The sequence below is a fragment of the Pelophylax lessonae genome (genome assembly GCF_965119305.1).
Source record: "Pelophylax lessonae genome assembly, chromosome: 4".
Taxonomy (NCBI): domain Eukaryota; kingdom Metazoa; phylum Chordata; class Amphibia; order Anura; family Ranidae; genus Pelophylax; species Pelophylax lessonae.
The window spans coordinates 316,967,280-317,111,458 of NC_138771.1; the positions used below are offsets into that span (position 1 = coordinate 316,967,280).

Here is a 144,179-nt window from a genome sequence, read left to right on the forward strand (position 1 = left end):
TGGACACCGAGGGGACAGGGCTATGGGGGTGGCACACAGGCGCTTAAAAAGCAGCATTAAAAATAACATTTCATAAACATGTTCATTTTAGGGGGGGGAGGACAATATTAAAAGCCTGTTCAGCTTCAAAATGCTATGCTTGGAGATTTGGGAATGTAAAAAGTGTCTATAGCTAAATATGTAATGATAAGTGCTCTCTCATGACTAGGTTCCCCTCTCTTTAAACATTTATTACTTACATTTGACACTTATCTTCAGAGATCTTTCCTGTGGGTCCTGCCTGGCACTGCACATTATTTCTTTCAAATTGTTCCCAGTTGACCAGTGTGCTTATGATGGCTTTACATTCTGAACTCCATTTCAATGAAAGGCTGGTCATCAGGCTTTTAATGATGTAAATGTAATTCAGAATGCACACGGCCAACTGTAAAGAGTCTGAAAGAATTTCTGTGCGGTACAAATTTATAGATACAACTTATGTAGGAGGATTAGTTTAATCTCTGTATCACCTTGAGCAAGTTACTTCACTGGCTATATGTAAGGATTTGATTTTTTTTTTCTTTAAAATAATAAACACATCACACACAGAGCAAAGCAACCTCGATCCACCTCGGGTCTCCCGCTGGCGCCTCTGGTCCCTCCCCCTTGCCAAGTTCCCCCATAGCAAGCTGCTTACTCTGGGGGAACTTGTGCATGCTCACTCCCTAGTCGCCTCTGTGTGTCTATGGAAAACACAAAGTGTGGCTCAGTCCTGCCCCCCCGCTCCCTCCTCACTGGCTGTTATTGACAGCAGCAGGAGCTAATGGCTCCCGGTGTCTCAGCCAATGAGGAGGGGGAGACCTGGGAGAGCTGCTGCTCTCATGCACATCACTGGATCAAGATCGGGCTCCAGAAAGTATTAAAAAGGGCCTGCGGGGGAAGCTGCATACCGGATGTTATTTACCTTCATGCATAGAATGTATGAAGGTAATAAACCTTCCCCCTTCAAGTACATACACTAGGCTTCTAAATATCTGTTGCGTTTAAAAAGCCAGTTCAAAGAGATATGAATAAATTCTTAGAACCATAGCAACCAATCATATTCCATCTTTTAATAATTTAAAGCAGAAATAAATATAACAATGAATCGGTTGCTATTGGCACATGTAGTACATAACATTTCTAGGCTGAACAAGCACTGACAAAAAGCTGTGACCCTTTTAAATTGTGAAGATTGTCTGTAGCAGTTAACTCTTTATTACTATGTCTAGCATAGTAATATGCTAGCTTAAAAAGCGCCAGTGTGCCATTACCCTATGAAACCGGTCCCTTCCAACATTTGCAGGCTCACCATGACAGAGTCTAAGGTTTTACCCATAATGCCCAGTGTGGCCCGAACAAGCATTATATCACCTGCCTTGAAATGACACACCTAAATGCTTAAAAGTAGTTTTTCACATACTGGATTACTAGACGTCCATTTTTAGCTTTACATAACATGAAAAAGACAAACATAATATACGCAAGTGGAGGTTTAACTCACAAAAGAGTTTGAAGTGAGGACTGTGGTAAATACCCTATGTATTCCTATACAGAAGTAAAAAAAAATAAAATTTTTAAACAAAAATAAAAAAAATCTTTTAGCACAAAGATAGAAAGGACAGTGTGAAATATTGTGTGGTTTCCTTTCTCTAGTCCTTCCTGAGAGGCCTGTGCAGTCCTTTGGCCTATGGCAGCAAGGGATGGAGTTAATCGAGCCGCTGAGGGCAAAACAACGCTGAAAATATACATTCCTATATTCATAGATTTCCATTTATACATAAAATATTTTACACAATTCCCTTAGCAGACAACTGGTGTCCAATTCATATAGCACTGTGTTGTAACTGCCTTCCTGGGGGGAAGTGTGTGGTAATAAGTGTGCAAAAAAAAAAAAAAAAGAAAAAAAAGAAAAAAACAACTGTAAACCGGTTCAACTCAATTGTTTTGAAGTCCCACAAAGCTATAGGCGAGTCGGCTCATCTTCACTATCACTGCAGTTACCACAACAGTCCTGGAGAAGGAGAAAAAGTACAATCAGAACTAATACAGTGAAAGTGGCCATGTGACTAAATGGAAAGACTACAATTAAACCGGCACAGGTTTGCATCTATTCTCTATATACTGCCCACATATACTTAACCTCTACTTCTTTGCAGCTGTGTTCAGAAACAGAAATAGAAGGAAATACCAAGTCCTTTCAGATATGGAGGATTACGTGACAGCACTGGGCCAATCAGCGTGGCCTCACTGGTAATTCGTTGCCCTGTCTTAGGTACACAATGCATTGCAAAAGTATTCGGCCCCCTTGAACTTTTTGACCTTTTGCCACATTTCAGGCTTCAAACATAAAGATATAAAACTGTAATTTTTTGTGAAGAATCAACAACAAATGGGACACAATCATGAAGTGGAACGAAATTTATTGGATATTTCAAACTTTGTTAACAAATAAAAAAACTGAAAAATTGGGCGTGCAAAATTATTCAGCCCCTTTACTTTCAGTGCAGCAAACTCTCTCCAGAAGTTCAGTGAGGATCTCTGAATGATCCAATGTTGACCTAAATGACTAATGATGATAAAAAGAATCCACCTGTGTGTAATCAAGTCTCCGTATAAATGCACCTGCACTGTGATAGTCTCAGAGGTTCGTTTAAAGCGCAGAGAGCATCATGAAGAACAAGGAACACACCAGGCAGGTCCGAGATACTGTTGTGGAGAAGTTTAAAGCCGGATTTGGATACAAAAAGATTTCCCAAGCTTTAAACATCCCAAGGAGCACTGTGCAAGCGATAATATTGAAATGGAAGGAGTATCAGACCACTGCAAATCTATGAAGACCTGGCCATCCCTCAAAACTTTCAGCTCATACAAGGAGAAGACTGATCCGAGATGCAGCCAAGAGGTCCATGATCACTCTGGATGAACTGCAGAGATCTACAGCTGAGGTGTATACTGCACAAATCTTGCAAGGAGAAAGCAATTTCTTAAAGCTATCCATAAAAACTGTTGTTTAAAGTTTGCGACAAGCCACCTGGGAGACACACCAAACATGTGGAAGAAGGTGCTCTGGTCAGATGAAACCAAAATCGAACTTTTTGTTAAACGTTATGTTTGGCGTAAAAGCAACACAGCTCATCACCCTGAACACACCATCCCCACTGTCAAACATGGTGGTGGCAGCATCATGGTTTGGGCCTGCTTTTCTTCAGCAGGGACAGGGAAGATGGTTAAAATTGATGGGAAGATGGATGGAGCCAAATACAGGACCATTCTGGAAGAAAACCTGATGGAGTCCGCAAAAGACCTGAGACAGGGACGGAGATTTGTCTTCCAACAAGACAATGATTCAAAACAATACAATACAATACAATACAATAAAATGGTTCACAAATAAACATATCCAGGTGTTAGAATGGCCAAGTCAAAGTCCAGACCTGAATCAAATCGAGAATCTGTGGAAAGAACTGAAAACTGCTGTTCACAAACGCTCTCCATCTAACCTCACTGAGCTCGAGCTGTTTTGCAAGGAGGAATGGGCAAAAATTTCAGTCTCTCGATGTGCAAAACTGATAGAGACATACCCCAAGCGACTTACAGCTGTAATCGCAACAAAAGGTGGCGCTACAAAGTATTAACTTAAGGGGGCTTAATCATTTTGCACGCCCAATTTTTCAGTTTTTTATTTGTTAAAAAAGTTTGAAATGTCCAATAAATTTCGTTCCACTTCATGATTGTGTCCCACTTGTTGATTCTTCACAAAAAATTATAGTTTTATATCTTTAGGTTTGAAGCCTGAAATGTGGCAAAAGGTCGCAAAGTTCAAGGGGGCCAAATACTTTCGCAATGCACTGTATGACTCTCATAAATATCTTACAGAGGGCTTTCCTTTTCTCCCAGTGGCTCAACTCAGCAGTACAAGAGGAAACGAAAAGTATGTATGTGTTGCTAAAAAGTGCTGGCATTAACATTAACCTGTTGGTTTACCTTGCATTAGTTCTATTTTAGGCATTTCTAGTGGCCAGCAAAATGTCAGTTTGTATTACCCACATCCATTTTTGTAAAAATAGATTAAAAAGTGACTTTAAACTCCAAAAAATGGATTTTTGTAAAATCTTACCGTAAAATCCTTTTCTCTTAGCTCATTGACAGACGTAGTCCTCGGTGATACAGCACCTTCGGGTTATGTTGCCTCCACAGGAGCAGGACTAGACAGGAAATTAAAAAGCTCTGGCCACACCCTAGGGGCAGTCCCAGAGGGTATATCCTCTCTCTCTCTGCCTCAGCAAATCAGTTATGTGAAAAAGCAGTCTTTAGAGATTTTAACCCAACCCAACTCAAAAAAACAGAGGGGCGGGGACTACGTCTGTCAATGAGCTAAGAGAAAAGGATTTTACGGTAAGATTTTACAAAAATCCATTTTTCTCTAGCGCTCATTGACAGACGTAGTCCTCGGTGATACAGCACCTTCGGGACGTCCCAGAGCAGTATCACAAATGAAGGGTGGGAAAATGAAAATCAAATCCCAATCTAGAAGGCCCAACCGGTGCCAACTAGAAGTTTACAATGCTCATCCTTAATGATGAGACTCAACAAAAAAGAGAAAAAACCTTTTTTTTTTTTTTCAAACAGAAAAAACCCTCGAGGTAGACCACCGGTCTCCTCAAATTGCGGCCTGCAAAACCTTGCGGCCAAATGAGGCATCCGCCGATGCCGTCACATCAATTTTATAGAATTTTGTAAAGGTATGTACCGACGACCAGGTGGCCGCCTTACATACCTGGACCACTGACGCCTGATGGCGAAAGGCCCAGGAAGTACTGAGCGCTCGAGTGGAGTGCGCCCTAACAGGGAACGGAGGACTCTGACCCTTAATAGAATAAGCCTGTACCACCGTTTGTCTAATCCATTTGGCAATGGTCACGGCAGATGCAGGCAAACCCTTTCTGGGGCCATCCGTGATCACAAAAAGTGAATCCGTCTTACGGAATGATTCCGTAGCTTTCAGGTATACCCTGATTGCCCGAACCACATCTAAGGAATGCAACGCATGTTCCCGATGATGCTTGGGCTGAGGACACAAGGAAGGTAGTACAATATCTTCATTTAGATGAAAATCTGAAACCACCTTAGGAAGAAAAGATGGCTTAGGATGAAGTACTACCTTATCCCTATGAATCACTAGGTATGGGGACTGGCATGATAATGCAGCCAGTTCTGACACCCTGCGAGCAGAAGTAATAGCCACCAAGAAGGCCACCTTCTGGGATAAAGTAAGCAAGGGAATCTCCCTGATGTTTTCAAAGGGAGGTTTCTGTAGAACCGACAAAACCAAATTAAGATCCCAGGGCGGTAAGGGCGCGCGGACTGGTGGAGCCAGGTGCCGCACCCCCTGGATGAAATTCCGCACCAAGGACTTGGTAGCTAAAGGCTTCTGAAAGAAGATTGCTAATGCTGAAACTTGACCCTTGATGGTGCTCAAGGCTAGCTTCTGCTCAACCCCTTGTTGCAAAAAGGCCAATATTCGAGTCACCGAATAGGTACGTGGAGGAAATCCTAAAGATTCGCACCACGCAATATAAGTCTTCCATGTGTGATAATAGACCTTGCTGGAAGTCGCTTTCCTTGCTTTAATAAGGGTAGGAATGACTGAAGTAGACAAACCTCTGTCCTTCAGTACTTGGGTCTCGATGGCCAGGCCATTAAAACCAGCGACTGTAAAGCATGATGGTAAATTGGTCCTTGAGACCACAGACACTCCCTGAGACGAAGTTCCCACGGAACGTCTGCGACTAGCATGTCCAAGTCGGCCAGGTCGGCTTGAGGAGGCCAGCCTAGAATTTCTAGGACCACTGGCGCTGATAGAATCTGAACCAGGCGTCCCTAGAGGTATCTGACCCGACCATCCGAGAAAGTCTGGTCGTTTTCTGTTCCCACACATTTATCAGATACCTGATTGTTATCAGGAAGGGTGATCTTTTCTGGTTGAACCTCAGGGACCGAAGTCACCCGACTAGAGGCTACTTGGCCTATCTGGTCAACCAGATCCGATTCCTGTGAGGTATAGGGACTATTCTTAGGAAAAGGTAAAGGAAAAGATCTATTCAGGGAACGGTAACTACCGCTTCCTGTAGTACTTAAATGTTGGAAGGGAAGAATCGCACCGGTAGTAGTGGTTGATGCTCGATCTAATGTCCTGAATACCGGTGAAAACGTCCCCCCACCCTGAAACCGGGTGGGGGCGCACCTTCAGGCTGTGTACTCCTTTGCTTCGGGTTTGGCTGGGTTGGTCCTCTGCTTGTCCGACCAGCCCTTCTTGAACCCTCCTGGAGGAGTCTTGCCTTTCCCGCTAGTACCAGCCGGGCGCCCTTTATGGGCGGTAAAGAAAGGTCCTCGCTTGTTGCGAGGTCCCTTAGCTTTAGCAGCCTGTGGCAAAAAAGTGCTCTTGCCCCCAGTGGCATCCTTAATGATTTCATCTAGGTTGGCCCCAAATAGACGATTCCCCTGAAAAGGGAGATTTGTCAAGGTCTTTTTGGAACCTAGGTCAGCTGACCAGCATTTTAACCACAGCACACGTCTGAGGATCACCGCTGACATAGATGCATGCCCTAATAAGGGAGTAGTGTCCAAGGCTGCGTCACAGATAAACTGTAGCCCTTGTATAATCTGTTCCATCAAATCAGATGTCTCCTGGGGAATATCTTTTCCCCTAAGGTCTTGGCGTACCATTCTCGCCCATTCCGTAAGTGTCTGGGAAACTAGACCAATAACAATTACTGGTCTAAATGCTGACCCTATCAGAGAGAAGATGGTGCGGGACTCTGCTTCCATCTTTCGATCCACCGGATCCTTAAAGGACGAAGTGTCCTCCACTGGGATAACCGTGGCTTTATTCAGCCTGGAAATAGGTGGATCCACCACTGATGGTACCGTCCATTTCTTAATGATGGAATCCTCAAACGGATAGCGTCTAGCAATACGCTTGGAAATAGTAAAGGTACGTTTAGAATGCTCCCATTCTCCTTTAATCTGATTACCGAAACACTTGGGTACAGGAAAAACCTTCACCGTTTTGATGGGCTTATTAGTACCAAAAGGAATCTCTGTTTCAGTTGCCTCTGCCGGTAAAGCCTCAAGTTTTAAGGTTTCCTGCACTGCCACAACTAGTGCGTCCACCAATGCTTCTTCCTGAATTATAGCGGGAGAAGAAGCGTCCTCCTCACTGTCTGAGGGGGCTTTACCTGAGACAACAGCCCTTGCAGAGGAACCTGCAACTGCAGTGACCATCTCTGAATCTGAGTCAGAGGTGTCAGATAGTATAGGGGTATGCGGGGGTCGCTTCCTTGACCCCCGTCCCTGACAGGCCGCCTCCACCCGAGCCACCATAGACTCCAAAATTGCTGTAAATGACTCTACACTCTGTGCACCGGCGGGTCCCGTGGCCCCCTCGAGGGAAACAGGTGGGGGAATATGTGTGGCAGGGTCCATGATAATTCCAGTCACTTTCCTGGATAATATAATTCAAAAATAAAAAACTTTTTTTTTTTTTTTTTTTCAGACCCCCAGCGCCACAAAAAGCCCCTTAGTGTTACCTGCTAGGGATCCCTATCGATCGAGAGAGAGAGAGAGATAGACCCCCAGGCTCACCACTTGATGCTCAGAGTTTAACTGCAACAGGTTACAGCGCTGTCTTGACAAACAGGAAGTCTTTTGGCTGGCTGCCCAGGAAGAAAGGAGGGGGCTCCGCCCCTCTGCACGCCTTCCGGCGCCTCCCCTAGCTCCACGAGGTGTTTGGATCACCTCAAACATGGCCGCCCCCATACTGGAGACACGAGGCTACGCCAAAATGGCGGCTCGTGCAATCCAGCAAAAAAAAAAAAATGGCGGCGGCCTGTACTGAATAGCGGTGTGCTGCAGGGCACACAACACTCTCTCTGCATGGGGATTTGGCGTGGTTGGCGGTACCGGCCCTGGCGGACCGCATGGCCATTCGGGAGGCCTGCTAATAGCTGGAGATCTGATTAGGAAGGCAGTCTACATGTCCGTGGCTTCTGACTGGTAGGTAGCTTATTCTTATCACCGTAAGATTCCCAGAATGCCACTGATTACAATCTTTTTAACATGTATACAATTTAGATTGTTAGCTCCCAAACCAAGCCTCCTGGCTTTTTGCACATAAAATCACACTCAAAGTAGGAGGATCTGTGTCATTTATAGGATAGAGAGGGACTCTATCTTACCATACAGAGAGGGGCCCGCGTTCACCACAAGACCCGTCAGGGGAAAAGGGGGAACATACTACTCACCATACCGGAACCAGGCGGGCACCAACTCCTGACAGTACCCCTCTCCACCGGGGCGGGAGGGCTGTCGACCGATATGGACGCCGTGACTCATGGTCTTTGGCATTTCAGCGAGACGTTTAACTCGCGGGGTCAGTCCTTTAATGGGACTTTGTCGCGGCCGACCCAGCGCGGAGCTATGGCCTGCACGCGCTCGTAGGCTGAACTGGGGTGACCACCGGATCTCAACATCCAGCCCGTCGCCCAGTTCAGCTTTCTTGCTTGAAGATCTCACAGGAACACTGGAGAAAAAATCTTTTAAGAAAAAAATCTTGCCAGGACCTAAGATCCCAGCAAGGTATCTAGGTCCTTACTCCTAACTAGACAGAAAATAACTGATTTGCTGAGGCAGAGAGAGAGAGGATATACCCTCTGGGACTGCCCCTAGGGTGTGGCCAGAGCTTTTTAATTTCCTGTCTAGTCCTGCTCCTGTGGAGGCAACATAACCCGAAGGTGCTGTATCACCGAGGACTACGTCTGTCAATGAGCGCTAGAGAAACAAATATTTTTTACGGCACTACCTGTATGGAGTTTGCATGTTCTCCGTGTGCCTGTGATGTAAAAAAATGAGACAAAGATAAATAATTTCAGAACCTTTTACACCATTAATGTGACCTATAAACTGAACAAACTGAAATCTTTTAGATGGAGGGAAGTAAAACGAAAAAACTAAAATAATATGGTTGCATAGGTGTGCACACCCTTAAATGAACACTTTGTTGAAGCACCTTTTGATTTTATTACAGCACTCAGTCTTTTTGGGTATGAGTCCATCAGCATGGTTCTTGACATGGCAACATTTGCCCACTTCTTTGCAAAACACTCCAAATCTGTCAGATTGGGAGGGCATCGCCTGTGCACAGCCCTCTTCCAATCACCACACAGATGTTCAAATGGATTCAGGTCTGGGCTCTGGCTGGGCCATTCCAAAATTTGAATCTTCTTCTGGTGAAGCCATCTATTGATTAGGATGTATGCTTTGGGTTTTTTGTCATGCTGAAAGATGAAGTTCCTCTTCATGTTCAGCTTTCTAGCAGAAGCCTGAAGGTCTTGTGCCAATATTGTCTGTTATTTGGAACTGTTCATAGTTCCCTCTACCGTCACTAAGGCCCCTGTTCCAGCTGAAGAAAAACAGCCCCAAAGCATGACGCTGCCACCACCATGCTTCACTGTGGGTATGGTGTTCTTTTGGTGATGTGCAGTGTTGTTTTTGCGCCAAACATATCTTTTGGAATTATGGCCAAAAAAGTTCAACCTTGGTTTCATCAGACCATAACACATTTTTCCACATGCTTTTGGGAGACTTCAGATGTGTTTTTTTCTAAATTTAGCCAGGCTTGGATGTTTTTCTTAATCAGAAAAGGCTCCTGTCTTGCCACTCTACCCCATAGCCCAGACATATGAAGAATACGGGAGATTGTTGTCACATGTGCCACACAGCCAGTACTTGCCAGCAGTGTTCCCTTTAGCCTGCGCGCATGCGCGGGCGCGCAGTGTGAATGAAGGTCCCGCGCAAGCACCTATTCAAACCGCGCAGCCGCAGACGTGGCGGCCGTGTAGCAGAGCGTGCGCCGCGAGAGCACGCCCATTGTGTGACAATAGCGAATGAAAATTCGCTATTGTCACACGGATCCTCCTCCTGGCCAATCAGGGAGCGGGTCCTCCCGCTTCCTGATTGGCCGAAAGGCCAACTTCATGCCATTGGCCGAGGAAGAGGCGCCGGGACTCGGGGAGTCAGGAGGACTGAGGAGAGGCAGGAAGCCGGGGAATGAACTGAAGAGAAGCTGCCGCCCGTGACCATGAGGTAAGTGCACGGGGGGGGGGGAACACTGGCATCTCTACATTGATTTGGGGACAATGCTGTGGGCACTCTGCATTAATTAAAAACTGAAAAAATGGCAGAACCATTACTAGACTCGGGACTGAAGAGTCTCTACATTGAAAGGGGGCACACTGGCATCTCTACATTGAAAGGGGGCACACTGGCATCTCTACATTGAAAGGTGGCACACTGGCATCTCTACATTGAAAGGGGGCACACTGGCATCTCTACATTGAAAGGGGGCACACTGGCATCTCTACATTGAAAGGGGGCACGCTGGCATCTCTACATTGAAAGGTGGCACGCTGGCATCTCTACATTGAAAGGGGGCACACTGGCATCTCTACATTGAAAGGTGGCACGCTGGCATCTCTACATTGAAAGGGGGCACACTGGCATCTCTACATTGAAAGGGGGCACACTGGCATCTCTACATTGAAAGGTGGCACACTGGCATCTCTACATTGAAAGGTGGCACACTGGCATCTCTACATTGAAAGGGGGCACACTGGCACCTCTACATTGAAAAGGGGCACGCTGGCATCTCTACATTGATTGGGGGCAATGCTGTAGTACTCTGCATTGATTGGGGGCAATGCTGTGGCACTCTGCATTGATTGGGGGCAATGCTGTGGGCACTCTGCATTGATTGGGGGCCACAGAAAAATGATCAAACGTTGACCGGTCCGCGGCGATAAAAAGGTTGGGGAGCACTGCGCTCAGAAATTTTTTTATTTGCTCAGCCCAGTAAAAAATTAGAGGGAACATTGCTTGCCAGATATTCCTGCAGCTCCTTTAATGTTGCTGTAGGCCTCTTGGCAGCCTCTCTGACCAGTTTTCTTCTCGTCTTTTCATCAATTTTAGAGGTACGTCCATTGGTAATGTCACTGTTGTGTCATATTTTCTCCACTTGATGATGACTGTCCTCACTGTGTTCCATGGTATACCGAATGCCTTGGAAATTAGTTTGTACCATTCTCCTGACTGATACCTATTAACAGTGAGATCCCTCTGATGCTTTGGAAGCTCTCTGAGGACCATGACTTTTGCTGTAGGATGCGACTAAGAAAATATCAGGAAAGACCTACTAGAACAGCTGAATTTTATTTGGGTTTAATCAGAGCCACTTTAAATGACGGCAGGTGTGTACTGACTCCAATTTAACATGCGTTTGAATGTAATTGCTTAATTCTGTACACAGCTACATCCCCAATTATAAGGGGATGTGCAGACTTATGCAACCCCATTATTTTATTTTTTATTTTTTCTCCCCCCCTAAAAGATTTCAGTTTGTTTTCTGTTTTCTTGAGTTGTACAGTTTATAAGGCACATTAAAGGTGTAAAATGTTCTAAAATTACTTATCTTTGTCTCATTTTTTTTTACATCAAAGAAACCTGACTTTTTATATCCATTGTACATTTATCATATTGCAGTTAACCAGATGTGGTAGTTGCATTCTTTTTATTATTTTTTTTTGCCTTTATTTTAACCTGGTGATCTGGCCAGTAAGTCTGTTATTTTTCTATTCTGTTACTAGACCAAGCTGTCCAGCAAAAGTGACACGAGGGTTAAGACAAACCATTTAAAACTGACAGGGTTGTTTATTTATTTTATCCCAAAGGAAACAATTATTACTGTAACCACTAAAAAAATGTTAGCTGGAGTTCAGCTTTAATTTGTAAGTCAAGTCCATCTAAATCAGCTAGTGCATCTAACACTACCCAATCTCCAGACTGACAAAACAGCTATTCAAAGGGACCTCCAATGCTTCTTAATCCAAAGGAGAGACCTCAGGTACCTCAGTACCATTGTGAACCCAAAAGACCCAATATGTGAGCTCAGGCTCTCGAAGGGGCACAAGTCCTTGACATCTATCTACTCACCGTCTGGGAGGGAACTCATCCCGGCTCCTGTGAGCGCTGAATGTATAAGAAGGTCTCCCTTGAGCTGCACATCTATATCACCATGATTAAGCTCAGAGGGGTGGAGCGAAATGTTTTAGGGGCGTGGTCTGGTGAGAGTCCAGGCTGAGGTTGCCATTAACCATTGATCCATGGGATTGCATATAGGTGTGCGGCTTAAAGGAGACCTTCTTATGCCTCAGTACCATGCCATTCAATGCAGTGTGTTTATGACAAGTAGTGCATGCTACTTTTGGTGCAATCCGGTGCAATTTTCAGCCCATTCAACTGGATCGCACCAAAAGTAGTGCATGCACGGAGTCGCACAGGAGTGGAACGGGAACGCGTTCCTGTGCGATTCGGGTGGGAAACGGCCCTAAGATAGAAAGTGTGTTACTGGCTAGGACACTAAGTGAAAATAAAAGAAAAAAAGGCACCCCCCCCGGAAAAAAAAATGATGCAGCCACCACAGTTAGGGATTGATAAGTTACAGTATATATTACAATTTTATTGTTGCGTTTAATAGCACTTTAGGCACACCACAAAAGCAAAAATAATGCAGCAATAATTCTTTGTATAAATTATATCACTAGTTTAACAGTTTCCATAGTAGATTTAGGTGTGTGTGTATACAGCATACAAATATTAGAAATACATCTCATAGTTACAAAAGGATATCAGTACATAAAGGCGAGGTGCATGTTATCTGGTGTTGCTCTATGTATCTATAAACTATGCTTGGCCTTTGGATCCACTTTTTTACATTTGACGCATACTATTTTTGTAACAATGAGAAGTATTGCTATATGCTGGTATGCTATTCATTGCGAAGGTCTACATACTATATATATCTATATATATATCTATATCTATATCTATATCTATATCTATCTATCTATCTATCTATCTATCTATCTATCTATCTATCTATCTATCTATCTATCTATCTATCTATCTATCTACACTGTATACATAGTACCTAGTGCCTGTGATCACTTAAAGTGGTATTAAATCTAAATAAAAATGTTTTAATATATTGCAGCTTACCAATTATAAAATGTGGTGGCTGCATTGCATGCTGGAAATGAATACAAAATGCAGCTGGAATCTCTAATTAAAAAAAACAACAAAAAAACGGAATGAAGGGCGCACACTTCTGCTTTATGGGTTTTAACGCACGTTTCAAATGCAAACAAATTAGGTTCATTCTTGTAAATCAGATCATTTTTGTCTTCACTTTTAAGAGCGATGCAGTTTGTTAAAAGATTGCTAGCAGAACTGAAACCTTCCTATTGACCCCTTTCTATTTCCTTTAGGCCCCTTTCACACTAGTGCGACTTGTCCCGCGATTTTGGACCGCAAAATCGCATGACAAGTCGTTTTCCATTATTTTCAATGAGCCCCATTCATATCAGTGCGTTTTGAAGTCGAATCGACTTCAAAGTAGTTCCTGCACTACTTTGCCACGATTTGATTGCGTTTTGAGCCATAGCCATTGCTTTCAAAATCGCGGCAAAGTCGCGTCGCAAAATCGCGGTAAAATCACGTCGCATAAGTGTGAAAGGGGCCTAAAACACACAATAGACTGTACATAAAATGCATTTAACCACTTGCTGACCGCCGCAAGTAGATATACTGCGGCGGTCAGCCCCTCACAGGCAAAGTGACGTATATATACACGTTGAGAAAAAACAACAATAATTGTTATAATATAGCAATTGTATAATAATGCTACAAGAAAATACTTTAGAAATCTTTGACAACAGCTGTACAAATTTAGAAATATTAGGGCTTTTTTACTAAAATTGGAGTGTGCAAAATCTGATGCAGCTCTGCATAGAAACCAATGAGCTTCCAGATTATTTTGTTAAAGCTTAAAGTGTTTGTTACCCAAAAATAAATAAATAAAATAGATCCTGTTCCCTTAAAGCATGTTTTACAGCTCAGTGCTTGTACTGTGTCATTTTGCCCCCTGTATCACCTGAAATACCTGGCTGATCCTGCCTGGTTTTGTCCTCCCCCCTGTAAACTGACCACGGTGTATCATAGCTGCCGAGCCCTGACAGTTTCTGTGGTCAGTTTCTGTGCCTTTGTCATCCGCAGCTCTCCTCTCTGCTCTCCCCTGTCCTCTCCCACCTCCCCTGCCTGCCTGTCAGCTCCAGCCACACCCCCCCCTCCTGCTGCTATACAAAACTATATCATCTGTATACCATCCCATCTGTTATATAATGGTGTGTCCCAGTGCCTGTGCTGTATAAAAAAATGCAGACTTCTACCTCACCTCACATGATTCCTTAGCTCTCTGCTCCTCTCCCCCCCTCCTTTAATAGCTGTCAGCTGGGGAAAGGAGAGAGCCAAGGAGTCACGTGAGCGCCAGGAGACGCTCTAGGATAAGGTAGAAATCTGCACTTTTTTTTAAACAGCACAGGCACACACAGCATTATATAGATGAGATAAGATAAGAAGAGATGGTATACAGATGATATAGTGGCTTAACAACCACTTTAACGTGTTACTAAACCCTCAACAGTAATATCAGTCTGTAAATGAAGTAAAGCATTCTTGTTAAACTCACTGTGGAACCTAAGGGGTTAATCCTCTGCATTGAGTAAAAAGGCTGTTTGATCTGGTCCTCTCTGATCCTCCCCTTCTTCCACAGTCCCCAATCCATCTGATAAGACAGAGCCTTTGGAGTCACTCTTCACATGCTCAGTTTGGTATGCAATGCTAGAGAGTTTTTTTATTTTTGTTCTTGGGAGGGTGCATGTAATCAGCACAGGGCCAATCAGCACTGTCCAGACAGAGGGTTAGGGTTCCAGCAGCCTCATAGGTCAGTTAGAGTAGAATTAAAACTCCTCCTACAAGCTTTAACCAGACACTAATATAAGTCACAAGACTGCTATATACTGCTGATGAGAAAAGGTATTTAGTAATTTAGACTTACTAAAATAATTGCATTTCCATGTTCTGTGTACTGTGAGAGACCAGATATAGTGGATGCAGGGTCCTGGGTTTAGTAACACTTTATTTGAACAAACTGACTTAAGAAGCTGATTGGCTACCATGCACAGCTGCACCAAATTTTGCACTCTCCAGATTTAGTAAATCAGCCCCTAAGCCTTTCTAGATCCTGGAATTTATCCAGTTCTGAATAACCAGTATAAATCCTAACATTCTTTCTAGCATCACCTGTCTGCTGAACAGTCGCTGCAGCAGCCCTTTCTTGGGTTGTGGGGAAGGTAGACCTCTCCAGTCCAGATCAGGTGGGACAGGTCCATCTATGGACATTTCAGTTAGTTCTTTGAAGCAGTCGGTCTCTATCATCTAAAAAGAGAACACATAATAAACAACATTTTTATTTTCGAATCTTTCATTTCTTCAGTGACTGTGAAAGTCAGGAGGCGTGCCCCAGTTGTATAGCAACATTTTAACATTTCAAGGGGCAAGGCCAAGGCAATTTAAATATAATATAAAAGGGTGTGTTTGAAGACCCATGCCCAAAAAGGCTGATATACAAATGAGAAAATGTGGGTGGTGGGGATTTTTGGGGCACACAAATAAAGAAAAATGGTATTAAAAATCCATGCAAGCTTTATAATTTACAGCTAAAAATCCACAGTATCGGTCATAGCTTTGGAAGTGTATCCCACAAAACATACACAAGGTTAAGAAATGCCATAAATGCTAAACACGGTACATTTTCAGATCCTACAATCTCCCAAATCAGGATTGATCTAGTAACACAGAAAGACTTCTGCCTAAAAATCCCGATGCGTTTTGAGACTTGCTCTTCTTCAGGGGCAATAAGATGGACCTTAACTGTGTTTTATTAAACCAATAAGTTACATTACTTTTTTCAATAAGGATGATATGGCTTGTAGATGCAGGTTAAAACCTAGGAAGTTAATGCAATCCATAAAAGCACCCCCAGGGAGGCAATGGGGAGAGGCCCAGTGCCAAAACATACCCAGAGATCCCATAGGGCGCTGCAAGATATAAACAGTAAAATAAAAAAATAAAATTTCTTGAATGAATGGTTCCTCCAGCGGCACAGCAGGCCACCGCCACCACCACCACCAGGACATGCAGTGCCAATTTAAAGCTGAACTCCAGGCAATGTCCATCTAGTTCGGAAATATACACATTCCTACTAGACTACAGAGCCAGAGACTTTTCTCTAATGCAGTTCAACAATATAGCTTGATCAACCTCATCTAGTAAATGGAAAATGAAGGCACAGCAGCAGCACAGTGAGGTGTCATCCCTCTGTTCTTGCCCCCTGTCAAAATGTTAAGGTACTCCAATGGATGTGAGCTGTTAACTTGCTCGTTAAACCACCCCTCCTTCTCCCAGCCTGATTGTTGCTGTATACGAGGATAACAAAGGGTGGATACCAAGTCAAAACCAGGTACATACACTAGTTGCATTGAAAAGCACATTTAGGGCTCGTCTACACCATAATCTCTGCATTGTGTGTGCAGTTCTGCATGCATGTTTACATGTGCTTGTAATGCACTTGCATTGGTTTTCTTGTAATATTTTTTATGGAGTTGAATTTACATGCATTTTTGGTGCATTCACATACCTTTTGGTACAGATAAATGCAGCATGCTGTATTTTTTATTTTTTTTAATGCACATGAAAACACCACAAGAGAAGGCTCAAACCAGGCTCACTGATATTCCTTAATATGCGTTCATACTGCATTTAAAAACATGTTTGACTGCCCAAAGTGGCTGTAAAGGCTGAAGGTTTTTTTACTTTCATGCATTTTATGCATGAAGGTAAAAAAAAAACCTTCTGAGTGGTGCTCCCACCACAGCGCCCCCTAATACGCACTGGAGCCCCCTCTAAATCCAACGATGTGCATGGGAACCTCAACTGTCCTGGGTCACCCTCTCTTCATTGGCTGAGACAGCAGTTTGAGCCACTGGCCAGTGAGCCAATGAGACAAGAGCCCCCGTAGCAAGCACTGGTAAAGGGGGAGGAGCCAGGAGCGCTGATGGGGGACCCATAAACTAGAGGATCGGGGCTGCTCTGTGAAAAACCACTGCAGAGTAGGTAAGTATGACATGTTTGCTATATATATATATATATATATATATATATATATCTTTTTTTTAATGAATCTTTAATATTACTTTAAGGTGGAAGCAACTCCTTAAAGTAGAACTCCAGCCAAAAATAAACGAAAAAAGTATAGCCATTTAAAAGGTAAACTCGCTTCTGTCCAGAGATTTTTTCCCACAGTTGTTTTTCAAATAATTCAATCCTCTTCCTCTAAGCCCAGGTAGTCTTGGACCCTGTTGGTGGTCCGTGAAAGGAGAAGAAGCAGAATGATGAGCTCATTTTTTGATCACTTTGCTTTCTCTTCCCATCAGAATGCTTCCTGTTATCACATTAAGAGCCGGTTCAGATTAGAGCGATCCGACTTGCCGGGGCTACCTCACAAGTCGCGGTGCGCTGCTCGCACCGCGACCTCGGAGCGGCCGGCACGGACTTCACAACATTGAAGTCTATGCAGGTCGCTCCGGGTCGCCCCAAAGAAGCTCCGGACCATTTTTCTAAGTCGGAGCGACTTGTGTCGCTCCTATTAGAACGGGTCCACAGCTTCTCTATGGCAGACGACCTGTCAGGCGACCAGGTCGCCCCAGTGTGAACCGGCTCTTACTGATTGTATAGCAGAGCTGAAGTATAGGAGGAGAAGATGTACAGAGACAGCAAGAGGCGAATACCAGGTCAAATTCTGATATTTACACTCATCCAAGACAAAGCCTCAGAAGCCACTAGAGAATACAAAAATGAAATGAGGCCACCACATCCCAATAACAAATCAGAATCCCAAAAACATTAAATTTTTTTTTTTTCAAGTAGAGGCCCTAGAGAATAAATGTGTGGGTTTTGCAACGTTGTATGTCACATGGGTATTTGCATAACTGTTTTTAAAACACAATATTTGGGAAAAAATTGATTTTCCTGAATTTTAATGCAAAGAAACACAACCCACAACCCAATTTTTTTGTAAAATATAAAAGATAATGTTACACTGGGTTTACAGATACCAAACATGTCATGCTTTAAAATTGCGCATGTCCGAGCAACAACAAACAGTGTAAATTTTACTATCCATAGGCGACGCTTTAAAAGCCTTTACAGGTTACTACTTTAGAGTTATACAGGGAGTCTGGTGCTAGAATTACTGCCATGATCTGATGTTCACAGTGATACCTCACAACGATCGCTGTTTGCGTGCATCGAGGACCGACACGCCCGTTTGCCTTTGCACACTAGCACAGTGGCACTTTATTTTTTGGAAATGATTTATTTATTATTTTTATGCTGTTGCTTTATTTTTTTTAATTTTTTTTATCACTTTTAATGCGGTCTTAAAGAAAGTAAATATCACTTTTATAAATAACGAATTGGTAACCCAAAAGAAACTGCGCAAATGGTGATATTCGATAGTAAATTATTAGTCAAATGTTGATTATATGTGAGGAATTGCTTCCATAGTGCAAGCTGCAATAAAAACGTGTATACGCATAAATAGTGAAAAAGGGTGAATATATTGCGCTTAAACACTTAAAACACAACCAAAAAAGTGCTTGTGTGCATAAACATAAATAAATATATATATACTAGTGAATAAATATATAAATAAATAAAATAAATAAATATATATGTTGTGAAAAAGTCCTTCGTGAAATAAATCAACAGTCCTTAAAGTGCCCAGTGCAATACGGATCTCTCAGCAATGACTGAAAATCACTTTAGCTTCAAGTGAGGGACCTCCACCATAGGGACTTTCTCCACCCAGTGCTCAGGGTAAATACTTCTTACCGAAGCTGGTGGACCCCTTAATTACAGGGGGTCTAAAACAGCATATATGGTCCACAAATGCCTCAAAGCTATCCTTCAGGTCCCTTAATATGGCTCAGCTCGCACAAGGAACTCCAAGTATTTCCAGGGTGGTATGGGGAAAAAGATAAGGAAACTCCGATAGCGTAGTATGTTCTAATAATGGGGTTTATTAATAGAAATGCACTTACTCAAACATCATATACAGAATGCCTTCATGGGGTAAATGCAGCATGGGTTCGGTGTACGGGACGCTCCTCTGTTCCTGCGTATCACCAACCCGGAACTCCACGGTCTCACGTTCCCGATGCACGTTTCGTCAGACGCGCTGACGTCATCAGGGGATCATCTTTTGATAGCAATAGGCACATGACAGGTAGTCTTTATGGAGGGATCTAGGGTCTGTAAGACCCCAAATCCCTACTCTGCCCTTAAAAGCATTAAAAACGCCAAGATCAGCTTTTTTGAATATTTCTGATTTTCAAAAAATGGTGCTGTTGACATCCGGATAAACCAGAAGTGATGTCATGTCATTGTTTCTGGCTTCCCATATCAGAGACCTGATCAAAGCCAATGCCAGCTCTGTATGGGTTTCTGACTAGCCGGTAGACATGCCGCCTAGTAGCTCAGGTCTCCCAGTGGGACGGGAGAGCCTGAGAGAGCAGAGGAAAGCAGCAGGGGGGGAATTTGGGAATGTCACTCCCCGCTGCTTGCAATAGCAATCGAGCAGCTTGTTAGCTGCTCCAATTTGCTATGACAAGACAGGCTCTAAAAAACAGTACAGGGGTGATGCCTGCAGCTGCCACATAGGGAGGTTTGTGGCAAAAGTCCCCTTGCCGCTATTACTGGTGAAATTACATCCGGTAAATGCTTTATATTACACACCAGATGCAGCTGTCAAAATACAGCCGCTACCCCCCCCCCCCCCCTATTATTCTCTACATTTCTACTTTTCCTTATCACCATTTCGACTACTATATTTGCCTCCATTTTTTTCCTGCTTTGGTCATATATAGACCATCCACAACAGTTGTTCCAATAATATGTTCTTACACCTTTAGGGGAAATAAAACCCACTCCTGCTTTTATCTAGTTACACGAATTGTTAGCTCCTGTAAGTTCCTAAAACATTTTTGTAATGTTGCAAGTCTATCAAAAGTATAGCTGGTACACGTTAACTGGATGGATTATAAAAAAAAAAACATTCAGTTTACTTGGCCTTTGTCTCTAACTTTGTTACAAATAGAAGGCTTGGATTGTATTTTCTAATCATAAGACGGGTAACTATGTGGTGAATGGTGATAACTATGATAAGTTGCCTTATCTGTGTACAAAAACCATTGTAGTCTATATAAAATATATGAAAAAAATATAAAAAAAAAAAAAAAAAACACGGCCACTCCTGCGTAAAAAGGACACTTAGCCCTCGTTCACATTGAACACAGCTTTCAAATCGTGCGACTTCATCTGAACTTGCACAATTTCAAAGCCGCATTTCAGTCTGACTTTGGGGATGACGTGCACAGATGTCTATTGAAGTCGCCCCTGAAGTCACCAAAAGTATTGCAGGAACTACTTTTGGAAATCAGTGTGGCACCACAAAATCAGCATCGTACCGATTGGGATGCTCCCATTGCCAGCAGTAGGCTGCGATTTGACCTGTCAAATCACGCTGATGTGAATCATCAAACAGTCTTAAACAGTCTTCAATCCAGAGATTTCCCCTGCAGTATTTTTTTCTGCAACCAGGTGCCCTCAGTCTTATGGCCAACATCATTCAACCCACATCCTGGACCCACCCCAGCCTATTAAAAGGGCAGCCAGTAATTGCTTTATATTACATAGGAGCGGTGGTCAATATGCAGCTGCTCCCAGTGCTGTATCTTGACCTAGGCCGACAAGGGCCAGGCCTAGGGTGGCACTTTACAGGGGGGCAGCACAAAAGCTGCACCCTGCACGAAAAAAAAACAGCCTCCTCCCGACTCCCGCACGAAAAGGGTCCCCGCTGGCTTGCGGTACACTTTTAGTATAGTGCTAGTCTTATGGGGCGAATTGGGCCAGAGGGCAGGTTCCAGGAGGCAAATCAGTCTGGCACCCCCATAAAGCGGTCACACTGCTACCTGCCAGTATGATAATACAGGCGGGTAAGGACTAGGGCTGCAACTAACGATTAATTTGTCTGTCGACTAATCTATCGATTATTTTTACGATTAGTCAACTAATCTAACGATTATTTTTATTTTATTTTTTTTGCTTAATTGAGTGTTTTTTTGATTAGCTAATTAATCCTGTAATTAATACAGACCCCTCAGTAAGCCCCCCTCCCAGTACAGACCCCTCAGTAAGTCCCTTCCCAGTACAGACCCCTCAGTAAGCCCATCCTCCCAGTACAGACCCCTCAGTAAGCCCCCCTCCCAGTACAGACCCCTCAGTAAGTCCCTTCCCAGTACAGACCCCTCAGTAAGCCCCCCCTCCCAGTACAGACCCCTCAGTAAACCCCCCTCCCAGTACAGACCCCTCAGTAAGCCCCCCTCCCAGTACAGACCCCTCAGTAAGTCCCTTCCCAGTACAGACCCCTCAGTAAGCCCCCCCTCCCAGTAAAGACCCCTCAGTAATCCCCCCCCCCTCCCAGTACAGACCCCTCAGTAAGCCCCTCCTCCCAGTACAGACCCCTCAGTAAGCCCTTAAATGGAACCTGCTGGCTAACCAAGGCTGTCTGTAATAGAAAAAAATACTGGATCTTCCTGACCCAGATTTTTACTGCACAGGGTTGCTGTAGATGAAGTGGAGAGGCACTGTTGAGCACCTCAAATGTCTTCAACACAGGGATGCTGTAGTTGTAGTGAAGATGCACTGTCCAGCCTCTGTAAAATGTCACCTACGCAAGGCTGCTGTAGATGTGACGTGTAAGCAAAGCACTTTTTAAATGTCACCTACACAGGGCTTCTATAATTGTAGTAGAGAGGCACTATCAAGCACAAATAAAGTGCCATCTACACAGAGCTGCAGTACATTTAGTGGAGCGGCACCATCAAGCACCTAGAAAATGTCACTTCTGCATGACTGCTATAGCTGTATTAGAGGGGCTTCGCCAAGCATGTGTAAAATGCTACATGACATTGTATGAATATGCTGTTGTATACAGCATGTCTAGTTTGTGGCTGTACCACCATTTGACACACTCAGAAGAAATATAGAAGAATGACAGTTCATATTGAAGACATTTTTAGGTTTTGTGGCAATCTTTCTGCATTTTGTAAAAATATGGCTAAGCTTTAATTATGTCACAAGTTATGACAATGTTTTATTTCAGTAAGTAAAAAAAAAAAAAAAAGGGCATAAGGGCATTTTACTAACTTTTGCACCAGCAGAGCATTGCACCACATCACTGCCTCAGTGTGCAGAGCGTCGCTCGCCTCCGGGATGTCATGCCGCTCGCCTCCGGGATGTCATGCCGCTCGCCTCCGGGATGTCATGCCGCTCGCCTCCGGGATGTCATGCCGCTCGCCTCCGGGATGTCATGCCGCTCGCCTCCGGGATGTCATGCCGCTAACAGCGGCTGGAGCACAGCGGGGGCCGGGGGCGGGGCAGTGCAACGGCCCCAATCAATGCAGTGGCCGGCCGGCAATGCGAGCAGGGGGCGTGTGACGTCACGCGGTGACGCGTCGATGCCTTTTACGCACGTCGACTAATTTTTGTAGTCGACGAGTCGTGACAGCCCTAGTAAGGACATTCGGACAGACTGCAGGCCGCCAACCAAACTTAATACAATTAGTCCGATGGCCCCTAATGCTAATAAGTGTGGCACTGCAGCCTAATGCTCCGCCTACCCTCCTCTGCCCCCAGGTATGGCAGGCATCATGTCAATAATATAATTTCCATTTCTTTAAACATCCTTGTCCTTGAGCGAGCATACTGAATTGCATCATATACAATTAAGACTTTTAATTGTATATGATGGCAATAATATTTTGGGCCTGCTCACCTCATATGTGCTATCACAATATGTCACTGGGTTAGTAAGATTACTCCTAGCTTATAAGATATTTGGACTTGTGTTTGCTAAGTATTTCACTCATTTGTATAATGATTATGGAGGTTCTAGTCATTATACAAATAAGTGAAATATTCCTATAATTACAATCAGTGGCAGCAAACACAAGTCTAAATATCTTAGGCTGCACTAGTGGCCACTGATGGGGATGTACTGATGGCCACTGATGGGGCTACACTGATATGCCCCACTGTTGAGGCTGCACTGATGGGCAGTAATGAGGCGGCACCAATGGGCACTGATGAGGCTGAACTTATGGAAACTGATGAGGCTACGCTGATGGGCACTGATACACTGTGGTTGTGGTCTGTGGTTTGCAGATGACAGAACGGGTCATAAACAGGAAGGGGTGTGGCCTTTACAGGAAGGAATGGGTCATATTTAAATTGGGGGGTGCACAAGTTTAGTCAGGCCTAGGTCAGCACAAAACTTAAATACATAATTGGCTTCTCCTGCGTGCAAGTATCACTAAGTAAACACAATGAATCAATGTATTGTTACATTGTATTTACTATTTAATTCATATGTAGATCTAAAATGGGACCTCTAATCTGCATACAACGTGACAAGTGTAAATAAAGTGTTGCAGTGCAAACACAAAAAGTACATAAACAAAAGAGGAAACAAAACAAATATGAATAAGGCTACATTCACACCTGAGCGTAGCGTTTTTCGCGCGTTTTTTACCGCGATTTTACCGCGATTTTTGCAGCGTTTTTTACCGCGATTTTACCGCGATTTTTACCGCGATTTTTGTGCAGGCGTTTTTAGATTGAATAGAGATCAATGGAAAACGCCTGTAATCTGCCCAAAAAGAAGCTCATGTACTTTTTTGAGCGTTGGGCGTTTTGTATACAGCGTCAAAATGCTCAGATGTGAACAGGGGGGCCATTGAAATGAATAGGATTTGTCTTGTTGGGCGTTTTGAGAGCTGATCCTAGAGCAGAAAAACGCCCCAAAAACGCCCCAAAACGCCTAGATGTGAACGGAGCCTAAGAGATCATATAAAAATGTCCATTAGTGAAAAGTACACATGAAAAACAATCCACAAAGTAAAGATATCCAAAACAATCCTCTATACAAGTAAGTGATCAGGGATCCACCACTTCTTGGAAAGAGCCACCACCTTAACCACTTAAGCCCCGGAGGATTTTCCTGCTAAAAGACCAGGGGGTATTTTGCGATTCGGCACTGCGTGACTTTAACGGACAATTGCGCGGTCCTGCGACGCTGTACCTAAACGAATTTGACGTCCTTTTTTTCCCACAAACAGAGCTTTCTTTTGGTGGTATTTGATCACCTGTGCGATTTTTTGATCACGCGCTATAAACAAAAAAAGAGCGACAATTTTGCAAAAATAGCAATATTTTTCACATTTTTTTTATATGAAATTCCCCCAAAAAAAAATGTAAAAATCAAAATTTTTTAACATTTTTGGCCAATTTGTTTTATCCTACCTATGTTTGGTAAAAAAAAAAAAAAAATCGCAAAAAGCGTATTTTGATTGGTTTGCGCAAAAGTTATCGCGTTTACTAACAAAGGGAAAGATTTTTGTCATTTTTGTTGTTTTTTTTTTTAACGTGTAATGGCAGCGATCTGCGATTTTTTTTGCGGTACTGCGACATTGCGGCGGACAGATCGGACCCTTGACTGACATTTTTGACACTTTTGGGGTTACCAGTGACATTTCTACAGTAATCAGTGCTACATATATGCACTGTTACTGTAAAAATACACTGGCAGTGAAGGGGTTAACTTTATTTGGGAGGGAGGGGCTTTGTGTGTCCCTAGGGGCGTGATTCTTACTGTGATTGGCTGTGGCTCTAGCTGTAAGGACACTGATCAACGGATCTACATACTAGATCCGTGTGATCAGTGTCTTTACAGCGAGGAGAATGACAGGCGGCTTGTTTACACAAGCTGCCTGACATTCTCCCTCTCCCCCGACGATCGCCGAGTGGCCGGCGGACATCGGGTCCGCTGGTCACACGCGCGGGGGGGGGGTCCGTGACCGCGCGGGAGCGCGCCTCCGCGGGCGCGCGCGCGCTCGCTCCCCAGACCCTCCCAGGCTAGTGACGTTAATTAACGTCACTCTGCCTGGCAGGGGCTGACCGCCGCAGTAAATCTACTTGCGGCGGTCGGCAAGCGGTTAAAGATATAGATGTAAGCTTACCAGAAGATAATGACCCTCTAACTAAAGAGAGGTCAATGAAGGCTTCTGAAAAAAAACATTATCTGGGACATATCACTTCTACTGGCGGTGTTTGGAAACATCCACAATCAATATCCTGTATGTCCTCCTCTCACATTCCAACCAACACTTAGAGGGACATAGGAGAAACAAACATACCGCATAGCATGAAAACCCTTTAAAACGGTTTAATGCTGCTTAAAAATGCACTACAATATATAAAACCTATTTGCGCAGTAAAAAAAACTTCCAGCCGGCATGTCAGACATTTTTACTATTACTTCCAGTTTACACAATGACGTCAGCATGCCGCTCTACCCTACGTGGTTTGTCGCAAATAACTTCTTCTGGGGCACCTAAGACTCCTCGCTGACAGAGTACACTGATCAGCACTGCAGCCAATTGGCTGTAGCACTGATTGGAGGAAAACTTTACAAAAAGCTGCCTCAAGCAAAGTCATTAGAGCAACTTCTCTGCCATAGATGGATCCACATTTGGTTGGACCCAACTAAATTTTAATTTATGTATTAAATGAAAATCAATTTGATACAAATATTTTTAGGAACTTGTTGGGGCAGCATTAAAGAAGTTGTAAAGGCAGAACGTTTTTTTTTTTTATCTTAATGCATTCTACGCTTTAGGATAAAAAGCCTTCTGTGTGCAGCTGCCGCCCTCAGCCCCTCAATACTTACCTGAGCCCCATCTCTGTCCACGAGTCCCTTGGCCGTTTGGAACTCTCCCTCCTTATTGGCTGAGACACAGCTGCACCATTGGCTCCCGCGTGTAAGATTCTGGTACCTTCGGTACCCTTCCAGCCCATTTCTTCCGCATATAGCTACCTGTCCCTTTAATTCTCTTGACGTCATCACTAGGCGCCGCTCTGAGCGGCTATTTCAATCGCCGGCTTTCACTCACAAGGTGTTCGTGCAAACCGCTTGTTACACAGCCTTGTCTGACGCTGCCGAAGCCTCCAGCTATTTCCCCAGTATCTGGATAGACCGGAGTCTCGCTACTTGATCCTGTATCTCGCTACCTGACCCTTATCTCATTACCGGACCCCTCATCTCTCTAAACCAACTAGTGATAAGTACCCCACAGGGGATTCCTTCCTATCAACTTACACTATCTACTCTTGCATACTAAAGACTGTTGCTATCTATGCATTACTATTTCTATCATCTGCACTGTTACATAGATTGTTAGCTCTTGAGTCTACTACCATCTATATCCTTGCACTGAGTTAGCAATTCCTGTACACTTCATCTGCTGTCCCCTACCACCTGTTATTTGTACATGATTGCTAACCTATCTGCATACTATCTATCACCATCTGCTAACACTCCTGAACATTACTATTGAGTGCCTATCATTGCTATCACTACTCACGCCTGTCCTTTCAGCACATCACCTCTATACTATCGTATACAACCTATCACTCCAGGAACATCTTATCTGAGTGTCTGTATATTTGCATGCTGAGGCAGGCTGGGCCACAATGATGAGTCTGGAGAGTTGGATATGGTAATTCAACACATCTCTACACGACTACTGAGTGGAAATTCTGCAGCTGCAAATCCACTTCACTAAACAAACGCCGGAGCGTTACACCGCGGCTGTCAAAGTCCATTAGCCAATCAGGAGAGAGAGGGGGGGTGGGGCCGAATTACAGGTCTATGTCTGAATGGACACATGAAGCTGTAGCTTGGCTACCCCCAAAGCAAGCTGCTTGCTGTGGGGGCAGGAGAAGCAAAGAGGGAACCTGAGAAAAGTAGGATCCAGGCTGCCCTGTGCAAAACCACTGCACAGAGGAGGTAAGTATAACATGTTTGTTATTAAAAAAAAAAAAAAGAGAGAGACTACAATCTTTTTTAAAGGAGAAGTTCACCTTTGGTAACATTTTACACCGATACTCAGGGTATAACATGTTACCAGCAGACCGGCCCCACCCGCTCCACCGCATCACTGATTGACAGGGCATTGTGCATGGAAAACGACAAGGTCTGGCAGCCTTTGCGGCTGTTGACTTGTAGTTTTCAATAAACTACCATGGCGGTGTGGAGTTCATTCATGCTTCCTGTCAGATTGTATCTGCTTACCTGTACAGGATGTACAGACAGGCAGATACACTGGAAGATCTGCTGGAGACCTGCATGGCACCAGAGCAATGCGTTTAAAAAAAATAAATAAATAAATAATAATAATAAAAATAAATGCACATATTTTTACCTGCAAAAAAATTGCATTTATTACTTTTTTCATAAAAGTGAACCTATCCTTTAATTGCTTATTACAAATCTTTAAAGGTCAATCTACAAATCTTGATATTTATAACACATAAAAAAACAAAAGCACAAATATATAAAATGTGAAATTTGTATTCAGATTACATTACCACTAAAGTAATAATAAACTCCAAATATACCCTTTTCTTTTCCCTTTAAAGCTGCAAGAGGGCATTCAGTCTCTGGACTGGTGACCTCATGGCAATCCCTACATCACATTTGATGTGGACCTACCTCATTCTGCCACGGTATAGACACACAACCAGTAGCAATTTTTCTGTAAAAGTCGCTGTCGGTTTGCTCTAGCTCCACTCCTTTCACTGTTGAAAACTGTTCTATGTCCAGGACATCCTTGCAGTAAATTGCTTGTGGCTGAAACATAGCGGGATAATGAGGTTACATAACAGTGTATCACATAGCATCATAAAAAAGTCTATTATTGATCATCCCATGACCAGCAGAAATCTTAAGCTTGGAGATCTCTCCCTCCCCTGTTCACATCATTGAATTCGCTTTCTTTAAGTGTTGAAAATAAAATGTTATTCTTACATCTGGTTTGAATGGGGGTTCTAGCATTCCAGCTTCAAGTCTCTTAAAATTGATATGCCTGAACAATGGGTGTTCTTTTACTTCCTGTGCTCCTCCACCACAACACCCTAATCGCTGATCAGGGTCTTTACATAGAAGCTGTGCAAAAAAAAAATAAAAACAAATTTGAGAACTGAACACCAACATGACACCTATTCATACAGAAACAAAAATTATGGGTGCGTGGGAGGCTTCATTTCTACAGTGCACGTATTTATCACTGCTATGCTTGTGTGCCAATCAAAGCATATACTTCGATAAGGAAAAAAAAATACTTTATGCATCTGCAGTCACGTACCACAGAATCACTACATATTTCTGACAGCAATCCAAAGCAAACTCTAAAAAACGGGTCATGGGAACAATTTTACAGAATGCAAACATCTTTAGAAGGCCTTAAAGGTTCACTAAACTCACGTCGTAAACTATGAATAAATGTTGTATTACATGCTGTTCATCCTCACGCAGTCACTAGATTAGTTTTCTGTATTTTGCTTAAAACTTTAATTTAAATTTTACAGCTGCGGTGGCAACTCAGCATATGCTCAGTTTTCAGTGTGATTCTATGCTGAGCATTTCCTCCCTATCACATATGAGCAGCCCATGTGACTATAGAGTCACACATGTGGGCGCATACACAGTTGTAAATGACAGCTCGCTCACTCCCTCCTTCCTCTAGGCCCACTAACCAGCTAAACACAATGGGGATGCAATATTACATGTAAATTAATGATGGCTTCACCTCCCTCTTATTCTTAGACACAGGCTGGAGGGGTGTGACACACCCACACCATGTTATTTCTACAAAATGATAAAGATTTGATTTCAAATATTTATTTGTATGACAATTTAAAACCGTGAATTTAAAACATCATATGATGTCCACCTAGATCGACTAAAGTCCGCCCAACAGTCATTTTGCTATAGGCCTGGGAGGGAACTGGTTAAAGAGTAACTCCACTTTCAAAGTAAAAACAATATAGTGTATACAATTGCGACACAAATCATATTGTTATTGAATGTTATTAAAAATGACCTTTCCTTCTCAATCTTCAGCTGTTGTAATTTTCTGAAAATGCAATGCAATATGGCTACCTGGAGGTGTTCTCTACAAAGAATGTATATTGACCACACCCCAGAAACATCATGTCCTGCCTTTGTGATTGGCTCACCAATTTTCTCAGAAGACTGCACTAAGATACAAGTGAGATTTCTGGCATCCCCTGCAACAAAAATTAAATTTTTGGTGAGAGACTCCCAATAGTAACTAATCTAAAGGGCTGCAGGCCCAGCAGATTTCCTCATTAAAGCCCTGCAGCTGCCACAGCTGATAGATATTTGACCCACTCAACACAGAGGAACAAACAGGGATTTCTTCAGAAAAACAAAAAGGTAGGAATCTGCAACAAAGTTTGTTATAATCCCTGCAGAGATCACCCAGAGGGGAATGTTTTTTTTCTCAACAAAAGTGGAGTTACGCTTTAATTATTTATTTTTACTCAGTATTCCAAAGGCTGTTTTTTTTTTTAACATGTGACCAGCAGTAGAGGACTAGAAGCTCCTCCTGCTCATGTTTCCCTGCAGACAGGCTGAGAAAGTGCTGGGTCATGTGACAACTGTATATCGATTAAGAAAAAGATACTTCGATTTTTTTTTTTTTTTTTACTAAAATAATTACAGCACCATCATTCACACAGAAATAGAAGGGACAATGTAAGTTAAACAGTGTGTGCTTAGTATCACTTTAATGCTCTTTTGAAGCTGAACTCTGGGAAGATACAACATATCCTATTTAATACAGCTGTGTAACCCTATCACGCAGGAATTTTAAATTTTAAAGAAAAATATATTCTCGTCAGTGTTGCTTTGGATACAAGGCTGGCCATACATGGATCAGTTTTTTTTAGAATCAACCAACAGGCTGATTGAATTTAGCCTTTAATGTCATATTTCACCCTTTCTACCTAAGTGAATTAAAGTTTTACTAAACCCAGGATCCTGCATTCATTATATCTGGTCCCCCACAGTACACAGAACATGTTAATGCAATAGTTTTAGTAAATATAAACTTCTATCAGTGTCTGGGTAAAGCTTGTAGGAGGAGCTTTCATTCTCCCCGATTGTCCTATGAGGCTGCAGGACCCCCGACCCTCTGTCTGGACAGTGCTGATTGGCCCTGTGCTGATCATATGCAATCTCCCAAGGAAAAAAAACTCTCCAACAATACACACCAAACTGAGCATGTGCAGGGTGTCCCCAAGGCTTTGTTCTATCAGGAGATGGTTGGGACGGTGGAAAAAGGGGAGGATCAGAAAGGGCAGAATCAAACAGCCTTTTTACACAATGCAGAAGATTAACCTCTTAGGTTCCACAGTGAGTATAACAAGCATGCCTAACTGCATATACAGACTGATTTTACTGTTGTGGGTTTAGTAACACTTTAATGTACTTGACACACATTACTCACCTCTTCTTTTTATACTATCAAGCGGAAATGCCCTACCCTGTTCTGCAAAACAATCTCACTTTCACAATTACAGAAATAGCTAGCTGTTCTAGTAGGCTTATGCTTTACCTTATAGCTAATTACCATATTTTAATGTTCCAGAATGTATTTTTACACAGGGCAAATTTAAAAAACAAGACTTAATAAAAGCTCCCCCAACAGACCATTTCCTCTAAAAACATTATAACAAACTGCCAGTTCACAACGAATGACCTACATCTTAATTGTTTCACAGCAGGCTATAAATATAGAATTGTAAAAAGAAAAAAAAAAAAAAAAAGGAAGTGGTGCACCTTCTACTACAACTGATGACAGAAATCTAGAATAGGTCATGGGTTACAAAACCTAATTGTCTTCCGATTTCTGTGGTATGCAGAAAGAAAATCAAATACATACCTATTTAAGCCAGAACTTACTGCTGGTGAATGTTGCAGACATTCACCACACCTACATCCTTTGCACATCACAAGTTAAAGTCTTGAGAACCTTTTTCAAGATATATACCAACTACTACATACTGTATATGTCATGGTTGGGTAAACCAAAGTGGAAATGTCGCCCATAGCCAAGAGTCAGATTCCAGCAGATGTTTTATAATACTGCTTAGAAAATTAAAGTCAGCAATTCTCAATTGGATTTAGGTCTGGATTCAAGACATGAGCTCAAGACTGTACAAGGTGGATATTTAAAAACTTGAACAAGACCATTTCTAACAGGTACACATACGGTGCCTTTAAAAAGTATTCATACACCTTAAAATTTTCCATATTTTGTCATGTTAGAACCAAAATTGTAAATGTATTTTATTAGGATTTTATGTAGTGGCACATACTTGTAAAGTAGAAGGAAAATTATAAATGGTTTTCAAATTTTTTTTACAAATAAATATCTGAAAACTGTGGAATGCATTTGTATTCAGCCCTCTTTACTCCGATACCACTAACCAAAATCTAGTGGAACCAATTGCCTTAAGAAGTCCCCTAATTAGTAAATAGAGTCCACCTGTATGTAATTTATTTCAGCATAAATACAGCTGCTCTGTGAAGCCTTTAGAGGTTTGTTAGAGAACATTTGTGAACAACCAGCATCATAAAGGCCAAGAAACACACCAGACAGTTCAGGGATATAGTAATGAAGTTTTAAACAGGGTTAGTTTATAAAAAATGGAACATCTCACGGAGCACTGTTCAATCCTTCATCTCCTGAAAATGGAAAGAGTATGGCACAACTGCAAACCTACCAAGATGTGGCCACCTACCTAAGTTGACAGGCCGGGCAAGGAGAGCATTAATCAGAGAAGCAGCATAGAGGCTCATGGTATCTCTGGAGGAGCTGCAGAGATCCACAGCTCAAGTGGGAGAATCCGTCCACAGGAAAACTATTAGTCGTGCACTCCACAAATCTGGCTTTTATGGAAGAGTGGCAAGAAAAGAAAGCCATTGTTAAAAGAAAGCCATAAGAAGTCCCATTTGCAGTTTGTTAGAAGCCATGTGGGGGGACACAGCAAACATGTGGAAGAAGGTGCTCTGGTCAGATGAGACCAAAATGTAACATTTTAGCCCTTAAAGCAAAACGCTACGTGTGGCAGAAAACTAACACTGCACATCACCCTGAACACACCATTCCCACCATGAAACATGGTGGTGGCAGCATCATGTTGTGGAGATGTTTTTCTTTAGCAGGGACAGGGAAGCTGGTCAGAGGTGATGGGGAGATGGAAGAAGCCAAATACAGGGCAATCTTAGAAGAAAACCTGTTAAGAGTCTGCAAAAGACTTGAGAAAGGGGCAGAGGTTCCCCTTCCAGCAGAACAACAACCCTAAACATACAGCCAGAGCTACAATGGAATGGTTTTGATCCAAGCCTGGTACAGACCTAAATCCAATTAAGAATCTATGGCAAGACTTGAAAATTGCTTTTCACAGATGCTCTCCATCCAATCCAACAGAGCTTGAGCTATTTTGCAAAGAAGAATGGGCAACAATTTCACTCTCTAGATGTGCAAAGCTTGAAGAGACATCCCCAAAAACACTTGCAGCTGTAATTGCTTGAAGGGGTATGAATACTTTTTCAAGGCACTGTATGTGTACCTGTTAGAAATGGTCTTGTTCAAGTTTTTACATATCAACCTTGCACAGTCTTGAGCTCATGCCTTGAATCCAGACTTAAATCCAATCGAGAATCTGTGGCAAGACTTGAAAATTGCTGTTCACAGACAATCTGACAGAGCTTGAGCTATTTTGCAAAGAAAAATGGGCAAAAACTTCCCTCTAGATGTGTAAAGCTGGTAGAGACATATCCAAAAAGACTTGCAGCTGTAATTGCAGCAAAAGGTGGTTCTACAAAGAAGATGAATACAATTGCACGCCACACTTTTCACATGAATTTGATAACCATTTATCATTCTCCTTCCACTTCACAATTATGTGCCACTTTGCGTTGGTCGATCACATAAAATCCCAATAAAATATTTACGTTTTTAGTTGTAACATGACAAAATGTGGAAAATTTCAAGGGGTATGAATACTTTTTAAATGCACTGTAGGGGTGTGTTGAATTACACTTTGCATAGTTTTTGTCAGAAACTAAAACATGTTTCTATTACGAAATTCAAACGTATGAGAATCAATTCACACAGCTTACACACCTGGTTGGGGATCTTTATTTTAACCACTTGCAGTCCGCCCACAATGTACTTTGGACCGGCGGCCTGTACAGGCACAGCAATGTACTGGTACGTGGCTGCCTGTTTCAGGGTTTTGGGCACGCACATGTGCGCCTCCCCCACCGACTCCCACTGGACTGTACAGAGCAGGAGTCTGTCAGCAGGTCCCAGTCAATGATTCATGGCCAGGACCAGCTGATCGGCTGTGTCCAATCACAGCCCAGAGCCCTGTGTTGGCAATCAACACAGAGCTATGTACAGAGGGAATGATCTCTCTGCTTCAGAGATAAGAAACAAAGATATCTTTAATAAAAATCAGCACACATTACACATGGTTAGGCACACATTTAACAACTTGATTACCCAAGATGTTAACCACTTCACAGCCAGTGTCAGTACAGTGACAGTATATAGTATTAGCGTCACTGGCAATGTCAGGGGCAGTTAGTGAGTTCCCACTCAGCATCAGTTAGTGTCAGATTGCCCCCGGCACTATCACAGTCCCAATAAGTTGCTCATCACTGCCATTAGTAGTATATAAAACAAAAAAATAAATAAAATTCTAGTATATATATCCCATAGTTTGTAGATGCTATTAACTTACATGCAAACCAATCAATTCACACTTATTATTATTATTAGGATTTTCTTTTAACCACTTGCCGACCGCTAACTGAGCTGGTACTGCGGCAAAGTGGCTCGTTTCAGTCCAGCGACGTAGACCTACGTCGCTGGACTCCTCCCCTTGTGGGCGCCGCACGCGCGCCGCCGGAGACTTGCTCCCGCTGTATTCAGTCACAGCGTGAGTCGGGCCAGGGGAGGAGCGGCGGTGATCACCGCAGCTCTTCCCCGATCGTCGGGGAATCGAGTTTGGAGATTCGCCCGCTTGTGTAAACAAAGCGGGCGGATCTCCTAAGTGACAGGCAGTGACAGATTGCAGGGTTCAGCATAGCTCACTCAGTCACCTCCCCCCACACACGTTAGTAAGCACCAGGCATACATTAACCTCTCCCTCTCTAATAAAATTAACCCCTTCCCTGCCAGTGTCATTTTTACAGTAACAGTGCATAAGTATAGCACTGATTACCAGTCAAGGGTCTGATCTGTCCGCCGCAATGTCGCAGTCCCGCAAAAAAAAAAAAAAAAAAAAAAAAAAATCGCAGATCGCCGCCATTACTCGTAAAAAAAAAAAACACCAAAAATGACAGAAATCTTTCCCTTAGTTAGTAAACGTAATAACTTTTGCGCAAACCAATCAAAATAAGCTTATGGTGATTTTTTTACCAAACATAGGTAGCAGAAAACAAATTGGCCAAAAATTTAAAAAAATTTAGATTTTTAAATTTTTTTGGGGGGGAATTTCGTAGAAAAAAAATGTGAAAAATATTGTTATTTTTTCAAAATTTACGCTATTTTTTTGTTTATAGCGCAAAAAGTAAAAATCGCACAGGTGATCAAATACCACCAAAAGAAAGCTCTGTTTGTGGGAAAAAAAGGACGTATATTTCGTTTGGGTATGGCGTCGCACGACCGCGCAATTGTCAGTTAAAGTCGCACAGTGCCAAATTGCAAAAAGTGGCCTGGACGTAAGACAGCAAAATCCTCCGGTGGTAAAGTGGTTAACAGAGACGTTTAGCAGAATACATTTTTGCCTAAACTTATGAAGAAATTAGATTTTTTGGATATGTGTTATAGCAGAAAGTAAAAAAATAATGTTTTTTTTTTTTTTAAATTGTCGGTCTTTTTTAGTTTATAGGATATACCAGTTGTGATCAACTACCACCAAAAGAAAGCTATTATCAGTTAAAGCTGCGCAGAGCTAAATAGCAAAAAAATGGCCTGGTCATGAAGGGGGTAAAACCTTTAGGAGTGGAGGTGGTTAAAAAGGACATTGATTTTACTGTCCAATGGGATTTTAAAATTAGTCATGCAACTAAAAAAAAAAATACTTATCCTTGTGTTAAAGCTTTGTGTATTGAGCCTACTGAGCGCTACTTTAAAAATACACAGCATGCATCTGTTTTTGTAGTTTTCAGTACCAACTAGGATTGGGAATCAGCAACTAGAAGTTCTGCCATTTCTCTATCATGTAAAGGCCACACAGTATAGGATTTTACTCACCATAGTACAGAAAGCTTTAGCCTCTGGCGAAAACTTGCCTGAATATTCTTCTTGGCCTTCCTTTACTAACCGCTCTACCTCCTCGCGTTTGATCTTCCTCTTCCTCTGCTGGAAAGGGGACTGTCCCTCTATCATCTCATACAGCAGACAACCAAGTGCCCACCAGTCTGGACTGAATGTGTACCGTTCATTCTTCACCACCTCAGGAGCTAAGAGACAAAAGCATTGTTATAACCCCATCTAAGCCAGCACTTTTTCCTGGTCACCTTCAGACTGCTACTCACCCATGTATCCCACAGTGCCTACTCTGCCTTTAATAGTTTGACCTTCTGGGATGTGCACGGCCAACCCGAGATCTGAGATCCGGATGTGTCCTATCAGAATAATAACAATATGAAAAAAGTCAGGCAGGAAGACATGCATTTAGCAGACACCCACTCAAGTATAATAATATGCCTGCACTACATCATTGGCCTCATATATAAAAATAGTCTTCGGAGGAAGTTAAGAAAATTTTATGAATTGTTTTTTTGACAGGAGACAAATCTATGCACAGCATGTAAAAAAAAGGCACAACCTACAATAAGGGGTGAGGCAATTTACAATATTATACAGGGTAAACATCTGTACAGTCCAGCCCCGGATCTAGGGGGTGCTGGGGTGGGCTGCACCCACCACCCTGGGTCTCTGAGAGTGCATGCACTGATCTGACGGGTTCAACTGATGTCAAGGAGGACTTGGATGGGGACAATTGATGTAAGGGGGATTCTGATGAGGCAACTGATGTAAGGGGGACTCTGATGGGGCAATTGATGTAAGGGGGAATCTGATGGGGGCAATTGATGTAAGGGGGACTCTGATGGGGGCAATTGATGTAAGGGGGACTCTGATGGGGGCAATTGATGTAAGGGGGACCGTGATGGGGCAATTGATGTAAGGGGGACTCTGATGGGGACATTTGATGTAAGGGTGCACCCTGATGGGGTCATTTGATGTAAGGAAGAATCTGATGGGTCAATGTTTATGTAAGGGAGTACTCTGATGAGGATGACTGATGTAACGGGCACTCATATGGGGACAAATGATCTAAAGAGGCACTCTGTTGGGACATTTAATCTAAGGGGGCACTCTAATGGGGACCCTGATGTAAAGAGGCACTCTCATGTGAGATGGTACTCTGATATGGATACCGGATATAAGGGGGGCCAGGTTCTGTTAAATCATCCTAATCTAATGACAGCCTAGGATATAATAGTGTTCCCTGTTCATGCCTACACCACTTCTGCACTACCGGTCAGAGGTTCTTCTGGGTTGTGACTCATGGTATAGAAGTGTGCCCAGCAAACAGGGAATACTGGTTTTCTCCATCTCGGTCACACTACCAACATTATACCCCCTGACTTTTCTAGTATTTTGTCACATTGTAGATATTTGCCAGCACACCACAAAATCTTTAAAGTCGTTCAGATAACTTTATTGACAAATGATCACATCACAAAACAGGAGGGTGCAACGTTTCAGAACCATGCAGGACCCCTTTGTCAGGCATGTGATGATTCAATAAAGCTGTTTGGACAACTTAAAGATCCATGATGTGCTGGCAAATATCTACAATGTGACAAAATACTAGTACACACTAATGGCACTGACATTACTTTCACAAACACAGAGCAGAAGGAAGAAGATAGAAGACCACCAAGCAGGATTTTAAAATGCTAATATGCATATCAACACATTATTTTTACTTCAACACACCGATTTCAATCAAGATCAAATTTGCAGGTCTACCCATCAAGCAGGTAATTGACAAATTGTATGCAAAACAAGTGCGCACTTCCTGATCTTGTTTGTGGTTATCTGACACAGTTATATTTGCATTTTTCAAACAATGTTTTCATTACAAAACTTATTAACTGCATATCGAACAATCTTTTATATAAAACACCATTTATTTAAAATATTGAGATGTCTGGTGAATACTAAGTAATGTTCATGCCTAGGTTAGGCATACACAATTTTTTTTTTCTTTTTTTGTTGAAGAACCAAATAAATCACAGTGAACATAAACAACCATTACATGCCATGGTAAAAAAAAAAAAAAAAAAAAACACAACTGGCGATGATGGATAATTATTTCATAATAATTCAGTAGGGAAAATGCTTTTCTGAGAAATGTTTTCTATACAAACAATTATTAATATTACGGGACAATGATATATGATCTAAGTGAAAACCTTTAAAAACACTGAATGTTCACACTAAAATGATAAAATGTATAGTTTGGTTACTTACTGTCAGTCTTATTATGCAAAGATATTAGCGTGATATAATGTGCATAAATCACAACCTGATTAATCATTAGGATCAATAAGAGATAATGATTTAGAAGCTTAATACATACCATGGTCATCCAGCAAAATATTTTCTGGTTTTAAATCCCTGTAGAAAGAGAAAAAGGTATTCACATAAGCATCCCACATAGAATATAATGGCAATTAGTCTACTTCATCAAGACAAATCTCCAAAGCAAGTGTTCTTAACTGGAAGCATCCATAACCCCTGGGGGCGTGGGAAAGAAATGATCAAAAAAAAAAAAACATACCTTGTGTATTTGTGATTTGCTATTTTTATATAAATACATATGATAAAATATTTTTTTTTCAGCTCTTCGGTTTCTAGCAATCTATATGTAAAGTAAAATGGGATTTTGACTTACCGTAAAATCCATTTCTCTGATGTTCATTGGCGGACACAGCTCCTGATATTCATAACCACTGGGTTATACTGCCCCCTACAGGAGTAGGACACTAGGCAGAAAAAAATTCTGGCTACACCTATGGGCAGTCCCAGGAGGTATACTCCCTCTCTCTGCTATAGCCACTCAGTTTTGTTACAAGCAGTGTCAGGAGAATTATGGGTGGGTGCTGTGTCCGTCAATGAAGATCAGAAAAATGGATTTTATGGTAAGTCAAAAATCCCATTTTCTTTCGTTCATTGACGGACACAGCTCCTGATATTCATAACCATTGGAACACACCAAAGCAGTGTTAAACATGAGGGGTGGGAACAACAAAAAAAAATTCCCAAGGCTAAACATTAGCCAGTCAAGCAACAGGAGCTCAACCAAACAACTGGAGCCCACCTGAAAAACACAGCACACCCTCAAAGAGGATCGGGTCCTCCTAAAAAGCAGCCTGCAAAACCTTGAGGCCAAAATAAGCATCCGCAGATGCCAACACATCCACTTTATACAACTTTGTAAAAGTGTGCACGGGTGACCAGGTGGTCGCCTTGCAAACCTGTCTCACTGATGCCTGATGACGGAAAGCCCAGGAGGCACTAGGCGCCCTAGTAGAGTGCCTTGACAGGGAAAAGAGGAACCTGACCCTTGATGGAATAAGCCTGAACCACCGTCTGTCTGATCTATCTGGAAATGGTCGCAGAGGAAGCAGACAACCCTTTTCGAGGTTCATCCGTGAGTACAAAGAGAAAGTCTGACTTCCGGAAAGACTCCTTAGCTGCCAGGTACACCCTAATTACCCAGACAACATCCAAGGCATGCAAGGCAATTTCCTTCCAATGTTTAGGCCTGGGACACAGGGAAGGCAACACTAGGTCTTCATTCAAATGAAAATCAGAGACAACCTTTGGAAGGAACGATGGACAGGGGCGAAGAACCACTTTATCCCTGTGAATCACCAGGTAAGGTGAACGACAGGATAACGCCGCCAGTTCCGGCATCCGACGCACAGAGGCGATAGCCACTAAAAAGGCCACCTTCTGGGATGGTGTAAGCAGGGGAATCTCCCGAATATTTTCAAAAGGGAGGCTTCTGTAGAGCTGAAAGCACCAAATTAAGATCCCAAGGTGGCAACGGAGCCTGCCCTGGAATAACCAAATGTCGGACACCCTGAAGAAAGGCACACACCAGGGAGTGTGCGGCCAAAGGTCGTTGGAAGACCGCCAAAGCCGACACCTGACCCTTGATGGTACTCAAGGCCAATTTCTGTTCAACCCCCTGTTGAAGGAAGGTCAAGATCCGAGCCACCGAGAAGGAGCAAGGAAGAACCCCAAGAGACTCACACCACGCAATGTACGTCTTGGTAGATCGCCCTAGAGGTAGATTTCCTAGCTTTCAACAGTGTAGGAATCACCGGCTCCGATAAACCCCTATCCTTCAGCACCTGGCGTTCAACAGCCTAGTCGTCAAAACCAGCGACTAAAGCAATATGAACGATCGGTCCTTGGGCAAGCAGATCATCCCTGAGAGGAAGCTTCCAAGGAATGTCGGCGACCAGCCTTAACTGATCGGCGTACCAAGCCCGGCGAGGCCAGTCCGGAGCCACCAAGGTGACCGGAATCCCTTCTACCTTGATACTGCAGAGAAGTCTTGGCAGAAGCTTGAGAGGAGGGAAGGCGTAAATCAGACGATACTGACCCCACGGGGCCACCAGCGAGTCTGTGGCATCCTCCAGAGGATCCTTTGACCAAGCCACAAACCTGTGCACCTTTCTGTTAAGCCGAGACACCAACAGACCCATCTTGGGGGTGCCCCACCGGAGACGCAGTTGACGAAACACCTCGCAATGAAGGGACCACTCCTCTTGGACCAACGCCTTCTGATTGAGGTAATCCGCCTGCCAATTTTTCACCCCCGGAAAGTGTATGGCGGAGAGGGCTGGAACGTACAGTTATTTAATACATTCTTCCCAATTGTTTCCTTCTAGTTCGTGTAAGCTTATTTTGGCTATACATACCTAGGCAGATGTACTTTACAGCTAGTATGATCGTGCAATGATTATACACAGAATCAAAGCTTTCGGTAATGGTGTCCAAGTACATCACACAACAATTTCAGCAGGACTTGGTGACAATCTAAATGTCTACAGGTCAGTTTTTGTTTTCCTGGGACATGGTGATTGGGCAACTTGGAAAGTACATATTCTGCAAATCTTGGCTGCCATATTAAGCAGGCCATAGATGATGCAATTTTCTTTACTGCAACCGCGAGTTGCAGAAAAGAAATATCGCTCAATTCCCCCATCAACACAGTTAGTGTTGATGGAGACATTCCCCCTCGGAGGGCTATTGTGTACTCCCGGCGGGGGAGCAGGGAACTGTCCTTGCAGGGAGAGCACAGTGATTAATGTTAGCGGCTATAGCTGCTGGCAATCATCACATGTAAAAATTTGACGTTTGTATCCAAGTCGATCATTGGTTTGACTTTGGTACAAATCAGCCTGCTCATAGATGGTTTGAATCTCGGCCGGTCCCTGCTAAACCAGCCAAAACACGAACCATCTATGGCCAGTCGGCTTTAAGTGTAATTGGGGACTGATCACAGTCAAGATTGCCACCTTGTGCTGGACCTTTATAACTAAAGTTTTTTGAAAGCAGTGAGCTTCTCCTCTTTATAATTTTCCAATATGCACTAAAAATATGAATAGGTGGCTATAACTAACATTTTTGCTTTCAATAATGAAGTTCTCATCTTCTAAACACCTCAGCCCCCAAAACTCTTACATGTATTTTTTTGAGTTCTAGGTAGGAGAATGTGTTAAAAAGATCCATAAAGATAATCAGTTTACCTATGGATTCATTAAAATACTATGCTTAAAATTCCCTATATGTATATTGTAGTGGTGTAATGCTATACAGCACAGTCAATTCAAAGCTTTGCAGTACCACAGCTCTGCACATTCATGGAAGGTAAGTCTAGAGCTACACCAACTCATGCACACCACAAAATGTGCATTACTGTGTGCACAACACATGCATTGCACAGCGTTAACACACATTAAAGCAATTTCTCTACCCACCCAACTTCAAAGCAATTCTAATGTGCATTACATTGTGTCGGTCCGTGCGGTTATCTCAATAAAATCCCAATTATTTTTTTGTGCTGCAAATAAGAAACCTGACAACGGTAATTAAAACGCTCAGTGTAGTCCTTGCCCATTCCAACTACTAACAGGCCTAGGACAGCATATATGAAGTCTTGCCCCTGGCAGTCAATAAATACTGGTTACAATAACAGCTGAAGGCTTGTACTTTTAAGAGGGGTTAAATGGTGTGTTTTAAAGTATTAACAAGACGGCATATTTCTTGGCTAAAAACTGGGCACATGAAGTATAAAAAAAAAGAAATAGAAAGTGCCGCGCTACGTTTAGGGATATCAAGTGACTTATATCAGAACCATAATATTGAAACAATGTGTGTATAAAGAAATATTATCACACGATCATATAAATGTCCACACTATTCAGTGAATGAAATTAAATAAAATTAAAAAAAAAACAAGAGTCCATGAGTGACAACAAGGAAATCTTTAAATTGAAGGTCATGAGAGAAAGAGAGAGAGAAAGAGAGAGAGAAAGAGAGAGAGAAAGAGAGAGAGAGAAAGAGAGAGAGAGAAAGAGAGAGAGAGAGAGAGAGAGAGAAAGAGAGAGAGAGAGAGAGAGAGAGAGAGAGAGAGAGAGAGAGAGAGAGAGAAAAAAGAGAGAAAAAGAGAGAAAGAGAGAAAAAGAGAGAGAAAAAGAGAGAGAAAAAGAGAGAGAAAAAGAGAGAGAAAAAGAGAGAGAGAAAGAGAGAGAAAGAGAGAGAAAGAGAGAGAAAGAGAGAGAAAGAGAGGGCTGCTTCAGGTGCTTCAGGTGTTTTTTTTTAAAATCAATGGTTCCCTATGACAGCCCTTTGAATGGAAGTCGCTTCCAAGTCGGATCGTGGTGATCCAACTTGTGGTGCTCTGAGGATCTTGAAGGGAAACTCCACTCCAAAATGGAAAAAAAAAAACCGGCATGGTCTCCCCCAAGTTATATACCAGGCCCTTTGAGTCTGGTATGGATTTTGAGGGGAACCCCCACAAGCACACGTCATACCACAAGTCGGGTCATCATGATTTGGCTTGAATGCGACTTCTATTTAAATCAATGGGCTAAAAGTCGGATCAAAGATGGCACATAGTCAACCACGGATTTTGAATAGAGGCAGAGAAACGCTGCTAAAAGCTAATGCGGCTAAAGCGCATTGACGCCAATGGAAAAAGCTACTAAATGCACGTTTTTACAGCTGCTTTTTTCTTGCGTTGGTAGTGGGCTTTGCAGCTCATTTTTTCTAACACCCTGTGTGCATGAGGCCTTTGTCACAAAAAAATTTACTTTGACCAATTGAAAACAAAACAGACCACCGCATACTTGCAAACAAACCCAGCTACCACAAAAGAAAGTATAATCAGCAGTACAAAATTTGGATATGCCATTATCACAAACTAAGAAAGATCGTATATACAGTGCAAAGGGCTTATCAGAACCCTTTTGAAAACAGATTAACAAAAAAAAACAAAACAATGTACATTTGCATAGCGTATCCATACACTGTTTTGTTCCTGTCCTATATACAGATGAGCTCCCCTGCCAAACCCAACAACCAGAAGAATTTGTTGTTGGCATATCAGTCATGAATTCCTTCCAGAGAGAAGAAGCGAGAGAATTACTGCATATGAATTTCAGCATCATAGTATCTGTAGGGATTTATTCTATTGATGCTGCAGACACGTGCTATATGCAAAGTATCGTCTAATGGCTTAAGTGGAGAGTCACATCTCTAGGAAAAGAAGAAAGGATGCCAGGTTGCATCTATTTTTTGTATAACACTGAGCTGCCTTTGGTAACATGCAGAATCCCACATACAGTGCCTTGAAAAGCATTCATACCCATAGAAATTTTCCACATTTTGTCATGTCACAGCCAAAAACGTAACTGTATTTTATTGGGATTTTATGTGATAGATCAACACAAAGTGACACATAATTGTGAAGTGGAAGGAAAATAATGAATGGTTTTCAAGTTTTTTTTTTATAAATAAATATGTGAAAAGTGTGGTGTTCACTTGTATTCAGCCCCCCTGTGTTAATACTTTGTAGATCCACCTTTCACTGAAATTACAACTATAATTCTTTTTGGGGAGGTCTCTACCAGCTTTGCACATCTAGAGAGTGAAATTTTTACCCATTCTTCTTTGCAAAATAGCTCAAGCTCTGTCAGATTGGAAGGAGAGCGTCTGAAAAGCAATTTTCAAGTCTTGCCACAGATTCTCAATCGGATTTAGGTCTGGACTTTCACTGGGCCTTTCTAACACATGAATATGCTTTGTTCTATACCATTCCATTGTAGCTCTGGCTGTATTTTTAGGGTCCTGCTGGAAGGTGAATCTCTGCCACAGTCTCAAGTCTTTTGCAGACTTTAACAGGTTTTTTTTCTAAGATTTCCCTGTATTTGGCTCCATCCATCTTACCAGCTTCCCTGTCCTTCTAAAAAAAAAAAAAAACATTTCCACAACATGATGCTTCCACCACCATGTTTCATGGCAGAGATGGTGTGTTTAGGGTGATATGCAATGTTAGATTTCCCCCACACCTAGCATTTTACTTTAAGGTCAAAAAGTTAAATTTTGGTCTCATCTGACCAGAGCACTTTCTACCACAAGTTTGCTGTGTCCCCCTCATGTTTTTTTTGCAAACTGCAAACAGGTCTTCTTACGGCTTTCTGTCAACAATAGCTTTTTTGCCACTCTTCCATAAAGGATGGATTTGTGGAGTGACTAAAAGTTGTCCTGTGGACAGATTCTCCCACCTGAGCTGTGGATCTCTGCAGCTCCTCCAGAGTTACCATGGACCTCTTGGCTGTTTCTCTGATTAATGCCCTACTTGCCCAGCCTGTCAGTTTAGGTGGAAAGCCATGTCTTGGTTGGTTTGCAGTTGTACCATACTCTTTCCATTTTCGGATGATGGATTGGACAGTGATTCGTGATATGTTCAAAGCCTGGGATATTTTTTTATAACCTAACCCTGTTTTAAACTTCTCCACAACTTTATCCCTGACCTGTCAGGGGTGTTCATTGGCCTTCACAATGTTTTTTGTTCACCAAGGTTCTCTAACAAACCTCTGAGGGCTTCACAGAACAGTTGTGTTTATACTGAGATTAAATTACACACAGGTGGACTATTTACTAATTAGGTGACTTCTGAAGGCAATTGGATCCACTAGATTTTGGTTAGGGGTATCCGAGTAAGGGGTGCTGAATACAAATGCATGCCACACTTTTCAGATATTTATTTATAAAAAAAAAAAAAAAAAAATTTAAAAACCATTTATCATTTTCCTTCCACTTCACAATTATGTGCCACTTTGTGTTAGTCTATCACATAAAATCCCAATAAAATACATTTACCTATTTGGTTGTACCATGACAAAATGTGGAAAATGTCAAGGGGTATGAATACTTTTTCAAGGCACTGTACATACTGCATGCTTCATTTTTTTTTCTGCATCTGAGGGACTGTTAGTGCCATGTAGACAGAAAGGGTTTCCACCCAGAAGGATTGGTAATTCTGTAAAACTGCAGTAAGTAAATAAGGTAAATGTAGGCAACTGAGAGTGCTAACATTAACTGAAGCCACCAGTTAGCCCTCTGCAGGCAAAGGACATGTTCATTTTGAATATGCAACAAAGAGATTTTTATTACAGCATTCAATGCTCTAGCAATGAGTGATCGCAATGTAAAGCTCTACTTACATGTATCCTTCAAGATCCTGTGCAGTTAAAAGGAAAAGTAAAAGATATCAAACACTGCTGGTTGGTGCTATCACTGACCCTGCTTTACCATACAAAAGTGTGAAAAGGTGAAGATAAGCCATCAATGGAGAGTGTAAAAGAAGAGTTCTATCCCCATCAGATTTTTTTTTTTTGCCATATGTGACCGATTGGGGAGATTTCCCTTTACTTCTTGTCCCATAGCCAAAACAGGTAATGAGAGGAAATCTCTTCAAAGTGATGGAATTCCTGGTCCTGGTTGTCACCACTGGAAGATTTCCCCTCTATTTCAGTTCTGGCAACAACCCAAAATTTGGGATTTTACTGTACATTCACTCTTGGTGATGATGGTAAACAGGACAAATAGAGAAGGTGATTTACGATTTAACAATTACTATGTTTTATAAGAAAGTCCTACCACATGAGATGTATAGAATTGTGTGACTTTCAATTGGTAGCAAGGCCTGTTGTGATCGCCATAATTAAGTGAACATTGGGTTTACTGACAGAAGCATACTCTGAGCCACAGGCCATCCTCCCAATTTTTACTAATCTTTACAGCATGGTTATAACACTAGCCATTTATTTTACCTGAACAAATACCCAAATAGTAAACTGAATATTTGTGGTTCATTAACATTCAGCAGGCAGTTAATTAACATCATATAAACAGAGTGAATAAATAGGGTGCAGAAGATAAGTAAGGATCGATTTTATAGCATAGATTTGGCAAAATCAATGAATAAAAAGTTGCCTGCAGGAGATTATATATACACACACACACACACATATATATATATAAAAAAAATACATACATAGTACATATACGACGCACACATGATACACACACATTTATGCATACCTGTAAACTATTCTTTCTTGATGTAGATCTTGAAGGCCACAGCAAATTTCTGCAGCATAAAATATTGCTCGATCTTCATCAAATCCAGCCTCGCCCATGTGATAAATGTGAAATTTCAAATCACCTCCATTCATTAGTGTTAGCACCAGACAGAGAGCGTCTTTTGTCTCATATGCATAAGCCAGACTAACCTGCAAGTAAAATATTCTTCTTATTTATATGGAACAACGAACCTTTATATTGATGTCAAAGGTTTATGGCATGCAATAAGTTTAAAAAGTAAAGTTGTATTTTTATGAGTACATCTTTCTATAGGACTCTTGTCTTATCTGAGGTTACTCCTAGGTGGGCACATGTCAATAATGCTGACTAATGGCAAGAACATTAGTTCAAATCATGCTGCCTAAGAAACTGGCCATACATTAAGCAGTATCCTTCCCACTGCAATATTGTATTCTGGTGGTTGGTGCCCCCGTCCTTCCCCTGTAGTCTTCTAGGACACGTAACAGGTCCCAGGGAGATGCAGGATAGTTCACAAAGTACAGCGTGGCTCGCGCATGTGCAGTTGGCCGTGAAGCCACAAGCTGTAACAGTTGGCTTCCGAAAGTAAACGTGGCGGTGCCTGGACCAAAAGATGGTCGAAGAGCCTCGGGTAGGGACCGCGCTTGATCCCTGAACACCCTGAACAGGTAAGTGTCCTATTATTGGAAGTCAGAAGCTACAGGAAATAAGTGAAGAACTACTTTAAGTCTTGAAGGAGTAAGCTTTAGTTTTCTAGAGCAGTGTTTCTCAACTCTGGTCCTCAGGGCACACTAACAGGCCAGATTTTAAGTATTACCTTGGGGAAATGCAGACTAGAATACTGCAATCACTGAGCACCAAATGAGATCACCTGTGATGTATTTTAGTTTTCTTGCAAACCTGGCCTGTTAGTGTGCCCTGAGGACCGGAGTTGAGAAACACTGTTCTAGAGGACAGTCATATGTATGAAACATCATCTTGCCCTGAAAACAACTTTTATCCTGAATTGTTAAGCCTATCATCTATACCAGCCCTAGCGCTTCAGAGCAGAGACCTGCAAAAACTTTAATGCCTGTGGTTAAACCCCAAAAGATCTTCAGAGACATGCAAAAATCCGGAATATTGCTGCACCCCTTGGTAAAAGGTAACGTGTATGATGAGGTTTGAGTAAGCGCTAACTTTAGCACGAAACGCGTTACCTTTTATGTCCCGGTCATACCTGTGATGTGATTTTTAATACTTCAATAAAGTTACCAAGGAGTGCAGCAATATTCTGGATTTTTTTCAGGTCTCCGAATCTCACAGATAAGCTGTGCAGCACCCTGGATTCCTGTTCACAATGTGTGAGAGTCTGTCACTCATCTAGAGCAGTGGTTCTCAACTCCGGTCCTCGGGACCCACCAACAGGCCAGGTTTGCAAGATAACTAAATTACATCACAGGTGATCTCATTTGCTGCTCAGTGATTGTGGTATTCTAGTCTGCATCCCCCAAGGTAATACTTAAAATCTGGCCTGTTAGTGGGTCCCGAGGACCGGAATTGAGAACCACTGATCTAGAGCGGCATTTCTTTGGCTTTACTGACCCAAAAAAATCTTCACTGAAGTACCTTGGAAGCCCTGGTCTTCCTCCAGCGCTATTGTCAGCAAAATCACAGGACCAGTTGCCTGCAGGTTCTGTGTACATGCAGCTAGCAAACAGTGTTTGAAAGCTTCACTGATAAGTATGTTTTAACTGTTGTTACAACATATTTAGGGTACTTCTTTTAACAGTCTATGTGGTAGACAGTATACATCAGTTAAAGCAGCCCCGCAAGTGAAAGTGAATTTTTTTTAATATTCCAATTTATCCCTTTGTTAACCCTAAATCAGCCAATATGACCAAATCCTTTCCCTTTTCTCTTTAATTAATATTTAATTGCTTTTTTATTATTTTTTTTTACCATTAATACTTAAAACATATTCATTATTGCTTGTTTGTTGCATGAAAGTAAATAAAAAATACACACAATGTTAACATATTTAATGATTTGATAAATAACTATGCTTTGTACCAGATATGTTTTTTTAAATGCGGTAAATGTGTGCTTTGTATCTACAGTAAGACCCCGTTCACATTAGGTTGCTCCGACTTCGGAGGCGACCTGCGAAGTCGCGTGCAGCGCGACTTCGGCGCGACTTGCACGGACTTCACATAATGGAAGTCAATGCAAGTCGCCCCCAAGTAGTACAGGACCCTTTTTCTAAGTCGGAGCGACTTGTGTCGCTCCTATTAGAACGGCTCCTGTACTACACAGTAAGAGCGACGGTGCACGACTTGTCAGGCTGACCAAGTCGCCTGACAAGTCATACCAGTGTGAATGGACACTAAGTCCCGGTTCACACTATTGCGATGCGGGAACACTGCGAATATACTGCGTGTTCCTGCATCGCATCCGCAGAACAGGCAGTTCGCACTGCCATATGCGATACGCTGGGGGTGTCAATCCAAAGTGAACGACACCCCCAGATCAGATCGCATATCGCAGTGCGATCTGACAGTTCGCACATGAATCGGATCACACTGGTGTGAACCACCATGCGATCCGATTCTGCTGCGGACCAAAAAAAGGGTCCTGTGCGAGTTCACTGCGATTGCGGTGTGAATTCAGCCATACAAACTGTATGGCTGCATCGCATGTGATTTTAGGAGCAGTGCACTCCGAATCATATGCAATGTCTGTGATCGCATAAGTGTGAACTGGCACTAACACTGATTGGTTTAAAATGAAAACTGACCAATGTAGGAAAAAAACGTTGTTGCATCTTCAGTTTGGATTGAAAGTAAAAAGAAGAAAAGAGGATCAGAAGACCAAGTTTTGTCCCTCAATCGTCTTCTGTAAACTGTATATACAGGACTGGGGGTATGTTTGCCAGATAAAATAAGTAACTCACTGGAGTGCATTTTTTTAAAACAAGGTTGTTGCAGTTCTCTACTTCAGAAGAGCAGCATTGCTGTGCTCAACTGAGCATCAACCTTAATAGGCCATCATGGGAAACTTCATCTATACGGTCCCATTACAGCTATAAATGTCCACGTCTTAGGACGCCATACATGGTTTGAATCTCAGCCAGTTCAGCAGGAACCAGCCAAGACTCAAACCGTTCATGGGCAGGCTGAATGTACCAAGTTGATCAATTGATCAACTTGGGTACAACCAGCCTGCCGGATTCTCTTGCAATTATCGCTAGCAGCTGTTCTAGCCACAAGCAATAATCACGGTCTTCTCCCAACGGGGATAGTTTCCACCGCCCACCCCCACCGGAAGAAGACAATTGCTTATTCCCCAGTAAACATGGTCTGTGTTGATGGGGGAATCGTGGGAATTTCTTTCCTGCAACCCGTGGTTGCAGGAACGAAATTTACCCCGTTTATGGCCAGCCTTACCGTTAAGCTTACAGTGTATCTATAAAGACCAAGGTGATCATCTTATTTTAGGCACTACATTTTTAGGGTAGCAAGAGACAAGTCTCTACTTTATCTCATAGCCACCATTAACCAACTTTACACACAGTAGGAAAAAATGAATTCCTTCCTTTTCTCACATAAACTCCACTCATCGTACAATAAAGAGCCTGAACATGACCAAACTCTTGGAAGATATACTTACATCCAGCATTTACTGCATGTCAGGCTAACTCACAGGTTGTATACACATGGAACCAGCATAAAAAGCTAAAACTGCACCAGCCATCTGGTACAAATAAATTTACTCCATAAAATATTATATATGGTAGTGCTGAAAAAAGATTTTGTTGTGAAACCATTGGCGGCTAAATCAAGCATTCACAATCCAAAGTACATTTAGTCTTCGGATTGGAATTTGCAGACTTGTCTAGACTAGTCTTTAGACTCTTTCGAGTTAAATATAGATTCAATTAAAAAAATGTAAAGACTACCCAGTCTGCAAGGACCAATTACTTTTCCCTTAATACGTACAGATGCAGATGTTTTCTATGTATTGAATGCACCCTCCCTGCTTGATCATCAACCCCTAGACCTACAGATGGATTTGTACTTACTACAAACCTGCTGTTGACTCTCTCTAAGATCTGTTTCTCATTTAAGGCCATGGATTCCCCTTTCCGTTTCTTAATACGTTTCTTCTCGAGTTTCTTGCATGCATACATCTTGCCTGTTGCTCGTACTTGGCAGGCACAAACCTAGATACAGTAATTCAATAAAGATTAGGATTGTAAATGTATTTCCAGCCAATGCCAACAAACTACTCAAACGTTCTGTTTACTAAAGGTTTTACCTTGCCTATGTGCAGATGACACTCCAGAAATTGCTCTTCTCAAAAGAGCAACTGGAGATAGGCTGACAAAAATAATAATAAGAAGAAGAAAACAATATATCCAATAGTCTTTTCACAGTCTTTCAAGAAAAGGTAGACAGGTGTATGTCTACATCATATTTGGCAACTAGTTTACTGTCCAGGACAGGAAGGGGAGGAGAGGCCAACAACTTGCCAGTAGAGTACTGATGACAGCCACTTCCCTGTGTTGCTCAGCATATGAAATAAACTGGTAATGTAATGTGCCCTGCTATCCCCCATATAATGTGCCCTTCTATGTGACCCGTAATGTGCCTAATTTTGCACTACGCAACAGACCATTTTAAAGGAGCTTTGGCCCAGAGAAGACGGAGGCATTTCTAGATCATATTCAGATATGGTTTCTTTGCATGATAGAGCTTTCATTTGTTTTTTGGATGGTACGACAGACTGTGTTCACAAACAGTGATTTTTGGAAGTATTCCTGAGCCCATACAGTGATGTCTATCACAGAATCATGCCTGTTTTTAATGCAGTTCGGTTTGAGGGCCCAAAGGTTATGAGCATCCAAGGTTTTGTCTTGGCCTTGCACACAGAGATTTCTCCATAAGGTCCTTTCACACGAGCAATCCGATCAGATCCGCCTGTCAGTTTTTTAGGCGGATCTGATCATATCCTCCATGCATCTCTATGGAGCAGCGGATGTCAGCAGAGACATGTCCGCTGACATCCGCATCCGATCCTGTCTGTGAAATCCGGACGGATGGAAACCCTATTTTCCATCCTTCCAGGGGATCGGATCGGATGAGAGCGGACAGGCGGTCCGCTCTCATCTGTGCCCCCCATAGAGATGCATGGGGTTCTGACATCTCCCTCTCCGCACACAGAGCGGAGAGGGAGCTGTCACCTGCCTGCTTAGCGGGGATCTGTGTATCGATCCCCCCCGCTGAGCAGCACGGATCCGCCTACGAAGCCATATTTATTTTTATTTATTTATTTCAGGTTCTTATATAGCTCTGTCAATTTACGCAGCGCTTTACATATACATTACACATTCACATCAGTCCCTGCCCTCAAGGAGCGTACAATATAAGGTCCCTAACTCACATTCATACATACAATTTTATACAGGATCCAATTAACCTACCATATTCTCAGTATCTTTTCATTATATTATGTACTGTAGATGACATATGTAAAGTCTTTGCAATTTTACATTGAGGAATACCATTCTGAAATTGTTCAACGATCTTTAGATGCAGCTTATCACGGATTTACGTCTGAGACACCGATTCTCTAAGATGCTCTTTTTATACCCAATCATGTTACTGACCTGTTGACAATTAACCTACTTAGTTTCAAAATGTTCTTCCAGCTCTTCTTTGTTATTACCCCTTACTTTCCCAACTTTTTTTTTTTTAATGTGTTGCTGCCGTCAATTTAAAAATGACCTTATTTTTTTCCTAAAATTGTATATTTTCTCAGTTTAACCATTTGATAGGTTTTCTATTTACTGTTGTGAATAAAATATGGGTAAACAAACTTCCAGATCATTGCATTCTATTTAAATTTTACACAGCGTCCAAAGATTATTGGAATTTGGGACATATATGTTTGCTTAAAAAAAATGTAAACAGGAGGTATGATGCCAAATATAGTAAAAATAGAGTTAAAGTTTACTTCTTAAAGCTGAACTTCAGGCAAAAAAAAAAAAAAAAACCTTTTATTTACACAGGAGTCTAAATAGCAAAACAGATATATATCCAGTTTGTGTGAACCAAGTGACTTTGCAAATCCAGTTTACAGAGAGCAAGGCTGTGGGAGGGACCCAGCAGGTCCACCAACTACTGGCTGCTGTAGAAAACTACAGGAAGGGGACTGATAAAAGTGCAAGAAGAGAGAATAGTAGTGAACGATCTTTATTACAGGAAGCTCCTGTACAGACAATAGGTTTCACACTGGATTACTGCACAGATCTGGAAGAAATACACAAAGTACACCAAGATGCAAGTAAAATTACACAGGCCTCTTGGATTTGGAAGATTTGCTTATCCCAGGGTTTAGCTTTAAGTCCTGGGGAACAGGCACACACTAGAAATACACTATGTTACTAAAAGTATTGGGGCGCCTGCCTTTACATGTAGGTCTTAGTCCGTAGGGTTCAACATTGAGTAAGTCCTCCCTTTGCAGCTATAACAGCTTCAACTCCTCTGGGAAGGTTGTCCACAAGGTTTAGGAGTGTGTCTATGGGAATGTTTGACCATTCTTCCAGAAGCGCATTTGTGATGTCAGACACTGATGTTGGACGAGAAGGCCTGGCTCACAGTCTCCGCTCTAATTCTACCCAAAGGTTTTCTATCGGGTTGAGGTCAGGATTCTGTTCAGGCCAGTCAAGTTCATCCACCCCAAACTCGCTCATCTATGTCTTTAGGGACCTTGCTTTGTACACTGGGGGGGGGGGGGGGGATTATGGTGTGGAGTTGTTTGTCAGGAGTTGGGCTTGGCCCCTTCGTTCCAATGAAAGGGATTCTTAAGGGGTCAGTATACCAAGACTTTTTGGACAATTTCTCTGCAGGTGTTATGCGATAGGTTGAAATACTATATAGCGTGTCATGTGATGGTGGAATGCTCTGCACACATATACACACATAGAAACAGATATAAAACACATAACATAGAAACAGATATAAAAACACACACACAATCACACTCAAATACATACACACATATACATTATATATATATATATATATATATATATATATATATATATATATATATATATATATTTATGCTAAAATAAGTATTGAACATGTCACCATTTTTCTAGATAAATAAATTTCTAAAGGTGCTGACATGAAATTTTAACCACGTCAGTAACAACCCATGCAAACCATACATACAAAGAAACAAAAACAAATAATTTTTGAACTTAGGTTATGTGGTGTAATAAAATGGAATGACATGGGGAAGAAAGAGCGGTGCAAAAAGGCATTTATGAAAGGCTTTATGCACTTGTCCAAAACATTTGGTGGAGTGGGAATTATGGCTCGGGATTGTTTTTTAGGGGTTGGGCTTGGCCCCTTAGTTCCAGTGAAGGGAACTCTTAAGGAGTCAGCATACCAAGACATTTTGGACTATTTCATGATCCCAACTTTGTGGGAACCGTTTGGGGATGGCCGCTTCCTGTTCTATCCATGATTGGGAATCAGTGCACAAAGCAAGGTCCATAAAGACACGGATGATTTTGGGGTGGAGGAACTTGACTGGCCTGCACAGAGTCCTGACCTTAACCCAACTGAACATCTTTAGGATAATTTAGAGCGGAGACAGGCCTTCGTGTTCAAATCACTAGCTAGCAGAATGTGTACCCTTGACATAGCTTTGCACTTTTATTCAAACCATTGACTGAGTGATGCTAACTTCAATGCGCATCGAACAGAAGAGTTGCTGGAAACCTCCTTTAAGAACAATACAACAATAGAGAAACACAGAAGAATTTCTAACCATAAAATTAACTAGCGTTCTTTTCTTACAGTTCCTCATTAAGCTTGCAAAAATTATCAGAGCTTTCTAAATCATGTCCAAGTCTATTTACTGGGATTAGACATGCTCTTCTCTCATCTCTAAATAGTCCATTTAAAGCATGCAATTTGGATTAAGACTGCTTTAACTAGAAGAGCCAGTAATTGCTCGCATGAGGTAAGACACCAGGCACAAAATTAAAAGAAAGCCGCAGACAAAGAATGGGGGGTGTAGAACACGGCCCTCATCTCTAAAGCTTTTGAAGGAAGAAATATTTTTGATGTCCGTAGAAACCAATCATGCATGTCATACATTGATGGACTGCATTTCAAAATGAAAAAGTGAATACGAGTTGTAGCTATGGAAGTACGAGCAGTTTTACCTTCAAAACAAAGATGGCCATTCAGTGGCATGTCATGGGATGTTCTTATTACTGGCTATGAGGCAGCACACTGCATCACCCTCCCATCTCTATTCATCTCTGCATTACCAGCTGACACACAAACATCTGATAAAAACATTTTACTGCTGAACTCTAGGAATACTAGATCCCTAAATTTGGGGAAAGGGGAGTGTAATGGAAGGAAAAAGGGCATTTTATATGCCCCCTTTTTCCTCATGGGATAAGTGGCGGGAGAATAGGGGTAAAATTCTAGTCAGGATTTTAGGCGGTTTTTTCCTCAGGAAAAGAAGCGGGATTTTGCCTAGGGATAGCCTGAAGGAGGTGGGACCAGTGTGTACTGACAGGTGATAGGTTCACCTGTAGTAGACACATCCCCTCTGCTAGAAAATTCTAGAAGTTTCTGTGGAGCCTATATAAGGTGTGTACGGTCCTCAGGGGGCTCATTCGCCTCAGAGGACAGCAAGCTGTGTGTTCCCCATCCCCCCTCCCCTTATGTCGCGGCTGTTATTATGTGATAAGTCACCTTTGTAACTATGCAAAGGGGGGCCAGTTGTGTTTGAAGTAGTGTGGGAGTTGTTTTAATGCAATTAATCTGCCAATTTATTGATATAGCCTGAGCTGTAATGGCTAGGCTGTTTTAAATGTTTTTTACCCACTTGCCGACCGCCGCAAGTACGTATACTGCGGCGGTCAGCCCCTCACAGGCAAAGTGACGTATAGGGAACGTCACTAGTCTGTGAGGCTCTGGGGAGCGAGCGCGCGCCTCCGGAGGCGCGCTCCCGCTCAGTCACGGACCCCCCGCGCATGTGCCCGGCGGACCCGATGTCCGCCGGGAATTCGCGATCGTCCGTTAGAGCGGGAGAAAGGCAGGCGGCTGATGTAAACAAGCCGCCTGTCATTCTCCCCTGTGTAAGAATAGTGATCATACGGTTCTACTATGTAGGACCATTGATCACTGTTCCTACACCTCAAGCTACAGCCAATCACAGTTAGAAACACGCCCCTAGGGACACACACAACCCCTCCCTCTCAAAAAAAAGTTAACCCCTTCCCTGCCAGTGTCATTTTTACAGGAACAGTGCATATGTATAGCACTGATTACTGTAGTAATGTCACTGGTAACCCCAAAAGTGTCAAAAATGTCAGTCAAGGGTCCGTTCTGTCCGCCGCAATGTCACAGTCCCGCAAAAAAAAAAAATTGCAGATCGCCGCCATTACGCGTTAAAAAAAAAACAACAAAAATGACAAAAATCTTTCCCTTAGTTAGTAAGCGCAATAACTTTTGCGCAAACCAATCAAAATACGCTTTTTGCGATTTTTTTTACCAAAAATATGTAGCAGAAAACAAATTGGCCAAAAATTTTGATTTTTACATTTTTTGGGAGGAATTTCATATAAAAAAAATGTGAAAAATATTGTTATTTTTGCAAAATTGTCGCTCTTTTTTTGTTTATAGCGCATGATCAAAAAAAAAAAATCGCACAGGTGATCAAATACCACCAAAAGAAAGCTCTGTTTGTGGGGCAAAAAAGGACGTCAAATTAATTTGGGTACAGTGGCGCACGACCGCGCAATTGTCTGTTAAAGTCACGCAGTGCCGAATCGCAAAATACCCCCTGGTCAGGAAGGGGGTAAAATCTTCCGGGGCTTAAGTGGTTAAGAAGTTATTAAATTTATTATTTATTTATTTAAACCAATAATAAACGGCCAAGGCCAATTTAATCCATATTATTGAGTCTTGGGTTTTTATTATAGTTAGAAGTGTTATTTAAGAAAACTTACTGCCTACTATCCCATGTGTATCTTGCCCATATGCTATTTTTTCTGCTAGGTAACCGCATAACCAGTAGAAAAAAAATGTTACCAATGCAAATCTGACAATAAAGTTTTTTTTTTGTTTTTTTTTTTTTTTCCACAGAGTTTTTTGACAGCTGCTATCAAAGGATTGCTATAGAGCTTTGACATGAGAAAGAAACTAATTTTAGATTGTAATCTCTAACGAGCAGGGCCCTCTGATTCCTCCTGTATTAAATTGTATCGTAACTGTACTGTTTGATTCAGCGTAAAGAGATGCGCAAACTGTTGGCGCTATATAAATCCTGTAAATTAATAATAATATTAAAAAGCTTGCAATATCCTCCATGCACAGGTGTCGTTAGACTAGATAGCAAACTGAATGGCAAGGGTCATATTAAAGGACAAGTCTAGGCCCCCTACCCCAGTCCTCTTAACTAAAATGGACTAACGTTCCTCTACTCCAGCTCCTTACTTATCTTTGTTACACAGATGTGGCCTGAGCCGGTTTTTACATCCTTAACATTGAAATTCTCTTTTGCTCAGGCCCCCTTTAAGTCCAGGGACTAATAAGAATTTAAAGCGGAGTTCCAGCCTCCCCCTCCAAAAATAAAGTCAGTAGCTACACATACTGTAGCTGCTGACATTTAATATTAAGACACTTACCTGTCCTGGAGTCCAGCGATATCGGCACTGCAGCCAATATTTCCATTAGCTTTTGGGTGCTGCCGCCACCATTGCCGGTAAGGGAACCCGGCAGTGAAGCCTTGCGGCGCATTAGGATTGGATCGGCGGCAGGGGGGGGGGGCTTTTAGGAGGAGGGGGCCAAACTTCCGAGTAACAGCGCCGCCTCCCGGAAGTGGGGAAGGGTACCTGTGAAAAACAGGTACCCATTCCCCCCTCCCCCCTGAAAGATGCCAAATATGTCATCGGTGGGGTGGGGGGGGGGAGTAAGCAAATGAGCAGAAGTTCCACTTTTGGGTGGAACTCTGCTTTAATTGCCAATGATGTAAACACTGGGCCACAGGAAGTAAGTGGCTGGGATTGGGTGCGGGGAGGTTAGTCAATTTTAAGAGGTCTGGGTGGTGCTTGTTAGGATTAGTTTAGGTAATTTTCGACTTGCCCTTTAACCACTTTAGCCCCAGCCCTATTTCAGACACTTTTTGTTCACAAGTTAAAATCAGTATTTTTTCCTAGAAAACTACTTAGAACCCCCAAACATATATATTTTTTTAGCAAAGACTCTGGAGAATAAAATGTCAGTCATTGCAATATTTTTTGTCACGCGGTATTTGCGCAGTGGTCTTTAAAACGCCATTTTTTTGGAAAAATTTTGAAAAATCACATTTCACTGCATTTAAAAAATACTAAACAGTAAAGTTAGCCCATTTTTTTGTATATTGTGAAAGATGATGTCACGCCGAGTAAATAGATACCCAACATATTACGGTTTAAAATTGCGCCCCCCCCCCCGCGTGGGATGGCGACAAACTACGGTCAATAGAGATCTCAATAGGCGACGCTTTAAATGTATTTGACGGTTACCGGTTTAGAGTTAGAGTGTAGCTCTTTTTTTTTTTAATTATTGCCCACTCTCTGGCGATCGCGGCGATACCTCACATGTGTGGTTTGAACAGCGATTTCATTTGCGGCTTGACTTCCGTATACGTTTTTTTTTGTGCGCGAGCTAACGGTGACGGGGGCGGCTAAAATTTTTTATTTTTTTTTTCCTATTTATTTTATTTTTTTTTTAACTTTATTACAGGTTTTTAAAAAAAAAAAAAATCTGATCACTTATATTGCTGTCACAAGCAATGTAAACATCCCTTGTGACACCAATATGTAGTGACAGGTACTCTTTATGGAGGGATCGAGGGTCTAAAAGACCCTAGACCCCTCCACTACACTTCCATGTATGCAAAACGCCGAAAACGGCGTTTTTGCATACAGCCGTTTTTTAAATTTGCCGCTTTTTGCAGCACAGTAACCCAGAAGTGAGGTCATGGACGCCGCCTCCGTGTTACGTCATCGGAGACCAGATCAAAGCCATTTCCGGCATTGATCGGGACTCCATCCAGCCGGCGGACGTGCCGGCTGGATGCATGGGGCTCCCGGTGGGACGGGAGCCCCGAGCAAAGTCACGGAAGGCGGCGGGAGGGGGGGGGGGGGACGTCCCCTCCCGCTCACCCGGGTAACAATCGAGCAGCTCCCGAGCCGCATCGGTCATTACCGACGGAAAGCCGACCGTTGGCTGTTAACCACGGTACCGGGATGATGCCTCTAGCTAGAGGCATCATCCCGGTATACCCCCGCAAAGTCTGCCGACGTAAATATACGTCGATATGCGGTAAGTGGTTAAAGTGATTAGAATTAAAAATAACAAACATGTTATACTTACCTGCCTTGTCTAGTGGTTTTGAACAGAGCAGCCCTGATCCTTCTCTTCTCGGGTCCCTCTACGGCTCTCCTTGCCCCTCCCTTCTGTTGAGTGCCCCCACAGAAAGCAGCTTGCTATGGGGGCACCCAAACCAAGCCACAGCTCCCATCTATTCAGACACAGAGCCACGGCCCAGCGCAGCCCCACCCACTTTCTCTCCTCAATGGCTGACTGACTTTGATTGACAGCAGCGGAAGCCAATGGTGCCGTGCTGCTGTCTCAGCCAATGAGGAGGGGAGTCCCGAGACACTCCTGGAACATCACTGGATCTAGATGGACCACGGGTTGCTGCACACAGAAGGCTTTTTATCTTAATGCATAGAATGCATTAGGACAAAATAACCTTCTGCCTTTACAACCATTTTAAGATACACTGAAAATCATATTAGTTCTTACCTCACCAAATCCCCCTTTGCCCAGAACTCTGTATTGGCGAAATGTATTCTTTGTGACCGGCTGCCTGAAAAGAATGACAAGCAGCGGATGAGAGACTGTCAACGTGATACTGGTATGCTATTTAATGTATCATTATTCACACCATTTAATACATCTGTCATATTAAGGCCCAAAGGAGCAGGGCCTGCACAGAAAAGAACTTTGCAGGAATGCATTATTTCTCACCTCTCCAGCCATTTCCACTGTAAAAAGCGGTTGTAATATTGGCTATCCAGGTAATCTGAAAATGGAGCCATGCTGAGGAAGTCATGGACAAGTCTGAAAAAACAAAAATAATAAAAATGGTAATGAGATAAAAGAAGATTCTGCTACTACTTGTAACAAGACCAGGTTGGGTGTACATGTCTCTTAGAAAATGACTGTACACTGCCATAAGACTGAGACACATCAGATTTTATAATTATAAGGAGTAATATACCAATGTCACATAACATGTCTGAATCTTGGCTTACTTAGAACAGTCTTTAAACAGTTCTTTGCACGGTTTATTTTCCAAACTGTCTCTACAACCATTGACCAGCTGTTCAGGGACCTCCGTGATATAATCTTCACTCTGTTAACATAAAAAAAAAAAAGTAGTTGAGCAGACTCTGTATAACTAATGAGAAATAAGCTCTAAACAGTACACTCATGACATGCATGAAACACTGTATAATGACACTAGGATCACAGATTATCACATTAGACACACATAAGGACAGACATTTAGAAAGAAAAACATACATTGAAAAAGGGACCCATGACCTTTACTAAGTAGCACAGCACATTAAACCAAGGCTTGGGAATTCCAAAGTGATTATACAAGCATGGTCAGCACTGTTATGGAGATATGTCCTCCCACAGAGAACCAAATGAAGAGGCAAGGATACAGAGCGGATCTAACACAAATGTTCTGTTATGGAATTCAGCCAAGACCACTTGTCTTAAAAGGGATTGTAAAATAACAAACGTGGCATACTTACCTGCCCTGTGCAATAATTTTGCACAGAACAGCCCTGAACCACTTCTTCGGGGTCCCCTACTGATTTTCCTGGCTCCTCCCCCCTTCCAAGTGCTGTAGAAAGCTGCTTGACACACACGTTGTGTGTGTCCATTGCCACACACAGAGCAGCTCTGTCCCAACCCCTGCATTCTCCAATGGCTCCCGCTGATTCCTACATGTTCAGTGAGCAGAGAGAGAGAGAGAGGAGAGAGCCGCTGCTCTTGGGCACAGGGTTGGATTGAGATTGGGATGGGGGGGGGGGGGGGGGGGTTCCCATACATAGGTGTTTTTTTTTTTTTTTTTTTACTTTAATACAGAGAATTAACCCCTTCCCACAGACAACAGATATGAAGCTTAACGGAATTGGTCTTTTTTGCTGTGAGGCCGCATATGTGCAAATCTCCCTTTATGTTGGGAGAACTCCGCACAGCACGCTCCCAGCACAGAGACCGGGGGCTCACTGAGAGCCCCGGGTTTCGTACTAACGTTCAGGACCTGTGACTTTTGGTTCCAGGTCACCTGACTGCTGTGATAGCTTCTGATTGGCTATCATAGTAATCAATCACTGTGAGTTCGCCCATGTATTTACTTCCTCTTCGGAATGAAGATAAAGATATGTTGTATCTTCCTCTTCTTGCAGGAGCGAAAAATGTAAACAAACTGAAGTGTGTAAAAAAAAAAAACACAAAACAAATAAAAAAAAAATAATAAAAAAAAAAATAAGATGAAGGTTTGCTAGGGTGAGTGTTAGGGTCAATGCCAGCATATTTTATGTAGAATTAAAAAAATAAAAAAAAAATAAATTAGTAGCACTGTCAGTTAGGGTCAATGTCAGTTTTAGGTAGGATAAAAAATAAATAAAAAAAATGCGCACCATGGTTTCTGGGCTGTGCTATGGGTACAAACAACAACATACAAACACATATGTGGTATATCCCTGCAATCGCCAGGAGCAGGAGAATTTATTTTTTTTTTATAATTTGGGCCTTTTTACCTTTGATAAAAAAATTAAAAAACAGGGGATACTGTATCTGTTACAATTTACCACCAAAAGAAAGCCCAATTTGTCTTGAAAAAACATGTTATAATCCACCTGGATGCACAAAGTATTTGTGACAATATGTACAATTTTACTAACACATTGTATCAAAGTTGCAAAATTGTGCTTAGGCGTTTACATTTATTTTAGTCTTAGGCATGAAGGGGTTAAGGTACAAAAAAAAAAAAAACAACACTTCTGGACCGAGCCAATTTCTGACACACGTTTACAAGTTAAAATCTGTATTTTTAGCTAGAAAATTACTTAGAACCCCCAAACATTATAAATATTTTTTTAGCAAAGACTCTGGAAAATAAAATGGCGGCCGTTGCAATATTTTTTTGTCACGCGGTCTTGCAAACGCCATTTTTTTGGAAAAAATTAATTTCACTGCATTTAAAAAAAACTAAAAACAGTAAAGTTAGCCTATTTTTTTGTATATTGTAAAAGATGATGTCGCGCGGAGTAAATAGAAGTAAATAGATACCTACCAAGTTACGGTTTAAAATTGCGCACACCCGATCCGCGGAATGGCAACAAACTACGGTACATAAAAATCTCCATAGGCGACGCTTTAAAATATTTTAACAGTTACCAGTTTAAAATAACAGAGTAACTCTTTTTTTTATAATTATTGCTCTCACTCTGGCGATCGCGGCGATACCTCACGTGTGGTTTGAACACCACTTTAATTTGCGGGCACAACTTACGTATGCGTTTTCTTTCGTGCGCAAGCTCTTGGCGATGGGAGCGCTTTAAAAAAATTTCCTATGTAAATTTAATTTTAGCACAGTTTAAAAAAAAAAAAAGAAATTATCTGATCTCTTTTATTGCTGTCACAAGCAATGTAAACATCCCTTGTAATAGGCAGTGACAGGTACTCTTTATGGAGGGGTCTGCGGTCTACCTCCACTGCACTTCAAAGTATTCAAAAATGTCAAAATTGTTGAATACTGACAGTTTTTTAAATTCGGCGCCTTTAGCCGCCGAGTAACCCGGCCGTGACGTTATCCTCACTTCCGGGTTACTACATCGGAGACCTGATCAAAGCCGAATTCGGCTTTGTTCCGGACTTCGTTCGACCAGCTGGCGGACATGCCAGCTGGTTGCTCGGGTCTCCCAGTGGGACGGGAGATCTGGGCAGAGTGGCGGAAGGTGGCTGGAGGGGGGGTGGGTATCCCCTCCCACTCGCTGGGATAACGGCCAAGCGGCTCCCAAGCCGCATCGGTCATTACCGCCTGAAAGCCAACCGCGGGCTCTAAAATATGGTACCGGGATGATTCCTCTAGTTGAAGAAGTACAACCACTTCTCTGAGCCGACGTAGGGCTACGTCGATTCGCAGGAAGTGGTTAAGGTGGAATAATAATGGTTTACTGATGCACATATGGGAGCTCTTCATATCAGGAGGATGGGGGATGCATTTCTGCAGAATTGTTTATACCCCACTACGAGGGTGCAGTCGAAAGGACAGTTTGTCAACAAATTTGTCAAAGGGAAGGATGACACCATCAAGACAAACTGTAGTACTAGAATTACATTTAAGGCCCTCTTCACACATACCACAGTGACCAGTGTTTTATTGAACACAGGTTACTGCAAGGACACAAAGAAAACAATTGTTTTCCATGTGTCCTGTTTACACCACAATGTTAGAGGTATGTACAGGGCAGTGTGTTGTGTTAAAATGCTACATGTATGCATTTTATCATCACAACACAATGCACATAAAAAGCACACCAACAAAATGCAAATCTATGGAGAAAAAGAAAGCTTTTTATTATTTTGTTACATAAAAACATGTCATCATGCATTTCAATGCACATCAACACATATAGAAATGCATGTCACTGGAGGGCAATGTGCATCCATTTTTCAAGCATTTTAACCACTTCAGCTCTGGAACGTTTTACCCCCCCTTAATGACCAGGCCATTTTTTGCGATTCTGCACTGCGTTACTTTAACAAAAAATTGCGCAGAGCAGACATGCGACGCTGTACCCAAATACAATTGATGTCCTTTTTTTCCCACAAATAGAACTTTCTTTAGGTGGTATTTGATCACCTCTGCGGTTTTAGATTTTGCGCTATAAACAAAAAAAGAGCGACAATTTTGAAAAAAAAAAAAAACACAATATTTTTTACTTTCTGCTATAAAACATTCCCAATAAAAAAATTTAAAACAATCCGGCGGCGGAGGAAACATGGGCTGTGGAGGGAGCAAGAACCGCATAAGCCAATGCTACCTCTACAGCATTGGCTCCTGCCCCAGGTGATGTGCATTTGGTATCCCTCCACCTAGAACAGAAACCTTCTAACAGCCAGCAATGCCAGCAGAAACTGAAAGATAAAAAGGTCAGTTTATTAAACATCTTGGGCATATATGAGCAATTATAAGGCCCCATGCACACGGGACGTTTTTAACGCCGCTGTAAGCAGCGTCAGGCGTTTTCTTTTTGCAGCCTAAAAACGCCCCTCCATGTTATTCTATGGCCTCATGCACACTCAGACGTTTTTGAGCTGTAAGTGGCTTAGACGTTTTTAGGCTGCAACAAGAACCCACCACCTGCGCGTTCTGAGGACCAGCGTTACAGCGTTAAAAACGCCTGACGCTGCTAAAAGCTGAATAACTTTGCTATAACGTTGCTTAACGTGCGTTAAGCCACGTTATACGTTTTTTTTTCTTCCATTCAAAATCAATGGTTCCCTATGGGAGCCTATTGATTTGAATGGAGGTCGCACCGCAAGTCGGATCCGACTTGCGGGGTGACTTGCGCTGTGGGAATCTTGAGGGGGAACTCCACGCCAAAATGGGAAAAAAACGGCGTGGGGTCCCCCCCAGGGTTCCAAACCAGGCCCTTCGGGTCTGTTATGGAATTTGAGGTTAGCCCCATGCCGAAAAAACGGCATGGGGTCCCCCCCAAAATCCATACCAGACCCTTAACCGAGCATGCAGCCCGGCAGGCCAGGAAAGGGGAGGGGACGAGCGAGCGGCCCCACCCCCCCTGGACCACACCAGGCCACATGCCCTCAACATGGGGGGGTGTTGGTGCTTTGGGGCAGGGGGTGCTCTGCACCCCCCACCTCAAAGCACCTTGCCCCCATGTTGATGAGGACAAGGGCCTCATCCCCACAACCCTGGCCGGTGGTTGTGGGGGTCTGCGGGCAGGGGGCTCATCGGAATCTGGAAGCCCCCTTTAACAAGGGGGCACCCCAGATCCCGGACCCCCTCCCTATGTGAATGGGTATGGGGTACACTGTACCCCTACCCATTCACCCCATAAAAGGCAGTGTATGGAAATAACGACAAGAGACGTTTTGGAAAGTTTATTAAAAATCTTCATCCGACTCTTCTTGTCTTCTCCTCTCCGGGGGTCTTCTCCGGGGTCTTCTGCTCTTTTGCTGTCCGCCCTTCTTGTCTTCTCCTCTCCGGGGTCTTCTCCGGGGTCTTCTGCTCTTTTGCTGTCCCCCTCTTCTTGTGTTCTTGTCTCCGGGGTCTTCTGCTGTCCCCTCTTCTGCTGTCCTCTCTTCTTTTCTTCTCCTCTCCGGTCTTCTGCTCTTTTGCTGTCGGCTGTCGGCTGTCTTCTTCCTCCGGTCCTCCTCCGGCGACGTCTCCGCTGATTATGCCTATCTCCGGTCTCTTCAGCTTATTATATAGCCATTAGGGGCGTGGCCCCGATGACGTCATCTGGAGGCCCCGCCCCCTCATGTCACATATGACGTCATCTGTGACATGAGGGGGCGGGGTCTCCAGATGACGTCATCGGGGCCACGCCCCTAATGGCTATATAATAAGCTGAAGAGACCGGAGATAGGCATAATCAGCGGAGACGTCGTCGGAGGAGGACCGGAGGAAGAAGACAGCCGACAGCCGACAGCCGACAGCAAAAGAGCAGAAGACCGGAGAGGAGAAGAAAAGAAGAGAGGACAGCAGAAGAGGGGACAGCAGAAGACCCCGGAGACAAGAACACAAGAAGAGGGGGACAGCAAAAGAGCAGAAGACCCCGGAGAAGACCCCGGAGAGGAGAAGACAAGAAGGGCGGACAGCAAAAGAGCAGAAGACCCCGGAGAAGACCCCCGGAGAGGAGAAGACAAGAAGAGTCGGATGAAGATTTTTAATAAACTTTCCAAAACGTCTCTTGTCGTTATTTCCATACACTGCCTTTTATGGGGTGAATGGGTAGGGGTACAGTGTACCCCATACCCATTCACATAGGGAGGGGGTCCGGGATCTGGGGTGCCCCCTTGTTAAAGGGGGCTTCCAGATTCCGATGAGCCCCCTGCCCGCAGACCCCCACAACCACCGGCCAGGGTTGTGGGGATGAGGCCCTTGTCCTCATCAACATGGGGGCAAGGTGCTTTGAGGTGGGGGGTGCAGAGCTCCCCCTGCCCCAAAGCACCAACACCCCCCCATGTTGAGGGCATGTGGCCTGGTGTGGTCCAGGGGGGGTGGGGCCGCTCGCTCGTCCCCTCCCCTTTCCTGGCCTGCCGGGCTGCATGCTCGGATAAGGGTTTGGTATGGATTTTGGGGGGACCCCATGCCGTTTTTTCGGCATGGGGCTACCCTCAAATTCCATAACAGACCCGAAGGGCCTGGTTTGGAACCCTGGGGGGGACCCCCACGCCGTTTTTTTCCCATTTTGGCGTGGAGTTCCCCCTCAAGATTCTCACAGCGCAAGTCGCCCCAAGTCGGATCCGACTTGCGGTGTTGCGGTGCGACCTCCATTCAAATCAATAGGCTCCCATAGGGAACCATTGATTTTGAATGGAAGAAAAAAAAACGCTGCTAAAAGCAACGTGGCAAAACGTGCAATAACGCCAATGGAAAAAGCTACTGAAAGCACGTTTTTACAGCTGCTTTTTCCGGCGTCAGAACTAACTTTGACGTACGTTTTTTCTAACGCCCCGTGTGCATGGGGCCTTAAAGAAAAAAAAGGAAGAAAAAAGTGTGGGGGGGGGGGGGTTATTAGGCTGCATTCACACTGATCCTCAGGTGCAGCACAGTTTCCTGTGGGTTAGCTGCACTGAGCCATAGACTTATTTGAAGCTGTTATAGCTGTACAGGGTGGGCCAACTCAATATTGAACCCTACAGACTTAAGCCCCGTACACACGCAATGATTATCGGCCGACCGATCGTCCGTCTTTTGTCCAGAGTTGTGTTTTGTTGGTTGGAATGTGCCTAGACTGCACACGAATTTTCTCGCCCAAAAAAATTCTACTTCAGAAGTGATGTCATGTGTTGGTCTTTCTTCTCTGAGCATGCCCAGACTTGCTCATCAGATTTTTCCCTGTCTAAATCTGTACTGACTGCACGAAAATCGGACGTGTTTTGACAGCGGACAAAAATTTTATAGCCTGTACACCAGATTTTTTTCGGCCGAAAAGTCAGAGTTGGTTGTTGGAAGCATCATACTAACAAGCCGAAAATCGGCAGATCGGTCGTCGGACGAAAATTCCCTGCCGATTTTCGATTCGTGTGTACGAGGCTTAAGACTGGGATGTCATTAAGGTTCATGTGAGTGTAAAGACTGTCGTCCCAATACTTTGACAATATAGTGTATATATGCTAATAAATATGCTACTGTTAAAGAGACTTTTAGTTGGCAATTGCTGCAGCAAGGTAAAATACCATGTGCTGGCAAAACAGTTAGATAGACTGCGGCTCTCCCACACAACATAGCAGACCGGGTTTCCAGTGGTCCAAACAGCAGCACTCTTGCTTCCAGAGAAGAAGGAATATATATTATATAGGGGAAATGTTTTATTTCTCCTTATGCTTCTAAAAGATGTTGGGTTAATACTGAGCAAATACTGTATATGTAAAGTCCAGAACATGTGTAATGTGAAACCAGTAAGCAACTACCCAATGTACTTTATAGGTTCTTTACATACTTTATGTTCAGAAAAGCAGTGAAAGAATAGAAAGGATAGGAAAGCAAAGTTACCTGCTAGAAGTAGTCTAACTGATCTGACTATAATCTGGTTGCTAGAGGTTACTGCCTTTTAAATGTCATGTCTGGTTTTGTTCTAGTGATGTTTGATATACGAAGTATGTTTAATTTGCGAGGAGAAACCAAGCTCTTGTATAGGTGGGAAAATGTAAGATCTGGCTTTCGGGTGCATCCAGCTTGTATATGATGTGCAAGGTCTGGGTTTCTGCTGATTAGCCTGTATGGGAGATCAGCTGTTCTGATAAAAACAAATGAATTGTAACGCAGGCCCTTCAAGGCATTGAAAAACTTTTGGATTTGAATAACTGCCATGTATACCATTTATTTGATGTCGGCAACCCAGCATGCACCTGTAGATGATGTCACAGGGGGCGGCGCCACCTGGTGACATCACCGGGTGGCCCCCGCCCCTTACCTATTTAAGAAAGGTCGATGGCAGGAGCCTTTGGTGCGAGCTGAGCCTTTTTTTTGGGGGGGGGGGGTCTACTGGGTGTGGTGGGCATCGCGATTGACGATGGATCTAGCTGATGACTCATCAATTGTTAGACTAAGTTCACATGTAGGCGTTTTGGGGCGTTTTTCTGCTCTAGGATCAGCTCAAAAAATGCCCAACAAGACAAATCCTATTAATTTCAATGGCCCCTGTTGACATCTGAGCTTTTTGACATTTTAAGCAAAACGCCCAACGCTCAAAAAAGTACATGAGCTTCTTTTTTTGGGCAGATTACAGGCGTTTTTATTTTTTTCCATTGGTCACTTGTCAACCTAAAAACGCCTGCACAAAAACGCCTGTAAAACGCATTAAAAAAACGCCCATAAAAACGCCTGTAAATAGCAACGCCAAGATGTGAACGTAGCCTTAAGGACATGGCGGCTGGCTTCCCCGCCCGCTCCTTAACAGCGCATCAAAAACGCAACACTTGCGTTTTTGGTGCGGGTTCTTAGAAGTCTATTTATAAGCAAAATGCAATCTGCTGTGGGAAAAAAAAGTCCATGACCCTTTCCAAAACCGCACTGGCTAAAAAAAAACACATAGATGTGAAAGTGTACCAGACTGCAAAACACACACACAAAAAAAAAAAAAAAAAAAAAAAAACGGAATTTTTGTAAAATCTTACCTGTAAAATTCCTTTCTCTGAGTCCTCCGACAGTCGCCGCCTCTTCATATTCGTCACATATGGGGTATTAGACTTTGCTCCGAAGGAGTAGCTAGGCAACAGAATATGTTAACAATAAAGCTTTAACATATCCCACCCTCAAGGGGTGGTCCCCTCAGTCAATACCCTCCTACTTCCTGCAACCATATCTCAGTTTTAGTGGAATAGCAGTAGAGTATACATTCAAACCCCAAAAGAGGGGCGGGGGCGGCGACTGTCGGAGGACTCAGAGAAAGGAATTTTACAGGTAAGATTTTACAAAAATTCCGTTTTCTCTTACGTCCTCCGACAGTCGCCGCCTCTTCATATTCGTCACATATGGGGACGTCCCAAAGCAGTGCAAACATGAGGGGTGGGAAACGCATCCGCGCCGAAAGGCAACGCAGTCTCCACATCAAAGAAAGGAACCTTACCAAAGGAAGGAAACCAGCTGGGCAACAGCAAAAATAAGTGCTCAACAGGAGCAACAACCCAGGAAAAGACAAAAAACCCAGGGGATACAAAAAACTATCCCAACAGCCAGGAGTCCCCACAAGGGACCCTAGGGAACAGCCGCACTAAGAACCTTGCGGCCAAAGGAAGCATCCGCCGATGCCTGAACATCTACTTTGTAGAATTTTGTGAAAGTGTGCACGGTCGACCAAGTCGCCGCCTTACACACCTGGGCTACAGAAGCCCCATGACGGCAGGCCCAAGACGTACTCAGAGATCTAGTAGAGTGCGCCTTCACAGGCACAGGGGGAACCTTCCCCTGCAAGGCATAGGCCTGTTCAATGGTCTGCCTGATCCATTTGGCGATGGTAGAGGCCGAAGCCGCCATGCCCTTCCGAGGACCCTCTGGAAGAACAAACAAGGAGTCCGTCTTACGAAAAGACTCAGTCGATTTAAGGTAAACCCTTATCGCCCGAACAACATCCAGAGAGTGCAATCTCATCTCCTTTGGATGTTTAGGCTTCGTGCACAATGAAGGCAAAACAATATCCTCGTTAAGATGGAATTCCGAAACTCGTTTCGGCAGAAAAGAAGGATTAGGTCGCAAGACCACCTTATCCAAATGAACAACCAGGTACGGAGACTTGCAGGACAAAGCCGCCAGTTCCGACACTCTGCGAGCCGAAGTGATCGCCACCAAAAAGGCGACCTTATTGGACAACATAGACAACGAGATCTCCCTGATCTGTTCAAAAGGAGCACGTTGTAACACAGATAGAACGAGATTCAAGTCCCAAGGGGGCAAAGGATCCCTCCTAGGAGGAACCAGATGCCGCACACCCTGAATAAAGGTGCCAACCAAGGAGTTGGAAGCCACGGGACGTTGAAACAGAACGGCCAGCGCAGACACCTGACCCTTTATCGTAGCCAGCGCCAAACGCTGATCGACACCCGTCTGAAGGGAAGACAGCACACGGGAAACCGAGTACGTGCGGGGTGAAAACCCCCTGGACTCACACCAGGCAAAATATGCCTTCCAAGTACGGTAATAAACCTTCCCCGAGGAAGACTTCCTCGCGTTGATCAAAGTATGAACGACCTCTGGAGAGAGACCCTTCTCCTTCAGGACCTCGGTCTCAACAGCCAGGCCGTCAAAGCCAGCGACTGTAAAGCAGGATGGTAAATCGGTCCTTGAGACAGTAGATCGTCTCGAAGAGGCAGACGCCAAGGGGCGTCGACCGCCAGATTCACGAGGTCTGCGTACCAGGACCGGCGAGGCCAGTCCGGTGCCACAAGAATCACCGTGCTGCGTTCCGAGTGTAACCTGCGAAGGAACCTGGACAGCAACTGAATCGGTGGAAACGCGTACATCAGCCTGTACTGATGCCACGGGGCCACTAACGCGTCCGACGCGTCTGCCCGAGGGTCGCGCGTCCTTGCCACGAACCTCTTCACCTTGTAGTTGAGGCGAGACGCGAACAGGTCCACATCTGGAAGACCCCACTTCGCGCACAACATCTGGAAGACAGCCGGGTGGAGAGACCATTCCCCCTGATCCAGGGTCTGGCGACTCAGATAGTCCGCCTGCCAGTTCTCCACTCCCGGAATGTGAACCGCCGTTATCGCCGGGACATGAGTCTCGGCCCAAGATAGAATGTCGGCCACTTCTCGAGCCGCTCGGGCACTCCTGGTGCCCCCTTGGTGGTTGATGTAGGCCACCGCCGTGGCATTGTCCGTCTGCACCCGAACCGGGCAGCCCTGCAGCCGGTCCGTCCAGCGATGAAGACAGAGCCTTATCGCACGCAATTCCAGAATGTTGATCGGGAGGGAAGACTCCCCCTCCGACCAGGTCCCCTGGGCGGACAGAACGCCCAGAACACCACCCCAGCCCGACAGGCTGGCATCCGTGGTGATTACCGTCCACGAGATCGGACGAAACGACTTGCCCCCGGACACCAACGGGGACTGGAGCCACCACAGAAGGTTTTCCCTGGTGCGATGACTCAACGAGATCTGAAGATCCAGAGATTGAGGTCGCCCGTCCCACCTGGACAGGATCTCCGCTTGGAGACCCCGCGTGTGAAACTGCGCGAAAGGAATCGCCTCGAAGGCCGAGACCATCAATCCCAGACATCTCATACACGTCCGCAGAGACGAGTGTGGAACGTCCCTGAGGGACCTGACTTCCTCCTGAAGAGTCCTGAGTTTGTCTTCCGGCAGGAAGAACTTCGCCTGCACCGAGTCCAGTATCATTCCCAGATAGGGGAGACGAACCGACGGACTCAGTGTCGACTGGAACATTTATCGTCCAACCAAACTCCTGCAGAGTTTGCATTGTGACAGACAGGTCCTCCTCCAGACCCTGTCTGGTCGCAGACCGAACCAGAATGTCGTCCAGATACCCCAGGACAGAAATGCCCTGGGCCCTCAATAACGCCAGAACCGGTGCAAGCACCTTGGTGAAGACCCGCGGAGCCGAGGCGAGACCAAAGGGCAACGCCACGAACTGGTAGTGATCCTCCGCAATGGCAAATCGAAGGTATCTCTGATGACCCTCGAATATGGGGATGTGAAGGTACGCATCCTTCAAATCGATGGAGGCCATGAATTCCCCCGGAACGAGGGCAGCCACCACCGAGCGCAGGGATTCCATGCGGAACTTGCGAACCCGCACAGAGCGGTTCAGAGCCTTCAAGTCCAGAATCGGACGAACCTTGCCCTCCTTCCTGGGCACGGTGAACAGATTGGAATAAAACCCCCGAAATCTGTCCCGATGAGGCACCGGAACCACCACTCCCTGAGCCCTCAGGTCCCGCACCGCCAGGTGCAGATCCCGCAGGCGCTCTGGAGACAGTTGAAGATTTGAGGGAAAAAATCTGCTCTCCGGCCGAGAGAGAAACTCGATCTTGTAACCAGATCGAACGATTTCCAGAACCCATCTGTCCCGCACACGGGCCAACCAGGGCTGAAGAAAACCGAGCAAGCGTCCCCCCACCCCAAAACTGGGTGAGGGCGCCCCTTCAGGCCGAACTGTTATGGGCTGCAGGTCCGGATTGGCCGGACTTCTGTTTCCCAGACCAGGGCTTCTTCTGAGAGCCTTGGCCTTTGAACGGTTTGCCCTTGTAGTGCGGCCGAAAGGCACGAAAGGACCCCTGAGGGGGCCGAAAATTAGCATGCTTCATCCCAGAAGCCCCCTTAGCCTTGGGGAAATGGGGCAAGAGAGTGCTCTTACCCCCGGTGATCCCCTTAATCAACACATCCAGGGACTCCCCAAAAAGGCGAGACCCATCATAAGGCAGATTGGCTAAGGTCTTACGTGAAGATTGGTCCACCGACCAACATTTCAACCAAACCAGACGGCGAGACAACACCGCCACGCTGTGCACACGTGCAGCCAACGGAATCAGGTCCAGGTCCGCATCACACAGATACATGACACCCTGGTGGATCTGATCCACCATATCCAGGGTCGCCGCCGAGGCCGAATCGGCCACTAGGACGCGCCTAAGCATCTGCGTCCAACTTGCGATCGCCTGGGCCGCCATGAGAGAAGCAAACAGAGCCTTAAGCATAGAACCCGTAACAGAATAAGTATGACGGGCAAGAGACTCCAGTCTCCTATCCGTGGCATCACGGAAAACAGGGGAACCCTCTGCAGGAATCGCAGTGGCCTTGTTCAAAACCGCAATTGCATGATCCACTGGCGGAGGCACACACCACCGTTCATCAGTGGCAGGCGAGAAAGGATAACGCAGCTTGAATTTACTTGGTACCGCAAAAGGCTTGCGCAGATCGCGCCATTGATCCTTAACAGCGCGCTGAAAATCAGCATTGCAGGAAAAAACCTGCGGCGTCCTGCGTTTCCTCTGCGTCCCATAAGCCGCCAAGGCAGCGGGGGGACACACTTCGTCCTGCAAACGTAGCGTCTGCTTAATGGAAGCAATCAACTCATCCATGATTGCAAGCTCTTCAGGCGAGCCAGGGGGAGAATTATCAACCCCCTCAACTTCAGCCTCTACCTCAGACCCCACTAGATCAAGAGAGGAGCGGGACCCCGATAAGGAGGTCCCTGCCAGAACAGCCCCATCACCTTCACCCTCAGAATCAGAGGACAGAGCAACTCTGGGCCGTTTAGTAGATTGAGCAGCCACCAGCATTTGCACCTGGGCAGCAAGGCCAGCCACAATAGCGGCTAAATCCCCCCCTGGGGGGGAAACAGCGGTCCCCTGGCTTTCCACCAATACTGTAGGAAACTTGCCCTCCTGAGAATCCATTGCCCCTGTAATGCCAGACAACCAAGGGTTAACTGCCCCCTTTTAGCAAGCGCGGCAAGCGCAGCCCACCGCACCACACTCAGGCACAATGAGACCCCCACAGGGAATATACAAACTGAATACAGGCAATGGATAGCAAGAACAGAAGGATAAAACCTGAGGAGACCCCGCTGCTGCTGCTGCCTCGATCGGTGTTCCTGGAAAGAGGAAGTGATGCTGCCAGGGCGCTCTATGTAAGCCTATGGAGGCTACAAGAAAATGGCCGCCGTGCATGTAAACCATGCGGCCGGAGCGGGCGCCGGTAAAATGGCGTCGTTTGGCGCCGAAAACGCCGCTCCACAGTGCATAAAAACACCCACATTACATCCCAATATAAGGATACATGTTAGATCGCCGCAGCGATCGCTGTATATGCCCAAACATGCCAAGAAAAAACATGCCCCACAGCACACAGCTTCTCACACTGCCCAGCCTGACACACACAGTGTCATACAGCTCCCCCCCCCCCTTGCAGCCCACAGCATGCAGCCGAGAGATAGGGAGACAAGCAGTGTGATTAAAGGCAGGTTACACAGTCCCAGACTGAGACCCTCCCAGACAGACAGGTCCCCACATAAATACACTTACCTCACATGGCGTGGGGAACCCGCACAGGCGAACAAGCCGCTGCACATGAGGCAGGGAGAGTCGCAATTCAAGACGCACACAATGGGGGTTAAGAAACCGCACAGCGTCCGGTGAGGTAGCCACCTCACCAATCATCCCTGCACCGAACAGGGATGGGTCGTTCACTGTGCCAGGAGCGTTACCTGGCTGAACGCTCGATGGCAGACTGGGAAGCCACCGACCCACGACCTGCGACCAGGGGGATCAGCCCGAGACCCAGTCCGCATGATCCTCTTCGTCCGAAGAACTAACTAATGCTGACAAAAATAACAGCTAAGTAAAGATAGAGAGAAAACTCAAACAAAATATTAAAAAGAAGAAAGAGTCTGGGACAGAAAGTCCCAGCACAGAGAGAGCCAGCCACTCCTGACAAGCTAGACATTAAAACTGAGATATGATTGCAGGAAGTAGGAGGGTATTGACTGAGGGGACCACCCCTTGAGGGTGGGATATGTTAAAGCTTTATTGTTAACATATTCTGTTGCCTAGCTACTCCTTCGGAGCAAAGTCTAATACCCCATATGTGACGAATATGAAGAGGCGGCGACTGTCGGAGGACGTAAGAGAAAAAACACATTAGGTGCAAGTCTTGGGTTAGGTCATTCACACTTGTGTGGAGACCTGTGGTTTTTCAGCACTATGTGCCTGGTTCACACTTGAATGTAGCCTTCAAGGGAGCTGCAGTGTGATACAAAAAAAATATCTACATTTTTTCGTCCTGCACTGTAGCTCACCTGCAGCCCTGTTTCTTGACTGTGACATTTCAATATAATTAACAAAAAAAATTCCCCACCATTGTCTCTTATGAGGAAGACTTTCCAGAGCAATGATGTGCAGCTGACACTGGAGTGATTGCTTGTAGACAAGTGGTTGAAAAATGTCTGGAGGAGATCAGCAGCACTGAGATGCATAAAAGAATGAAAAAAACTGTGAAAACAGCTGCTTCACCAGGCTTATTACAAAAACAGTGAGCTCCAGTTAAGAGACTGTACCTCGGCCTGAGCTCCAGCTAAGTGACTGTACCTCGGCCTGAGCTCCAGCTAAGTGACTGTACCTCGGCCTGAGCTCCAGCTAAGTGACTGTACCTCGGCCTTAGCTCCAGCTAAGTGACTGTACCTCGGCCTGAGCTCCAGCTAAGTGACTGTACCTCGGCCTTAGCTCCAGCTAAGTGACTGTACCTCGGCCTTAGCTCCAGCTAAGTGACTGTACCTCGGCCTTAGCTCCAGCTAAGTGACTGTACCTCGGCCTGAGCTCCAGCTAAGTGACTGTACCTCGGCCTGAGCTCCAGCTAAGTGACTGTACCTCGGCCTGAGCTCCAGCTAAGTGACTGTACCTCGGCCTGAGCTCCAGCCAAGTGACTGTACCTCGGCCTGAGCTCCAGCTAAGTGACTGTACCTCGGCCTGAGCTCCAGCTAAGTGACTGTACCTCGGCCTGAGCTCCAGCTAAGTGACTGTACCTCGGCCTGAGCTCCAGCTAAGTGACTGTACCTCGGCCTTAGCTCCAGCTAAGTGACTGTACCTCGGCCTGAGCTCCAGCTAAGTGACTGTACCTCGGCCTGAGCTCCAGCTAAGTGACTGTACCTCGGCCTGAGCTCCAGCTAAGTGACTGTACCTCGGCCTGAGCTCCAGCTAAGTGACTGTACCTCGGCCTGAGCTCCAGCTAAGTGACTGTACCTCGGCCTTAGCTCCAGCTAAGTGACTGTACCTCGGCCTGAGCTCCAGCTAAGTGACTGTACCTCGGCCTTAGCTCCAGCTAAGTGACTGTACCTCGGCCTTAGCTCCAGCTAAGTGACTGTACCTCGGCCTTAGCTCCAGCTAAGTGACTGTACCTCGGCCTGAGCTCCAGCTAAGTGACTGTACCTCGGCCTGAGCTCCAGCTAAGTGACTGTACCTCGGCCTGAGCTCCAGCTAAGTGACTGTACCTCGGCCTGAGCTCCAGCCAAGTGACTGTACCTCGGCCTGAGCTCCAGCTAAGTGACTGTACCTCGGCCTGAGCTCCAGCTAAGTGACTGTACCTCGGCCTGAGCTCCAGCTAAGTGACTGTACCTCGGCCTGAGCTCCAGCTAAGTGACTGTACCTTGGCCTTAGCTCCAGCTAAGTGACTGTACCTCGGCCTTAGCTCCAGCTAAGTGACTGTACCTCGGCCTGAGCTCCAGCTAAGTGACTGTACCTCGGCCTGAGCTCCAGCTAAGTGACTGTACCTCGGTCTTAGCTCCAGTTAAGTGACTGTACCTCGGTCTTCGCTCCAGTTAAGTGACTGTACCTCGGCCTTAGCTCCAGCTAAGTGACTATACCTCGGCCTTAGCTCCAGCTAAGTGGCTGTACCTTGGCCTGAGCTCCAGCTAAGTGACTCTACCTCGGCCTGAGCTCCAGCTAAGTGACTGTACCTCGTGCCTGAGCTCCAGCTAAGTGACTGTACCTCGGCCTGAGCTCCAGCTAAGTGACTGTACCTCGGCCTAAGCTCCAGCTAAGTGACTGTACCTTGGCCTTAATTCCAGTTAAGCTATTGTACCTCGGTCAGAACTCCAGTTAAGTGACTGTACCTTGTAGCTAAGTGACTGTACCTCGGCCTGAGCTCCAGCTAAGTGACTGTACCTCGGCCTGAGCTCCAGCTAAGTGACTGTACCTCGGCCTGAGCTCCAGCTAAGTGACTGTACCTCGGCCTTAGCTCCAGCTAAGTGACTGTACCTCGGCCTGAGCTCCAGCTAAGTGACTGTACCTCGGCCTGAGCTCCAGCTAAGTGACTGTACCTCGGCCTGAGCTCCAGCTAAGTGACTGTACCTCGGCCTGAGCTCCAGCTAAGTGACTGTACCTCGGCCTTAGCTCCAGCTAAGTGACTGTACCTCGGCCTGAGCTCCAGCTAAGTGACTGTACCTCGGCCTTAGCTCCAGCTAAGTGACTGTACCTCGGCCTTAGCTCCAGCTAAGTGACTGTACCTCGGCCTTAGCTCCAGCTAAGTGACTGTACCTCGGCCTGAGCTCCAGCTAAGTGACTGTACCTCGGCCTGAGCTCCAGCTAAGTGACTGTACCTCGGCCTTAGCTCCAGCTAAGTGACTGTACCTCGGCCTTAGCTCCAGCTAAGTGACTGTACCTCGGCCTTAGCTCCAGCTAAGTGACTGTACCTCGGCCTGAGCTCCAGCTAAGTGACTGTACCTCGGCCTGAGCTCCAGCTAAGTGACTGTACCTCGGCCTGAGCTCCAGCTAAGTGACTGTACCTCGGCCTGAGCTCCAGCCAAGTGACTGTACCTCGGCCTGAGCTCCAGCTAAGTGACTGTACCTCGGCCTGAGCTCCAGCTAAGTGACTGTACCTCGGCCTGAGCTCCAGCTAAGTGACTGTACCTCGGCCTGAGCTCCAGCTAAGTGACTGTACCTTGGCCTTAGCTCCAGCTAAGTGACTGTACCTCGGCCTTAGCTCCAGCTAAGTGACTGTACCTCGGCCTGAGCTCCAGCTAAGTGACTGTACCTCGGCCTGAGCTCCAGCTAAGTGACTGTACCTCGGTCTTAGCTCCAGTTAAGTGACTGTACCTCGGTCTTCGCTCCAGTTAAGTGACTGTACCTCGGCCTTAGCTCCAGCTAAGTGACTATACCTCGGCCTTAGCTCCAGCTAAGTGGCTGTACCTTGGCCTGAGCTCCAGCTAAGTGACTCTACCTCGGCCTGAGCTCCAGCTAAGTGACTGTACCTCGTGCCTGAGCTCCAGCTAAGTGACTGTACCTCGGCCTGAGCTCCAGCTAAGTGACTGTACCTCGGCCTAAGCTCCAGCTAAGTGACTGTACCTTGGCCTTAATTCCAGTTAAGCTATTGTACCTCGGTCAGAACTCCAGTTAAGTGACTGTACCTTGTAGCTAAGTGACTGTACCTCGGCCTGAGCTCCAGCTAAGTGACTGTACCTCGGCCTGAGCTCCAGCTAAGTGACTGTACCTCGGCCTGAGCTCCAGCTAAGTGACTGTACCTCGGCCTTAGCTCCAGCTAAGTGACTGTACCTCGGCCTGAGCTCCAGCTAAGTGACTGTACCTCGGCCTGAGCTCCAGCTAAGTGACTGTACCTCGGCCTGAGCTCCAGCTAAGTGACTGTACCTCGGCCTGAGCTCCAGCTAAGTGACTGTACCTCGGCCTTAGCTCCAGCTAAGTGACTGTACCTCGGCCTGAGCTCCAGCTAAGTGACTGTACCTCGGCCTTAGCTCCAGCTAAGTGACTGTACCTCGGCCTTAGCTCCAGCTAAGTGACTGTACCTCGGCCTTAGCTCCAGCTAAGTGACTGTACCTCGGCCTGAGCTCCAGCTAAGTGACTGTACCTCGGCCTGAGCTCCAGCTAAGTGACTGTACCTCGGCCTGAGCTCCAGCTAAGTGACTGTACCTCGGCCTGAGCTCCAGCCAAGTGACTGTACCTCGGCCTGAGCTCCAGCTAAGTGACTGTACCTCGGCCTGAGCTCCAGCTAAGTGACTGTACCTCGGCCTGAGCTCCAGCTAAGTGACTGTACCTCGGCCTGAGCTCCAGCTAAGTGACTGTACCTTGGCCTTAGCTCCAGCTAAGTGACTGTACCTCGGCCTTAGCTCCAGCTAAGTGACTGTACCTTGGCCTTAGCTCCAGCTAAGTGACTGTACCTCGGCCTTAGCTCCAGCTAAGTGACTGTACCTCGGCCTGAGCTCCAGCTAAGTGACTGTACCTCGGCCTGAGCTCCAGCTAAGTGACTGTACCTCGGTCTTAGCTCCAGTTAAGTGACTGTACCTCGGTCTTCGCTCCAGTTAAGTGACTGTACCTCGGCCTTAGCTCCAGCTAAGTGACTATACCTCGGCCTTAGCTCCAGCTAAGTGGCTGTACCTTGGCCTGAGCTCCAGCTAAGTGACTCTACCTCGGCCTGAGCTCCAGCTAAGTGACTGTACCTCGTGCCTGAGCTCCAGCTAAGTGACTGTACCTCGGCCTGAGCTCCAGCTAAGTGACTGTACCTCGGCCTAAGCTCCAGCTAAGTGACTGTACCTTGGCCTTAATTCCAGTTAAGCTATTGTACCTCGGTCAGAACTCCAGTTAAGTGACTGTACCTTGTAGCTAAGTGACTGTACTTTGGCCTGCATGATTTCCCCCCCCCCCCCCCAGCAAGCTGCTTGCTATGAGGGCACTCACCAGGAAGGAGAGGCCCAGATTGCTGGTGGAGGACCCCAGAAAAAAAGGTTCGGGGCTGCTCTGTGCAAAACCTTTGTATAGAGCAAGTATGCCAGGTTATTATTAAATAAATAAAGCTTTTCAATCACTTTAAGTTACTGTGTTTTATCTTGTGGTCCAGTTAAGTGATTGTACCTTGGCCTGAGATTCAGTTAAGTTATTGTTCCTTGGCCTGAGAGATGCATCTTGGGACAAATATGTCCTCAGCCTGCTGACTTAGGGCCAGTTCACACCACATGCAGTCCAGTGCGTTTTTTTTTCTGCATCAAAAACGCATGGAAAGTGGGTTATATGGTTTCCAATGGCATAGTTTACACCAGTTCTTGCAGTTCCAGTGGGTCCCAGTTCCAGAAAAAAAAAGTAGAACATGCTGCATTTTTCCTGCACTGGAACGCTGTAAAATGCATCAGAAACGCACTGGACTGCACCTAAACGCATCAAAAACACACTGGAACACACATGTCCTTATTAAGGGTTAAGAAAAAAGAGGGGGGGGAATGCACTGGACTGCATCAAAAGTGCACCAAAAACGCATGCAGAAAAGCATCTGGAACGCATCCAGACTGCGTTTCTATGGTATGAACTGGCCCTTACTAAGTATTCATGCAATTAATATGAAAAACTATCTATTGCTAAGTCGGCTTTAAGGACATTAGATTAATTAGCGTTGTCTGTTTTGTAAAATGTATTATATTTTGGACGTGACTGTTTGGGGATAGAAGAAAACGTTCACTTATTTGGGGCCTCACCTAAACAAAGGAAAAACGTACTGTATTGTGCTTAAAGGGTTTGTAACCCTAAACTATTGCCTTGCTGTTTTCCCCTCTCTTTTAATCTCCTATCCTGCATTGTATAACTTTCTCTCTAAATACCTTTTTGAGAAATGTCTTTAGGTCTGTAACGTGACTCCCGGCCGCTCTGATAACATAAACCAGGGCTACAGCAGGAGCAAATCTCTCCCTCTGACGTCATCTGGGAGTCACGTGAACACCGAGCTGGCCACTTAGCTCCTCCTGCTATAGCCCTGGATTGAAGTATTACAGTGGTCGGGAGTCACGTGACAGACTTAAAGACACTTCTCAAAAAGGTATTTAAAGGCATAGTTTCTTACAAGCAGTTATACAATGCAGGATAAGAGCTTAACAGGGAGGGCCAGGCAGTGACATTTGACTGGTTTATTATCAGCAGGGGGGGGGGGGGGAGAGAGAGAGACACACGGAGCTGACAGGCAGGGAGGGGAGGGGGGAAAGCAGAGAGGAGAGCTATGGATGACAGAGGAATGCAGGCAGACCATGGTAGTCAGTGCTCATTAGCCATGATTATCGTGGTCATCACAGAGAGGGGTGACACAGAAAGTGCAGGATCAGCCAGGTTTTTTACAGTTTTCAGAGGGGCAGGTTCGACAGCACAAGCACTGTGCTGTTTAACCTGCTATAAGGAAACAGGATCTCTCTTTTTTTTTTTTTTTTTTTAGAGTAACAAACACTCTTTAAAGAAAAAAAAGTGCCAGAAGAGAATGAAATTACAACCTGTGAGAGTTTCATTGAACAGATTATTGCACCTTATAGCGATATGCTTGGACATGGACAATGCGGTCTGTGATAGTTGAATGATTGATAGTGAGAATAACAAGTTCTTGTGGTGTGAATACAAAAATGAATTACTATTGCCTCCTGCAGGTTCAGTTATCAAGGAAACAAATAAATGATCTTCTCTTGTGATCTCTAAGCAATGTTTTAAAATTCTATTATGTGCAACCTTTAAGAGACTGAGACTTCTTTTTTTAGCTTCACTAGTGAAGTTGGAAAAAAGTATACATGCAAGAAGTTTGTAAGAGTACTCTGGGTAGGAACTGGGAAGTTCTGCACCACACAACCTAAGTGATATGGTCCAGAAATATTTAGACAGAATAAAGGTGGATAAAGCACCTGGACCAGATGACATCCACCCACAGATCCTAAAAGGAATTGAGCTCTGTCATTTTAAAGCTATTGTTTCTAATTTTTAGGGACTTGTTAATGACTGGAATAATACCACTGGATTGGTAACGGATGGTCATTAGGTGTCTGTCGGATGGTCATCCGCAATCCCATTGACATGCATTATGCATTATTATATCATCCGCAAACGGATGGGATGATATACGGACATACGGAGCGCCTGTGTGAAAGAAGCCTTGACTATGTTCTAGTTTAAGCTGGTGTCAGGAACTCTGCCCCAGGTTTCCTGTTTCAGGATGGCTTCTTTCTCTTGCAGAACCCAATGGAGCCACTTGTATGCAGAGACTAGAGTTGTGTCTCCCTATATTGTGTGCATCAGGAGAAACACACAGCCTAGTAGCTTAAGATGCTAAGGCACTCCCTGCCTCTCCCTTCTCCTATCTACAAGCTAATAGACTGGCTTGAGACTGCACTGTCCACTGTTAACTGTGAAGACTGGAAGTTTAGGGAAGCAGCACTGAGAGGGCAGGAAGCAGCAGCATTGAAATCTGTGAAATACAAATGCTGGGGTAAGAACTTTAAGAAATTGTTTACTGGGGATTTTTTATTTTATTGTGTTCAATGCTGAAGGTGTAACACTACGTTAAATGCCCTCCCCTCGCTGATCTTTTCAGAAAAGCATCATCCTGAAAACTTTAAGCTTGCACAGGGCTGAGAACATTCTGCTCTCCGCCATGGAACAGGATTAGGTGTCTGAGACATCTAAAATGGAAGTAAAGGGAGTGAGCTACTTGTTACTTGCTACTTTCACAAATGGAAATTGCTAGAGGGCCCACTATTAAAGTGACTCTGTTGCTTTGCACTGTATGAGCAAAGCACTGGTTCACTTTAAAAATATTGTAGTTTAGTACTTGTCTGCAGTAACCCTCTGCACATCAGCAGGCTAAAGCCTGGTACACATGGAAAAAAAACTGAAAAAAAAAAAAAAGGGGGGGGGGGCTCACGAGGAGGTCTCTGTACTAACGATACTATGTTAGTACAGTGATCCGGCTCTCTCCGGATCCCCTGTGGTCCCTCATTCCCAGACTGGACAGCTCACGAATTCTGACACTGCACAAGGTAGTGTCCTCTTCTATATACCTTCCAATTTATTTCATTATGTAACCCATACACTAATTTAATTCATATTTTCACTTTATAGACATATATTAAAGCTCCTGATGATTGGACGGAGGTCCATGAAACGCGTCGAGCCTACGATTACTCAGAGAGTCATATGCATCATGACATATTCATTTTGTGTCCACACAGAGATCATGAGGTTTTATTGTACCTATTTACTTTAGAGAGATCCGATTATGATCCGAAAATATTGTATTTTATATTTTATTTGTAATTATTTGTATAATATTGTACCATGACTGGTTGCTATATCTCTGTATGTGTTTCTGCAAAAAACTTCTTCATATGTTTTTTGTATTATTGTACTTTTATAATAAATTTCCTTGTCTAGTCAACCTCATTTAAAGTCCCATACTCTTGCTTTTATGTTTATGTATATTTACAGGGATGGAGGATACTAGACATGATATGTGGCAAAGCACAGACGATTTATTCCCTTGCATATGTTAGTACAGTGATCTCCCCGCTGAGCTATTGTATTCTGGGGACCGCCCACCCACCAGAACACCATTGGCTGAGAGCACTTATCAGATCCCGATCGGCTGCCGATTTTCCAGAAAACTCGCTTGACAGAAGCGAACCGTGAGATCAACTTTGTTTAAACAAGGATCTGTACACACGGGCTGAATGTCGACTGGTATCTACTGTACTGGCTGATTTTGGCCGATATTCAGCCAACCCAACTGTACTGAATTGCACAGAACTGAGACTAACAAATGGAGTTTGCTGATTGAAGGAGAGAACCCAGAGATGAGCTCATCAGTGATCTGCTGCTGCTTCCCTGACCAGTCACAGCCCTGACTAATCAGTAATACCTTTTTTTTTTTCAAAGGTAATTTTATTGTACATATAAAGAAATTGTACATAACAGTCGGTTTCAAGTACATAATAAAGAAAATTGTCACAAAAAAAAGGGGGGGGGGGTTAAACAAACAGTATTCCAACATTGACATACACCTAAAGAATAATGTCCATTCATCTGAAGTGGATTACGGGTTAAAGAACCGTATATGGTACATATATTCACTTGCCAGTTTACAATGAGAAACATCTTCAAAACAGTGTATAAAAATACAACATTCCAGAAAAAAATAATAAAAAGATGCAGCAAAAACTGTTATTATTGCTTAATACTCTACAAATTTGGCGAGATAGTACAAACAGACGTAACCCACAAGTCCCATATCTTATGAAATTTATGAGGACAGCCTCGAGCTTCATATGTCAGTTTGTATAGTGGGAGTACCTGATTTACCAGAGCAAGCCAAAAGGCTATAGTCAGGGTTTTGACGACTTCCAGTGCATAGTTATAGACTTTTTGGCATTAAAAAAAAAGGTAATCGTAAAAAAAGTTGGTTGCCCTTAGAAAGGGACTCATCATCAATATAACCAAGAAGACACCTTAATAGGTTACAGATGTTCGGCATGAGGGAAATGGTGCTAATAAATGAGGTGACTTCCGACTAAAATGCTTTAACCGGTGGGCATTCCAATACCATATGGTAGAACGTGCCAACCCCTGCAGAGCATCTAGCACAAGTCTGCAGAGGATATCTATTTAGCCAATAAGGGAGACTTGGGGTATAATAGGCCCTATATAAGAATTTGGTCTGAATAACTTTGTCCCTTGAGGATATAACTGTAGGTACTTGTAAAAGGGAGAATTTCCTGCCACACCTCCTCTGTAAGTTCTGGTATATCTGTAACGCCATCTAGACTCTGTGATAGTAAGCCTATCGGTTTTAGAATATAATAGTGAGGAGTAATATGTAGATATCAGTTTAGAATGGTTTGGGTCATTTAATAGGCGTTCCAAAGGGGAAGGCTGTATAGAGATGTTACACAAGCCAAATTGGGTTGCAGCGGTATTTCCTAATTGAAGATATCTGAAGTAGGCTGTGGAGGGAAGATTAAAGTCCCTACGAAAGTCAGAAAAGGATCGGAGCGTATCTGTTGTAAACAAGTGAGAAACTAATTTCACTCCCCTTCTCGCCCCAAAACGCCCCATCTAACGTAAGCAAGAATTGTTCCATAAGGGAGCATTGGAAGAGTATACAGATGTACCGCCAGAGTGGAGTAAATTTTTAAAGTTTAAAATTTGCAATGTCAGAATTAGTATTACTTTGACTGCAATGGAGAAGATTGAGCTCAGCACCTGGCAGAATTATACTTTTTTTCTTTTTGGCATTTGGCAGGTCAGACAGTTTGCGAATATGCATTTAAAACTTTGCCTAAATTAAACACTCTGGTATTTTTGCATAAGATATAAAAAAAAAAAAAAAAAAAAAAAAAAAAAAAAAAAATGAAGAAAACAGAATAGCACAGAAATGAATAACAAAAAGAAATACATATGCCAAAGGACACATAACTACAGTCATAGGACCTCATATGATTGCTCAGAAGTCTAAACACAGTCTGCTTGAATGACTTATCAAACAGAAAAAGCAGTGGGCAAATACTTTCACTGTGGTTCATTACAAATGCAAATTTAAATTCAAATGCAGCAAAGGCATTTAGCATATTAAAGTGTCAGGTATTAATATAGAATGGAACAAGCGTCAGTAGTGGGAATAGATTTGCTTCTTCTATGAACCCCTAATGATTATGCCGGGGGCTCCTGACATTGACGGTTGCACTCGGATTTAAAAATTCTTGCCTCTCTCTCATCACAAAGATTTAATTAACTATAGAGGTCAATTGCCTCAACTGTGTTATTCAATTTGAATGCAACAGCAATACAGCTTGGTTTGCAACAGTATTTCTAACACACTACCACCGGTAGCAGAGGAAATTAGGCAAGCCAAATTATTGTGATTCTATGTAAGTAATGAGATAGAGTGAACAGGAACTTTCTAATATACCGCTAATTATGGGCTTCCTCTCCCAGTCATCTGGGACCAAAAGCTATGTATTCTAGGAAAAAGGTCTAATGTTACTCAAGAGTAAATATTCTAAAGAAGCTTTGTCTTTAAATTATTTATTTTTTTTCAAAAATTCTGATTATTTTCTGGATAAAATTTACAAATAAAAAGGTTACCAGACAGAGTATATCAAACAAAACATAGACTGTGTATAAAAGTAAAAACAGTATATAAGAACTATATAATATTAAGTCATACTCAAAATATTTATTAAGCATGGATGAACAGTTTGAAATGTTGTCTATACCCAATCAACCCGAGTAAAAAAAAGAAAAAAAAAAGGTAAATAAAAGCAAAATAAAATAAATTAGAATTAAAATACATGTGATTAATAATAAAGAAAACGTGATGACAGATATTGTTGCACATATTTTGGAAAATCTTTCTAAAATTTCCAAGAAGGTTTGTTGAGAATTAAGGGTGTGATAGATTAGTTTCATCTCAGTTCTAAACTGCCCAATGAGTTAGTAAGAAAAGCTTTGTTGTACCATTTGGAATACTTAAACGTTGTCAAAATTTGTGTTATCTCAGAATTGGACAAAGATCTTTCCAAAAAAAGTTTGCCATTGTTTGAAAAAGTAGCTTGTCGAGTTGAATTAATGGTTTGTTATGTCTACTTTTTGAATTTCAATGCTCATAAATTAATAGCAATCCAATAGAAGTCCTCCATCAGCCTATTTTACAATAGCAAAAAAATATTAAATGGTCAATACACCTTAACCAAAAAACCACCTATGCAGACAAGGGTACGTAGATAAAAAAAAACAAACTGTGCAGCTCTGACTAAAGTTGAATAATGCGCTTGCTAAAGGTGTAGGCCATTTACGCATCTACTGAAGCCTGACTGGAAGGACAAGGACGTTGTTAGGCCGTTGCCAAGAAAGGCCTTGTTGTTACGGCTCACCTTTATTATCACAGGTGGGAGCTCCTAAACGCTAAGCTCGGAGCTACTGTATCAGGAGAGAGAAAGTGCATGTGACGGGGTTTATATCGGAGAAAGACCTCACTACTGTGATGAAGGTGAGCAATAATAACTAGGCCTCTCTGCCTAGCAGCACTAGGGTTGTTGGTTTAAATCCCAACCATGGCACTACCTGCATTAAGTTTTGTCGTTTTCCCTGTGCGGGTTTCCTCAGGGAAGCCCGGTTTCCTGCCCCACTCCAAAGACATGCTGGTAGGTTTATTGGCCCAGTATGTGTGTGTATGAATGTAAGTTAGCGACCTTATATTGTAAGCTCTTTAAAGGCAGGGACTATAAGTAAAGTGCTGGTCAAATTGGTGGTGGTATACAAGTACCTGAAATAAATAAAAATAAATAAAATAATGGGATTTCTGACTTGCAGTAATATCCATTTCTCTGATGTTTATTGATGGACACAGCTCCTTATCTTCTTGATCATTGCGTTATACTGCCCCCTACAGGAGTAGGACACTAGGCAGGAAAGAGCTTGACTACGCCTATGGGGCAGTCCCAGGAAGTATACTCCTACTCTCAGCTATAGGCACTCTGTTTTGTTACAAGCAGTGTCAGAAGAAAGCCAACTCCACAGAGGGGTGGGTGCTGTGTCCGTCAATGAACATCAGAGAAATGGATTTTATGGTAAGTCAAAAATCCCATTTTCTCTTTCGTTCATTGATGGACAAAGCTCCTTATCTTTTTGATCATTGGGAAGTCCCAAAAGCAGTGTCAAACATGAGGGGTGGGAACAGCAAGAAAAAATTCCCAAGGCTAAACCGTAGCCAACCAGGTAACATGGAGCTCAACCATAAACAACTGGAGCCCACCTGAAAAAAACAAACAATATACACTCAAAGAGCACAACCTTGCAAACCTTTATCACTGATGCCTGATGACGGAAAGGCCCCAGAGGCACTAAGCGTCCGAGTAGAGTGCGCCTTAACAGGGAAAGGATGAACCTGACCCCTAATTGAATAGGCCTGAATCACTGTCTGTCTGATACATCTGAAAATGGTCGCAGCAGAATCACCCAACCCTTTCCGAGGTCCATCCATGAGTACAAATAGTGAGTCTGACTTCCGAAAAGACTCCATAGCTGCCAGGTACACCCTGATTGCCTGAACCACATACAGGGAATGCAAGGCAATTCCCTTAGGATGTTTAGGCCTGGGGCATAGGAAAGGCAACACAATGTTTTCATTCAAATGGAAATAAGAGACGACCTTCGAAAGGAACGACGGACAGGGACAAAGAACCACCTTATCTCTGTGAACCACCATGTAAGGTGAACAACAAGACAACGGCACCAGCTCCGACACCCTGCGTGCAGCAGTAAATGACACCAAAAAAGGCCACCTTCAGGGACAACGTAAGCAGGGGAACCTCCCGAATATTTACGAAGGAAGGTTTCTGGATAATGGACAACCAAACGGAGGTCCCACGGAGGCAATGGAGAATTCACTGGAGGAGCTATTGTCAAACTCCCTGGATAAAAGGTACGCACCAAGGAATATGTGGCCAATGGACGTTGAAAGAAAAAATGCCAAGGCCGAAACCTGGCCCTTGATTGTACTCAAGGCCAGGCACTGCTCAACCCCCCCTTGGAGGAAAGCCAAGATCAGAGCTACCAAAAAGGAGCGAGGGAGAACCCCAAAAGACTCACCCCACGCAATGTACGTCTTCGAAGTTCGATGGTAGATCTTCCTAGAGGTAGATTTTGTAGCCTTTAACAGCATAGGAATCACCAATTCAGACAAACCTCTATTTTGCAGCACCTGGCTTTCAACAGCCAAGCCGTTAAAGACAGCAACTGTAAAGCAGGATGGAAGATTGGCCCTTGAGACACAGATTTTCCCCGAGAGGAAGTCTCCAAGGAGCATTGACGACCAGCCGTAGTGGATTAGCTTACCAAGACCGGCGAGGCCAGTCTGGAGCCACTAAAATGACCAGAATCCCTTCTGCCTCGATCCTGCACAGGAGTCTTGGCAGGAGTTTGAGAGGGGGGAGGCGTAAATTAGACGATACTGACTCCAAGGAGCCACTAATGTGTCTGTGACGTCGGCTAGAGGATCCCGAGACCGTGCCACAAACTTCTGTACCTTCCTTGGAATGTGTACAGCAGAGAGGGCTGGAACAAATCAATCTGCCCACCTTAGAATGCTGGCTACTTCTGACATAGACCACGGATGTGGCATTGTCCGATTGAATTTGTACCGTACAACCCTGAAGACGAATTGCCTAATGATCCAGACAAAGGCTGATTGCTCTTCCAGAGTCCAGACCCCCTGAGCACAATCTGTGCCAAGAATGCCTCCCCACCCGGACAGGCTGGCATCCGTGGTGAAAACCATCCAGTACAAGGGGAAAAGGATTTCCCTGTGGAAGTGCCGGAGAACGAAGCCACCTCTAGAGGCCGTGTCCCATTTCACCAGAATCTCTTTTTGCAGAACTCTTGTGTGGAACCATGCAAACGGAACCACCTCAAAGGTAGACCCCATCAGGCCCAGCTCCCGCATGCAAGCCCAGAGGGATGACCGTCTGCTGGACAACAGAAGCTGAATTGCCTCCTGCAAGGACTGGAGTTTTTCTAGAGGAAGAAACACTCTGGCTGAGGTCGAGCCCAGAGTCAGACCCGGAAAGTCCAGTTTTGTGGACAGAACCAGAGCAGACTCCTGAAGGTTCAGAAACCAACCAAACTTCCTCAGAGTTTGCAGAGTAATCTCCAAGTTGTCCATCAGAGAAGTCGGAGGCTTTGCTCGCAGAAGATTGTCCAGGCACCCCAGTACTGCAATCCCCTGCTGACGCAACAATGCTAGCACCGGGGCTAACACTTTTGAGAAGACCTGAGTAGGGGAGGCGAGACCAAGGGGTAACGTCAAAAACTGATAATGCTTCTCACCCACGGCAAAGCGGAGGAAATCCCCCTAAAGTAGGGACGCCACTACCGTGTGAATGGACTCCATTCAGAACTTCTGTACCTGAACAAAGCAGTTTCGCGTCTTGAGGTCCAGAATTGGACGTACCTTGCCTTTCTTCCTGGGAACTGTAAAGAGGTTTGAATAAAACCCCTGAAAACGTTCCAAAGTCAGAACCGAAACACTGCCCCAAAGAGACCCTGTAAGCTATCTGGGGACAAGATTCAGGATCTGATGAGACAGATGAGGAAGGGGGGGCGCTATATATATATATATATATATATATAAAGCTCATCCGGAATACATAAATCAGGGGAGGGCCGACTGCGATCCCACAAAGGGGACGCCGACCAAGGGCCCATGAATGGACCTCCTACTGGACCCGCCAAAAAAAACAAGGGGGTCTCCCTCCGAGCCCCTCCATAGAGGCTCGCATTATAGGAAATAGCGGACGCACGGGCAGGGTACCCTGATGGGCGCACAGCGCTAAAAAGGGGCAATTGCCCTACACAATGGAGGCATGGCTGCCTTAAAAAAAATAAACCGCCCCCACGGTGCCACTCCCTCCAAGGGAGGCGCCAAGCTGGCCTAGTAGGCCACAAGCCGCGGCCTAAAATGTTGTGGAGGCCCACCTGCAAGCGCATGGATCCCAGCCAGGCAGGGGGCTACAGTAACCTCACTGGAGCCACCCCCCAATGGAGGCACTCGACTCAGCCACATGGCCTAGTGGGCCGCAAGCAGTGGCCTAAATTTTTGTGGCCGCCCAGCCACTTGTGCGTGAGCCCCAGCGGAGCCGACCACCCAGGGAGGGCGGATGCCCAAACGGAGGGAAATGGCTTCAGCCACCCTTACTGGGGCCGCCCAACATAGCTCCCGACCAGTATCCAGAATGCGGCCGTGTGAGGCACGGACCCACGGATGCTAAACTATCCTCTCCCCCAGCCCAACAACTGCAGCAGGGAGCCCAGAGGACATCCCTGTCCTAGGGTGGCGGGGAAACCTGCTCAACCCCCCACCAGGAAAAAAAACGGACAGCAGCAACTCCAACAAACCCCTCTTAAAAGCAGGTGGCAAAAGCCAGCTCATAGCCTCATCCAGGGAGGGGGGCCACAAGACCCACAGTGACCACTGAAATTTTAGAGGGGCTGGGGGGAAGGAGGGGAATATGGGGTCCCACTGTCCCAGGGGGGGCCCACGTCCATAACCAAAACCCTCCAGGGGAAGAGGGGAGACAGCTACTTACTATACCAGGAAAATGGTGGGCACCACTCCTGACAGACCACTGCTCCATCGGAATGTGGGTAGCTGTCGGTCAGGAGGAATGCTGCAACTCAGGCTGAGGCCAGGTCGTATGCGCCCTCGCAAGACCATTGACTTGCAATCCAGCCCCTGCGCACGCTCGCTGGCCAGACTGGTGGGGCCCTCTGGATCTAGATTATACAGTCCGTCGCCCAGTCCAGCAGTTGATTGTAGATTCTCACAGGAACAAAATAACAATGATAGGAAAAACTTCCATTCAAAAGGAAAAAAATTGCTAGGACCAGAGATCGTAGCAAGGAACTAGGTCTTTACTCCTGACTAGGCAGAAAAAAAACGGAGTACCTATAGCGGAGACTGGGAGTATACTCCCTGGGACTGCCCCACGGGGGTAGTCAAGCTTTTTCCTGCCTAGAGTCCTACTCCTGTAGGGGGAAGTATAACCCAATGGTCAAGTTAAGGAGCAGTGTTCGTTAATGAACGAAAGAGAAACATTGGTTTTCTAGGGTGGTGTCTCCACTGAAGCTTTTTCAACAATCCTTGTTTCCACAACAACCTAAAATTTTCAAAATCAAATTGTCATAGGGACAGAAATTGAGGTGAAATCTTCTGAACAGGGGAACAGACAGCAAAACAAATGTTTCAGGGGTGTTAACCCTTCCCTTAAAAATTTTTTTTTTTTTAGTTTGGAGTTACACTTAAAAAATGTACCTGTTCCATCTTACACACAAATTCAACTTAAGAACAAACTTACATAACCTATCTTGTTTTGTAACCTGGGGACTGCCTGTATAAATCTGAAAGCAATCAATTACCTGGAGCATCCAGGTATGCCCCTGGATTGGTTCATTCAATAGTGCATCTAATGGATATCTGCATTATTCTGTTTTTCACTGGTAGATTAGTTTTACTTTAATGAGCCTTCAAGATTGAGTCTAGAGAATGTGTATTTGATGTTCAATAAAGAACCATCTATATACCATATGAGGTCACTTTGAAAGAAATCCGTACTGAGATGGATATGTAGGCTGCAATTGTGGACTTCTTTTTGAATGCTTTCTGCATGCCAGGGAGGCAAAGTATTCAAAGCAGAAGGAGACCATGGCCAGGTAGAGCAACCATGAAAGTGTGGTTGTATACCACAGCACACCTTTCCTTTGTAGGGAGTGTTCCATGAAGCTAAATACTGGTTTTAGAATCCCTCATAAGAAGCAGTCATTTAGCAATCATTAAATGTAAGCTGTTTTCAGTGCAGTGAAGCTGATCCAGTTCAAAGAATGAAAAAAAGAACTATCAAGTACTTGTACCCAAGAGACACAGAAGTCTAAAAATAGTCTCTGCCGTTGGGGATTTCAAATTCCAATAAGTTGTGTTTAAACCACATGATCCATAAGGATATTTCAGACTATAAATATCCTAGTTTATGTTATTTTTACTACAAGTCTGGTTTTACAATATTTTTGGTAAACTTTTAGTTCATCAAAAATTCACAAAATGTTCATAACCAAAATATGCAACAGTTTATAGCAACCAAACAGATTTAAGAGAGAAACTATGAAAGATAATTTCTGACTAATTGTTATGCACTAAAGCACACTGTGATTTACTTTCAGATCAGTGCTACATGAGCATTCTATTATAAATCTGCAGTCATTAGGCTGGATGACAAGACACTGCTGATACCATATTTGATTGGTAGCTACATCATTTTACTTCTGTTATTACTATATTATAAAGTAGTTATCGTACTGAGTCTACTATATAGGCAGCCACTAATGAACCTCTACTTATGCAACTACGAGTTTCCTGGTTGTGTTGGTACAAAGGCTTTAGTACTTTCAGAGCGGTGGACTGACACAAGACTTTACAGTAGATTGAAGATCTGACTTCAATGGCTGCCTATTTATTCCTGGTCTGTGACTTAGTACTGATGTCAGACTGGCAGGCAACCTACAATGTCAGGCGGAAGGCAGCAATAGGAACCTAGTTATTTCTTTTAGGACAGATCTGTTTTAATATGGGGAAAAATAACTAGTTGAACACAGATATATGGTGAACGATTCAGAACTTATACCTCAAGCACTATGATGAAGGATAATTTTCCCAGGAGTCGTAAAGTTGAATATCTTTCTAAAAGAACATGTTCACCAGTAAAATATGCTTTTAACAGTAGTGTTCCTGTTAACTATAGGTAATCCTCAAATGTATCCACACAATCACTGAAACTGGACAACTAGGGTGAAGGCTGTAAACTAGCTACGTCAGACCATAAAGGTATAACTATCAGCACACAGCCTTGTAAAAAATAGTTTTTGTACAGTTTTGTACTTTAACTCACAGCACCACCCCTCCTCCAGCTCCCTACACCACATACGTGCAAGGAGCCATGCAGCCAGCACCTGGCCCCACGCACACAATTCCCGTCACCCTGCACCTCCTATGTGTGAGGTGCCAGGCTGTCAGATCCTCTGCTTAGGCCAATGTATGGATCTCCTCACACCAGCCGCACACTTTCTTCCCCCCAGTGTGTGCAGTGGTAATTTTGGCAGCAACGTTAAATTTAGTTTTAGTCTTTTGACTAAAATGCCATTTTAGTTTTACTACCATCAGTTTTAATCGTATTTAGTCGACTAAACCTTCAGTACGTTTTAGTCGACTAAAATCAAATGGGTTTGTTAAATTGTAATGCATTATTTAAGCATTTCTCTAGATTTTCCAAACTTGTTATATTCTCCTGGAGTAAAAAAATTTTATTTATAGTTTGAACAAACTCACAGATACAGATTTAGCCTCTCTGGATGGTCTGGGGAGGCCTGTAATGCTGCATAGTGCTTTGAACGGTGGTCTAAAGGAGTCTTGTAATGCACACAGTGCTCTGGATGGTGGTCTGAGAGGGCTGAAATGCACAGGCAGTGCTCTGGACGGTGGTCTGAGGGGAGGCCGGTAATGTACACACTCACAGTGTTCTGCTCTGGATGGTCTTGAGTCGGGACTCTCGCCGGGAGGCCTGCACAGTGCTACTCTGGATGGTCATTTGAGGAGGCCTGTGATGCTGCACAGTGCTAACTTCTAAGCATGGAGCTCTGCACGAAGGTAATCGTTCCTCCCTCACATTTTCGTTTAGTTTGTTAACTAAAAAAAATGGATTTTTGACTTACTGTAAAATCCTTTTCTCTGAAGTTCATTGACAGACGCAGCTTCATATCTTCTTAGCCATTGGGTTATGCTCCTCCCATCAGGAATAGGACATTAGACAGGAAAAAGCTTTCACCACGTTTATGGGGCTGTCCCTGCAGGCATAACCCCACACACTCTGCTACAGCCCTTAGTTTCGTTGCAAGCAGTGTTTAGAAGACAACAACTCCATTCCACTCATAATTAGAGGGGCGGGTGCTGCGTCTGTCAATGAACTTCAGAGAAAAGGATTTAACGGTAAGTCAAAAATCCAGTTTTCTCTATCATTCATTGACAGACGCAGCTTCATATCTTCTTAGCTATTGGGACATCCCAAAGCAGTATTATCATGAGGGGTGGGAAAAACAACACAAAGAAGAACGTAATTCCCTAAAGGCTAAACATAGCCAACTAGGTAACAAGGAGCTCAACCAGGAACAACTGGAGCTCACCTAGAATAAACATACACCCTCAAAAGGGAAAAAAAATATCTCTTTTAAAACAGCAGCCTGCAAAACCTGGTGGCCAAAAGAGGCATCCGAAGATGCCAACACATATACCTTGTAAAATTTTGTAAACGTGTGCACTGACGACCAAGTTGCCGCCTTGCAAACTTGCATCACCGACGCCTGATGGCGAAAAAGCCCAATAAGCACTCAGCGCTCTAGTAGAGTGCATCTTCACAGGGAAAGGAGGAACCTGACCCTTCAGTGAATAAGCCTGAACCACCGTACACCTGATCCATCTGAATATGGTCGCAGCAGATGCAGCCAATCCTTTTCAAGTTCCTTCGGTAAGGACAAAGAGTCTGATTTCCAGAAAGATTCAGGAGCCGTCAGGTAAACTCCAATTGCCCGAACCACATCCAAAGAATGCAAAGCAATTTCCTTGAGATGCTTGGCCTTAGGACAGAGTGAAGGCTGCACAATGTCTTCATTCAAATGGAAATCACAAACCACCCTAGGAATAAACGACTGATTAGGTCAAAGTACAACTTTACCTCTGTGGAACACCAGATAAGGTGAACGGCAAGACAACGCCGCCAGTTTAGACACCCTGTAGGCAGAATTGATAGCCACTAAAAAGGCAACCTTCTGAGATAATGTAAGCAGGGCAATCTCCCGAATGTTCTCAAAGGGAGGTTTTTGAATAACTGTAAACACCAAATTCAGATCCCACGGAGGTAACGGGGTTCGTCTTGGAGGTGCCCTGTGACACACCCCCTTAATAAAAGTGCAAATCAGGGCATGCAAAGCTAAAGGGCGTTGGAAAAACACAGCCAAAGCTGACACTTGGCCTTTGATAGTGCCCAAACCCGAATGCTATTCAGCCCATTTCTGAAGAAAAGTCAAAACCCTAGCTATTGAAAAAAAACAAGGGTGCACTGTCAATGATTCACACCATCAAATGTACGATTTCCATGTATGATGGTAGATCTTCCTGGAAGTAGACTTCCTGGCCTTCAACAGTGATGGAATCACAGAGTCAGAAAGATCTCTATCCTTCAATTCCTGGCTTTCAACAGCCACGCCATTAAAGCCAGCGACTGTAAAGCAGGATGGAAGATCGGTCCTTGGCACAGCAGATCTTCCATGAGAGGAAACCTCCAAGGAACATTGGCGACCAACCTAATCCGCCTGCCAGTTCTCCACACCAGGTATGTGCACAGCAGAAAGAGCAGGGACAAACTTTTCCATACAATACAAAATCTGGGCCACCTCCCAGGCCACCAAGACACTCTTGGTGCCCCCCCCCCTTGATGAGTGAGGTACGCCATGGCATTGTCAGATTGAATCCAGACCGGGCAACCTTGCAGATGAGTCATCCACTGACACAGGCAAAGCTTTATCGTTCTGAGCTCCCACCGTCCAGGATCCCTTGGCACAGAGTTTTCCTAGCACTCCGCGTCCGTGGTTACCAACGTCCAATACAGCGGCAGGAAGGATTTGCCTTGGCGAAGTGCTGACGAGTAAAGCCAACACAGAAGAGCAGACTTTGTGTAGCGACTCAACCGAATCAAAAGTATCCAAGGATTTTGGATCCTTGTTCCATTTTACGAGAATCTCCTTTTGTAAGGATCTCATGTGGAACTGAGCAAACCGAACCTCCTCAAAAGGTTGATACCATCAAACCCAAGGCCCGCATGCAAGTCCGCAGAGAGGACAGATTGTTTGCTAACAACAACCGGATCGCCCCCTGCAATTTTTGCAACTTGTCCAGGGGAAGAAAGACCCTCGCCAAAGCGGAGTCCAGAGTCAGGCCCAGATAATACAGTCTCATGGAAGGTATCAGGGCGGATTGTTTGAAACTGATGTTCCAACTGAACTCTTGCAGCATTCGGACAGTGAACGTCAAGTCGCCCAACAGGGCTGAATGAGAGTCCTCCCTCAATAGGAGATCGTCCAAGTACCCCAGTACCGAAATCCCCCATTGGCGCAGTAATGCCATCACAGGAGCCATCACCTTGGTGAAGACCCTGGGGACGGAGGCGAGACCAAAGGGTAACGCTGCAAATTGATAATGCTCCTCTCCTATAGCGAAACGGAGAAAACGCTGACGTCCAGCGTAGATAGGGATGTGTAGATATGCATCCTTGAAATCTTTAGAGACCGAAAAGTCTCCCTGGTGTAGGGACGTCACTAACGTGAGAATGGACTCCATTCGAAACCTCTGTACCCGCAAGAAAGCGGTTCAAAGCCTGGAGGTCCAGGTTTGGATGCACTTTGCCTTCCTTTCTGGGAACAGTAAACAGGTTTGAATAAAACCCTTCAAAACGTTCCTGAGAGGAAAATGGCAGAATCACCCTTTGCGACAGCAGATCTTGTACTGCCTCTCGGAGATCCCTTAAACGGTCTGGAGATAGGCGCAGATTGGACGGGAAGAACCTGCCCGACGGTCGACACCGGAATTCAATCTTGTACCCTGATCGGATCAGTTTGTGAACCCATTTGTCCTGAAACAAGAAAGTCCATGGTTCCCGAAAGAAGCAAAGACGTCCCCCTACCCCAGAATCGGGTGAGGGCGCCCCTTCATACAGACGAGGATTTGTCTGCAGATCCGGATTGGTCTGTCTTCGGTTTGCCTGACCATGTCTTCTTGGAACTCCCAGAAGACCTGAATGGCTTTTTTTCTTGCGACCCAGAGGTACGAAAAATGCCACCTATGAGGAGTAAAAGGCCCCCCGTCTATACCCTGCTCACGCTCCCTGGCCAGGCTAGGAGACCTTAAGGATCTAGAATATCCAGTCCAAAACCCAGTTGGCTGTTGCTTAAAGTTCTCCAGGAACTCTACTTAAAGAATAAAGTACAAAAAAAAGGTTCCAAAAAAATAACAGCCAAGACCCAAGTCCCAGCAGGGAACTAGGTCCTACTCCTAAACTTGGCAGAAACAAAACATAGGCGTGGTGAAAGCTTTTTCCTGCCTAGTGTCCTATTCCTGGAGGAGCATAACCCAATGGCTAAGAAGATATGAAGCTGCGTCTGTCAATGAACGATAAAGAATTTAATTTTCGTAATCGTTTTCATCAGTATACTTTTCCTTTCGTTTTCGTCACTAAAAAGGCCGCTGACTAAAATTTTGCCAAAAATGTCTTTGTTGACTAAATTAACACTGGAGCACAACGTGCACTTTTTCCTGCCCTGTGCCCAGCTAGAAGGGGGCAGAGCCTTCTGCTTGGGTAACCGGATGCAAAGTCACCTTAAAAAAAAATACAATTTACTCTAAAGGAGAAGTATGGCCAATGATCTTTTGGCCATAATTCTTCTGTAGGTCACAGGAGTGCACTTAGTTCTGCACTCCTGTGACCCAGATTCAGCCAAGTACGCTGCTAACAGAACCGGTCCAGGCTCTGCAAAGATCCTGTTGGGATCTGTCTAATTACCTAACCAGCAGCTGACACAGCCTCTCAGCTTGACCCAGCCATTCTCCCCCCTCCACAGTCCAGCACTTCAGCGAGCGCCAGAGGGGCAGAGCAAAGAGCTCTGTGCTCAGAAAGGACCCAAGTACTGAACGCTCAGTGGGTGGTCTTTGATCGCTTAGTTCTTGGTGTAGAGCCGACTAGGAACAGATGCAGCATCAGATCAATGCTGCATGCACCTAGATGTGTATGTATTTATTTAGTTGAGATCTCGCAATTCTATTTTAAAGAGGAACTTTAGGTTGAGAATAAAATACAATGCACATCTGTATGACCATGCTATACATATTTGCAAATATACTGCAGTAAAATTTTATTCTATCTGCTCTGACCTACCAATTTCCTCAATAAGCAAATTAGTTCCCATAGTAAACCAAACCTATCAGCATACAAGTCATGCTTGGTCTTGGGCAAAATGAAAAAAAAGGAGTTGTGTCCATTCTGACAGTCTCTAGCATATTTAGGTTATGGTATTTTTCTACTAGTGCTACAGACAGAACACTTGCTACATGCACAGAACCATTTAGCGGCTGGAGGGAAGGGTCAGATCTGTAGAGAATCAAATGATGCCAAGTTTCATCCCTTTTAATACAGTTCAGATCTACAAATAGTGATATGCAGAGGAGGAGGAGGGACACATATGAATGCGGCATGTCTGAATTATTTTTTTCTGCCATTCAGGGACTACTCGAACCATGTAAATAACCTTACAGAGGGTGGTTTTTCTGACATTACAATTGTTAAGAGGCTAGTTGAGATATATACAGGTCCTTCTAGAGTTCTGGTTTACGAGGGGTTTCTGAATAAAACACAAATCCTTACCGTATTAGTGAGGTATTTTTGAATCAGTAGCTGACCACATTCTTTCCGCTTCTCGTCTGGAGATACTTCATACTCAGTCTTAGAAAGAAAAGGAATAATGAGGTTTATGGCACAGGAAAATGTATTGCCTGCTGTATAATGTGAATATAGCTCTCTCACCACAGCATCTAGGAAGTGGACACAACGCAACAACTCCGGCCGAGTCTCACAAAACTGACGGAAGAGAAGACGCCCAATGGGTTGCCGATCACAAAGACTGTGATAATCATGTTCTGTAGGTAGGACACAGAAACATTTAATTGTAATTGAAAATTATTTACCTGGCTTTACATAATCAGCAATTAACAAAATTATGTCAGGAAGGTATGTTTTCACTGCCGACAGGCAGACATGTCTTTAATAATCGTTAACTAGGAGAAATCCAACCCAAAATATATGTTTTAGCCTAAAGCTAATAACATCTGAAAATTTAGCAATAAACATCTGAACCTGTCAAAAAATCTTGGAAGTTTTTATATTTGTAAATGATTATATGTATTTTCACATTTTGTTACTTTGCAGCCTGAAATGAAGACAGGCACGTTTGTTTTATCCAGCTGTATTTATGCAGTGCAACATAAAAAAATCCAAGTGAAAGATATAACACCAACATGTCAGAAAAAAAATTAAAAGATTCAAAAACGCAATCACTGAGTTGGAAAAGGATCACCCCCTCCTAAAAATGACTTGTAAAATCAATCAAGCGTAACTAATCACCTTCTCAATGGCATATAGCCATTTGACTTTCAACTGTGATAAGATGTGGTCATTTTTATCAGTTCATCATGAAAAGTGCATTCTTGGAGCATTTTAGTCCTTGGCAGTGCGACTGAAGCAAACAATCACCTTTGGGTGGCAAGGCACTGTCCAAAGATCTCCAGTATAACGTTGTGACAGGCACAAGTAAGGAGATGGATACAAAAAAAATGTTAAAGGCTTTATCAATGCTTAGAATCACAGTGAAGTCTATTAATATAAGTGGAAGGTATTTGGTACAACGCAAACCCTCCCTGGATCAGTATGTCGCCCCAAACTGGATAAAAGAGCCAGGAGGAAATTGGTCAGAGAGGCTACCAAGAGGCCTACATCAACTCTAAAGCTGGATACACACTATGCAACTTTTGTTGTTAGATTTCCTTTAGATTTACCTTCAACAATGTAGTGCAGGGGCCTGCCTAAATGCATACAAATTGAAAGTGTTTAGATTTGACCTCATATTATATGGTTTTGGTAAATCTAAAGGAAAAAAATCTAAAAGACAATTGTATAGTGTGTATGGCCCATTAAGCAGTTGCAGGAATTTGACAAAGAGTGGTCATGGTGAGTATGTGAGAACAATATCACAAATCCTCCACAAATGTGGCTTGTATGGGAGGGTTGCAAGAAAAAAGCCACTCCTCAAGAAAAGCCACATGAAGTCATCACTGAGCTTTGGAAAAACGCATTTTGAAGATTCTGAGGCCACATGAAAACAAAGGTGTTCTGGTCAGATTAGGCTAAAATGTAATCATTTGGCTTCAACACCAAACGTGTCTGGCAGAAATCCACTACAGCTCACCATCCAAATAACACCATTCCTACAGTAAAGCATGGAGGTGGTACTATCCTGTTACGGGGGTGTTTCTCTGCAGCAGGGACTGGGGCACTTGTCAGAATAGAAGGAAAAATTGATGCATTTGAAAATACCATCAAATTCTTGAGGAAAATCCGTTGCCTCCTGCAAGAAAGTGGTCAAAGGGAAGAAGGTTTAACTTCCAACATGACAAGGACCCAAAGCACACAGCAAAAATGACCACACCGTGGTTAAAGGAGGAAATGTCCTTGCATGGCCTAGTCAGATCCCAGACTTAAACCCCACTGAAAATCTATGGAATGACATGAAGACTGCAGGCCACAGTCACCATCAAATTGAAATGAACTTGAGCAGTTCTGCAAAGAAGAGTAGGCAAATATTGCAAAGTCTAAATGCCCAAAGTTAGTAGAGACATATCCCAACAGACTAAGGCTAAGTTCACATGTAGGCGTTTTGGGGCGTTTTTCTGCTCTAGGATCAGCTCAAAAAACGGACAAGACAAATCCTATTCATTTCAATGGCCCCTGTTCACATCTGAGGGTTTTGACGTTTTAAGCAAAAAAGCTCAAAAAAGTACATGAGCTTCTTTTTGGTCAGATTACAGGTGTTTTTATTTTTTTCCATTAGTCACTTGTCAACCTAAAAACGCCTGCACAAAAACGCCCATAAAAAACAACGCCAAGATGTGAACGTAGCCTAAATACTGTAATTAACAGAAAATTGGTTCAAAAAAATACTGACACAAGGGGGGGTAAACCCTTTTCCAACTTAGTGATTTTGTTTTTGAATATTATTATTTTTTTTTTTTCTGACATGTTGGTGTTAAATCTTTCACTTGGATGTTATAAGTTGCACTGAGTAAATACAGCAGGATAAAACAAAAATAGTGTGTCTTACAGCCCATTCAGACTGGCGCGACACGACTTGGTGGGGCGACCTGTGAAGTCGCGGTAAACAGCGTGCACAGCGACTTCGGCGCAACTTGCACGGACTTCATATAATTGAAGTCAATGCAAATCGCCTCCAGGTCGCCCCAAAGCAGTAAAGGACCCTTTTTCTAAGTCGGAGCGACTTGTGTCGCTCCTATTAGAACGGGTCCTGTACTATTCAATGGCAAGCGACCGACCGCGACTTGTCAGGCGACTTGGTCGCCTGACAAGTCGAACTAGTCTGAATGGACTCTTAATTTCAGGCTGCAAAGCAATAAAATTTGATCATTTTTAAGGGGGGTGATTCTTTTCTATACCCACTGTATATATATTTATATATTTTTTTCTTTCATTTAAGTTGCCTCTTCCTTTAAAGAAATGTTATCTCACATCTCGCACATTTGTTTTTGTCACATGCATTTTGACTGACATTAGGTGGGCTAAAACACAAAGAAGCTGCTGGAAAGTAATGCCATTAAAAGCTCAAGCCACAGGGTGGGAAGAACAAAAGGCCAGTGAGGACGTCTACAGAAGTAGAAGCAACAATGTCATTTGATCTAAAAGAGCAGCTGTATAGGCTTAAACATTTTCAGTGTGAGCTCAACATTCTGCAGGTTGACAAACATCAAAGGTTTGTCCACCTAAAAGTAAATTCTGATATATTAGATGCTTAAAGTGGTATTAATTACCAATCATTAAGCTTACCAATCATCAAGGCTCCATGCACACTGGCTTAAAAAAAAAAAAAAAAAAAGCTGCTTTTACAGGAGTTTGGTTTCTTGCCTGTAAAAGCAGCTTAATGTTATCCTATGTGTTCATTCACATTAGGACATTTAGAGGCAACGCTAAACACTCCTAAAAGCGCCTAACCACCTCTACAAAAATGCTCTTTTTTTCTGCCGAAAGAACTGGCCTTTTTTTTAGCCCATTGTGCTAAATGTAGTAGCTGCATTCGTTTTCTTTTTTAGTTTTTTTTTTCCCCCTCTGTTTTCACCTGCTGATCTGGCAAGTAACTCACCTGTTTTAGAGCACCCCCACTCTGAATGAAGGAGCACAGATGCACCTTTAGACCTCAGCATTATCAGTCTGCGGGGAGTGTTAAGCTAGCCATATATTAATCACTGAACAAAAAAAAAAAAAAAAAGGACCCAATTCCCCCATCTGCACATTCGATGTGGATGGGGGAAATCACTCCCACTGAGTTTTTGCATTCGGTCAGTAAACGCCCGTACAAACGATAAGAAAATCTGCAGGGAAAATTCGTCCGACGACCGATCTGCCGATTTTTGGATTTAGTATGGTGCTCTCGACAGCCGACTCCGACTTTTCGGCTGACAAAATCCTGATGTGCAGGCTATAAAATTTTTGTTGTCCGTAATACAACGAACGATTTTCGTCTGATTAGTACAGATTTTGACGGAAAAAAAATCTTATGAGAAAAACTAGGCATGCTCAGAGACGAAAGAACACATACAAAGCAATCCAACACATGACATCACTTCTGAAGTAGAATTCTGTCGTACGGGAAAATTCGTATGAAAATAACCTCTTCACTTTCCACATCAGACTAACATGCCACAAAAAACGCACGACAGATTGTTCGATAATCTGATCGTGTGTACGGGCTTAAGGAGACTTCCCTGCCATCAGAACACCCCGATTAGTGTTGCAGGCTATATCCGGAGACACTGATAATCAGTGAAAAACCCAACAGGCTGGCTGTACAGATGTCGATTGAAATTCGGCTGGTCACTGTTGGACTGGCAGAATTTCGATCCATGTATGGCCGCCTAGATGCACTAGCAGATTTAGGCCTCATGTACACTGGGCATTTTTACAGCTGCTGTTTTGGGTGGCAGGCATTTTTTTCTACAGCCAGTAAACTCCCCAGCATGTTATCCTATGTGTCCATGCACACACAGCCTTTTATCAGCGTATTTTGGCAGGGGCGATTTCTAGCTGGAAAAAAAACCCAGAACTCTTGCGTTTAAAGAGGTGTTTTTCAGCTGTAAAAACGTTCTAACGCTGAAAAACAAAGCTATCCAGCGTTTATGAGCATTTTAGAGCCTCAAGCTTCTGTGGGAGTATAATTTTGCAAATGCATGTAAAATAGCTAAAAAAAAAAGCTAATGCAAGACACAGCAAAACTGGTGATTTAACGCCATTTTACAGCTAATGCTTCTGGCCTTTTTATAACGTACAGCGGGCATGAGACCCAAAATAAATTGAAGCCAAACTCCAGCTCACACTGCAGTTTCAGTTTGTTTTTCTTTTGGGGCAACATTTTTACATGAATAAATAACATCAGATCATTGTGAACACCCTGTCAATAGTAAGACCCCGTTCACATAGGGGCGACGCTAATTGCTGGGGCGACCTCGGCGCGACATGCACGGACTTCATATCATTGAAGTCAATGCAGGTCGCCCCAAAGTAGTACAGGACCCTTTTTCTAAGTCGGAGCGGCTTGTGTCGCTCCTATTAGAACGGGTCCTTTACTACTCAATGGACCACGACATACCACAACTTGTAGTTGTGAACCGGGTCTTAATGGCTTGTCTCCTCTAACTTAAACATTTGTAGGAGAGCTTGTTCTGTTGAAAAACAACAGACTTACTGGCAGCATAACCGGATGAAAATAAGGGAAAGAAAGCCTAAAAAAGAAAGCTAATGCAGCCATCACATCTAAGAATTGGTAAGCTGCAACATAAAAAATGTTTGCTTTTGGGTTTAACAGGCCCAAAAAACAAATCCTTATTGAATAATTCCCTTTTTTTGCCTTGAAATGGTCGCTGTGCAGTGTTTTTGAATTGCAGTTAGCAAATCTTTAAAGCCAAAGTTTTATATATTTTGTGGTATACAGGACCAAACACATTAGGTATTTGTAAAGGGATTGGCCAGTGCATTCCAAAGGGAAATAAATTTAAAAGAGCAAAACTAAACCCTGGGTGGCTAAACTCCAACATAAAAATGCATATTAATGCTAAAGAAAAGGCCTTCAAAAAATACAAGACTGAGGGGTCATTGGCAGCATTCAAGCATTACAAAGAGTGTAATAAGAAATGTAAAGAAGAAATCAGGGCGGCTAAAATAGAACACGAGAGACATATAGCAGAAGAGAGTAAAAAGAACCCCAAGAAATTCTTTAAGTATATAAATAGTAAGAAAGCGAGGCCAAAACACATTGGCCCCATAAAAGACGACAAAGGAAACTTGGCCATAGAGGACAGAGAAAAGGCGGAAGTGTTAAATAATTTCTTCTCTTCAGTCTTCACAAAAGAAACCAGGGGGCTACACTAACCCAGCTTGTAAGGCTAAACTAAACAACACACCTCAGGAAATACCGCCATGGCTAACAGAAGATAGACTTAGAACTAAACTAGAGAAACTTAACATAAATAAATCACCGGGACCGGATGGCTTGCACCCGAGGGTTCTTAAAGAGCTCAGCCAGGTGATTGCCAGACCATTATTCTTGATCTATAAGGATAGTCTACAGATGGGTATGGTGCCAGCTGATTGGAAAAAAGCCAACGTGGTACCAATATTTAAAAAAGGGCCGAGATATATCCCGGGTAACTATAGGCCGGTTAGCCTAACATCAGTAGTGTGCAAGATTTTGGAGGGGATGTTAAGGGACCACATACAAGACTTTAGTAATGAAAATGGTATTATTAGTAGTAATCAGCATGGATTCATGAAAAAACGTTCTTGCCAAACCAATCTATTACCCTCTATGATGAAGTGAGCTGCCACCTAGATAAAGGTAAGCCTGTGGATATGGTGTATCTGGACTTTGCAAAGGCCTTTGACACCGTTCCCCACAAACGCTTACTGTACAAACTAAGGAAGGTAGGTATGGAGCATAGGGTGAGTACCTGGATAGAGAACTGGCCCCAGGGGACAGTGCAAAGGGTGGTGATTAATGAGGAGTACTCGGATTGGGCGGGTGTGGAAAGTGGGGTCCCCCAGGGTTCTGTCCTGGGACCAATCCTGTTTAATTTATTCATAAATGATCTAGAGGAGGGGATATCTAGCACAATCTCAGTATTTGTGGATGATACTAAACTAAGCATGCCAATATCTTCTATGCAGGATGTGGAAACCTTACAAGTGGACCTGAACATAATAATGGGGTGGGCAACTACATGGCAGGTGAAAATTACATAACGCAGTCAGGTAGCACCATCCTGAGCGCTTAATAAGTAAGGCCATTTGGCCATCAGCGGGTTTGGCAGGGGCGTTTTCTGGCTGGAAAAAACCCCCACAACTAGTGGATTTTAAGAGGAGTTTTTCAGCTGTAAAAACGCTCTAGCTCTGATAAAAGCTGAAAAACGCAGCTATTCAGCACTTATCAGCGTTTTGGAAGCTTTTGTGGGAGTATAGTTTTGCTAAAAAATGCAACAGGTAAAAAGCGCTAAAAAAAAACAAAAAAAAAACCCAAAAAACGCTGCTGCAAAACTCATTCTACAGCTACAGCTTTCTACAGCTAACGCTACTGGCATTTTTATACCATCCAGTGTGCATGAGGCCTTAAGGAAACCAGCAGTGACATCACAGACACATGGCTTCAACTATCTACATTTCTTGCTCCAAGGACCTGAAGGGATCAATCTTGCAGTAAGGTGACATCTAAGAAAAGGTATTTACTGTATCTGTGTTTTTTTTTTTTTTTTAACTGAAACTGAAAGTGATTGAAAACACCAGGGTTTTCATAAGTTAGGCCTCATGCACGCTGGACGTTTTTACAGCTGCTGTTTTTGGCTTCAGGCGTTATTTAGCACCCAGAAAACTCCCCAACATTTTATCCTATGTGTCCATGCATACATAGACTGTTATCAGCGTTTTTTGGCAGGAGCGTTTTCTGGATGGAGAAAAACCCCCCACAACTAGTGGGTTTGAAGCGGAGTTTTTCAGCTGTGAAAACACTCTAAAGGTCCGTACACACAATAAGAAAATAGGAAGTAAAATTTCGTCCGGCCAACGATCTGCAGATTTTCGGGAACATTAGTACGGTGCTTTCGACAGTCGATTATGAATTCTCAGACGACAAAAACTGAATGTGTATACTATAAAATTTTTATCGTAATTGAACACAACGTTCGATTTTCTTTTAATTAGTACAGATTCGTCTGAAAAAAATCGTAAGAGCAAGACTAGGCAATGGCATGCTCAGAAATGAAAGAATACATACAAAACAATTCAACACATTACATCACTTCTGAAGTTGAATTCTGTCATACGAGAATTTTCATATGAAAGTAACCTTTTCACTTTCCATAGGAGACGAACATGCAACAAAAAACAGACGAAAATTTGTCCGATAATCTGTACAAGGCTTTAAAAAAGCTGAAAAACACTAAAAAAAATTTTAAAAAATGTGGCTATTTGGCGTTTATGAGCCATAAGCTTTGGTGGGAGTATAGTTTTGGTAAAAAAAAAAAAATAGCTAAAAAACACTAATGCAAAAACACTGCAAAACTCATTTTACAGCTACAGATTACACTACTGGCGTTTTTATAACATCCAGTGTGAAAGCGATCTTAAAGTGGACCTGAATTCAAAAAGTAATAGGGAGCATTTAGAAATGTTACTTGTGCCTAGTAAACATGGGATACTATGCTTCAGTGATGAATGGACACAGGAGTGATTGGTACTGATCACTCACTGTGTTCATTCAGGAATGGAAGGGGCCAGTAAATGACATCCCCCTGTGTGCCAGCAGCAGCTGCCAGCAGGAGAGGAGGGAAGCCGGCAGTGCTGCAGGTGAAAGAGGCACACAGGGGGGCCTGGACAGCAGATAGAAGGGGCGCATGCGCTAGAACCAATCCCTTTGCAGTGCAGCCAGAGTGAGAGAGAGTAGGAGAAGCTGGCAGTGCTGCAGTGGGAGACAGAAGAGGATCGGTACTTAGCAGGTGCCTGGGCCCCCCTTTTGAAATGATGAAGCCTGGGCCCAATACAGGACGGCTGGCTGTACTGCCTTATCAGCAGCCCTGGTACCACATTTAACCAGTAAAAGAAATTTCACTTTTGGCTGGACAGGCTCTTTAATAAAAAAGGTGTAAGGAGCCATAGTGATCAACAAAATACAGCAGGAAGTCACGTTTTGCCAATTCCGAGCAACAAAAGATAGTTGCTAAGAGTTTCTACACATTATTTACCTAACCCAGTTTTTATCAAACTAAAGGCTCTACCATAGCTGTCAACACATATACATAGACAGTATGACCAGTTTCGGAGGAAGCCAACACACTGACTAGTAGGTTTGAGGGTTGTGGGAAGAAACCCACATACACAGGAAGGACATGCAAACTATATGCAGATCATATCCCTGGTAAAGAACAAATCCAGGACTCCAGACGCTGCAGGGCATGCATGCTGTTTAGCTACCACAACTAAATACAAAATAACATATTATACATTATAAATATTATTATTATTATATATATTATAATTACAATTGTCCTGAGTCTGTGCCCCGGTTTGGTGTCGCCCGGTTTTGGCTGCCTCTATTGCTGCATGCCAGGAGGTTTTTCCTCCTCAACATACTGCCCCATTCGGTTTGGGGCGGTGTTGCTGAGGAGCTGTACTAAAGGGGTCTTAGCACTCCCCTGTCCGGCCTACCTAAGGGCAGACTTTTCAACATGGAGCCGGATGTCCGTCCAGCATGCGCACCGGTCTTTTTGACGCCCGTGCCTCCCTCTGCGCCATTAGACGCCGATGCAGGTGGGGAGAGGTATAAAAAGACCCCCCAGAAGGTCACTTTTTGTAGTGACCTGTCCAGGAGAGACCTATAAATGCCTGAGTACTAATTAGTTCTGCATTTTTTTTTTTTTTTATTAAAGCCCGTGGTGTGTGAAACACACTCAAAAGACTTAACACCCGGTGCATAAAAAAGTGCACACACGCAAACGTGAGACACACAAAAAGTGCACAAGGCGTACACATGGCCCTCCTCCGAAAAGGAAGGGCCCTGACCCTGATCCCCCGGGGCGCGAAGCTCCTGACAGGGACTGAGGTACTCACTTAGGTCCGCCCAGCCGAAGCCGGGAAGACCCCATTCTTCAGGGGGACTGCCGAAACAGCCCACCCCAAGTACTAGGTGGGGCTCCCCCGAAGGGAGACCCCATGAGAGAGGGCGAACTAAGCCAGAAGGCCATATCCACCCCCTCCCAAGACTTTCAGGGCAGGCCCGAGGACCTACGCCGTACTAATCGTGCAAGTGATCAACCAAAAGGGACAAACGTGACACACAACAAAGAAAAACAGAGTGGGGAAAGGGGAAGTGGGAAAGGAAAAAGTGTGATGATGCAGTGACCAAGGTGCCACAAAAACTCAGGTGAGCTGCCCCTCACCAGTGAAATTGAGGCACCCCTGGGCTGCCACCCCAGGGGCACGTACACCACGGGCTTTTCCGGTCTCGGCCCCTGGCCAGACCCAGTGTAGCCCTTGCCTACCAGGAGGCTTGTAAAGTGAACAGCATTAGGGAGAGCTTGCCTTCAACTGGGGACGAGGCCCTCTATCCAAAGGCCAGGCTCAACCCAGGAGGAAAAAGCCCCCCCTGCCGCCATCCAAATTCCTTACCAATTACATCCAGGAGCAATACAAACCGTGGTCGACCGGCTTTCTCGCTCCCTTCAAACTGATAGGGGCGGACCCATTCAAATCAGGAAGGCAATGGAACCATCCGGCTTTCTCTGGTTACTAATTAGTTCTGCAAGTAAAGTTAGACCAACATTAGTAGAACTTTATGCTCTGACCAGCTTGGTGGGGGAATTTTTTAACTATTAGTTGCTTACTCTCTGACCAACTTGTGGGGAGGATTCCTTTATATCAGTACTGGTTATGCTCTCTAAACTTGGGTGGAGAGTTATTTGCCTTAGTCATTTACTGAAGACTTCAATCCAGGATACATCCTTAGAATTGGCCTGATCTGCATACTTTTTGGCAATCCTCCTTTTTTTGGTCATCTGGTCTGGTTTGTTTGCACTTTTCCTGGTTTAGACCTGGCATTTCTGGTGGGTTGGTTTTTTCAATGTCCTGGCCTTAGGTACATCGGAGTATATATACATTTTTTTTTTATTTTTTGCTTTTTACTTGCAATACTGTGCTTCCCCTTTTTTGTGTATAGATTTTAATGTGGATTCCATATCCCTCCCTACGGTTTCACTGATATCTCCGCCTGACCACTCTCCTGATATGCAGCACATCATTTTTTATGTGCACAGTTAGGTAAGAGGGCTTCATAATGATGGTCATTGATTCACATGCATTGTTGAGAAAACAATTTGTATTGTTGTAGAAATCTACCTGTATTTATGGTAATGTGTTTAATATGATTAATATGTTGTTCTTCAATTTTTATAGCAATTTTGTATAAGGGACTCATTACAGGCTCCTGAAGAAGCCATTGGTTGGCGAAACATGTTGAGCGGGAGTCACTGCATGCATACACCAGACGTATGACCATTGTGCTATGTTTTTATTACATGCCAAATTGGTTTTAATTTAACTGTCTCAATAAAATTTTGTTATACTTTTTATACAATTTAGGTTTTCTTTGAACTGATAAAATCCCATTCTCACTATTTTTCAAATATTTTTGACTATCAAGGAATGTGGTGCCGGTTCACACTACTCCCACTTGGGACACGACTTGTGTGCCCTCAAGTCGCCCCAAGTCGCTTGTCATCACAAATTCAATGTAAATGAATGAGAGCACTACTGAAGTCTCTCCGACTTCAGAAAAGGTTCCTGTACTACTTCAAGGCGACCTCTATCCGACTTGTGCACATAGTCCGCCTTGTGCACATAGACTTCAAATGGGAGTCGCCTCTAAGTCGGATCCTTATCTATTTTCAAGCGACTGTGATCAGACTTTCCAGGAAGAAGAAAAGGATTAGCCAGGCATTCCCCACAGACAAAGTCGCCTATCATTTAAGTCTCTTCAAAGTAGTGCACAAGTCTCTTCGAAGTCTCTTACAAGTCTCTAAACAAGTCTCTTCAAAGTCACGCTAAAAAGTCGCTCCTTCATGGGGCGACTTTCTGGTCGCGGTAGTGTGAACCGGCTCTTAAACTCTGTGACACCTGGCAACATATTCTTTGTACAAATACAAAATAATGATTTTTATTTAGCAGCTCCCCTGTATCTGACACCCTCACAAACACAAACAGTTTACCTGTAACTAGCAAAACAAGTTACATTTTACATAGATTCAAACTCTTAGGCCCCTTTTACACCTGGCGGTCCGTCAGCGGACTCTGTTTTTCTCAGAGGAGGATCGATCCGCCGATCCCCCGCTGAGCAGGCGGATGGCAGCTCTGTCTCTGTGCTGTGTGTGGAGACAGAGCTGTCAGGTCCCCGCTGTTCTCTATGGGGGAATCGGATGAGAACGGACCGTCTGTACATTCTCATCCAATCCCATCCGCTGGACTGATGGAAAATAGGGTTTCCATTCGTCCAGATTTGATGGATCGGATGTCAGAGATGCATGGGGCATCCGTTCAGATCCGCCCAAAAAACAGACAGGTGGATCTGAACAGTCCGCTTGTGTGAAAGGGGCCTTGGATCCACAAAAATCTCCAAAATCAATGTAGCGTGTAGGTAAATAAAAGCATACTTTTACTTATCTATTTTCTTTTAGTAAATGGGTCAAGAGCTGGTAAAAATAAAAAGTGTAAAAATTAAAAAATGTAAAAAAATGAGTATCTGAATACCAAGTACTGAGCATACATTTAGGAATAAATATGTTGCACTATCTTCTTTAAATACGCAATCAATAACATAAATGTTAAAAATGAAAAAGTGAATTAAAGTAATGGTGACAAGAGACATCCATAATAAGAATCACAAACCATAAAAGTCCATCTCCAGAGAGTATGTTGTATTAACAATCAATAAACACATGTGTCAACTGCAGTAATCCACCACCATTGCAAATCCAAGCCTCTTAGCAGAGGATCACCTCTGCAAAACGTGCACCGGCCCATAATCATGTCCCCTTGTGACGAAAAGCGTCTGTCAGAGCATAGCAGGCTGACTTCCTCAAGCACACCGGCAGGCAGCATTTGTATGTTTCACGCTGTTATAATTTCTTCCTATGTGAGTACCCATCATTTTTATTAATAAATTCCACATTTTTATATGGGATTACTCTATGTGCCCCATTTCCTTCCCTTCCACGGTCTAGATGTGATATCTTTTTGCAGAGGCAATTATCATTAGCGTGGCTGTTTGCTGGCTGGAGACTCAGGATCACGCTTACGTGCTTTTGACCACTTATGTGAAGGTCCTTTGTTTCTGGTAAGAGGCCTTTGCATTGATGGTCAATCACTGGAGCTGGCACGTGTGAGTAATGAATATTTTTCACATAAAATACTTGGTGGAGACGGACTTTAATGTTATGTAATTCCTATTAAAGTGTTTTAAAGGCACTTTTTTTTTTAAATAACAAACACGTTTCAGCCTTTAGAACCACTTTAACGATGTCACTTGACACTAAGGCTGGCCATACACGGTTCGAATCTTGAACCATTAATGGGCAGGCTGAATGTACCAAGTTAATCGATCAATCAACGCAGGTACAACCAGCCTGCTGGATTTTCTTGCAATTAACACTAGCGGCTGCTATAGCCGCTATCAATAATCATGGTCTTCTCATGGTGGGGGAGGCTTGTGCCGCCCCCCCCCCCCCCCCCCCTGCCGGGAGTAGACAATTGCTGATTCCCCTGTTAGCACTATCTGTGGGAAAGGGAAAGAAATTTGCACTGTGTATGGCCAGCCTTCTTTGATTCACTTTGTCACTATATTGCTTAGTAATTTTTATGCATTTATGTTATTGATTGCGCATTTAAAGTGGGTAGCGCGACATATTTATTTGTAAATTTTCAGCTCTGCAGGCAATTCAGAAGTTTGAATAAGGTCAGTGTCAATCCACTTTCTGGAGACCAGAGCATGAATGGACCTGCAACGTGGGAAAGGTCTCACAGAATTACGGGAGAAGCAATGACATTAAATGCAGAGCACATTAAAACCTGCCCATGTACCTGTAGAGCCATGGAAACAAACATATAGTAAAGCCTTTTCCAAAGAAAGGGATTTAGGGAATGATAGGCAAAATTACATATCCACTTCCTTTGAATGCAAAGGTGGACTGCTGCTTTTGACCAGGAGAAGTTGAATAAGGTGTTAAATTGACACAAGCAGCGCCCTGAAGCCTCCAATTGCAGCTCTCTGACATCATCCTGTACAATGCAAGACCAGCAGTCCTGCATTGTATGGAAGGAGGCTGGGGTCCCACCCACAACCCAGACCATTAGGCAGCGGAGACACGTGTCAGCTGCTGAGGAAGCAAGGAAAAAAGGCAAGTATATCCCATTATTCATCACCCCCTAGACAAAATGAGCAGTTAGCCCTTGAAGATAAAAAGGGGTTCACTGCAAGTGCAAACCGGTTCTTTTCACTGGAGTTCAGGTTTAAAGTGATACCTAAAGTGGATGTAAATCTGATTCATGAAATTTGACTCGGGCCCATCTATCTGTAGTGTTTACCTATCTCTCTTCAAAGCCCCAAGTCCTGTGGTTTTCTCCTGCTTCATTCTTCTGTTATCAGTATGATAACTTCTGACAAGTTCTCCTTCAATTGAGATAAAACCAGGCTGAATTTTGCGTTGGGGAGGTTGCTATAAATAGATTAGCAGAGAGCTGGTCTATTCACAGCATAGCTCTTCATGTTTCTGCCTATGTGGAGAGGGGGGTGTGTGCCTTTCCTCCAATCAGCTGTCTCACAGTGTATGGCAAAACTTCCCTCCTACAGGTGAATCAGGAAGAGACAATTCTAACAGGACGTGCACATTCTAAACAGTGTAGAAAGCTGAAGACAGCACATATACTAGTAAAACATATGTAGGAGGATTGTGTATCATCTGAGGCTGTTCACTTCACTAGGTATATGTGAGGGTTAACATCCATTTTAAGTCTCGTTTTCTTTTTTATTTTAAAAATAACAAACATGTTATGTTCTACCTACCTGCTCTGTGCAGTGGTTTTGCACAGAGCAGCCCGGATCCCCCTCTTCTTGGGTCCCTCGCCGACACACCTGGCCTCTCCCTCATGTGGAGTGCCCCCAGAGCAAGCAGCTTGGTATGGGGGCACCTGAGCCACAGCTTCCTGTGTCCATTCAGACAAGGAGTTGCCATTTGTCCCTGCCCTCTCCATCTCATTGGCTGACTGACTTTGATCGACAGCAGCAGGAGCCAATGGCGCCCCTGCTGTGTCTCAGTTAATCAGGAGTCCCAGACAGCTGATTATCTCATGCAACATCACTGTATTGACAAAGGGCTCAGGTAAGTATAAGGGGGGGATGCTGCACACAGAAGGATTTTTTATCTTAATGCATTAGGATAAAAAACCTTCTGCCTTTACAACCAATTTAATTATTAATAACCCAGTTTTAAATTTGGCAAAAAAGCTTCCCCCCCTATTTATACTTACTAGGGATACACCGATCCGATATTCGGATCGGATATTGGCGCCGATATGGCCATTTTAGATGGATCGGGGAATCGGTAACACTGACCGATCCACTGGCCGATCCGGTTTTTGCTTGGTAACGGCTCAGCCATCCCTTACTAGGTGCAGTAGTAGTATGGGATGGGAGCCGCTACTTCCTGTATAGGTCCAGCTCACAGTGATATCAGATGCACTCCGCCTGTGAATGGAGGAGCCGTACACATGAAGCAGCGGCTTTGCTCTGTACTGCAGCCGCTTGCTTTGTGTGTAGCTCCGGATCGGTTCCGGTATTGGTATCGGGGATTTCACAAGGCCAGATATCGATATCGTGTCCAAAAAAGTCGGATCGGTGCATCCCTAATACTTACCTGTGCCCAATATCAATTCAACACTGCATGAGAGCAGCATCGCTTCTCCTTCTCTCCTCACTGGCTCAGACACAGCAGTGGGACACACAGAGCGCGCAGCTCGCAAGCAAGCCTGCATGAGTGCCCCCATAGCAAGCGACTTTTTATGTTGCTATGGAGGCACTCAGAAGGAAGGGGGGGGGGGAATGGCCAGGACTGACAGTCAGGGACTCAAATAGAAGAGGATGGAGGCTGCTCTGTGCAAAACTATTGCACAGAGCAAATAAGTATACCATGTATGTTATTCTTTTTTTTTTTTAAATACCTTTACAAACACTTTAAAGTGTATTCGAACAGAAGAAGTAAAAATCAGGCACAGCTGATTTTTACACTGAAATAAGTATACAGAGGAGTACTACATTGCACGTAAGCTGACTTACACAGGAAGTGGGTTTAGTACCACAGCAAGAGGAAGCTGCGCAACCATCTTAGTCAACACTAACTACAGAAGCTTTTTCGTCAGTTATAACTTGTGACATAACAAACGTGTCAAGGGTGAGCTGGGATGCAACAGACAACTCACCGATCGTACGCCTTAACTCCTCGCATTCGCTGATATGTGGAAACTGCAGCATCTGTCGCCATTTTTTGCTCTTTCCTTTTCGGTTTCCTCCGCCACCTGTAAATAAACACGACACCTGACAGGCCCAATCCAGCATAACAGATGACAGGCAGTGTACGTAGGCAAATCCCCGACTAGGTTGGACTAGAGTTTCCACAAGATTTAGGAAAATACTATTACCATGCAAATAAATGAAAATGATCCCAAATATTGATTTTCCCTCTAAAACACGAAACGGGGTCAAGTGTCTCACGCACTACGCAAATACTAATGATGGGCAGAAACCTTATTTTAAGCTTAAAAAACACAGTTTACTTTGCTTTTGAAAGTGTAATGAATTGACAAAAAAAAGTGAAATCTACCCTGGAAGATTATCTGTTCAAAATGAAAAATCACTCATTCATGTAAAGATCCCCAAATCTGTTTGGAAAGCAAATCAGTAAAATGGACTGGGGAGGGGGGGGGGGGGGATTGATCAATGCCAACGCACAGGACTAAACAGGAACAGCGAGACAGAATGTGCGACAGACTCCTTAGCTGCTGTGACAAAATAGGGGACATTTACTAACTAAATTAGGTGACTCTATATAATGCAAATCAGGCTGCCTCTCAGTTAGCAAAGTCCATTTTTCTGTGCGTTTGCCAGCCCTGCGCCTGTAATCCTGGCAGCCAATTGCAACAGATTTGTAAAGGATCTGTGACAAATTTGTCCCTTTAGGCCCCCTTCACACTTGTGCGACTTGTCCTGCGACTTGGGACTGCAAAGTTGCATGACAAGTCGTACTTTATGAATACCGCTGTCGTCAAATGTGCGACTTCAAGTCGCAGACAGTTCAAAGTATTACCTGCACTACTTTGGCCCGATTTTGATGCGTTTTGAGGTCCATAGACCTCAAGATTACAAAGGCATTGCTTCAAGTGCAGTCAAAATCGCTGCAAAATCAAGTGATTTTTAGGTCACACAAGTGTGAAATGGGCCTTTGATGAGACAGATGGTCATTCTAAACTGACAAATAGTCAAGAAGTAGCCACTGTTACGGCAGCTAAAGGAGGGATTTATGACTCGAGCTGTAACTTTGTCCCACTGCTCCTGTTTGGGGCTCAGTCACACGAGCACAAAGGCCAAACGTGCAACAAGGCCATGTTTTGTTGCCTGCATCCAGAGCCATGCATCCATCCCTGTACGAATGTAAACACTCAGGTGTGTAGGAACATCCAAACAGCTGCTGCATCTGTCAGCCGGTCATTCATTTTTCAACAGGCTGCTGGCTCCAGCTACATAGAATACCTATACACCCCCCCCGGGACATACATAAACATGGCCTTTCTGCATGCTGCACTCTTGGGGGATCTGCAAACATAAAGACTACAAGTCCCATCTTCGACCGCCAAACAAGGACTGTAATCCCCAAAGGAGTGCAATTGTGCCATTACTGCACTTGTAGTCTACGGATACCTTCTTTATTCCCATAACTAAAGGCCCGTACTTTGGTAGGGACCTTTGGCTGGAGGATTAATCTTGCAGAACCAGATCATTGCACTGATTGCAGCTGCAATGCGTCGCTGGCTCCAATGATGAAAATTATTATTTTTTTTTTTTTGGAAAATTATTTTTATTAGTTTTTGTACAAAAATACAAAACAAAAAGTACAACAAACAGACAATTAGCACTACAACACTAATAGTTATTAATCAATGTGGGTGCATTTATTATTTTTTTTGTAAAACGTGGACTTTGCCTAAGTTTAAAGCGGTATTAAACCCAAAAGCAAACATTATATTGCACCTTATCAATTCTTGCTTGCATTTGTTTTTTTAGGCTTGCTTTTCTTTATTTTCACCTAGTGATCCTGTCAGTAAGAGCCCATTCACACAGGGGCGACACGACTTGCCGGGGCGACCTGTGTGCACCGCGACCTCGGCACGACATGCACGGACTTCATATAATTGAAGTCAATGCAAGTCGCCTCCAGGTCGCCCCAAAGTAGTAAAGGACCCTTTTTCTAAGTCGGAGCGACTTGTGTCGCTCCTATTAGAACGGGTCCTGTGCTAATCAATGGCAGGCGACCCACCGCGACTTGTCAGGCGACCAAGTGTGAATGGGGTCTTAGTCGGGGGGTTTTTTTTTCAACAGAGTACGCTGTTCCAAAGATGTGGCAGTTACAGGGATGAGACAAACCATTTACCACTGGTAGAGGTACTGACAGGGGTACCTACAATGATCAGCTTTTATTTATTTATGTAAAGCCTTTATCCCAAAAGAAAAAAATAATTTGTTGTAACAGCTTGGGTACCTGCAGTGTGAGCTAGAGTTTGGCTTCGATTTGTTAGTATATCTAAATCTGCTAGTCCATCTCACACTCCCCCCCCTTTCCCCAGATTGACAATGCTGCTGTCCAAAGGCGTCTCTGTTGTTCCTTCATGTAGAGTGGAGCCAGCCTAATACAGAAGGTGTGTTACTGCCCAGATCATCAGGTGAAAACAGAGGGAATAAAAGCTAAAGAAACAAAAACGAATGCAGACATCACATCTAGTGATTGGTAAGCTGCAATACATTACATTTTTGGTTTTGGGTTAATTACTGCTTAAAAGTATAAGTTCACCTTTACAGAGAATCTAACACCGGACTGCCTCCCCACTCCCCTGGCCCCCGTTGTACTTACCTCCCGCAATCCTCAGCTGTCAAGGCTCCAGCAAGCCACTCCAAAGGTCCGGTAATTAGAAATCCCTGCTGCTTTCTCTCCTCTTTGTCCAGCACTGCCAGTACAGACCAGATGGATTCTGATTGGTCAGCTCTGTCCATGTGATCAATTAGAATCGGTCTGGTCCGTAATGGCAACACTGGATGGACAGAAGAGAAAGCAGCAGCGATTTCAAATCTCTGGACTGTTGGAGCTGTTTGCTGGAGCATTGACAGCTCAGGATCACAGGAGGTAAGTATGGCGTAAACCAGGGGTCTTCAAACTATGGCCCTCCAGTTGTTCAGGAACTACAATTCCCATCATGCCTAGTCATGTCTGTGAATGTCAGAGTTTTACAAAGCCTCATGGGATGCATAGTTCTGCAACAGCTGGAGGGCCATAGTTTGAGGATCCCTGGCATAGACCAAAGGGGTGGGAAAGGGGTCCGGTGTTAGGTCACCTTTAGGGCAAATTTAGACTGCAACGCAGAGCGGCAGGAGTCTATCACATCATATCCCAATAAAATACATTTACATTTTTGGTTGTAACATGACAAAGTTTGGAAAATGGTAAGGGGTATGAATACTTTTTCACGGCACTGTATGTGTTCAGTTTTAAAGTGTAAGTTCACCTTTACAGAAAATCTGTAAGGTGAACTTACACTGGACTCCCTTTCTCACCCCCTCTCCCCCCCCAGTCCCGCTGACCTGGAGTCCCGTGATCACCCGTTGTGAGACATCGGGTCGCCACTTTACCGGTCCAGGGATTTGAAATCCCTGCGGCTTTTCTCTCCTCTTCTCCAGCGCTGGCAAGACAGGCTAGGCAGGTTCTGATTGGTCAGCACCATCCAATTAGAATGCCTCCTATCTGTACATGCAGAGAGGTAAATTTAGGAGATTAACCACTTAAGCCCTGGAAGGTTTACACCCCCCCCCCCCCCTTTTTCATAACCAGGCCATTTTTTGTGATACGGCACTGCATTATTTTAACTGACAATTGTGCGGTCGTGCAAAACTGCACCCAAATAAAATTGATGTCCTTTTTTTTTGCCAAACAGAGCTTTCTTTTGGTGGTTTTTTTGATTACCCCTGTGTTTTTTTATTTTTTGCGCTGTAAACAAAACAGGACCAATAATTTTGAAAAAACAAAAAAAACTTTTTTACTTTCTGCTATAAAACATACTCAATAAAAAATTTTTTAAAAAAAAAACAAATTTCTATATCCGTTTAGGCCAATATGTATTCTGCTACGTTTTTGGTAAAAAAAAAAAAAAGAAAAAATTCAAATAAGCGTTTATTGATTGGTTTCCGCAAAAATAATAGTGTCTACAAACTACGGGATAGATTTATGGATTTTTTTTTAATTTATTTATTTTTACGAGTAATGGCAGCGTTTATCGATTTTTAGTAGGATTGCGACATTGCAGCGGGCAAAGCTGACACTAAGTGACACTTTTTGGGGACCAGTGACACCAATACGGTGGGGGGGAGACAGAGATCCATGTCCCTGCTTAGCAGAAACACAAGATCTCCATCTTCCCCTCTACAGCAGTGGTCCTCAACTCCGGTCCTCAGGGCCCACTAACAGGCCAGATTTTTAGTATTACCTTGGGGAGATGCAGACTAGAGTACTGCAATCACTGAGCAGCAAATGATATCACCTGGGATGTATTTCAGTTATCTTGCAAATCTGGCCTGTTCGTGGGCCCTGTAGGCCAGGGTTGAGGACCACTGCTCTACAGAATGGATATCTGCCTTGTTTACATAGGCAGACTGCAGCTCTGCCTCTCTCGGAAACTATCGCCGGGCGGCAGCAAACTGACTGGCTCCTGCTGTGTCCAGCCCCATCAGACCCGAAACAAAAAGAAGAACAGGTACATGATTTTGCGCTGAAGGGCCGCCCTGCCGCAGTAGATGTGAGTGAGGCGGCGTGGATGCCTGGGTCCTTTCACACAGGCTTTCCGCCCGGCAGGCTCCATTTTGCTCAGCGGGGATCGATCCGCCGATCCCCGCTGAGCAGGCGATGACAGCTCCATCTCCGCTTACTTTGCAGAGACGGATCTGTCGGATCCCCGCTCTCCTCTATGGGAGATCGGATGAAAACAGACCACATGTCCGTTTTCATCCGATCCTCCAGTCTGATAGAAAATAGGGTTTCCATCCCGCTGGATTTCACGGAGAGGATCGGATCATATAGTGTCGGGTGTCAGCGGACATGTCTCCGCTGACATCCACTGCCCCATAGGGCTGCATGGAGCATCCGATCAGGTCCGCCTGAAAAAATTGACAGACGGACCTAATCAGAAAGCCCATGTAAAAGGGGCCTTAAGCAGTGGGGATCTCAAATCCACGGAGCAGTAAAGCGACGATCCGATGTCTCACAGCAGGTGCTCGCTGGACTCCAGATCAGCAGGACTGGAGGGGAAAGGACGAGGAAGGGGATCCAGTGTAAGGTCACCTTACAGAGTTTCTGTAAAGGTGAACGTAGCCTTTAAAGGGAACCCTAGAAGTAACGTAGCCACCCCAGCACAGGAAGTCTGAGAAAAGCAGAAAAAAAGCTTGCTTTTAAGAGACAAAACAAAGGAATAGAGTGATATAAGGTAAAGTCTACTTATATTTTGACATGTCTCATTTATTTTATTCAAAAAAAATCTGAGCTTAGTGTCACTTTAAAGTAGCTTCTTTACCCTGTTCTTGTGCCAACAAAAGCACCCATCGTTAGTCTCAATATTTCAGATTTTGTTTCTTTACAAATAAAAAAGACAATAAAACAAAATAAAAAATATATACAAAAAATACATTAAATAAACTGTACTACCCTAAATTCAACCACAAAGACATCCTCTAAAAGGAAAAAAAAAAAGATGATTTTCCCCCAAACAAATTTAGCAGAAGCAGCTTATTGAGAGCCTCCCCACGGTAAACTTTGACTGTGAAAACAATTTGCTCATCCCTAATGTTAAGCCAATAGTGAGTTCTTCTGATGTGTCTAATGACATCTCCCCAGACCCAGATATGTCCCAGATCTAGTGTGATTAGACATCTCCCCAGACATGTCCCAGATCTAGTGTGATTAGACATCTCCCCAGACATGTCCCAGATCTAGTGTGATTAGACATCTCCCCAGACCCAGATATGTCCCAGATCTAGTGTGATTAGACATCTCCCCAGACATGTCCCAGATCTAGTGTGATTAGAAATCTCCCCAGACATGTCCCAGATCTAGTGTGATTAGACATCTCCCCAGATATGTCCCAGATCTAGTGTGATTAGACATCTCCCCAGACATGTCCCAGATCTAGTGTGATTAGACATCTCCCCAGACCCAGATATGTCCCAGATCTAGTGTGATTAGACATCTCCCCAGACATGTCCCAGATCTAGTGTGATTAGACATCTCCCCAGACATGTCCCAGATCTAGTGTGATTAGACATCTCCCCAGATCTAGTGTGATTAGACATCTCCCCAGATCTAGTGTGATTAGACATCTCCCCAGATATGTCTCAAATCTAGTGTGATTAGACATCTCCCCAGACATGTCCCAGATCTAGTGTGATTAGACATCTCCCCAGATCTAGTGTGATTAGACATGTCCCCAGATCTAGTGTGATTAGACATCTCCCCAGACATGTCCCAGATCTAGTGTGATTAGACATCTCCCCAGATCTAGTGTGATTAGAAATCTCCCCAGACATGTCCCAGATCTAGTGTGATTAGACATCTCCCCAGATATGTCCCAGATCTAGTGTGATTAGACATCTCCCCAGACATGTCCCAGATCTAGTGTGATTAGACATCTCCCCAGACCCAGATATGTCCCAGATCTAGTGTGATTAGACATCTCCCCAGACATGTCCCAGATCTAGTGTGATTAGACATCTCCCCAGACATGTCCCAGATCTAGTGTGATTAGACATCTCCCCAGATCTAGTGTGATTAGACATCTCCCCAGATCTAGTGTGATTAGACATCTCCCCAGATATGTCTCAAATCTAGTGTGATTAGACATCTCCCCAGACATGTCCCAGATCTAGTGTGATTAGACATCTCCCCAGATCTAGTGTGATTAGACATGTCCCCAGATCTAGTGTGATTAGACATCTCCCCAGACATGTCCCAGATCTAGTGTGATTAGACATCTCCCCAGATCTAGTGTGATTAGACATCTCCCCAGACATGTCCCAGATCTAGTGAGATTAGACATCTCCCCAGATCTAGTGTGATTAGACATCTCCCCAGATCTAGTGTGATTAGACATCTCCCCAGACATGTCCCAGATCTAGTGTGATTAGACATCTCCCCAGACATGTCCCAGATCTAGTGTGATCAGACATCTCCCCAGATATGTCCCAGATCTAGTGTGATTAGACATCTCCCCAGATCTAGTGTGATTAGACATCTCCCCAGATCTAGTGTGATTAGACATCTCCCCAGACATGTCCCAGATCTAGTGTGATTAGACATCTCCCCAGACATGTCCCAGATCTAGTGTGATCAGACATCTCCCCAGATATGTCCCAGATCTAGTGTGATCAGACATCTCCCCAGATATGTCCCAGATCTAGTGTGATTAGACATCTCCCCAGATCTAGTGTGATCAAGTAAGAAGATCCAGCAGAACATCTCCCAGCTGACAACTTAGCCATGAAATGACAGTCATCATCTGCCTTCACATTGTCATTGATTTTCATCTGCAGCTTCACTCCCATCAACCCTCAGCAGGCTGATGATCCTGTATGGTGATCTATTATACAGCTCAAATGATCCTAACACTGTATTGCTGTACATGAATAAGAAATGCTGTGCAGACACCCATGCTTACATTCACACTCCTACACATACAATAGAGTGTCTCGCCTGCCCCATAGAAGTTTACTGAGCTCACCTCCATCCCTATACACACTCACCTTCCCTGGCTTTCAGCAGCACGGTGTTGGCTACTATGTTCTCGAGCTCCATAGGTCGGCCTGGCCGGGGGCTGCGAGCCTCGGGCGGCCACTCACTCCCTACCTGACTCTCAGCACCCAGCTGCCAATGACAGACCCCACCCACCCCAGCCAATCGGCGTTCCGCCGCACCCCCGAACAGGACGCCGATTGGCTGAAGTTTTCATTGCCACTAACTGTATTTCAGAGTGCGCCGCTCTAATCACTGTCTCCGCTGTCAGGAGGCTTGCGCGATGATTGGACTGCAATATGAAACGGGCGGGGCTAATGGCCAGCATTGCTAACTTGGTTGTGAGGTTGGGACGTCAGTCAGCCCTATCCTAATTTGTTTCCGAACCCCATAGGGGTGGAGCTTCCCGGACTGCACTACTGATGTTTTCCAAGTGTGGTGACGTTACGTGAGCCATGTGTTGGCTGGCGGAAGTTGGAAATGTGAGTGAGTGGCTGGCATGCTGACTGGAGTGTGCACAGCGCAAATGGTGCGGTAATACTATTGCTCTTCGCTAGCTATAAGCACCAGAAAGGCTGCGAGAATTTCCCTAGGCTTCTTCTCTGTATTCATATCATTTTCCGAAAGAAACGTGAACGTTGTTTCACTTTCCAAAGAATAAAAGAAAAAATCGAATTGGATCTAGTCTTAAAACGGAGTTCCGGGCACAAAAACGAACTTTTTTTTTGTGCCCATCCACTTGGTCTCCCTCACCTGAAAAGGAATTGGATAGTTAGGCATTTTTTTTTTTTTCACTCACTTTGTAATTGGAGATTGAATATACTCACCTATTCTCTACTTCCTCCCTCGGTGCCGCGGCTCCAACGTCACTTCCTGTCTTGCGATGATTCCTGGGAGCTGAACGTCATCGCTCCCAGGAATCAATGCGACGGCACCGGCCCCGCTCGTCACTTCCGGGGCGACGCCGCATTCCCCGCAGTGGAGGAATGCGGCGCCGCACCGGAAGTGACGAGAGGGGCCGGTGCAGGCGCATTCTGGGACAAGAAGACGTGGAAGAGGACGCTGAAGAGGATCGCGCTGGCTTCAGCTGCCCACAACAGAGATGGCAACGCTGGAGAAGAAGTTTTAAAAGTGAGTATTTCTTCTAAAAGGTAAGTGCGAACCGGGACAGATCAGAGGCTAGCCATTGTGGAATGTACTAGCCCTGACTGTCCCGGGGGTATGTTTGTTGAAAAATGGTTTCTGTGCCCAGAACTCCGCTTTAACGTCTTCTAATTTTTTCTTCAGCATTATTTTTCCGTCACAGTCTGGCTCTATTCTACACTTTCTAACTCTTTACATCTCTCCCTCTCTTCTGGCATCTTCCCTAACTCTCTAAAACAGTGGTCTCCAAATTGGGGCTGAATGTGGTCCTCTATTAGGGGGAAACAGGTGTGACTAAGGACTAACGTCTAAAACGCGTAGGCTGCTTTTACAGCATTCTACATGCTTACTTAATGAAAAATACTATTGTTTGGATGTCATCCTGAGTTCTGGCCATCCCTATCTCTATCCTTATTCTGTGACCCTCTGTTAGCTTTTATCCTGCCCTTGGGGTGCTATTTCTTCCACGGACACTAATAATGGAGCACTATTCCTCCCACTAAAATCAATCATAGGACACTATTCCTTCCACTGATACCAATGATGGGGCACTATTCCTTCCACTGACACTAATAATGGAGCACTATTCCTCCAACTAATATCAATGATAGGGCACTATTCCTTCCACTGACACTAATAATGGGGCATTATTCCTTCCACTAATATCAATGATAGGGCACTATTCCTTCCCCTAATATCAATGATGTGGCACTATTCCTTCCCCTAATATCAATGATGGGGCATTATTCCTTCCCCTAATGTCAATGATGGGGCACTATTCCTCCCACTAATATCAATTAATCATCAAGGGTATGGGAGTTCTTTAACCACTTGCCGTCTGCTTACGTTGATAGTACTGCGGTAAAGTGGTCTGTTATCGTCTGACGACGTAGATCTACGTCATCAGGCACTCCCCTTTCTCGGCGGCGCGCGCACCGCCAGAGGCTCGCTCCCGCTGTATTCAGTCGCAGCGGGAGTCGGGCCAGGGGAGGAGCAGCGGCGATCGCCGCTGCTCTTCCCTGATCGTCGGGGATCTAGTGTGGAGATCCGCCCGCTTGTGTAAACACAAGCGGGCGGATTGTAGCTGGCCAGCTAGAAGCTGTCCTAGGTTGCTAATATGACCTACATGCATATACAGCTAGACCTGTTAATAACCTCAATACAGTGCATATGTTTATATGTGAGAGACAAAAGCAGAGTTATTTACTGTGATTTCATGTTTGGATGTCACATAACAGTTGTATGTTGTGTTCACAGAAGCAAAAGGAAATTTGCCTGTAAGATTCATTTATATGCCTGTAAGGTAAGCTCAGACACAGCAGAATTTAAACCAGAAAGCACAGAGTTAAACTTTATTACCCATAAGGAGTTTGTGGCCAATCACAGCCAATCTCACACTCAGCAACAGTCTTGGCCAATCACAGCCAGCCTTACACCCATTTTTTTCTCTGAAGCCTCATGCTTTCAGCCAACCTTCTCATTCCACCACAGAGCAAGAGAACTGAATAGACACACAGATCCACAGAGCAGTTTTATGGAAGCAAGTGGCCAAAAATAGGTAATTAACAGTTATACATGTTCCTATTGTTAGTAATGTGATTAGAGCTGTATACTGAACTAGTTATGTGTTCACTTGTAGTTCCACCAAACAAACAAACAAACTATCAAACTTCAAAAGTTATATCGAATTCAAACTATCGAACAAACCCAAACAACTCTAACAACTCAAAACCAAACCCAAGCAAACAAACTCAAACAGCAAACAGCAATAGAGAGAGAAATATATCCACCATTTGTTATACTGTATTCAGCACATGTTGTACATGGACTGTCTGCTGCAAAAGTGTCACTGTTATCTATGAAGAAAAGTTGATGTTAATAAAGAAGATATCTTAAGCATTTGGTGTGCTCTTTAAACCTACTGCTTTCCATAGAACGGTATTAGAGGAATTTATAGAGTAACAGACAGTCTGGTTAGACTGAAGTCAGAGAGATCCAATTCTTCTAATGCCACAGCGCATAAGGCACTTTGTAGTGCTGCGCCTGCCACAGTGGAACTATTTAGCCCTTTGAGGGCAAAGTAATAGTGATCCTCAACTTGCAGAGTAAAGAGCGCATTTGAGCAGCGGAGCTACATAGAGGCCATAACGTGTGGTTTTAGTCAAACTGCAGCCGACTCTTAAAGTGGCAGAACGGCAAAGGCAAGATAGACACAGAAAGAGCGCCAACCCTCCTGCGATTCCTAGAGAGAGAAAGAGACGCATGGTGGGAGGCCAAAGTCCAGAGCTAGAGTGCCTGCACCGCTACCCACGGAGAGACCACGTACTGCAGCCAGCTAGTTTCCCGCCAGTAGGCCCAAAGCCTGCAGCACAAAGCATCGCAAGTCAGCGCAGAGCATCGCAAGTCAGCGCAAAGCATCGCAAGTCTGCATAGAGCATCAGATCAAGAAAAGACAAGTCTCCTTTAAGACTGATATTTGTTCCAGCAACCTAAAGATCGCAGTATCCTGCTCTTCAGAATAAGGTCAGAACTTTCCTTTATTACTTATCATTGCAATAGGCTTGACAAGAAAGAGACATTTTCGTGTTCAGGAATAAAAGGACTGTAAGTAAAAAACAAGGGGCAGTTGTAGTACACAGACTCTAAAGTATTTAAAGTGAATGTCATTTTTTTTTACTGCCTGCACCTATTGCTATTGCATTTAAAGTGAAAGTCATTTTTATTGCCTGCACCTATTGCTATTGCATTTAAAGTGAACGTCATTTTTATTGCCTGTACCTATGGCTATTGCATTTAAAGTGAAAGTCTTCTTAATATTCTTATTGAGTGTTATAGCATTTAGAGTAAAAATGTCTAAGTCTAGTATTGCTATGCCACTGTTAGAGGATACAAGGATAGATAAGTTAGAAAGTGAAGAGCAAGGGAACCTGTCTGAGGTAAAAGAGTCAGATGCAGCATTAGTCTTTCCCCAAACTGATATATCCCAACCAGACGAACTAAGACATTCAGAACGTATCAGAAAACCAACCGCAAAGATGCTGGAAAATTTGGAGCAAGAAGCAGCATTAAAAGGAAAAAAGTTCACCAGAATGTATGATAAGTGGAAATTATACATTAAAGATGTTCGTAGAAGGCTAAAGAAAGAAAGTATAAAAGGAAACTTGAGTGATATTGTAGAGACGATAGAAGAATCTGAATCAGAGCTCATGGCAGCATATGTCAATCTGCGGTCATCCACGACACCTTCCCAGGATATTGTAAGGAACATGGACACGTGTACTGCAGTCACTAAAGATTTAGTAAAGCTCATGAGAGAACTATCATCTGAAGCTAACTATGATGAAGTTAAGGCAAGAAAGAGAATGAACGAGCTCTTTATGAGAGACTATGCTAGGTCCTTAGGGGGAACCACAATCTCAAGTGGGACTTCCTTCACTAGCAGAAGTGCCAGTAACATATCAGAGTCCTCAAGTACCTTAATAGCCAAAAGAAAGGAACTGGTCGAACAACTTGCTGTCAAGAAAGCAGAAATTGAGATGGAATCTGCCATTGAGGCGCAGCGCCTACGAAAAGCTGAAATGGAAGCTAAAATGGAAAGTCTGGAAAGGCTGAAAGAAGTCAAGATTATAGAAGCCAGACTGAGAGTACACGAAGAGGACCTGAATAGTAATCATCAGTCCAAATCTGTACTAAGTGAAGATGCGGACTCCTACTTCCTTTCATACGCCCAGGAGAATGAAAGGAAATCATCTGTATGTAGCGAAGAAAAAAGTCAGTGCCCTTCTATCCCTGCTCAGAAAGACAAAGAGAGAGACTTACCTAATTCAAAACTAGGTGAGAAAATAAAACTAGATGATCCTATTCCTAGATGTCACTGCAATGATCAGGAAAATGTTGCAACTATTGTCCCAGCAAGACGACAGAGAACAGTCACAGCAAGACTGCCCGTTCCAGAACCTGCTGTATTTTCAGGAGACATACTGAAGTTCATAGAGTGGAAGGCGAGTTTTGAAATGATCATTGAGCACTATTGCTCCAGGCCAGTTGACAAGTTATTCTACCTTTAGAAATATGTTGGTGGAGAAGCAAAGAAAGCTCTTGAAGGTAACTTCTATAGAACAGACGAAGAAGCCTACAAGCAAGCTTGGGAAAAGTTAAATGCAAGATATGGTCATCCTTTCTTAGTACAAAGAGCCTTTAGGGAGAAATTGAATAACTGGCCTAAGATAGGTCCTAAAGAACATTTCAAACTCCAAGAGTATGGTGACTTCCTGCAAGCATGCAGCAATGCCATCCCACATGTACGAGCACTAGAAGTACTGAACGACTATCTGGAAAACCACAGGATGCTAGCTAAACTACCTGAAGGAGTGGCTTCTAGGTGGAATCGCTATGTGACTGAACAGTTAGATCTAAATAAGGACTTCCCAAGTTTTGAAAAGTTCTCTGAGTTTGTCAATAAGGAAGCACGAATAGCATGTAACCCAGTAACAGCATCTTATGCCTTAAAATCCTAAGAAGAAAGGCCTGCGAGAGATATAAGACGTTCAAGAGCAGCTAGCTTTGCAACCAACACAGCAGCTAAAGGTCTAGATACCTATGAGAGCAAGTTCAAAGTCACTACTGGGATCAGTAGAGAGACAGAACTGACAAATCCTCAGACTACCTTTTAAGTGTATGTTCTGTGGAGAGAACCACTCCATACACAAGTGCCAACAATTGAAAGAGAAGTCCTCAAATGAAAAGGAAAAATTTGTACTTGATAATCAACTGTGTTTTGGATGCCTAAGAAAAGGACATATTACTAAGGAGTGTAAGAAAAGGGCCACATGTAGTGTTTGCAAAGGACGCCATCCTACACCACTACATGAAGAACGTCCAAAGAAGGATGAGCAACGGCACATCAATGGTCGTACCAGTGTGCATTTCAAATCCTAAAAGGAGGAATAAGAAGGTATATGCCTATGCACTATTGGATGCCCAAAGCGATGTTACCTTCATTTAACAAGAAATCTGCAAGAAATTACAAGTGGCTACAGAACCAGTGAAGCTCAAACTCACCACAATGACGGGGAGAGATACATTAGTGAGCAGTCAAAGAGTCAAAGGATTGAGAGTTAGAGGACTTCATTCAAACCTCACATTAAATCTACCTCCAGCCTATACGAAAGACAATATACCTCTAGATCGAGATCACATACCTACCTGTGAAACAGCCAATAAATGGGAAAACCTATCTGTCATATCACATGAAATGTCCCCGCTGAAGGAGTTTGGTGTTGGACTGTTGATAGGCTACGATTGTCCCGAAGCTTTGGTACCACGAGAGGTAATTACAGGAGGAAAGGGTGAACCCTGCGCTGTTCGAACTGATCTAGGATGGTGTGTTGTTGGAGGAAAACAGCAGATTGCAAACTCAAGACAGGTGACAGGATTGTGTCATCGAATATCCGTCCAAGAGTTACCAACTGTAAGTTCAGCAAAAGTAATCAAAATCCTTGAGTCTGACTTTGCAGACATAAGTTCTGAAGAAAAGAGTGTATCTCAAGAAGACATAAAATTCGTACACACTCTAGAAGAAAGTATTCAGCAGAATCAACAAGGTTATCTTGAAATGCCCTTACCCTTTAGAGAACGACCTTGTCTGCCAAATAACAGAAATCTTGCCCTAGCAAGATTGAAATGCCTGAAGAAAAAGATGGGAAGAGATCCCAAATTCAAGCAAGATTATTTTAAATTCATGGAAGGCATCCTTGAAGAAGGACATGCAGAGAAGGTGAATAACCAACCTAAAGAAGAAGTGTGGTACATCCCACATCAAGGTGTTTACCACCCAAAGAAACCAGATAAGATTAGAGTAGTATTTGATTGCTCAGCAAAGTATGATGGTGTTGCATTGAACGATCATCTACTAAAAGGACCAGACTTTACAAACACTCTGCCTGGAGTACTCTGTAGATTCAGAAAGTATCCCGTAGCGGTCATGTGTGACGTTGAAAAGATGTTCCACCAGTTTCATGTGAAGAATGAAGATAGAGACTTCCTGAGGTTTCTATGGTGGGAGGACGGAGATACAGATACAGAGCCAGCAGAATACAGAATGAAAGTACACTTGTTTGGAGCAGCATCGTCTCCGGGTTGCGCCAATTATGGTATGAAGTACCTGGCCAACAAAAATGAAGAGGATTGCCCATCAGCAGCAAATTTTCTTAAGAAAAACGTCTATGTAGATGATGGTCTTATAAGTCTAGAGTCCACAGAATCTGCAATCAAACTAGTAAAAGAAAGCCAAGAGTTATGCGCAAGAGGAAATCTGCGCCTTCATAAATTCATCTCAAACAACAGAGAGGTACTGGAATCCATCAGTGACTCTGAACGTGCATCAACAATGAAGGATGTAGATCTCAATTATGATCATCTTCCAGTTCAAAATGTACTTGGATTGGGATGGAATGTAGAGAATGATGAGTTCTTCTTTGAAGTATCCTTTGAAGAGAAAGTTGCAACTAGACGTACCATTCTTTCCGCAGTGGCTTCTATATATGATCCATTGGGATTCTTGGCCCCAGTGATCCTCAAAGCAAAAGAAATACTACAAGAATTATGCAGACGGAAGTTGGGATGGGATGAACCCATACCTGAAGATTTGAGGCCAAGGTGGGAGGCTTGGATAAGAGACTTGCAGAATTTAAGAGCAGTTCGGATACCCAGATGTTTTGTACCTCATGATTTCGGAGAGTACAAGAAAATAGAACTTCATCACTTTTCAGACGCCAGTAGTTATGGTTATGGTCAGTGCTCCTACATCAGAGTGATAGGAGAAGGAAAAATACACTGTGCCCTGGTTATGGGAAAGACCAGAGTCGCACCTACCAGTATTCAGACAATACCAAGACTTGAACTGACAGCAGCTGTTGTTTCAGCATCAGTAAGCAAGTTTCTGAGAGAAGAATTAGAGTTTAAAATAGATGAAGAATACTTTTGGACAGACTCGCGAGTTGTCCTAGGATACATAAATAACGAAGCTCAAAGATTCCATGTCTTTGTCGCCAACAGAGTTCAGAAAATTCGGGAAATAACAAATCCGGAACATTGGCATCACATTGATACAAAGCATAACCCAGCAGATCATGCTTCAAGAGGCCTGAATGTAACAGAATTGAGAAATTCAAATTGGTTCACCGGTCCAGAGTTCCTTTGGGAAAAGGAGATCATACCCAGTGAAGGTTACACCGAATTGTCCATGGGTGATCCAGAAGTAAAAGTTGTACAAACATTGAGCACTGCTGCCAAGTGTCAAGATGACATACTTGAAAGACTAGCCAGATGTTCAAAATGGAATACAGTCATAAACGTAGTAGCTCGAATTCAACGTTTGGCAAAGGGAATCAGAAAGAAGGAATCATTGAATGTAGAGGAAAGAATGAAAGCTGAAGAAACAGTCATAAGACTCATTCAACAGAGATTCTATAGTGAAGAGTTGAAGAGACTTAGTCAGGAACCTAAAAGGCTTCCCAACAACCACCCATTGTACAAGCTTAATCTTGTTCTACAGGATGGTATACTGAAGGTGGGAGGGAGACTGGAAAATGCATTGTTATCCAGCAGAGTGAAGCATCCAGCAATTCTACCCAAAAATTCTACCTTCACAAGATTGATCATTGATCACTACCACAACAAATCCTTGCATCAAGGAAGAAGCTTTACCCAGAACTGTTTGAGAGAAGGTGGTTACTGGATAGTGAAAGGAAGCAAAGTTATTGCAAAGTATATCAGTAAATGCGTAACTTGTAGAAAGGTACGTAGACCTACCGAAGAACAAAGAATGGCAGATCTACCGACAGATCGTGTAAACCCATCACCACCATTTCTTTATAGTGGAATGGATTGTTTCGGCCCATTCATTACCAAGCAAAACCGCAAGGAGTACAAGAGATATGGACTAATATTTACATGTCTAAGCTCCAGAGCAATTCATCTTGAAATGTTAGAAGATATGTCAACTGATGCATTCATCAATGCCTTGAGATGTTTCATAGCCATTAGAGGTACTGTCAGAGAGCTTAGATCTGACCAAGGATCCAATTTTGTCGGAGCAAGGAATGAATTGAAGAAAGCTCTAAAAGAGATCGACAAAGAAAAAGTAACTGAGTATTTGTCACGGAATCAATGTGACTTTCATATGAATGCTCCACATGCAAGCCACACAGGAGGAGTTTGGGAAAGACAAATCAGAACTGTAAGAAATGTGTTAAGTTCAATGTTGAAAAAGAACTCCGGAAGAATGGATGATGCTTCACTTAGGACCCTATTCTATGAAGTAATGTCTATTGTTAACAGTCGTCCACTTACAGTTGACAACATCAATGATCCAACAAGTTTGGAACCTTTAACTCCCAACCATCTACTTCACCTTAAGTCTAATTACATACATCCACCACCTGACAAGTTCACCAAAGAGGATTTATACGCCAAAAAGAGATGGAGAAGAGTTCAATATCTATCAGAACAGTTTTGGAATAGATGGAGGAAAGAGTACTTAGCCAATCTTACGCTAAGAAGTAAATGGTAAACACCCAGAAGAAATGTCCAAGTTGGTGACATAGTATTAGTGAAAGAAGAAGATTTACCTAGAAGTCAATGGAAATCGGCTAAAGTTCTATAAGTTCAAAAGGATAAAGACAGACTAGTAAGAAGAGCGTTGTTACAAATAGGAGACTCAAAACTTGACAAAAAGGGAAAACGTCTCACTACTCCACTCAAGTTGGAACGTTCTATACAGCAGTTAGTTGTTCTACTTGAAAGTGATAAAAGACACTTGGAAGTTGAGAACCTGATAGAAAATTCCCCAAATTCATGTTCAAATCCTACTATAGAGAACATAGAATTATAGGTAATTTTGGTGGGAGTGTAGCTGGCCAGCTAGAACCTGTCCTAGGTTGCTAATATGACCTACATGCATATACAGATAGACCTGTTATTAACCTCAATACAGTGCATATGTTTATATGTGAGAGACAAAAGCAGAGTTATTTACTGTGATTTCATGTTTGGATGTCACATAACAGTTGCATGTTGTGTTCACAGAAGCAAAAGGAAATTTGCCTGTAAGATTCATTTATATGCCTGTAAGGTAAGCTCAGACACAGCAGAATTTAAACCAGAAAGCACAGAGTTAAACTTTATTACCCATAAGGAGTTTGTGGCCAATCACAGCCAATCTCACACTCAGCAACAGTCTTGGCCAATCACAGCCAGCCTTACACCCATTTTTTTCTCTGAAGCCTCATGCTTTCAGCCAACCTTCTCATTCCACTACAGAGCAAGAGAACTGAATAGACACACAGATCCACAGAGCAGTTTTATGGAAGCAAGGGGCCAAAAATAGGTAATTAACAGTTATATATGTTCCTATTGTTAGTAATGTGATTAGAGCTGTATACTGAACTAGTTATGTGTTCACTTGTAGTTCCACCAAACAAACAAACAAACTATCAAACTTCAAAAGTTATATCGAATTCAAACTATCGAACAAACCCTAACAACTCAAAACCAAACCCAAGCAAACAAACTCAAACAGCAAACAGCAATAGAGAGAGAAATATATCCACCATTTGTTATACTGTATTCAGCACATGTTGTACATGGACTGTCTGCTGCAAAAGTGTCACTGTTATCTATGAAGAAAAGTTGAAGTTAATAAAGAAGATATCTTAATCGTTTGGTGTGCTCTCCCTACTGCTTTCCATAGAACGGTATTAGAGGAATTTATAGAGTAACAGACAGTCTGGTTAGACTGAAGTCAGAGAGATCCAATTCTTCTAATGCCACAGCGCATAAGGCACTTTGTAGTGCTGCGCCTGCCACACGGATCTCCTAAGTGACAGGCAGGGTCAGATTGCAGGGTTCAGCATAGCTGAACCCTGGATCTGTCCTTGTGTCACACAGTCGCCTCCCCCCACACACGTCAGTAAGCACCAGGCATACATTAACCCCTCCCTCTCCAATAAAATTAACCCCTTCACTGCCAGTGTCATTTTTACAGTAACAGTGCATATTTATAGCACTGATTACTGCAGTAATGTCACTGGTACCCCCAAAAGTGTCAAAAATGTCAGTCAGGGGTCCGATCTGTCCGCTGCAATGTCGCAGTCCCGCAAAAAAAAATTGCAGATCGCCGCCATTATTCGTTAAAAAAAAAACAATAAAAATGACAAAAATCTTTCCCTTAGTTAGTAAACGCAATAATTTTTTCGCAAACCAATCAAAATACGCTTTTTGCTTTTTTTTTTTTTTTTACCAAACATATGTAGCAGAAAACAAATTGGCCTAAAATGTTTTTTTTTTTTTTACCAAACATATGTAGCAGAAAACAAATTGGCCTAAAATGTTGAAAAATTTAGATTTTTACATTTTTTTTGGGGAATTTCATATAAAAAAATTTGAAAAATATTGTTATTTTTGCAAAATTGTCGCTCTTTTTTTGTTTATAGCGCATGATCAAAAAATCACACAGGTGATCAAATACCATCAAAAGAAAGCTCTGTTTGTGGGAAAAAAAGGACGTCAAATTCGTTTGGGTACAGCGTCGCACGACCGCGCAATTGTCCGTTAAAGTCACGCAGTGCCGAATCGCAAAATAGGCCCTGGTTAGGAAGGGGGTAAAATCTTCCGGGGCTTAAGTGGTTAATGAAGACTGGAAGCTTACATCATACAATCTGACCACTATGCCACTTGAAGATCACCACACAGCTGAAAACATTGCTAACTGGGTGGAAAAAGCAGCTGAGATATCCATGGCCAATGTAATTGTAGTTGTCCATGATAATGCTGCAAATGTTGTCGCTGCTCTGCGTTTGGAAGAAAAGCATCATGGCATCTCTTCTTTCAGGTGTGCTGGTCATACATTGCAGTTAGTTGTCAACCATGCCCTCAGGGATCCCCAGATCAGCAAGACACTGAGGTCTGCAAAGTGCCTTGTGGAACATTTTAAAAAAAGTGAGCTGGCCACTACAAAGCTTAAAGCAAAGCAACAACAAATTGGTACCCCTGATCATGCACTAATAAATGATGTACCCATAAGATGGAACAGTACTTTACACCTGATCAGCCGCCTGCTTGAACAGAGGTGGCCTATGACTGCAACACTTTCCGATCCTTATGTCACACCACGAATGAAGCGCTTCCTGGATTTAAAACATGATCAGTGGAGCTAACTTGAGGAAGTGGAACAAGTCCTGAGGCCTTACGAGTGTGCTACTGTTTTCTTGAGTGGAGAGTCCTATGTGACTGGTTCCGCTCTACCTCCTCTGGTAAAAGGCCTCCAGAAATCCATACAGAGCACAATTTGCGAGACAGCGGCAGTCAAGGCTTTCCAAAGTGTTGCTGCACAGGAGATGACCTCAAGATGGGAGCGGGAAACTAAATTCAGAGATGATGATGGAAAAAATATATGTCTTATTGCAGCAGCCCTGGACCCCAGATTCCACAAACTAAAATTCCTGGCAGCAGAGGACAGTTTAAAAGTTCACCTAAAGGTCCAGGCTCTTGCTCTTGAAGAGAAAAGAAGATATGAGGACGAGCAAACACATCAACGTCAATGTGAGGAACAGGCCCAATGCAGACATGACATTTTCAGAGAAGAGGCAAGTGTCTCTGAAAAAAAAATTAGCAAGCCTAACTTCAGAGCATGTCGATATGCTAACCTTCCTCCATTGCAATGCTATATATTAGTAACACAGGCCCCCAACCTGTTGCACTCTTGGGTTGTATAATGTTGGACTTCTTTAAGCTACAAGATGGCTACCTTCAGGTAATCTTTGCTGTATTGGCCATGATATTTGCACAGTGTGAGCAGTGCTTTTGTTGTACTTGGCTCCTTTAAAACTATGTTACCTTTTAGGTATGTTTTACATTTAAATCATAGTGTTGTTGACCAGTATTTTTGTGGTGTGTTACTTGTAAACAACACTTTAGGGCATCAGGCATGAATAATTAATGCAATATAAATTTTGCCTAACACTTTGCAAAAGATGCATTCTGAAGGCATTATGTGGTTTAAATTAGTAAGGTTTACTACTTTAACCACCACATAATGCCTTCAGAATGCATTTTATGCAAAGTGGTAGGCAGAATGTATATGGCATAATTATTCATGCCTAATGCACTAAAGTGTTGTTTACAAGTAACACACCACAAAATACTAGTCAACAATAACCAGTGTTGGGGTAGTTACTCAAAAAATTTAACTAGTTACTAGTTACTTCTGTAAATTGTAATGATATTACTTTACTAGTTACTGTATTTGAAAAGTAACTTCACTACTTATTACTTTACTTTCCTCTTTCTTAATTGACCGTGTAGAAGAAGATACATGACACTCTTTCTGCATAGAGTTTATTGTATAAACACAGGCTTTGGGAAACATGAGAACAAAACCTGAAAAAACAAAATAAAACATAAAGTGCAACAAAAAGTCATAAACTTCATCCCTCTCTATTCTTCGAAATAACGATTGTATCGCACGGCTTGGGTAACGCAGGAAAGCGCGTTCCTATAGCCTAGTAAAGTAGTGTAGTTACCTCCTATAGCCTAGTAAAGTAGTGTAGTTACCTCCTATAGCCTAGTAAAGTAGTGTAGTTACCAATATTAGTATTGTAACTAGTTACTTTACTTAGTTACCAAAAAAAGTAATGTAGTTACTGTAATTAGTTACTTTGTAACTAGTTACCCCCAACACTGACAATAACACTATGTAAATGTCAATGTAAATGTAAAACATACATAAAAGGTAACATAGTTTTAAAGTCCAACAAAAGCAAGCACTGCTGCTCAACACTGTGCAAAAGTAATGGCCAAAAATAATGGCCAATACAGCAAATATTACCTGAAGGCAGAGAGCTAACTTGTAGTTTAAAGAAGTAAAAGTGTTAGGCAGATATGGCATTTTCATGCCTGATGCCCTAAAGTGTTTGGCACTTGATGTATATGTCTTTCTTGTATTTTTGCACACACAGTGTTGAGCAGTGCTTTTTTAGAATTTATATGGCATTTTGAATGCTTTTGGCTCTGAATTAATGGCATTATTCATGCCTGATGCTAATGTGTTTACATTTTATTTTTGCCACTTCATTTTTGTATACTGTAAAAACTTCAACAACATTGAAGTATTTTTTGGAAAAAATTTAGTAAAAGTTGAAATATTATATTAGAAGTTGTACTTATCATTTTTTGTAAAGGTTTTCAAAGGATTAATTAGCTAATCAAAAAAAGAACACCAGATTAAGCAAAAAAAAAAATAAATAAAAATAATCGTTAGAGTAGTCGACTAATCGGAAAAATAATCGCTAGATTAGTAGACAGACAAAATAATCGTTAGTTGCGGCCCTAATTCCTTCCCCTAATATCAATGATAGGGCATTATTCCTTTCTCTAATATCAATGATAGGCACTATTCCTTCCCTTAATATCAATGATAGGGCACTATCCCCCCCCCCCAACACTAAAATCAACGATGGGGCACTATTCCTCCTACTAATTTAAATTATGGGGCACTATTCCTCCCACTAGTATCAATGATAAGGCATTATCCCCCCCCCCCTACTAATATCAACGATGGGGCACTATTCCTCCCACTAATTTCAATGATGGGGCACTATTCCTCCTACTAATATCAAGGATGGGGCACTATTCTTCCTACTAATATCAAGGATGGGGCGCTATTCTTCCTACTAATATCAATGATGGGGCACTATTCCTCCACTAATATCACTGGTGGGGCACTACTGCTCCTACTACTGTCAATGATGGGTCACTATTCCTCCTACTAATATCAATGATAGGGCACTAGTCCTCCCACTAATATCAATGATAGGGCACTAGTCCTTCCACTGATACCAATGATGGGGCACTATTCCTTCCTCTAATATCAATGATGGGGCACTATTCCTCCCACTAAAATCAATGAGGGGACACTGTTCCTCCCACTAATATCAATGATGGGGCACTAGTCTTCCCACTAATGTCAATGATGGGACACTAGTCCTCCCACTAATATCAATGCTGGGGCACTTATCCTCCCTCTAATATCAAAGATAGGGCACTAGTCCTCCCACTGACACCAATGATAGGGCCCTATTCCTCTGACTGAAATCAATGATAGGGCATTATTCCTCCTACTGACACCAACGATTGGGCATTAATCCTCTCAATAATGATGCGATAGTCCTCCCACTGACACCAACGATAGGGCACTAGTCCTCCCACTAATATTAATGATGGAGCACTATTCCTCCAATTAATATCAACGATAGGGCACTGTTCTTCCTACTAATATTAATGATGGGGCTCTATTCCTCCCACTAAAATCAATAATAGAGCACTAGTTCTTCCGCTAATACCAATGATGGGGCACTATTCCTTCCACTGATATCAATGATGAGGCACTATTCCTACCACTAATATCAATTATGGGGCACTTTTCCTCCCACTGATATCAATGATGGGGCACTATTTCTCCTACTAATATCAATAATGGGGCACTATTCCTCCCACTAACATCAATGATGCTGCACTATTCCTCCCACTAGTATCAATGTTAGGGCACTGTTCCCCTCCCCACTAATATCAATGATGGGGCACAATTCCTCCCACTAATATCAATGTTAGGGCACTGCCCCCCCCCCCCACTCATATCAATGATGGGGCACGATTCCTCTTACTAATATCAATTATGTGGCACTGTTCTCCCACTAATATCAATGATGGGACACTATTTCTCCCACTAATATCTCTTATTGGTCCCTATTGCTCCTACTAATATCAATGATGGGTAACTATTCCTCCTACTAAAATCAATGATAGGGCACTAGTCCTCCCACTAATATCAACAGTAGGGCACTTGTCCTCCCACTGATACCAATGATGGGGCACTATTCCTTCCTCTAATATCAATGATGGGGCACTATTCCCTCCCACTAAAATCAATGATGGGACACTATTCCTCCCGCTAATATCAATTATGGGGTACTAGTCCTCTCACTAATATCAATGATGGGGTACTAGTCCTCCCACTAATATCAATGATGGGGTACTAGTCCTCCCACTAATATCAATGATAAAGCCTTAGTCCTCCCACTAATATCAATGATGGGACACTAGTCCTCCCACTAATATCAATGATAGGGCACTAGTCCTCTCTCTAATATCAATGCTGGGGCACTATTCTTCCCACTAATATCAATGAGAGGGCACTAGTCCTCCCACTGACATCAATGATTGGGCACTATTCCTCCCACTAATATCAATGATAGGACACTAGTCCTCCCACTGACACCAACAATTGGGCACTAGTCCTCTTTCTAATATCAATGATGGGGCACTATTCCTCTGACTGACAGTAACGATAAGGCGCTAGTCCTCCCACTAATACCAATGATGGGGCACTATTTCACCACTAATATCAATGATTGGGCACTAGTTCTCGCACTAGTATCAATGATTGTGCACTATTCCTCCTACTAATATTAATGATAGGGCACTAGTCCTCCCACTGACACCAACAATCAGGAACTAGTCCACTTACTAATATCAATGATGGGGCCCTATTCCTCCAACTGACAGTAACGATAGGGCGCTAGTCCTCCAACTAATATCAATGATGGGGCACTAATCCTCCCACTGACACCAATGATAGGGCACTAGTCCCCCCCACTAATGATGGGCAATAGTCCTCCCACTGACACAAACAATGGGGCACTAGTCTCCCCTCTATTATCAATGATGGGGCACTAGCCCTCCCACTGACACCAATGTTAGGGTAATATTCCACTAGTCCAACGATAGGGCACTAGTCCCCCCACTAACAATGATGGGGCATTATTCCTCTGACTGACACCAATGATAGGGCATTAGTCCTCCCACTAATATCAATGATGGGCACGAATCCTCCCACTGACAACAATTGTGCACAAGTTCTCCCACTAATATTAATAATAGGGACTAGTCCTCCCAGTAATATGAATGATGGGGCATTAGCCCTCCCACTGTCACCAACAATAGGGCACTATTCCTCCCACTAATATCAATGATGGGGCACTATTCCTCCCACTGATACAAATGATGGGACACTATTCCATCCTCTAATATCAATGATGGGGCACTATTCCTCCCACTAATATCAATGATAGGGCACTCTTCCCCCCACTCAGTCTGAGCTGCCGGATATTACTTACACACTGGACTGGAGAGCTGCCGATTCCCACATCTATCTTGACCTTCCCCCTCTTGGGAACATTTATACCCGAAGGATTCACTAATATTTCAGATTATTCAACATTTTGTTATTTCTGGAATACCATCTGGCCCAGTTGAGGATTGTGGTGAGACCATGTAATAGCTTTGGACGGCTAGGATTTCTCCATCATAGACCACCTGCTACCATCATACTGCACTGGCAGTCTCATTGCAAATTGTCTTTTTATTTTTAATATACACGGCTTTCTGTCTTCTCACAAAATATCTTTATTTGGGGGAACTTTTTAAACCTCTACCCTCTATACCAAAGCGTCCCCTTGGGGTCCCTAAGTGATTTGCTAGGTAATACCCCTATGAGAAGTCCCTTATTAAGAAGTGGACTTTTCCACCGATGGTGGACTCTCCGGTTTGCAGATTGAACAACCATGATTCCGGTTGAAGAGTCCCTGGCCTTTAAGGATCCGGCTGACAGGAAGGCGGAGGTTGTGGCCCGTAATGTGTACACTCTGGCTGGTTCCGCACTCACCACTCACAGGCCGGTATTCACCTTCGCCCTGCTGTTGCAAACTCTGACGGGATGGGCTAAGCTTTTACGCTGTGACCTGGAAGGAGAACAGCTCCCCACTGCCTTTGCTGAGCTGGCAGTCCAGCTGATCCAGGGGCTGCAGTTTATCTGTGAGGCCTCTTGATGCGGCTCAACTAGTGGCTCAGCTCTCTGTTTTGGCAGTGGTCCTTCAGTGTGTCTTTTGGCTCAAATTCTGGTCTGCAGACCAGACTTCTAAAAAGGCCTTGACTGATCTCCCCTTTCAAGGAGATCGCCTGTTTGGAGCTACCCTGGATGACATCATTAAAGGTCTCACAGGGGGGAAGAGTACCTTTCTTCCACAGGCCACTAAGGGCAAGGACCCTCGTCTTAGACGTGGGCCCTCCTTCTCGGCTTATAAGAAGTTGTTTCATCCCTCAGTGTCGACTGAAAGGGGATCGGAGCCCTTCGGGGCCTCCTCTGGAATATCCAAGCGAACTTGGTCTGGCAAGTGAAGTGTGGGTTTCTCCAGACCTGCAGACAAGGCCCCTTTAGCAGGAAGGTGCAACCTCACCCATATCAGGGGTGGGTGGACATCTTCGCTGGTTACCAGACCCCTGGACTCCTCTGGTACAAGAACAAGTGGGTCCACAGGGTCATTCGGTCCAGACTACAGGATCGAGTTTCGTTCTTACCCTCCAGTAAGGTTCTTCCTTCCGACGTGCGACTTTCCCCGGTCCGCTTACATGCTGTTTTTTGGACAGTGCAAGACCTTTTTCTTTACTGGTGGTGGTCCTGGTTCCAACTTCGGAATGTTTACAGGGGTTTTGCTCAAACCTGTTTACAGTTACCTGGAAGGAAGGCAAGGTGCGTCCAATTCTGGACCTCAAGGCGCTGAACTGCTTTATGCGGGTACAGAAGTTCAGAATGGAGTTTGTTCGCACAGTGGTGGCTTCCCTGCACCAGGGGGATTTTCTTGCCTCCATCGACATCAAGGATGCTTACCTTCACAATCTAATATGTGTCGGTCTTTAGCGCTTCCTCCACTTTGCCGTGGGAGAGGAGCATTATCAGTTTGTGGTGTTATCTTTTGGTCTTACCTCTGCTCCTCGGGTCTTCATGAAAGTTTTAGCCTGGTGCTAGCATTGTTATGCCAATGGGGGATCGTGGGCTGGGCAACTTGGACGTACTCCTTCTGCAAGTGGAGTCTCCCACTGCTCTGGTGGAAAACCTGGAAATCACCGTACGAGCTTGAGGGAGCTTGGCTTAATTCTAAATTTTCAGAAGTCTGCTCTGGTTCCGTCCACAAGCTAGACTATCTAGGTCTGACCTTAGCCAGAGTGCTCCTTCCTCTGGACAAACTCCAGAAACTACAGGCTGAAATTCATCTCCTGCTGTCCAGCAGATGGTCATCCCCCTGGACTTGCATGGTTGCAGTCCCGTTTGCGCAGTTCCATACAAAGTCCCTGCAATTTGTGGCAAAATGGGACAAGAATCCGCAGTCTCTGCTTTCTCCCCTTGTATTGGACAGTGGAAAAAAGCAAGGTTGGGACTTTACATGAGGCTCACAAAGACATGTGCCTCCATCCCTATCATAATATGAAAATAATAAGTTTGGGACTTTACATGAGGTGTGTGGCCCTATGTAACTAATAAGAATAGACACATCAAAAAAATGAACAAGTCAGATCAAGTATGGATCACGTTTTAATAGGCGCATAAATTGATAGTAAGAAAATGGTAGCAATGCACATAAAGAATAAAAATAAAGGGTATGGATTATACATAGAGACTGTAGTAAAAACATTGACATTAATAAATGGATAATTCCACATGTGCATGCATGATGGATAACAACACGGATAAACACAATATATAATGACGATTGTAACAATGCAATAGAGTACAAAGTAAGACAAAGGTGGTACAGTAGAATTGCTTCCTAGAAAGCTCAACGTGTTTCATGAGTAATCACTTCATCAGGAGCAAGTGCAATTCATGTATCTAGAAAAATAATATAAATACACATGTGTGTGTAAAATAGTCTTATATGTAGCTCGTAAACAACTCTATATATCCAACCCTTATAAATTTCAAACTCACAGTGTGGATTCCAATCAGAATCACAGGATTTGTGAAATGGCGTGCCATCAGAGGGTGGGTCTGACACGGGAGCTGAGGAAGCAAAGCCTGCACACATAGGAAGATCGTGGGTGATGTAAATCCTCATGTGGGGAAAACAGATAGCTCAACCACTTGTCCATTTGGATTTTTGGAAATATAATGATGTAATAATGAGGTAATAGAGTAGAAGATTGACAGCCATATGTAGCTATGAATTAAAATGGTGGTGAGATATACTAGAAATCCCCATGCCCGAGATCCGCAAACCTAAGAAAGTTGTCTGTAGGGTAAGTATGAGGGTGAAAATGACCAGTAATAGTGTGCTGAGGAAGAAAAAGAAAAAAGGAAAACATACAAAATGGGATGCTTGTGCAAAGGAAGGTGTACTTGAGGAGTACAGTGAATCTCAAAAGGGATACAGAATTCTATACCAAGACACAAACAAGGCAACCATCAGTAGAAGTGTTGTTGATGAAGCTTCAGTGTGTTCAAAATTTCATGAACTACCATAAACACTTCAAACTGAGTGAAAATCCACACCAGTGTCACATGAAGATAAGCAAAAAAGTAAAACAGAATTAGAAATGAAAAAGGACAATCAAAATACTGTAAAAGAAGAAGCCAGGCCACAAGAGACTTCAATCAGAAAATTCACCAGAAGCAATAAAGGTATCCCAGACAAACATCTGTCCTATGTTGCTCACGTAGCAATAAAACCTAGAGCCAGATTCATGGGAAGAGTTGCAAAGAATTCCAACACATCAGAAACAAAACTGAAACAAATGCTTTGACAAAGACGCTTACAGGAAACAGATTTCTAGAACCAAGATCTGAAATGGGACTGTTGTTAGGAGTAGTTGTTGAGTGGGGGTGTTGGAATAAAATGTACATTTGTATTTTAAGCAACAACTACATGAATATCAGTATTCAGTAGATATGCATTCTTTAGCCAGTAGATGGTGCTGTTTTTAAGTTTTTTGCTGCTCTATGGTAAACTCTATATCTTTTCTCTGTATAATAAAGTTTTCTGTTGCCTATCTGTAGTTAAGCAGCAAAGCCCATTTGCACTGTCTGTTCCGTAAGGCTATTTACAGAATTTCTAACAGGGACGAATCTTGAAAATCAGTTCTGGCTGCTTTTAAGGCTAATGGGTAAGGAATTGTCCAACAAAGAACACAGGGAGCTGGACACTACCACGGGAAACATATCATTGCAAAGAAATGTGCTGATGTGAATGAATAATAAGTACCGTAAAGTGCTGCACAAATTGTCTTTGCTAAATAAATACCTATAAGAAATAAAATAGGATGCCTGTCCTTCCCCAAATTTTCCTTCTGCACAGATCAGAGAGGCAGTCTAGATCATGACATTCACAGATTGTGGCTGTTATAAACAAGTATTCTACATGTTATTGATGTTTTTAGGTTTATTTCCCTTTTATTTAAATTAATAATGTTATTTACTTGTAAGGTTGTCCCTGCCCTGGTAAAGCAAACAAGGCAGTGGCAGCTATGCAAGCTAGGTACTACCTTTAACCACTTCTGGACTGGAAGGCTTTCCCCCTTAATAATCAGGCCATTTTTTGCAATTCGGCACTGCATTACTTTAACAGACAATTGGGCGGTCGTGCAACGCTGTACCCAAATAAAATTGATGTCCTTTTTTTTCACCACAAATACTGTAGAGCTTTATTTTGGTGGTATTTGATCATCTCTGCGATTTTTATTTTTCTCGCTATAAACAAAAAAAAATAATTTTTTTTCATAATTTTAGGCTAATTTGTATTCTACTACATATTTTTGGTTTAAAAAATCCCAATAGGTGTATATTGATTGGTTTGCACAAAAGTTATCGCATCTACAAACTAGGGGAAAGATTCATGTCATTTTTATTTATTTATGCGGGAATGCGACATTGCGGCGGGCAGATTGGACACCTAACTGACATTTTTTACACTTTTGTGGGGGACCAGTGACATTACTACAGTAATCACTGCTACAAATATGCACTGTTACTGTACTAATGACACTGGCAGGGAAGGGGTTAACACCAGGTGTGATCAAAGGGTTAAATGTGTCCCTAGGGGGGAATGGGCTTATGAAATGAACACAGGGACCTGTGTTCCTAAATAGGAGGAACACAGGAGCCCTGTGTTCATTGCTGACAGAACAGCAGTCTGCCGTGTCTACAACAGCAGATCGTCGTTCTGTCTCCACGGGGAGCAATCTGGTTGCCCGGCGGCAATCAAGGCTGCCAGACCCGCAGATCAGGTTCCCCCACTCGAGGTCCCACGAAGTGACGTACAGGTGCGTCGTTTCGCAGGAACGTGCCGACTTGCCGCAGTATATGTGTGCCGGCTGGTCAGCAGAGGGTAAAGAAAGACAGTTCTAGACTTAAACCCCAACTTCTCCCCATGCAAAGATAAAAAAGGCTGCCCACCTTATCACAATTCAAGAAGAGGCACAGCGAGCAGTAAATGAAGGAAGCAAACGAAGGAGTGAAATTATGTAACCAGCGAAAGAGCAGCTCAAGAGTCCTTAAGCCCTAGGCTGCTTATCTTTCGTCATATCTTTCTATGACATAGGTACTGGACTACAGAAACATAGAGAAGGAGACAGTTCCCTTTTTACAATGAGTTTACTCTTACTTTACACTGCGATACTGATATTATGCTGCATCGTTTTCCTCTGGCCAGCAGGGGGAGCGCTAAGGAACCTCATAGACTTCAATGCAGGGTGCTTGAAATCCTTGGAATAGGGTGACCACATTTCCAAACTGCCATTCTTCAGGGACACCCTCCCTCTTACAAAAAAAGATGAGGGGGGAATGTAGTCTTGGGGTTGACGGGGAGTTTGACGGTGGGTGATTTGTTGGACGAATGGCTGATGTTAGCACTTAAATCAATTCGACACCGCGCTTGATACAATGTCAGGATGATTAAATTACATTATTTCTATTACTACAGGATAGGCAGCTTGTCACTTGCCACCATCATCAGCCATCAGATGCAGTGTGTCACTTGCAACCCATAGCCTGCCGCCAGATGCA

General features: G+C 43.7%; 1 protein-coding gene across 1 annotated transcript; it reads right to left on the minus strand.

Annotated features, from left to right (window-relative positions):
• Positions 1 to 1,046: 1,046 nt before the first annotated feature.
• GRK6 (G protein-coupled receptor kinase 6) lies at positions 1,047 to 121,226 on the minus strand. The gene is made up of 16 exons (XM_082252692.1): positions 121,099 to 121,226; positions 113,472 to 113,567; positions 97,650 to 97,762; positions 97,491 to 97,568; positions 59,200 to 59,300; positions 58,913 to 59,005; positions 58,688 to 58,751; positions 49,879 to 50,019; positions 45,798 to 45,988; positions 37,750 to 37,787; positions 35,633 to 35,722; positions 35,349 to 35,557; positions 28,019 to 28,156; positions 27,704 to 27,841; positions 15,274 to 15,408; positions 1,047 to 2,032 (listed from the first exon to the last, which is right to left on the minus strand). Exons 1-16 carry the CDS (start codon positions 121,148 to 121,150, stop codon positions 1,982 to 1,984), a joined length of 1,728 nt encoding a protein of 575 aa, XP_082108818.1. The 5' UTR covers positions 121,151 to 121,226; the 3' UTR covers positions 1,047 to 1,981.
• Positions 121,227 to 144,179: the final 22,953 nt, after the last annotated feature.

Coding starts and splice junctions, on each gene's coding strand:
- GRK6 (XM_082252692.1), bottom strand. CDS start 121,150: ATGGAGCTCGAGAACATAGTAGCCAACACCGTGCTGCTGAAAGCCAGG. Junction 37,788..45,797: donor CAAGAAAGAATAGTTTACAG/GTATGCATAAAT, acceptor CTCTTTCTACAG/GGATTTAAAACCAGAAAATA. Junction 35,558..35,632: donor AGGCACTGTGGGATACATGG/GTGAGTAGCAGT, acceptor TTTGTCTCTTAG/CTCCTGAGGTGGTGAAGAAT.